Source organism: Acartia tonsa, chromosome 3, assembly GCF_053477335.1.
Source record: "Acartia tonsa isolate MP-2025a chromosome 3, ASM5347733v1, whole genome shotgun sequence".
Classification (NCBI taxonomy): domain Eukaryota; kingdom Metazoa; phylum Arthropoda; class Copepoda; order Calanoida; family Acartiidae; genus Acartia; species Acartia tonsa.
The window spans coordinates 15,605,685-15,722,105 of record NC_137262.1 but is presented as its reverse complement, the minus strand read 5'-3'; the positions used below and the strand labels follow the sequence as shown (position 1 = coordinate 15,722,105).

At 32.5% G+C, this 116,421-nt stretch overlaps 2 protein-coding genes across 5 annotated transcripts; one reads left to right on the top strand and one right to left on the bottom strand.

Annotated features, from left to right (window-relative positions):
* Positions 1–5,558: 5,558 nt before the first annotated feature.
* LOC145313448 (uncharacterized) lies at positions 5,559–95,164 on the bottom strand. 4 transcript variants are annotated; one of them, XM_080152871.1, is made up of 16 exons: positions 94,778–95,164; positions 84,226–84,484; positions 80,627–80,685; positions 70,414–70,615; positions 63,624–63,797; positions 58,558–58,658; positions 57,312–57,422; positions 49,697–49,931; positions 38,235–38,321; positions 37,639–37,823; positions 32,228–32,474; positions 27,597–27,688; positions 24,098–24,189; positions 13,579–13,851; positions 12,923–13,348; positions 5,559–10,834 (listed from the first exon to the last, which is right to left on the bottom strand). In XM_080152871.1, exons 1-16 carry the CDS (start codon positions 94,789–94,791, stop codon positions 7,284–7,286), a joined length of 6,108 nt encoding a protein of 2,035 aa, XP_080008997.1. In that variant the 5' UTR covers positions 94,792–95,164; the 3' UTR covers positions 5,559–7,283. The 4 variants fall into 4 exon arrangements, with proteins under 4 accessions (XP_080008997.1, XP_080008999.1, XP_080008998.1 ...); XM_080152873.1 differs by having other exon boundaries at positions 37,639–37,811; XM_080152872.1 differs by having other exon boundaries at positions 49,706–49,931.
* Positions 19,650–22,326, top strand: LOC145313449 (uncharacterized). The gene is made up of 8 exons (XM_080152876.1): positions 19,650–19,749; positions 19,837–19,953; positions 20,434–20,598; positions 20,981–21,049; positions 21,146–21,213; positions 21,355–21,418; positions 21,846–21,956; positions 22,114–22,326. The coding sequence occupies exons 1-8, from the start codon at positions 19,677–19,679 to the stop codon at positions 22,185–22,187; spliced, it is 741 nt and encodes a 246-aa protein (XP_080009002.1). The 5' UTR covers positions 19,650–19,676; the 3' UTR covers positions 22,188–22,326.
* Positions 95,165–116,421: the final 21,257 nt, after the last annotated feature.

Genomic DNA, 116,421 nt, shown 5'->3' with positions numbered 1-116,421 from the left:
ATATTGATTTATCCCTTTATTCCTGATAAGATTGACATATCCCTTTATTCCTGGTAATATTGATTTATCCCTTTATTCCTGATAAGATTAACCTATCCCTTTATTCCTGATAAGATTTACCTATTCCTAATAAGATTTACCTATCCCTTTATTCCTGATAAGATTGATATATCCCTTTATTCCTGATAAGATTTACCTATCCATTTATTCCTGGTAATATTTATTTATTCCTGGTAAGATTTACCTATCCCTTTATTCCTGATAAGATTTACCTATTCCTGATAAGATTTACCTATTCCTTTATTCCTGATAAGATTGACATATTCCTGGTAATATTGATTTATCCCTTTATTCCTGATAAGATTAACCTATCCCTTTATTCCTGATAAGATATATTCCTGGTTATATTGATTTATCCCTTTATTCCTGATAAGATTGATATATCCCTTTATTCCTGATAAGATTTACCTATTCCTGATAAGATTTACCTATCCCTTTATTCCTGATAAGATTGATATATCCCTTTATTCCTGATAAGATTTACCTATCCCTTTATTCCTGATAAGATTGATATATCCCTTTATTCCTGGTAATATTGATTTATCCCTTTATTCCTGATAAGATTGACATATCCCTATATTCCCGGTAATATTGATTTATCCCTTTATTCCTGATAAGATTAACCTATCCCTTTATTCCTGATAAGATTGACTTATCCCTTTATTCCTGATAAGATTACAATATCCCTTTATTCCTGATAGATTGATCCCTTTATTCCTGATAAGATTGACCTAACCCTTTATTCCTGATAAGATTGACATATTCCTTTATTCCTGGTAATATTGATTTATCCCTTTATTCCTGATAAGATTGACCTAACCCTTTATTCCTGATAAGATTGACATATCCCTTTATTCCTGATAAGATTTACCTATCCCTTTATTCCTGATAAGATATATTCCTGGTTATATTGATTTATTCCTGATAAGATTGATATATCCCTTTATTCCTGATAAGATTTACCTATTCCTGATAAGATTTACCTATCCCTTTATTCCTGAAAAGATTGATATATCCCTTTATTCCTGATAAGATTGACCTATCCCTTTATTCCTGATAAGATTGATATATCCCTTTATTCCTGGTAATATTGATTTATCCCTTTATTCCTGATAAGATTGACTTATCCCTTTATTCCTGATAAGATTACAATATCCCTTTATTCCTGATAAGATTGACCTAACCCTTTATTCCTGATAAGATTGACATATTCCATTATTCCTGGTAATATTGATTTATCCCTTTATTCCTGATAAGATTGACCTAACCCTTTATTCCTGATAAGATTGACATATCCCTTTATTCCTGATAAGATTTACCTATCCCTTTATTCCTGATAAGATTTACCTATCCCTTTATTCCTGATAAGATTGATATATCCCTTTATTCCTGGTAATATTGACATATTCCTTTATTCCTGATAAGATTGACCTAACCCTTTATTCCTGATAAGATTTACCTATCCCTTTATTCCTGATAAGATTGACATATCCCTTTATTCCTGATAAGATTTACCTAACCCTTTATTCCTGATAAGATTGACATATTCCTTTATTCCTGGTAATATTGATTTATCCCTTTATTCCTGATAAGATTGACCTAACCCTTTATTCCTGATAAGATTGATTTATCCCTTTATTCTTGGTAAGATTTACCTATCCCTTTATTCCTGATAAGATTTACCTATTCCTGATAAGATTTACCTATCCCTTTATTCCTGAAAAGATTGACATATCCCTTTATTCCTGATAAGATTTACCTATCCCTTTATTCCTGATGAGATTGACATATCCCTATATTCCTGGTTGTATTGATTTATCCCTTTATTCCTGATAAGATTAACCTATCCCTTTATTCCTGGTAATATTGATTTATCCCTTTATTCCTGATAAGATTGACCTAACCCTTTATTCCTGATAAGATTGATTTATCCCTTTATTCCTGATAAGATTGACCTAACCCTTTATTCCTGATGAGATTGACATATCCCTATATTCCTGGTTATATTGATTTATCCCTTTATTCCTGATAAGATTAACCTATCCCTTTATTCCTGGTAATATTGATTTATCCCTTTATTCCTGATAAGATTGACCTAACCCTTTATTCCTGATAAGATTGACATATCCCTTTAGTCCTGGTAATATTGATTTATCTCTGTATTCCTGATAAGATTAATCTATCCCTTTATTCCTGATAAGATTTACCTATTCCTGATAAGATTTACCTATCCCTTTATTCCTGATAAGATTTACCTATTCCTGATAAGATTTACCTATCCCTTTATTCCTGATAAGATTGACATATCCTTTTATTCCTGATAAAATTTACTTATCCCTTTATTCCTGATAAGATTTACCTATCCCTTTATTCCTGATAAGATTGATATATCCCTTTATTCCTGGTAATATTGATTTATCCCTGTATTCCTGATAAGATTGACATATCCCTTTATTCCTGATAAGATTGACATATCCCTTTATTCCTGGTAATATTGATTTATCCCTTTATTCCTGATAAGATTGACATATCCCTATATTCCTGGTAATATTGATTTATCTCTTTATTCCTGATAATATTGATTTATCCCTTTATTCCTATTAATATTGATTTATCCCTTTATTCCTGATAAGATTGACATTTCCCTTTATTCCCTTTATTCCTGATAAGATTAACCTATACCTTTATTCCTATTAATATTGATTTGTCCCTTTATTCCTGATAAGATTGACATTTCCCTTTATTCCCTTTATTCCTGATAAGATTAACCTATCCCTTTATTCCTGATAAGATTTACCTATTCCTGATAAGATTGACATTTCCCTTTATTCCCTTTATTCCTGATAAGATTAACCTATCCCTTTATTCCTGATAAGATTTACCTATTCCTGATAAGATTTACCTATCCCTTTATTCCTGATAAGATTGATATATCCCTTTATTCCTGATAAGATTGATATATCCCTTTATTCCTGGTAATATTGATTTATCCCTGTATTCCTGATAAGATTGACATATCCCTTTATTCCTGATAAGATTGACATATCCCTTTATTCCTGGTAATATTGATTTATCCCTTTATTCCTGATAAGATTGACATATCCCTATATTCCTGGTAATATTGATTTATCTCTTTATTCCTGATAATATTGATTTATCCCTTTATTCCTATTAATATTGATTTATCCCTTTATTCCTGATAAGATTGACATTTCCCTTTATTCCCTTTATTCCTGATAAGATTAACCTATACCTTTATTCCTATTAATATTGATTTGTCCCTTTATTCCTGATAAGATTGACATTTCCCTTTATTCCCTTTATTCCTGATAAGATTAACCTATCCCTTTATTCCTGATAAGATTTACCTATTCCTGATAAGATTGACATTTCCCTTTATTCCCTTTATTCCTGATAAGATTAACCTATCCCTTTATTCCTGATAAGATTTACCTATTCCTGATAAGATTTACCTATCCCTTTATTCCTGATAAGATTGATATATCCCTTTATTCCTGATAAGATTGATCTATCCCTTTATTCCTGATAAGATTGACATATTCTTTTATTCCTGATAAAATTTACTTATCCCTTTATTCCTGATAAGATTTACCTATCCCTTTATTCCTGATAAGATTGATATATCCCTTTATTCCTGGTAATATTGATTTATCCCTTTATTCCTGATAAGATTGACCTAACACTTTTTTCCTGATAAGATTGATATATCCCTTTATTCCTGATAAAATTTACTTATCCCTTTATTCCTGAAAAGATTGACATATCCCTTTATTCCTGATAAGATTGACATATCCCTTTAATCCTGGTAATATTGATTTATCCCTTTATTCTTGGTAAGATTTACCTATCCCTTTATTCCTGATAAGATTTACCTATTCCTGATAAGATTTACCTATCCCTTTATTCCTGAAAAGATTGATATATCCCTTTATTCCTGATAAGATTGACCTATCCCTTTATTCCTGATAAGATTGATATATCCCTTTATTCCTGATAAGATTGACCTATCCCTTTATTCCTGAAAAGATTGACATATCCCTTTATTCCTGATAAGATTTACCTATCCCTATATTCCTGATAAGATTGATCTATCCCTTTATTCCTGGTAATATTGTTTTAGCTCCTATTTCAGGATCTGTCTAGTAATTCAGAATATTTTTAAGTGTTTCATGATTATGGAAGGGTAATTATAAGAGGATATTATTTACTTTTGCAAATTTGTTACATGCTAATAAGAGATTTTTTTAAAAAATAAATAAGAATCCTTCTGTAAGATTTAAAAGTCGATTACTTAGAAGTCGAAGTTCGATCTGAAATTTTGAATGAGTAATCCTTGGTAAATCGAACAAAAAGTTGGAAAAGTAACGACTAATGGCTCAGCCGTTTTGCCATTTATTGGGCAAATTAGTCACGAAACCTATCTCCACATAATACTTTTTGCAGCTCCAAAACGTTATCAGACGGTTCTAGCCGGTAGCTGTTGGTACTAGAAATTTTTTAAAAATGGTTATTGCTATCATTTAACATGAACTAAACCAAAAAGAAAAACTTATTTAACAGAAGTTGCTACTTTATGGATGGTATGAACTAATTTGAAGAATATTATGAAATCAGGCCCTAGGTTCTGGTACTGCAGGCCTCCAGGTGGATCCTGGACAGATAAAAACTGAATATTTTTACTTTCAATCTTAGAACAAAACTTATATAATAAAAGTGGTTACTTTATAGATAGTTTGAACTAATTTGAAGAAATTTTTGAAATCAGGCACCAGGATCAGGTACTGCATGCCTCCAGGTGGATCGTGAACAGGTAAAAACTGAACCTTTTTATAAGTTAAATCAAATTTTTTTTTATAAAAGTGGCTTCTTTAGGAATAGTATGAACTATCAGGTAAAAACTAAAAAAATTTACTATCTAAGTTAGAACAAAAGTTGCTACTTTTTCGAATAACTGTTTACGCAAAAGTGGCAAAACTAACCCCATTTAAGTTATTGCAGATTTGAGATTTTTATTTCGTCATGACAGTGGAAAAAATGTCAATTATGTTGCTATTTTCCCTGTAATTTATTGGCGAGTTCGTTTATCCAGAAGGAGGGGATGGGAAGATCGTTATTCTAGCCAGCTACAGGGTTAACTAAAACGTACATGGTTATTTCTATTTGGAGTATGATTAAAGTAGTAATAAATACATTGTTGTAAATAATTCAGAAAAATTGAAACCTATACGTGATTTTCAGCTCTCGTTTGGGGGCAACAATGAATAGAATTAATAACCTTTTTATCTAACCCAAAAACATTATTTTAGAATTATTTCGATTGTTGGTTATACCTTATTCCTGGCTGACAGCTAGTCACAACGTTCATTTATTAAACAGGTCCTCGTTTCAATACGCGTTCATTACTCATGGACAAACCGACAAATTGACTTGTAAAGTAGCTCACCTTCTAAAATAATCAAAATATAAAAAAACACAAATTCAACATCATAACTTTATTATTCAACACGAATATTGTGACAAAAAAGGTTTATTTCTGTATTTTTAATCATTTTTAACTCAACTTTTAGATTTTTTACGTCATGTAATTAGTTTTTTAATTAAATAATCATTTTTTTAACCCACCAGAAATTCTATATATTTAAATATGTTTAACAAAATGCCCAATTTATTTATTTAACTAACTCTTGTAAATAATATTTTAGTCCTTTTTTTTTAAAAACAATATATAACAAGAGTAATAGGGCTTAGTTTTTTAATTTAATTTAATTGTAATAACACAGATTGGAGGTTTATACATAATTATTAAGACAACAAATAAAAAAAAAACAGGAAAACATTATTTTAAAAATATCTAGTTTTTTAAAAATAATATTCAATTTTAATTTCTCTACATTATTTGGTGGGATGAGAGATTTTTATAGTATTAGGGGGTGTGTGTGTTTGGGAGGGGTGTGAGGCAGTTCGGGAGAAAAAGGAGACGAGTAAAAATAAGTTTCTTTAAATAAAATATTTTATTATAAAAAAAAACTTATTTTTTTGGCAAGTTTTAGGGCAAATCCGCGGTTTTATATTATTTAGCATTTAGTTGAGATCAGCTTGAAATTGTTTTAAAGATAATTAAAAAAATAAAATTGATATTTTACAAAAAAAAAAATACAAAATTAAAAAAGAAACAAATTGCCCAAAACTTGTAAAAAAAGGATTTTTTTATAAATAATAGTGAGATATTCTTTTTTAAAAACATTAACATATACATATTAATTATTTAAGTTTAAAAAACCCATAGAACATCACAGAATGGTAACAGAGTGTTTCATAAAAAAACTTTTATCTTAAAAACACCCACAAATTAAAAACATAAAATTATCAATATTTATATCTTAAAAAAGAGGGGTTGAAAAAATATTCTATGTCAAAAATTTGAAACTTTTTAAAACATTTATGAAATGTGCCTATTTCTTTTTATTTTAATTACACAATAAATATTATATTATTCTTTTTTAAACATGTTTTATTAATAATTTTGAGATACAACAAAAAATAGGATTGTTTTCGCCCAATAAATATTTTTACTTTTTTTTCAAAGGGAACTAGGAGCATTTTTTGTCAACATGATAAAAAAAATTGGTCCATTTAATAAACACTCAAACTAACATTTATATGTTCACAAAAAAGCCTAATTTGCTAGAATAATAGGTATAAAAATGCTCTGATATTAATGCTTTTGTTGAGTGTATAAAAAAAGCCCCCAAAAATATATAACCTAACCTTCCCTATCCCCTGCGGGACTGCCCGACCGTGTTTGTCTCTACAGCGATTATGCTAAATTTCACAGCTAAATTTGTATTCTTGATCATGACAAACTCTTATATTCCAAGGACAGATTTACTGACAGAAGGTTACAAGGTTAAAGACAGATGCTTATGACAGAGAGTTTGTCTGACAGATCAAGAATTCACAGCTTTGTGGTATAAAAATGGTTGTTAGCGTGGCAAGCATGTATAATTTATTTCAGTACTAAAGCTACACTAACTTTTTTTTTATCATCTGTTTTTCTAAAATTCACAGTTCTGTACTTTCATACACATTTTTTTTCATTATTTATTATAACTGTTTATTTTTCTTTCTCTAAATGGTGTTCTATGTTCATATTTTATTTTTATTTATCTGAAGGAATTTTTGTGACGGGTTAAAACTATTCGTCAGTCATCATCTGATAAAGGTTCATATCTTGCTCCCGGCGGTGCACCGCCCGTAGGAGGCGGCAGTTGACTTTGCGGCGGAGGTCCAGACGGCCCTGAGCTTGTGGCCGGTGGCGGTGGTCCGCCGCGAGAAGCATTCAATGCCCCGTAGTTGGGCATACCGCCGCTTGGCGATGAACGCGGCGGCATTTGAGGTAAGTTACCGCTGCCCGGCGGTAGGCCGCCTCGGTAGGCGGAATAATCACTTGGGTGCGGGGCGGGTGAGGTTGTTTTCTGTGAGTGGGCAGAGTCGGGGCGGGCGCTTTCATCAATAACCATTTCCCCGGAGCCTGGCGAATCAGGCAGGTCCTGGCTGTTGCCACCCTCGTCCATTTTGTGGCGTTTACGCGGCGATTCTGACAGGTCGGCGGGGCCGGAGTTGGACGGGCCGCCCATGCCACGATCGTTATTGTCCAGCGGACGCTTGTTTGGCGGTCCCATGGTCAGGTTGGCCGGCTGACCAAGATTCCTGTGATCGACCATATCATTCTTCATTCCCTCGTCAATTTTTCTCTTGATATAATCCAGAATCTGAGTGCTGTTCTGATCAAATCCTTCTGGCTTGCGTTGTTGGCTGGCCAGGAACCTATGTATGGAGTTTACATCCGTGTAGTTGGGATAGTTGGGTGTGGACCTGGAAGGATCAGAGGTCGGCGGTGATATGGCCTCGATAGCCGGCCGTCCTCCGCACAGACTACCCTTGTCTGACCGCGGCGATGCATTCTGAGCAACTCTTATTATCTGGCGCTCATCTGAAGTGCCCATGTTGGATGGGGCTGGCATACCTGTGCTGTTGGGACGCGGCAGGCTGCCAGAATGTGACCCCTGACTAGGCGGACGCTGCATGTAGGCGGCTGGATCAACTCCCGGCGGGAATTTACCACGCTTCCAATATTCATGCATGTCAGCGGCGCTGGCAGTTGTCGGCAGCATGGGGTACGGCGAGGTGCGGTTCTTCTGCACCTCTGTCTTCATACGCTCCATATGGTCAAGAGTGGATTGCGGCAAGCCGCCGGCAGGTGATGTACGCATCATCATAGCTCTAGCCTCATCCAAACCCTCCTTGACCAGGGGACTCCTGCTCGGCTGTTTGCTCGGCGACTCCTTGCCGTCCATCCGTGGCAGACCACCGGCAGCCACTAGACTAGTCAACCCATATTGGGCCTGAAGATTAGGAGGCAGATTGGCAAGATTTGCTGCCAGATTGGCAGCAGATGGTTGGCCAATATTGTTCTTGATCTGATTGGAGACAATAAGGTCAATAAGCTGGTCAGTGCTGATATGTCTGTTTCCAGGTTGCTGGCTGTAGCGCAGCTTCTCTCTCTCCGCCTCATTCATGGATTCAATCAATTTTTGTTGCTGTTCAGGTGTCATATATCTAGGATCATATTGTTGCTTCAGTGCATTCAAAGCAAAATTTCTCATGTCCTGTACGCGGGCAGCGTTGGGATCAGTGGTCCTGGTGACCGTTAGGCTTGAGCTGGTGCCAGGTCCACTGTTGGCAGCACCCAGGCCACCACCCTGCTGCTGGCGAGTTAGGTCAGTCAGCTTAGGTTGTTGCAGGGCAATGTCAGCAAAGTTAGCCAGCGCTGTGTTGGGATAGTCAGGACGTGTCTGTTTGGTTATGGACACCTCAGGTTGTCTGTGTATCTCGATACTGTTGCGTGGAACACCACTTGGAAGACCAGCCTGTCCGGGTCTGGTCATGATTGAACCTCCGGGCATGCCTGGTCTGCTGGTGGGCACACTGCGTGGCGGTGATCGCGGTCTTGTATCTCTAGACATTGATCCAGGATAACCAGGGTAGGCTCCGGGTCTTGCACGCGGGTCAGCCTGGAATGCTCTGGGGTCAGCTGAGGGTGCATGAAGGTCAGCACGCAGGTCTGCACGAGGATCTGTTCTTATGGTAGGATCGCCACGAGGGGGTATGTCGGCCTTGGGATCAGTTCTGATAGGACCATAAGGATGGGGCCCGCGGGGGTTGCCATAAATATTAGGACGTGGATCAAATCTGGGGTGGGCTTCAACTATTTGAATATCACGGTCACGATGGTCAACACGCGCATAGGGACTGCGTAGATCCTCATGGGTGTCTTTACGCGGCAAAGACTGAGCCGTCAAGAAATCATTCTCAATGACGCGGCGTGACGTGCTGCCGCGCGAGTCATGCGACGGCGGTCCGGGTGGCGGCTGGCGGCCAGAAAATTGTGGATATCTGGACACCTGGCTCTGTTGCTGTTGTTGTTGTTGCTGCTGCTGGGCTTGCTGGTGCTTCTTCATAATATCCAAAGCCTGGGCATTGCGGGCATCATTAGAATTCATAGCATTTCTTTCAGTATAGACGGGTGTACCAGTTACAAGTGAGCCGCGAGGTTGACTGCTGGACAGTGATTTCATTTGAGGCCCACCAGACACGGGATGGTAACTAGAGGATGCTCTGCCTTGATGTTGGTTAGGCGGCTGGATTGGTTGTCCGCGGGTTATGGATCCACCTGGGGTGTTGTAGCTCTTGTGATAGGGTGACAACATTTCTTGTCTGCTTGGGGCTAAATGGTTAACAGCCTCGTTGAAGTCCTTCAACCGTTTATTCTCAATATCCATCATTTCACGATGGGTTGTTTTTGTGGAGTCCTTGTGGGCCTCTGGAGGCTTCTCGCCCTTGTTGACAGTTGGATGATGGCCGGGCAGGTTGGGCGGGCCTCGCTCAATAAAGCTTGACCTATACATGGGCTCACTCAGAGACGTGTGTGACGGAGGTGGTTGAGGTGATCTATCACGCTTGGTTGTGGTCAGGTTCAACACGCCGCTGTCCTCAACAACAACGGCGGCCGACGGGGACGGTCCAGAGGGCGGCGGTGCCGGTACAGGCTTCACCTCAAGATCCGGCGGCGGCTTGATGCCAAACCCAGGCGGAAGGCCAAGACTTGGGTTCTGTTGGTCTTTCAGCAAATCCTTAATAGTGGAAACTTCTCCTGAAAACTGTCTAGCGTTCATGGGACGTTTCAAGGACACATCAATAACATTATCCATAATTTGTTTCAAATTATGCTGCGGCCCTTGCTGCTGCATGTCCATGTGGGAGGGTGGCATAAAGGCTGCTGCGCTGGTGGGCACAGGCGGCTTGCCGCCCATTCCCATGGAGGCTGAAGTAGTTGGCAGGCCAATGTTGACCACAGTAGCCCCACCGGGGGCCGTTGATACAAGGGTTGAGGTTGTGTGTGGTGGAAGGGAGGGGGGCGGAAGGTGACTGCCATGGCCAGCAGCGGCTATGCCGCCCGGCAGATGATGTTTCTTGTCCTGTTCATGTGTTTCGTCAGCGCTGACAGTGGCAGCACTGTCATAACCATCCACATCCTTCTTGGGACCACCCACAGAGTTGTTCACTGTTGTGGAGTTGGTGGTGGTGGTTGTGGTGCTGTTGTTCATGTCTGTTGAAGTTGTGGTGGTTGTGTTGGACACTTTAGTTTCATCAACAATGGTGTTGGTTATTGACTTCTCTTCAACTTTGCCATCTAAAATAAAATAAAAAAATTAATATTTTTTAATAATGTTTTTTGACCTAGCAATGCATTAATAGAAAATTAATAAATTCTCCAAGAAAGAATAACTAAAAGAAATCTTAATTTTGAAGAATGAAAAAGTTGAAAACTGGTTTCAAAGGAAAAAGTTTTGCTTGAGAATTAAATTAATCTAATTTGCCAAGCAAAATTTATAAAACATGATAATCTGGCAAAATTATAGCTATAATTGGCGCAAAAGGATAAAATAAATACATAACAATTCATAAAAACAGCTAAAAGCAGCAATTGATATTTTAAAATTAAATAATACATAGCATAAGAAATCTGCATCAATAAAATTCAGATGTAATTGTCCATATGAGAAATTTCATTTTTGTCAACAAAAAAAACTAGACGGACATAACCTAACTATGGAGAAGCTGCGCTCCAAACAAAAAGGAGAGAGATGGGATAATCTTCAATTAATTAAACTTTTCGCATAGATTAATATAGATGAGAGTAAGGTATTTTTTTTACACTACGTAAGCCTTACAAGAGGGAGGGGGATTGACTAAAACCTTCAGAAAATGGCACAAAACCTAACTATGATCGATATAAAGAATTAAAATTGTAAACCAAAGGTTTTTGAGGTAATTTAAACACAAACAATACATCCAGGTACTTTGTAAATAAGGGGGGGGTTTTTAATGCAACCATCTCGTAATCAATGTATAAATGGCACTTAGAATTCGAATTTTGATATGAAATTTTGCATGAGTAATCCTTGGTAGGTCTATTTTCCCTAAATCGAACAAAAAGTTGGAAAAGTAGCGGCTAACGGATGGCGGCTCATCCGTATACCCATTTGTTGGGTATTTTCAAGCGAAATCCATCACGAAACCTCTCTCCACATAATGCTCCTTTCCGATCCAAAACGTTTTCAAACAGTTCTAGCCGGTAGTTGCTGGTATTAGAAATCTAAAAAATGGTTTTTGTATCATTTCACATGATTTAAAGCAAAAATATGTTTCAAAAAATTGATTTCTACGTAATTTATGACAGATTTGCCCTAAAAATAGCCAAAAAACAGCTAAACGGCTGAGCCGTTAGCCGTTACTTTTAAAACTTTTTTTTCGATTTAGGGAAAATAGACCTACCAAGGATTACTCATGCAAAATTTCAGATCAAAATTCGAATTTTAAGTGCCATTTATACATTGATTACGAGATGGTTGCATTAAAAACCCCCCCCCTTTGCTTAATATTTATATTCATTCTTTGACTTTTTAATCTATTTTTAGATATATAAGATGTAAATTGTAGTGGAAAATTGGGGAGAATTCAATTCTGCAATTGTGTCACATTATAATGGATATATTATTGCTTGATTATCACGCCAGATTTTAATGTACTCTAATATAGTGATAGTAGAGGGATTAATTAATGACCCCCCCCCCCCCTGCACCCCATTTAACCTACCCCCTTCCTTCCTACCGGGTGAATGAACTGACCAATAAATGACATGAGATAGAGAAACCTGCGAAATATTACAACACCACAAACTACTCCTTACCCATTTATCCAATTTTTTTTGCAATTGTTTTTTTTTGCTAATATGAAATATTATGGGATGCGAAAAATATGCACACCACCTAAAACTTGATGTGTACCTTACAAAAAAAATAGTTCTTTTCATCAAAAGAGAATTTGAAAAGTTTTGAAGCAAAGTAAATAAAAAGTGGAGGTAATTAATTAAATTTTGTTCAAAATTTAAATATCTCAAATGAATACTTTTTATGTAATTAGTATTTTAACTAAAACTGCATTAGTTAAAGAACAAAAAGAGTGTCTTGTTTATTTTTAAACAAGAATACATATACAGGAAGGAAGGGAACTAGCCCCAAAATCTTCTTGAATTCTTATTCGTTGGCTTAAGAATGTTGGGGATTTGTAATGGATTTTGATTGGTTGAATCATAAGTTCAGTGTTATCTACAGAAGAGGAAATTGTGTGTATCTTCATTGGGAATGTACATCAAATCGGCCATTGTCTTATCCCTTTAGATCCCTGATACAAATATCTAAATGAGAAATCTACACACCTTTCTTTTTATCCTTCTCCTCATCGTCACAGCTGGAAGTGCTATACTCTTCATCCGAGCTGAGACTCGGCTTATCTCCGGCATTTCCGCCGCCGACACTCTTCTTATACTCCGCCACCAGCGTGTCCAGGTCCAGCTTCTTGCGGTGCGCGTAGAAAAACTTCTTGCACTCGGACGCGCTCTTCTCCGGCACCTTGGAGGCCACCTTGGCCCAGTCCTTGCCCTCGGTCCTCAGCACCATCTCAAGGAAGGCAACATCCTCGGCAGACCACACCACGTCCCCGACTTTGTAGGTCTCCTTGGAGTCGCGGGGCGTGGCCGCGTTCTTGTCCAGGTTCAGCGTCTCATCGTCCTGCGCCTGGCTGATGCGCTTGTTGATACGGCTGAAGCAGGTCGTGCACACTTGTTTAGTGCCTTCGGGGATTTCTGGAAAAATATTCATAATAATGTTTAAATTGATAACTATACTTTTATGTCATGGCAATCTTTTAAAAAATATCCGCTGTTAATCTTAGATGTTCATTAGTTACTTTAAAAAAGTGTCTGACAGATATCAGACTGACAGAAATATAGGATTATAGAGTAGCTTTTCCCTTAAAAAAGAAAAAGGGGTTGTTCCAATAATGGGTTTAATCAAGAAAACTAAATATACTTACGTAGCTCATTGGACAAGACCTCTTTAAGTCCCGCACTCAATTCCTTCCACTTGGCCGGCAAGTGGCGCAGCTTCTTGCTCTTGCTGGCGGACGAACAGCTGAGCAGCGGACACTTGGTCCGCAGGGTCTTGCACCAGCAGGTAGAGCACACGCGAGAGTTCTCCGTGATGTCGTCCTCCTTGACGCCGAGCTGGGTGGCCTGCGCCTTCGTGACGGGCCGGGAGCTCTCCACCGTTGTCTTGCACACCACACATGGGAAGGGTCCACATTTGACTGAAAAATAAAATCAAAATTAGATTTTTTGTGACTTATTTCAAAGGAATTTCTTAATATGTAAATTGATATTCTATAATATTACTGTATTTCATTTTACTATACTTTTCAACATTACATTATTTTTTTTGTTGCTGTGCTAATTTGGAAGAAAACTATTTTTATTTGCACTTATTATCAGCAAAAATGTAAAAAATATCTAAAAACGTGAATTTTTTGCTTATTTTGACAATTGCGAATCAGCAAAATCATAGATTTCTTTTATTTTGATAACTTTAAATGAATGTTTTTTTGTCTAAAATGTGTGGTTAAGTTAATACAAAGTAAAATTGATTTAAAATCTAACTTCATGAATATAATATGATCAAAATATACACTGAAACAATTCCATTTCATAATATAAAATATGGAATTTGGGGGGGGGGGGGAGAAGGACTTGTAATATTTTATGGTGAAAAAGGGGGGGGGGATATGAGGGTTTGAATGTAGAATTAATCTAGTAAAACCCAGCAGTATGCCTGAGGGTTTGTTTGCACAAGGCTACCCCCAAGGGCCCTCAGTCCCCCCCCCCCCCCCTCTTTCAAATTTCATATTACTGAGCAAGCAACCAAAAATAGATTTTTATAATAGAAAGCTAGCTTGAAAAAATTAAGACTATATGCCAATGCCCTTATGAACAATCGTTTTCTTAACAACTTTGGTGACTGTTTATTAAATGTTATTCGATTTAAACAAACTAGAAGTGTCTAAACTGTTCAACCCATATTTTTTTCTACAGAATAGATTAATTATGTTTATCACATTTGGGAATATGCATCAATTTGTTTATATGAGGCATTATATCCAAATCTTTCTTAATTAGTACTCTTTTCTAAATATCTTTTCAATAAGTCCACTATAACAAGATTAATATCTAACCAAAAGAGAAAAATATTCTATACATTATTTGAAAAAAGATAAGTTTTAAAAATATGCATGGTTTTATTTTGTATGTAAAGTAGTGCACAATTTACATTTAGTGTTTTAGTGCATAAATAATGTACACATGTACATGTACATTGTACACAAATAATGTACATTTACATTTCCTTTTGTCCTCCTTTGTTCAACACTACATATTTTAGGTTTTAGTGTATTTTAGAGTGTGGGTGTGTCTTTGTGTGTGTGTGATAGTTTGTGTTTGTGTGTGTCTGTGTAGATTTTGTGTGTATGTGTGTGGTTTTGTGTGTAAGTGGTAAACAATCAAAATTTGTGAATTTAATGGGGCGCATCAAACCATCCTCTTCTGAAAGGACATTGTTGTGAGAGGAGTGGATGAATAAATTTGGGGGTGTGGACACATTTCAGCTTAAACATTTCTTATTGAGGTGTGGAAAACTTACAGCTAATCACATTTTGAAATTTAATGCTAGGTTGTAGAAACATTAAAAAACAAGAATCAATTTATTTGTTTATTTTGCATTTGTCAAGATAAAAGAATATTAATGACTGTCTTACAATGTGTCCTTATATTTCTATATATGTACAACATGTGTACTGTTGATTATGTTAAATTAATCTCATTCCCTTTTACTAGCCACGATATGATTCTGGATATAAAAAGTTAAGGGTTAATATTTCACAAAATAAAACAATTTGTAATCTTTTTATATAATAGGTATCTCATAAAACTCCCAATGTATTACAGAACATTTATAAGAATGCTAAAAAAACTAAGTCATAAATCTTGAGGATTCTTTTAAGTGTAGCAGATTCTTGAACTTTTTAAATGCATAAACTCAGTGTGAATATGTATTTCCATCTGAAATTCTCATTTAATTGATTCACCATCCAATTAAAGTTGAAAGCTGGTTAATTGCACTCTATATCAGAGAGAGATAGGGGATAATGACAGTTTAATAAATCTACAAACCTTTCCCCCCCCCCCCCAATAACTACAACCTACCAAAAGTAGAATCTTACATACATTTGTATTTGAGGGAAGAATAAGTTATTGGAGGGAAGATTGAATTATCATCTATTATCCTATCCCTTTTCTATGATTGAAAATAGTTATACTACTATTTAAACAACAACTATTCAAATTATTTATATTTATTTGATTATTTTGGACCAAATTATCCTTGCTTGAAGTTTTCTTGATGTATGATTACATATGAGAAAGTTTTAAAAGGTATAAGAATAGAAATGTGCACAAAATCCAGGTAAAGAAAATACAATCTTCCATTCCATCAATCTAACCATCCATCCTACTAACCAAACACACACACACACACACACACTCATAGATAGAAAAGCAAAGATTTAAATTGAAATTCAATAATGCAGACCCCAAATTTCATCTGCAAATAATTTTCTATATGGTTAGAGAGAGATATGAAATTCATTTGCCGGAAAGGTTTGGCCCAAGGGGAGGGAGGGAGAATGGTTTGCCTGCAGGGCCAGGCAACGAGGGGAGGAAGTTTGAAATGCCAGGTCCGTATCCTCAGTTTACTTTAGAAATTCGCTTGAGTTTTAATCCCAAGGGCTAGAGCAACCATAAAACAGGGCTGTTTCTACTTTCATTATCTTTTTTTTTTCTTAACTTAAAAATATATTAAGAAATGAACAAAAACTACATTTTTAGGGTAAAAAATATAATTTTTTAAATGCAAAAAGAAGTTTTAAAGGTAAATTAATATGATTAATATTGTACCCTAAGTTAAATCTATCTGTGTATATAAATGGACAAGATTCAAATCTCAGCTTCTCAGTTTTCATTTTCCTTTCTCTAGACTTGGTTATCCATATCATATCATATTTATATTTTACATTCTATATAAGAGTTTTATATTGATAAAATACTTGAGATAAAATAATATTATATATTTAAAGAGATAGAGAGGGTTGAGTGAGATAGATTGAAGAAAAATATTATTCCAGCCCAAAATTGGATAAGTTTTGGAAGAAAATATATAGATATATATTTATCAACCTCTCCCCCCCCCCCGCCCTTGTTTAACTCTTTCCTATTTTTTTCTATGGCAAAGCCTGATAAATTAAGTATTGACTGTAAGTGACATTTGTGTATACTGGTATTTATCAGGGAGGGACAAGACAATGAAAGTTAATAAAATCTACATCCTGTTACATTCCAGAGGCTGATTAATGGACTTAGATTAGCATAGGGTGGGGGGGGGGGGGAGATAAATATATCCTAGGTTGTCCTATCCCTTTATCCTTGATTGCAAAAGGCTGTAAGACAAAGAGATTAGTTTTACCCCCAGAAAACAATTGAGTGCATAAAATTACAATTTGGACGGCTGTAATTCTGGAACTTAACAGGACACTCATTCACCTCATTTCATTTCAAAGAAAACATATACAATTCAGATTTGAAAGTCTACAATTGGTAATTACAATATATACTGCTCATTCCTAATTTTTTTCCTACTTATTTTATTTTAAAAATTAAGAAAATGAGTGCATCTTTAATGTATAAAAATGCATACCAGAAAAAAAAGCAACTAAGAACTTTGGAAACCCAGTAAAAACTTATGTGACAATAAATCTTAACAGAAAGTAATCAAGGACATAGAAAATTAAGAAGAAAAAAAGGATTTTTTGGTGGATTTTTCAAAACATTGTTCTTATACCTTTCAGCTGAATGTATTGAAGTTTGAATTCTTTTTTAATAGAATTTTTTTTAAAATATTTTTAAGAAAACAAATGACTCTCTCTGATAAAGAATAGAATTAAGACATAAAATGTATCTCAACTAAATTTAGGGCATTTTTATGTCTAGATAAAATGTTAAGAACAAACTATTTGGCAAATCTGTGGATGCCCCCACCTCCCCCCTTCCAGGATCCTGCCTCCGCCCCCTCACAGGCAATACATTTATACAAGGAGGGACATAAATTTTTAAAACAGGAATAAAGATTTTAAAATATGTTTAAATTTTTTATTTTAGGTTTTTTCACGACTGCTTGGGAGCTTAAATCAAAGCCCTCTGGAACTGTCACCAAGAAATGTATTTGAAGTAAGTCTGATTTACAACTTAACCCCATGGCTTGAACCCAATAAATATCTTTGCATTTTTCACACCTCCTCCGCTTTTAAAATGTGCATGAAAGGCAGGGGGTAATGGCAACAAAATTATCCTAAAATCGAGTTTAAAAACTTTACATTGCACAAAATTTTTTTTCTTCTGGTGGGAGGGATTAATTAATTATCAACCATTAATAATCCCTGCATCCCTGCAAATATGTCGACAACCATTATTCAATCTAAATCCTTTGTTGATATATTGTGAGGGATGAATAGAAAATATATGCAAATGGGGGTTGAAAAATGAATAAAAAAGAGCACTCTAATTTTTCACCATATTTTCCCACTCTCCATAAACTTTGGGATGTTGTCATCCTTGTTTTCAATTATCCCATTGAATTATTTTCCCAATTCAGATCTACTGGTATGCTCAAGCCTTTCATATCCCATCAGCAATAGTTCAATGTCAGCATTATCTACAGACACAATCACATCTGCTGGCTGCCGTCCAGGGTAAGGTTTTTTTCCAGGGTAAGCGCCAGCCGCCTGATTTGTTGTAGCTGCTAAATAATGCTCAACTGGCAGCAAATGGCAGCGGACAAACCAAGATAAAATTCCAAATTTTTTTTGAGGATTTAATATGATAATAATTAAGAAAAATTAAATAGGTCACAGTCTCAATTCTGCAGAACCTTCCATTTTTTCAGGTAAAAAAAAATGACAAAAATTTTTCTATTTCCAAACTATCTATCTATTTATCTTGCTATCTATTTATTTAGGGCTAGGAGTGGGGTCATTACCAGTACAAGATAACAACACTTCACTATTGTCACAGAATATCATTAGGTGCGTACTTTTATCCTACCCAAAAAAGACATGCATAAAGTCATAGATAAAGTTACAAAAATTGTCAATATAACTTAAGAAAAAAATTTCAATATTTGTTCATTTAACTTTTCCTGAGTTCCCACTAAGTTGTTAATGCATATAGTTGTTTTTAAAAATGTAAAACTGGGTTGTAAATACATGATTATAATAACAAATGACCCAAGAAGTAGGGAGGGGCAGGTTAAGAATACAACACTAAAACACTATTCTTTGAGATATAAGTTAATAGGTAAATGTTTAGGTTGCACATCCCTTTAAATGACTGTTCCTAATTATGCTTTTTTACTTCTCTACAGTGCTAACACATCTGCTACACAAACCAAGCAAGAAAAAGATGATTCAGAGGAGAGAGAAAAGACAGCACAAAAGTACGTTTTAAAAACATTGTTTGTCCTTGTTTAAAATATGTTAAATCCATCACATTTTTTTCTAGAATCCACCGACCAATACCAAGCCGTGGGGTGCCCCTGTTTCCAGGAGGAATACCTGGATTTCCAACCCACCCAGCAAACTTGTTACGGGGACAAGAACTGATTGATAATAACCCACAGGTTTTAGCCCATTTAAAGAAAATTATAATTATCTTAGAGTGGATTTTAAAACAATTTTTTAATTTTTAGATTTCTCAAATGGAAAATAGTAATCCAGGTGACTTTCAACTACATTATGTTCAAAATACATAAAATTTGAATAAGATGATGACATAAATTAAAAACTTTTATTTTAAACTAATCCTTCCATTTTAAAATTTTGGTAAGGTAACCTAGCCCCCTTCTACAGTGACTGGATTCTAAGATACAGGAACGAGGTGGACAAACAACAAAATGAAAAACAAATGGAAACAGGAAGGCTGAATAATATTAAAAACATACATCTATTTCTTTTTATTTTAAAATTTTGTGGAAAAAATGTTTTATAACTTATTCAGCTTTTTAAATATAGATGATAAAAATCAACGACGCAAAATGAAAAAAGGGAAAGGTAATCTTTATTAATTAAAAATTAAATTTTAATCTTTCATTTTAAATTGATTTTCATGGAAAAAAATATTCGATATTCATTTTTTAGATTTATTTACGAGCAAAGGAAGTAATTCAGCGGCTTCTAGCAGCCAGGCAGCTGTGCTAAGCAGCTTGACATCTACTCAAGCCACCATGGGAAATATTGAAACAATGCAAAATACAGGCAACCCTCACATTTTATGCAGAAAAAATAATTTTAATTATGTAAAATCATCTTTTATTCATAAATGCTAAAGAATAAGCTTGTTATGGAAAATTACCACAATTTGCACGTTTTCTTGCAATTTTGGGCAGAACCCTAGTGAATAATTCTATTATTGCTTGAGTAGAGAAAAATGCCTAATGCAATTTTCATCCTGCCATTTACATAATGCTATGCCAGCATTTTTACTCAAGCTAGCTGAAAAATTCTAAAATTCGAGAAAATCTAATAAAATGCGCTTTATTTGCTTCTTTGGGGGAGAAAATGCTAATGCATTCTTTAAATGATTAATTTTATGTGCATTTTTTGAATATTGGCTTTTTTAGAAGGGCCAATTGTAATGATTGATAGAAAGGCTAGGGAAAAAATGATTTAGTAATGAGATAGAACTATTTCCAACAGATAAAATGTGACTGTTTGTCTGTCTGTGTCTGTGTGTAGCTGCCTGCGACGGACCTGTCAAGTTTCACCGGATTTCCAATAATTTTTTCCAATTTCAAAAGTTGAACAGAACTTCCCTGACCCCCCCTGCCCCCGGCTCAGCCGCTGCTGGCCCCCACTCAACCCTCCATCAGCCACTGTCCCCTGTCAAAAGTAACAGCAAAGGTTTTTATTTTATTTTTAGAAGTCAAGCTACTGTATACAATTTAGAGAATCAGTCTGTTATACATTTTACCCAAATTTTTTTAAGAAGCAGCAAGAAATACCTATATCTTTTTAATTGGGTTTAAAAATACCTAAATAACATTTTAAAGTATTTCTTTTTTTTAACACAATTATCCGCGTTTATACAGTACACTACTCTTTTTTACTACATTAATCATGCTAAGCGAACTATTAACTTGAAATAAATCCAACAAAAATATGCAAAACTACGGTAAAAAATTGCTGTAAATCATTCAAAAGCAATTTTTCAAATTTTGGCTAACATATCCGAGATAAGATTTCTGCAAAAATTGTCATTTCTATAAAATATTATTAACTTTAGATCCTAAGGAAATATTGGAGGGCGAAAAAATGGAGGTTGAAACAAATGAAGATATTGAAAATGAAACAGGTTTTTTGTGTACTTAAAAATATGTTTTTAACATGCAATTAAAATATTTTAATAGTAGTTAAATGATTTATTATAAATTTAATTATATTTTTATAGGTGAAACTTACACCTGTATTTTTTGTAATCATGTATTCAAATCCCACTACTGCTATCAAAAACACAAGGTACAAAAAAGTTAAGATATTTTTTGATTATCAAAATTAGAATTTATTGTAATTAATTCTAGAACAATGTCAGGGCCGAATTAAGGATAAATTGTGCAAAAAAATGTTGTACAAAAAAATGCGCATATTTTGTTGTTTCAGAGACGGCATATTAACCCAATCAACATTGATCTGCAGGACAAAAATGTGGCCAAAAATATCTCAGGTAAATATTTTGAAATTGTACATTTTGTATTTTTGTTTGTGAGGCAAGAAACTTTATTTTTAAAGTCTTCCTATCTCATTATTATCTGCTAAATATTGGCAAAATTTTACAGCACATTGCAAATTTTACACTTTTGAAAAATACAAACAGTCAAACATATTCACTCATACACATACATACACACACACACACACGCACACAAAAGAAAATACAGAGCACAAAATACAACGGCAGGTCGTAAATCAAAACCCTTTGAAAAATGATCTAAGGTGTGTGTGTGTGTGTGTGTGTACCGGTCAAAAGTATATTAGTGTTTGTTTGTCCTAACAATACAAATCATTTATTTTCAAGTAAAAATAAACCTCGTACAAAAACTGTGATTCTTCTCATTTATTTAACATTTTAAAGTATTTAATTTTTTTTTTAGTTTTAAAAGACACAAACGTTCAGTATTACCCGTGCAAGATTTGTGGGGCAAAATTTCCCTCATATTATTTTGTGCACAAGCATAAGAAGTTGTGGCACCCGACAAGTGCAGGTTACAATATTTTAAATGCTATACATGATTTTTCGTTTTGGCTGATAACCGGTTCTAATCCAGCAGATATTAATCGGTTTCGAATGAATAATATGAGAATAATTAAACTCATTTAATAATGCTTTTAAGGCTAAGATTAATAATTCTTTTTTTTTAGATGAAGCAAATGCTGAGAATCTGGGTGAAAATGTATCAAAATCTCCACAACCTGGAACCTCAACAGATTGTTAATCCAACGAGTTTACTTAACCTATCCTAACCTGATGAATAAACCTGAGCACAAAAGCAAAGTATACAACAACACATATCCTATTAACATATCAATTGTTTTAATACCTCATTAAAATTGAAATAAATTATGAAACCTTAATTTGGCGTTTTAAATAATTAAAAATTCTTAATTTCAAATGAATTTTTGTAAATATTACCAAAAATTTAATCCATTTGAAATTTTTGTATTTTAATATTTGATATTTACTACTTAAAAATATGTAATTTTATATTAGAAGAGAAATATAATATTATTTTAGTAGATACCTATGCAAAAAAAATAGATAAATTAGGATAGAAGCAGATTTTTAAAAAATATCTTCTTAAGTAGCGCAGTAAAAACAATTAAACGCATGATTATCAATAAGTCCTTGAATATGATATTCTTGTTAGAAAATTCTTTAAATTGAGAAGGATATGTTTTAAAAAAAAACTAAAATTCGTCAATAAACAAGGCATATAACGTTTAAAAAATACGCCATGTTTTAAGTAAAGCTACGATTAAAGAAATTGTCAGTTTATTGCATGATAAAAAAACGTTCCTAATCTTTTAATAACCTACACTTCATGAAAAAAAATGTTACGGACGGCTGGAAAATATGATAATGCAATGGGCGTGGTGTAGAGTAGATGTAATGTTTATTCTTTTTCATAAAATAAACAGAAAACACTTTTCTTCCCACAGTGCTAGGTTACATAACACTTAATAAGTGCTTTAAAAATTAAAAGATAAAAAGTACAAACCTATAAAAAAATGGGAGAAAAAAGATGGAACGATAGGAGACGGCATAAGAATTTTCAAATGACGCAATGAAAAAAAATAATTCAAAGCCATTTAAAAAGTGTAATAAAAATGCAAAAAGAAATTTTATATGTTTATTTTGGTTATAAAAATCACGCAACCTTTTCAGAAAAAATATGAGATTTGATTAACTTAAAAGCTTAACTTTATTTCAGAGCTGCTTTGCACCCTAATTAAAAACGTGAGAGCTTTGAATTAGTCTAAGATTACATTAGTAGCGCAGCTAATATCATTTAAGTTATGTCTGTTAGTTTGTCTGTTCTATCGATGTCATTTTTTCATTCATATGCAGTTATTCTATTTTTTTTCGAACAACTTGTGGATACAAATGTCCTTGTTAACTTTATCTTTATACATAGAGAGGTGGAAAATGTATAAAATACTTGAGTTAAAGGTGATCCAGGTATTGTGAAAATTAAAACTCAAGTGCAAATACACATTATATCAAATTAATTCTTTTATATGCTGTTAATTTTTCTTTAATAGGTACCTAGTAAAAAAAATAAAGGTAAGTTTAACGAAAAAGTGGTTTGAAGATTTCTACTTTTGTTGTTAAAATAGTGAGAAGTCCTACCCCCCCCCCCCCCCCCTATTAAATTTCAGTTTGAATATGGCCCTATATATTACATAAAAATCAAACTTGTGCAAAGCTAAAATGACATAAATAACCGAGTAAACACTCAAGGAGGAAGGGAAGGGTCATTAACAGAAAATTAACTAAAATTTTCAACATTATTAACTAGAATTTTACTTGAGAATTGGGATAAAGATTAATAAATCTTAAATTGTCTTTTCCTTGTATCCCTGGGAGTAAATAGTGAACACATTTTCAATTACAGAACTTGTTTTTAATTATTTGCTCTTTACCCTTTTGCACTTAGAAGCTAGCTAGCTTAGTAACACATAGTGTATTTAAAACATATGGTTTAAAGAATTTAAATACTTCTTTAATTATAGATTAAATAGTTTTAAACCTTTAGACATCCACAATTTTTTTGTAAGACGAAAAAGAGATAAGTGTAAAAAATGGAGCATAATAACGGCAAATTAACGGCATAACGGTACTTACCAGCCTGATTAGAGTCCTCATCATCGCTAGACTCAACCGGTTCCGCCTTCTTACCGGCGTTGTTACGCCGTGGTCTACCCGTTTCCTTCTCACTGAAAAAATATAAAGAAAATTAGCTACTTGTCATTTCATCTATGCTATACAAAATAATATTTCTTTTTCATTTAAGTCGCTATCAGATTTTCTTTTATTGCAGAATTTAATAAAAACGCCGCGCGACATTATGACCAAAAAAAAGCCTGCAAAATTTTGCTAAAAATCCGCAAGATACATTTTAGTCAACGTTTGAACTCCTTCTTATGCGCAAATACAATTTACATATCAGGAAGGAAAGGGGACCAACACAAGCCAAATTAATCCACATCCCATTCTTTTCCCCCAATTGTTCACAACCTACAATTAGTAGAAATTGGGGAAAGATTAATAATTTATCCCCATTTTCCTCTCCCTACGTCCATGATATGTATATTCCGGTTTAAGCTGATAACAGCATTTTTCAATTACACTGTTCAGTGCAAAAAATTGATGTATGATTCGCTTTGATTTCAGACGCGCAGTTCTAACAGCAAAAAGTATATAGTAGCCAAATTCATTAAAAATATATCATAAACAAATTATTTTACTTTAGGTCGGTTATTAAACCACTTAATATTACTAGCAGTTTAAGCAATTTATAATCTAACAATTACAAAGGATTCTAAGCTTTAATTCTATTCTTAAAAATAAGAAGTTTTAATTAAACACTTTTAATACAAGTTTCTTAACCCCCCCCCCCCCCCCCTTCCATTATTTTCTCTTTTAAACCATACTTTGAAATGTGAGTACTTTTCAAATCACATCAAGGACAAAACACATCCAGGGATTAAAAGGGATAAGACAATGGATGATAAATTAATGTACACCCCCAGTAATGATAGACAGAATATCTCCTTAAAAAACTTGTTCGTGGAATACTTGGAAAAGTTTTTAACCAACGAATTAGATATGCATCATATACTTGTAAGAATCTTTTTTTTAAGAGGATAAGAAAGGATTTTAAAAAATTAATAACTATTAAAAATTATATTAATTTTACAACATGTCGCTTATTTAAATTTAATCTATCTAATTTTTCCTTCTTAATTAAGCTAAGATTTTAAATAATTTTCCTCTAAAATATCTAACTTTAAATAATTTTTTTAAAAAATATTTTTAGTCGAACGTGAGCTGTTTTAAGTTAAGAAAAATATAAATAAGTACATGTCCAAAAGATTAGTTTCTAGAACAAGATTGACTTCATATATAAAATGGCGAAGCTTAATTATTTGAATTAATACAATAAATATCAAAGGGTGTTCAATGGTCATAACCTTTTATAATACCTACACATTTTAGAAAGTCGGACGAAAAGACATAGTGAATCGTAGACTAGCGGTGCATTTAATCAAAAAAAAGTAAAGGTTTTATATCTATAATAGCATTTTATCTTAAAATATTATTAATGACGGTTAGACATTTGAATTCATAGAGTGGCTTCGCTATTAAAAAGGGGGGCTAAAGACATGGGGAATAGGACGGTTGGACATTGAAGTTATAGATCAGCTTGGCTTAAAAAAGGGGGCTAAAGACAGGGTGGGGGGAAGTGGGCATAATATAAGATGATGCATACAAAGTATCTAAATTAGGTGGAAAGCAGTAATCAGCTACGGGGAATGATATTCACGTCTCCAAACTATCTTTCCCACTATCCATTTATCTATCTTTCTATCCCTCTATCTATCTATTTACTACGGGGATAGATGGATAAATAAATGGGCTACAATTTCAAAAATCTAGAATTTGAATAATTTGATTTGGGGGGTAAAAAATAACCATTGCTAGCCTAACTAATAGATTGAAATGACTTGTTTTCAAAGCAACTTAATACAATTTCAATGAATTTTTTGACCCATTACCTCTCCTATATGCCTGATTAGTTCACGAGTCAAAATCCTCAGACGCATCGCTGGAATTTTGGACAGAAATTAGATGCGCAACAGAAATGTGTAGGAGGGGGGGGGGGGGCCGGGGGGGGGAGGTAAATGACGTAGGGGAAAGTAAACAAGGATAATTCGATTGATTTGTAGCGCAGTAAGAACAATTTATTCTATTAATGTAAGACTAATACAACTAAAATATTGATCTGAGGTGGATTCTTAAAACTTTTTAGCTCACTGCCTCACTAAACTCAGTGACGCTAAATTTTTTTGTGAAAAATCCTTCAAAATCACATAAAAAATATACAAAAACTAAATAAAACCACAAAAGGGTTATTAACATAAGATTTTGTTTAATTTTTGTAGAATCCACCTCAGTTTACCTTAATACGCTACCTAATTATGAAATCCTCACAAAAATTACACAAAACAGACTAATAACTTTGTTTAAAAAGTCTGTACACACATATCTCATAGAGTAGCTGCGCTTTTAAAAATTTGAAGGGAGGTATGTCGGTCAAATATCCCAAAATAATTTATAAATTGTCTACGGCTACCCCCTTACTTCCCCCCTCCCATCCTCCACCTGTCAGGATAGATGAATGAAAGGTTATAATGGGTAGTCTCTTAAGTACAAATTCGTTTTTAACAAACAATTTTTCTTTTTAAACTCAAAAATGTTCAGTTTTTAAAAGAAAGCTTTGTCTAATGTAAATAAATTAATATTTTAACAAAAAAGAATTTTACCTTGAATAAATAGATAAAAACGTAATTCCTTAAATTTCATCATGACTAATTTAGTTTTTAATCCGAAAATTCTGGGCCTTTCCCTCAATTGTTTACTAGAAACCAATGAAATACAATTTCAATTTTATCAAAAACAGAATATTTTGATTCTGAAAAAAATTATATTTTTCTTTAACGTTTAATAAAGTAAAACTTTGAACTAAGATGTACGTTGGCTCAGAATAGTACGTGTGTTCATTTCACTTGGGATATCAAAACAATAGGTTTCTTTGTGCTGCCATTCTGAGACTTCAGGAATGTTTTTTTTGCAGGGCTCGGCAGCCGCAGTCATAATCAGCCTTTTGTCTGACTTTTATTTATAAATGCACAGCATTGCAAACAATGACGGCTGAATGCCGAGCCCTCATTTTTAAAATGAATTGATGAAAGAAAGAAAGGAATGAAACGTGGGGTAATGCATTTTTCTTTAGATCAAAGATGTAGTAGGTACTTCACACATGAAAGGCTCTTATTATTGTTGTGGTCTTATTTTTTGTCAGTTAGGTACACAGGCAAACAAACTAAAAATAATTTATATTAAAGAACCTACCCAAATATTTAGTAATTTTCCTCAACTTTAATGAAACAACAATAGATTCTTATACTGTACAATCTAGAATGCATTCTATTACTATTATTTTTATCAATACATTCCTAGGTAGCTAATTAAATATTAACAAACAAATACCTAGAGAATCACAGTTTACCTCAATGATTTAATTTTCAGCAAGCCGCCTCAAAAAAAAAGATAATCTTACCCATTGGTGCCGTCATCTCCATCCTTGTCTTTGTTGGTTGGTTGAGGTGTGTTGGATCTACTAACTCCCTTCGAATCTACTCCCTCCTTCTCCTAAAAAGTAAGTAAACATTTTTTTATACAATGAAATATACAAATACATTCGATACATTTTTTTTTACAAAATATTTTAATATGATACACTTTACATAACAAACCCAGTTTAAAAATTAGGCATTATCAAGTGCTTCCTGTGATAAGCCATCTATTAAAAATGTTTTGTGCAACTTCTACTATGACCTCAAAGTTACACAACTTGATAGTTGTGCAAAAATTAAAGAAAAACAAGAAGCAAGAATGAAAATATAAAAATAACAAAGGCAATTTGTAAAAAGTACACCCAGGAACTATCAATTCTTTTTTTTATTTAAATGGATGAGAAAATTTATAGCACTCCTTAAAATTATATAGGTAGCTAATTGGAATTTTTTTTGCTCAGTTTAAAATTTATGCATATAATGAGCTAGATTTTCATGTTAATGAATGTGTATGCAACTCTTTCTTTGTGTAAAAAAAAGTTATATCAAATCTAAAGATGTATGTGAGTGAGAATGATAGAATTTGCTTATCACTGATTGCTGGCATGATATCAAAATGTATATCAGCAGTTTTTTTCCAAGAAGGTCTGATAAGAATTACTTGGGAGTACATTATATAAAGGCCAAAGTATTCATGAAAAAGTTATTATACAAAAATTCTACATCATTTCATTATTTATGAATAATACTATTTTTAGACACTGAATAATTGAGTTTTATAATAATAGTACCTTCATAAACTTTCTTTGATAAATGACTTTATCATGGTACAGCAAAATAAAATAGTTTTTTTTTATATCAAAGGGGGGAGGCGGATGTGCCACTTTTTGAAACCAAAAGTAAAACGTGCATGATCTCCGCCCATTAAAGAGTTACAGCCCTAAAATTCGGCACAGCAGTTGCTTTTGTGGAGAACAATATGGAACTGTGAAGAAACGGCGGCGGAACCGTTTTCCGCCGATTTTTTTTGCCAAATTAGACAGTTCTCAATTATCTGTTTAACTTTTTTTTCTCATAAAACGTCAATATTAAAAAAAAATTGCAAGTGTAAAATCTTTATACAAGTGTCAAGTGAAAATATAAGCGAAAATTTTATAAAAAGAAAAAGTTTATCTCAGATGATTGAAAATTTTCTATTATGGCGAGAAAAGGCAAAAAAAATTTCGGCGGGAAACGGCAATTTTCGGCGGGAGCGGCGGTTCCGCCGCCGTTTCTTTACAGTTCCATATTGTTCTCTACAAAAGCAACTGCTATGCCGAATTTTAGCGCTGTAACTCTTTTATGGGCTGAGATCATGCACGTTTTACTTTTGGTTTCAAAAAGTGGCACATCCGCCTCCCCCCTTTGAATGATAAGCAACTATTTTTTTCTTACGTGTCATGTCATTATAGAGCTAGTAAAATGTATGATTTTAGATTTTTTTCAATCTGTTTTCATACAAATTGATTTCAAAAAATTATCCACCTAAAAAGTTTTTATAAGAAAAAAGGGACCTATTATTTAGTAAAAAAATTTAAAATGTTCAGTCCACCCCCTCCCCCCTCCTCCTTACTACGCAATTGTATCAAACACACAAACACACACACACAGTGTGTGAGTGCAATCAAGTGAGGCGTAAATAAAAGGATTGTCTGGACTTGAAACATTCACCAATCCTATTTGATTTATTGCCCAACAAAAATACATTATTTATAACTTATCTTTTTTTCAGTTACCTACCTATGCATTATTAATCATGAAAGATAAAAAAAGTTTCATTTACACAGTTTACGATCAATAAAAACATTTTTCTGTACTCAAAAATAGGTAATTAATATTATTTTAAAAACCGGTAAAGCTAGATAGGTACCTAATGATGTGTTCGCGTGTGTGTTTGCAAAGAGAAAACAGACAATGTCCAACAATTTCTAAAATGAACCCCACACCCCGCGAAGTTAGAAATAAAAACGGGGGGGTTATCAGATTGGTCAATAAAATTCAAAAAGGATCCTTTAATTTTTTTTGCAAACATTCATTTCTCACACAAACACATTTGTACACAAAAATACACAAATACTGATACAAAAAAAACTTTATGACGTAAATTTTATATACACATACAAACAGAAAATTTATCCATTATGTTTATTTTATTGGCCAGGGACTAAAATAGCGTAAAAAATGTTTGTATTTGTTGTTTGAGTGTGTATGTTTTTGATTGTGTGAGTGTATGTTTTTGATTTTATGTGTGTGTGTATTTTTAAGCAATAAACAAAAATGCTTTTAGTAATGTATTTATAAGAAGATAGCCTTTCAACAGAAACTTGTTTTGATTGAAAACAACTTTTGGACGAGGAAAAATTGGTGAAAAAGTACGGCTGTCTGTTAAACTAAAAAAGAATAATATTTTTTTCATGAAAAGAAATTAGATTTGCCTTTCTATCAAATAAAAGCTTAAATAGGATTTGGTAAGAAACTTGTTTTTTTATTCATTTAAGTTTTTTCCCTATAACCAAAGTATATAAAAACTAACGTTTCTTTTCATCTACAGAAAAAATGTATTTCCCTAGTAACTAGGACAACAGCCGCTTTATTCACGAATCTTAAGGGATAAGACAATGGCCAATAAATTTTTGTACATCCCAAATGGTGATACACAAAAATACCTCTTTTGTAGATTACAATTAGTGGTTGAAATGTTTGGCAAATCAACTTATCAAGATTCAATAAAAATCTCCAAAGTTGTGAAGCCAACAACTAAACCAAAGTTTTTAAAAGCCCAAGGTCCCCTCCCTCCCTGCGCTTTATTTAACAAAAAAGTCCTACAGCAAAAAGTAAAGCTATTGTATAAACTGCAGTAAGTAAGCATAACAATAGTTGTATGAAAGTTTGCTATCTTAGCTCTGCAAAGTTTCACTAGGACAAGGATACAGCTTCCCAAGAAAAACTGTCAATCCTACATTATCTTTAAGGCACCAGTTTTAGGTTATCTACTTCAAATACAATTATACTTTACTGAATATCCGTTTTAATTGACTGTTGCAGGCAAAATAGTTTTTTTAATAAGTGAAATATCCAACAATATATGCATTACTTTTATACTACAATTGCTGAAATTGTTATCACATGGAGCCAATATAGTTCTTTATATTCCATATGCCTGTGGTAGAGTTGAAGCAAGGCTGTTAGTAAATTCTAAGAAGTGTGCAAATTATGGAAGTTTTCAGAACAGACACAGCATACTAACAGCCAACACACACAACTAAACTTTTACACACAAATTAACCAAAACCTACATAATTAAGTACAAACACACACACAAAATTACACAAAATTACACACAGACAATGTCATAACACAGCCAAGCTAAAATATCCACCCACACGAGGTAATATTTTATATTTAAATAATGGTAAAATTCTTTAGAAAAAAACTCTTGAACAATGTAAAGTACATTTCTGTGTTGAAAGATGGATGAGCTGAAATATCCCATTGCTAAATTCACCGCCCCCCCCCCCCCATCCAACGTCATACTCTAAAAGTTTAAAAGGAATGGGACACTTCTATCTTTTTTACTTTATCATTAGGGGTAAAGAAAAAAGGTAAAATTATAGAAATAAGCTTTACAACAGAAATCATAACTTAAACTTTTTTTTAAATCTGCAAAAAAATGAACTTTAAGAATATCCTTTTGAACTTAAGCTTCTAAACAATTGTAAAAAGCTTTGAAATAAAAAAATGAAAAGAGTGTGAGAGTTTGGAGGGATAAGGCAATGGCGTTCATCTTTTTTTCAAACTAAATGGAAAATACAAAAGATACAAATTTATAGTATTATTAGGGGGGGGGGGGGTCATTTTGATGTCAATTAACCCTTCCCTGTACATCCCTGGAAAATACTTAGCTAAACTTTTAAAGGCAATGGTAAAAAGGGGGGGGGGGGAAGAGAATTAGGATAGTTTTGCGTCGTCTGCCATTTTTTTCTTCTTCTTTCTTTTTTACAATTACTGCTACTAACTAGATTCAAGAGATACACTACAGGGAATAGGGGGGACTTGATTATGACAAAAAAGGAATTTAATAACAATTTTCCACTGCAGGGTTTTTAGTGGCACTTTAAAACAACTAAGAACATAAACCTTATTCGTGGGCTTAAATAGATACAGAATACGTGATCTTTTGACAGGAGAAAGTTAGTCAATTTAGTTTGCAGATATGGACCTCATTTATAGGTCAGTTCGCTCATCAAGTAAGATAAAACAGAAAGGGGTAAAGGGGGTATAAAGGGAGTAACGTCATTTTAGCCAGCTGCTAGTTTCCCCTCCATCCCTTTCCTCCGTGAAATAGAGGGATTATTGTAGTGTAAAAAAAGGAGAAAGGTAATGGGCCATAAAAAGTAAATTGGCTCGCTATAAACAATTTTACTTTTGCTATGATTCTTTGCTCTAACTATTATATTTTTATACTGGCAAATAAAAATAAATTAAGAAACTAGAAATGCTTAAAAATACTTGGATCACGAATTTTCTACATTATTTCCTACCCGCTCTCTCAAAATGAAGTGAAAATATAACAAACCTGCAGGGCATTCACCGTTCGGCGGGTGACAACACCCGGTATGCCGGGTGCAATCACCTCGCCGGTCGGCGGGTTGACGCGGCGCGACTGGCGATTGCCGCCGGTCCTTCGGGGCTTGCGCAGCATCTGCTTGTAGTTCTCGGTCTTCTTGGAGAGGTAGTAGTACTGGACACAGTCGGACACGGACTTGCGCTCCAGGTATTGCGCGATCATGCAGAAGTTCTTCGGGTGCTGTAGGTATTTCTCTCTGAAACAAAGGGTTTTAAGTTAGTGCGGGTTCCAAACATTTGATGAGCTTCAACGAATTAAAATATTTGAAAAAACGGTAGAAAAAAAATATTGCCATATCTAAGGAAAAATATGCTTATATGTATGTATATTTTTATGATAAATCAGTTGCATATTGATTAAATATTAACCAGAAAACCATATGCTATCAACATAATATGATACACTGTTGGCTACAATTGAATCAAGACAAAAGTAAGTGCCGAGCCCTGGGACCTATGTAGGGTGAAAATAGACATAAATCCTTGATGATTCCAGGTGGAGACAAAATATTTTAGCGGGGTCTTTTGGTTTTTTTTCAATTTAAAGTTCTGAAAAAAATTGAAAAAAATATGAAAATCTTTAATAAAAAGCAAACAAAAAATAATTTTCAATATTTTTTTTTACTAAAAGATACAAACAACTTATATAAATACTATAAGCCTTAAAAAAATCACAATTTTTAAATTTAGACTTTCAATATAAAGATTTGTAGAAAAAACCTAACAACAAATTCTAACATATTTCTGATCAACATAGCAATAAAACGTCTTTTGCAAAATCTTTATCATCAAAAATAAATAGCACTTACTAAAGACTTTTTTTCATTTAAACTTATACTTTTCACATTAATTAACTTTAAAGATTGATTTTTTCTAAAAGAAAGGTTGCGTGATTTTTTTTATTCATAATTAATTGCCTAATTTTGAGATTCAGATAAAAAACCTTACTGCTTTATATCATTGGATACTCTACTAGCAGCGGCTACGCCTCTAGAGGCATATAGGGACGCTTAGGTTGGGGGGAAGACGAACCCCCCCTTACAATTACAGCTTTTTTTAATGAAAAAGTTAAAAACATTTATTTTGGAGAGTTAATTCTCTTGGGATAGTGATGGTACCCTTCCCCAAAATAGTTATAAACCTTACCAGGACATATAAAAAGCTACCATGTAAAGGAGAACCATATTGGTTCTGTGGTTAGTGAGATCCCTTGGTGCACAAAGACTCACATAGAACGTGTTACTTTATTCTAAAGATACATATATACACAGAAACTCTACAATCAGAGTATGTCTGTTTGTTCATCTGTCTGTATAAAAACATTACAGAATATATTTATTTGGTACTAGCGGCTACGTCCCTAGAGGCCTTTAGGGGCACTTGAGAGGGGAAGAAGTGGTTGAATTCTACAACTAGATTTTTATTTTAGACTTAAAAAGAAAAAGTTATTTTTTTGTGTGTGAAATGGGGTCCTTTTTTAGGGGTTGATTTCTCCTAGGATGGTGGAGGTACCCTCCCAAAATAAGTTATAAACCTTCCAAGAACCAATGAGAAGCTACATAGAAAAAAAAAGAACCATTGATCATTTTAATTACTATTTAGGGATCTAAAGGGATAAGACAATGACCGCTAAATTGATTTACATTCCCAAATATGATACATTGATAACCCTTCTGTATGTTTCAGTTAATGGTTGAAATGTTGGGCACTTAATTTAATAATCCAACCAAACAAAAATCGCAACAGGTCCCCTAAGTAGTTAAGCCAACGAATAACAAATTGCTATATTAAACTATGGGGACTAGTCTAATAAACAGACCATTGTCCCATCTCGCTCTGATTAATATATTTTTGTATCTGTATGTTACACTTTGTTTTCCTTACACTTGCTATTTTCTTTATTTGTATTCTTTTAAACTTAAGAGCTTTACTAATTATGGATGTTGTCTTTTTCCCTTGTTAAATCCAATTACCTAATTCTTGATATTCTTTGAGGATGATAATTACAATTATATTTTATTAAATGGAAAAAGAACAATTTAATTATAATTCAAGATAAAAATTATTTTATCACTAGCGGTTTTGCCCCTAGAGGCATCTAGGGGCCCTTGACAAGTGGGGGGAAGTTGACCCCTCCCCTACTTTCAGTTTTAGTATGTAAAAGAAAAAGTTTTTTTTAAATGTTGGGTAGGAACTAATTTTTTCTAAACTCAAAACTTCTCAGGACCATGAAAAACTTGAACCAAGAAGAACTATATCAGTTAAGCGGTTACAAAGAATCTTCGGTACCGACAGACACCCTCACACACACACACACACACACAAACAGACAGACACAGAAACTGTTACTTTTATATAAGGATTAATAGACACTAAACTACTCCTTAATATGTTGATCCTATTATCAGTCTAAAAGATAGGTCAATAAAGAAGAACCAAATTGGTCCAGCGGTTAGCAAGAACTTTAGGCACAGACAGAAAAAACACACGGACATCCTATCTTTTTTATACAAGGATATAACTCTTAAACGATAGGAAAATTATTTTTTTCCAGATGATATTTCTCTCCCTACTTTAAAGCACTATTTATGATACAAAATAGATTGATGTCTGTTTGTCCATCTTTCTGATGCTTAAGAACTGATATAGTTCTTTTTTTACTTTACTATGTAGCTTCTCATTGGTCCTTGGAAGGTTTATAACTTCTTTTGAGAAAGAGAAGAGAAATCGCCCCTTAAAAAAGGACCACAACACACAAAAATCTTTTTCTTTTTAAGCCTAAAATAAAAATATAGTTGTTGAATTAAACCCCTTCTTCACCTCTTAAGTGCCCCTAAAGGCCTCTAAGGGCGTAGCCGCTATAGCAAAATAAATATGTTCTGTATTGTTTTTATACAGACGGATGAACAAACAGACATACTCTGATTGTAGAGTTTCTGTGTAATAAAGTAACAGGTTCTATGTGAGTCTTTGTGAACTATGGTTCTCCTTTACATGGTAGCTTTTCATATGTCCTGGTAAGGTTTATAACTATTTTAGGAAAGGGTACCACCACTATCCCAAGAGAATTAACTCTCCAAAATAAATGTTTTTGACTTATTCATTAAAAAAAACTGTAATTGTAAGGGGTGTTCGACTTCCCCCCCAACCCAAGGGCCTCATATGCCTCTAGAGGCGTAGCCGCTGCTATAAGGTTATCCAGTAATATAAAGTAGTAAGGTTTTTTATCTGAATCTCAAAATTAGGCAATTAATTATGAATAAAAAAATCACGCAACCTTTCTTTTAGAAAAAATCAATCTTTAAAGTTAAATAATGTGAAAAGTATAAGTTTAAATGAAAAAAAGTCTTTAGTAAGTGCTATTTATTTTTGATTATAAAGATTTTGCAAAAGACGTTTTATTGCTATGTTGATCAGAAATATGTTAGAATTTGTTGTTAGGTTTTTTCTACAAATCTTTATATTGAAAGTCTAAATTTGAAAATTGTGATTTTTTTAAAGCTTATAGTATTTATATAAGTTGTTTGTATCTTTTAGTAAAAAAAAATATTGAAAATTATTTTTTGTTTGTTTTTTATTAAAGATTTTCATATTTTTTTCAATTTTTTTTCAGAACTTTAAATTGAAAAAAAACCAAAAGACCCCGCTAAAATATTTTGTCTCCACCTGGAATCATCAAGGATTTATGTCTATTTTCACCCCACATAGGTCCCAGGGCTCGGCACTTACTTTTGTCTTGATTCAATTGTAGCCCACAGTGGATAGATAATATCATTATAAATGTAAAAAGAACAGTATAATATACTGAACCAAATGCACAAAAAGGTTATAAAAATAGTAGTGTTCAATTTAACATATCTTAATTACCGTGTTTTTTTACAAATGAATCTTTTCCTGAGGAAAATGTTATTTTTATTCATTTTATTATAATTAATGTATACTTTTATTATATCCAATAAAATCATATGCATACGTGTTTTCTATAAAGATAAAGATAACAATCTTTCATTACAGAAATGCAGCTAAAAATCAAAATAAGATATTTCAGTAGCGAAGCTACTCTATTAATACCTATAGATCTTTATTTAATATTTCTACACTTTATAGCATCGTATTATAGACAGCTTTCAGATTAAAACCAGATGTGTTAACATATGCTATACATGATTTTTCAGTTTGGCTTAGAACCAGTTCCAATCCAACGGATATTAATCGGTCTCGAAGCCATACTGAAAAAAACTTCAGTTTTTTTTCAAGACCTGATCCATATTATTCTTTTAATATGCAAAAACTTGAATGATTTGCCAGAGAGAAAAAAATGAGGGAAGAAAAATAGAAAATCTTGGGATGACGACATATGACATATTACGTCAGTTTTACAGATATGGATGTAAAACGTGGATAATAAGACAGGGGAAAATTTGTCATCATTTATTGGTCAGTTCGTTCATCCAGAAGGAGGGGTGGGGGTGGGGTAAAGGGGTGGATAAGTAGTAACAGTTATTTTAGCCAGCTACGAGTATCACTTCATAAGAGTACATAAAATCTGCTGCAACATCCAAGTAATAATATATCCATTTATACAGATACTACTAGAATATTGATTCCAGGAAAGTAAAACTGAAATACAAACTTTTAAACAAAGACAGTGAAAGCACTCCTGAAGAAAAAAATGTTTTTCTTTTTTTAATAATGTTTAAGATAAAGCTTTCAATGAAGAAAATAATACTAAAAAGTGCAGTTAATTTGATAAAGAAAATGTTAAAGGCTAGATAATTTTTGTCGGGTGTCATGTACCTTTTCCCTGCATTCAATATTTCAAGAAATATATTTATTTAAAAAGGGGAAAAGAGGATTAAAGTATAAGAAAGGAGAGAAGATTATCAGTTTTAAGATTTGTATTTCGTTATACTATCAATATCGTATAATTGTCACGTCAATCTAAACTACAAAGTAAAACGATGTCTATCACTTCGTACGTCTGTCTGTCCGATTGGGCTCTACATTCACAACATCTTTACACAATTTAGGTAAAAGTAGAATTACCCAAACAGTGATCTTAAGGGATAAGACAATGGATGATAAATTGATGTCCACTTCCGATTATAATTAACTATATTATCACATCTTTAGATTAAAATTGTCGATGGAAAAGTTTAAAACTCTCCTAGTTGGTACAACGATTGAGATTAAGTGTTTTATAAACAAGTAAAATTTCTGCCAATGTCCCTTCCCTCCATTAAAGAATAGAATAAAACCTGCCACCTCACATGGTTATGCAAAGTTGATTGAAGACAAACAAACACACATCTTACTACTTAATTATTAATTGAATGTTTGCTTTTTTTATTGAATACTTACTTGAATGTATCTTTCTCGGCGTCCGTCCACATGTTGACGAACTTGCGCTCGTTGTAGACCAGCAGCGGGTCCGCCATCAGCCCGTTGTTGTCAATGTACTTCCGTTTCCGGTCCTCTGGCGGTAGCAAGGGCGGCGGTACCACGGCGTAAGAATGCATTTTCTTTTCCTCCAACTGAAAGTATATCTGAATTTAATGTACTTGTAATTATCCCCCACGTTTCCGTACATACATAATTTTCTAGGTGTAGAGTAGCACCGCTTTTCTACAACTAGAATATGCCCGTACGTCCATCTGTGTAATTTGATGATTAAATATTCATCTGCTATTTTTAAGATAAGACGTCTAATCTATTAAAATGTTTCTCTTATCAATAAGGCACATTTCACCAATGCTTCATAACTTTAAAAAAAAGATTATATAAAAGAAAAAATAATATAAATGCACTACTTTTAGACAAATCAATATTATTGTCCTTGTTAATTATGTTGGTCTGTATTCTAAAAATCCATAGTATTTTAAGCAACATATTTTCAAAAAGCTTCGCTTCTATTAGACATAATCGACCATGATTAAAATTGGCAAAGTTATTAATACCTCATCCTCTTGTAGTTTGTCAATAACATCCTGGATCTCCTGGTCACTGCGGACAGTTCCGCGGGTACCCAGCCGCTCATTACGCTCCTGAAAAGCAAATTAATAATAAACAGTGAAATTAAACATCTAAAGCCATTTAATTATAAAGCTTATTTAGGTAATTATAAGACAACAAGGATGACAACATCTATAAAAGCGAAGCTGTAAAATCAGAAGGAAGGACAAACGAACAATAACTCTTGTGGTGTCAGAAAATTAATTTGTAAGTAAATTTGTTGTAAAATACACAAAGGAAGGATGAATTTAAAGAAAGGACAACTATAAGGTACATTTTTGAAGATAGGACAGATAAGCTTGTAGAGTTGTTTTGCTACTAAATAATAAATAAGGTACCTAAAATAAATACATGCATATTTAAAAAATTAAAAATAAACTAAAATCTACAGACAAAGGTTGCATAATCAAAAACATTTTCGAAAGGTTACGCAGCATTAAGAACGATTTTCAAATAAGCATAAGCAAAAAAAATTGATTTAGTATAAGGCACTGGTCGCCGGAAGGAAAAAGCAGTTTTTTGAAACAGGCTCTCTGAGATTATTACAGATTCTGATATATACATATATAGACTAATGAAAAATGCAAAAAACGAAATCAAAAGCGTTCCTTCTTGGGAGAAAATGCGGGAAAAAAGTTTTTAGCTAATTTTAACCTAAAATTCACATTGGCAAGCCTGTAAAAAAATATACACACATTTTAAGCATGTCATTGCTCAGCACCTAGAAGTGATAGAAAAATGCTACACATACCATTGTAAAGCTCATAACCTCTTGTTTTCATATTGGTATATAACGTTTTTGTACTATTATTAGTTTTTGAGCTATCCTCTAAAGTATACACAAGTTTTAAAAATGCAGTTTTTTCCTGAGAATTTTAAGTTTGATACTTGTTACACAAACCTTTTTCAAATTATATTACTTAGCACCAAGGAGTTATAATTGTTATTAGTTATTATATAATTATTTTATATAGGTAAAATTGTATATTTTGGGAACTTTAAATTTTAGCTTAATTAAAAATTGTCTTTGAAATGTGTATAGTTTGTAGTAAGAACCAAGTAGGGAAGGGGGAGAGTTAATACACTTATAGGAAATGAAATTTAGTATAAATTTTTGCCCTGGATGTTTTTGGGCTTGTTGTTATAGTTATTAACTTTTTGTAAAATCTCTTATATGATTAAATCTACTAGTACAACTTTGAAAATTGAATTTTGGAACTTTTCTTCTAGGGGCTAGTGGGTTAAAACAGCCCCCTAAACACTAAAATCTAAGTTTTGAGCATATTTTTTTGCGATATCAAGCCAATTTTTTTAATGTAAACCTTTTTTTTACATAATTAAGCTAAATAGTCATTAAAGATTTCATTTTGTCGCTTTCATTCTTGGGGTTAGTGGGATATAACACCCCCTAAAACACTAAGATTGTAAGTAATGAGATTATTTTTAAAGATATCAAGGTATTTTTTTAATGTTAACATTTTTCACATAATTGAACTAAGTAGTCACTAAAGATATCATTCTGGCACTTTCCTTCTAGAGTCTAGTGGGGTAAAACAACCCCCAGAATACAAATATTATGAGTTCTGAGCTTATTTTCAAAGATATCATGTTGAATTTTAATGAAAACTTATTTCACATAATGAAAAAAAAAATAATTTAGTCCTTGAAAGAGAGTGCCTAATTGAAATCTATAGTGATTTGAAAAAAAAAGAATTCATTAACAAAATCAGCCCAATATTTTTTTTTTAAAAAGCCCAGAACTTAAAGTTTTAGTAGTTTTGGGGGCAGTTTTACCCCACTAGTCCATAGAAGGCAGTGCAAAACTTAAGTTTTACTGGTAGATTTAATCATATAAGAGATTTTACAATGATCAGGTTTATAAATATAACAACAAGCCCAAACATCCAGAGCAAAATTTTATACTGAATTTCATTGCCTATAAGTGTATAAACTCTACTTCTCACCTTGGATCTTATAAGTTTACAATTGTGTGGGTGTTTCACCCCACTATCCCATAGAAAGAAAGTGTTAAAATGAAATCTTTAGTTGCTACTTAGCTTAATTATGTGAAAAAGTTTACATTAAAAAGCTTGCTATCTCTAAAAATAAGCTTAATCCTTAAATTTTAGTGTTTTGGGGGGTGTTATACCCCACTAACCCCAAGAAGGAAAGTGACAAAATGAAATCTTTAGTTGCTACTTAGCTCAGTTATGCAAAAAAGTTTGCATTAAAAAATTAAAAAATTGGCTTGTTATCTCTAAAAATATGCTCAGACCTTAGATTTTAGTGTTTTGGGGGCTGTTGTAACCCACTAGCCCCTTGAAGAAAAGTGCCAAAATTAAATTTTTAAAGTTGTACTGGTAGATTTAATCATATAAGAGATTTTACAAAAAGGTTAATAACTATAACAACAAACCCAAAAACAACAAGGGCAAAAATTTATGTATAAACTCCCCCCCTCCCTCCTTGGTTCTTACTACAAACTATACACATTTCAAAGACAATTTTTAATTAAGCTAATTTAAAGTACCCAAAATATACAATTTTACCTATATAAAATATCTTAATAAGGGGGGGGGGGGGAAGTTTTGACACATTTGCGTAAACCTGGCACCTAGGCTCTATCTTTGGACTGAGAGGATAGGTTATTAGAGATAAAATCATTCTTATATGATGAATTTCACGAAGTTTTAAGATTTTTTGGATAGACCTCCAGGTGGTCTCTGTACAGGTAAAAATAAAATAAAAATTTTTTTTTTAAAGTTACAAATCAACTTATAAAACAAAATATGCATCTTTTTTCTTCAAATATGTGAATAACATTAAAAAAGATACATATTTTGTTTTATAAGTTGACCTGTAAGTTTAAAAAAAAAAAATTTCAGTTTTACCTGTACAGAGACCACCCTGTGGCCTGCAGCTCCAGAACCTGGAGGTCTATCCAAAAAAAATTAAAACTTCGTGAAATTCATCATATAAGAATGATTTTATCTCTAATAACCTATCCTCTCAGTCCAAAGATAAAGCCTAGGTGCCAGGTTTACGCAAATGTGTCAAAACTCCCCCCCCCCCCTTATATAACTAATAATAATTATAACTCTAGGTGCTAAGTAATATAATTTGAAAAAGGTTTGTGTAACAAGTATCAAACTTAAAAGTCTCAGGAAAAAACTGCATTTTTAAAACTTGTGTATACTTCAGAGGATAGCTCAAGAACTAATAATAGTAAAAAAACGTTATATACCAATATGAAAACTAGAGATTATGAGCTTTACAATGGTATGTGTAGCATTTTTCTATCACTTCTAGGTGCTGAGCAATGACATGCTTAAAATGTGTGTATATTTTTTTACAGGCTTGCCAATGTGAATTTTAGGTTAAAAATAGCTAAAAATCTTTTCCCGCATTTTCTCCCAAGAAGGAACGCTTTTGATTTCGTTTTTTGCATTTTTCATTAGTCTATATATGTATATATCAGAATCTGTAATAATCTCAGAGAGCCTGTTTCAAAAAACTGCTTTTTCCTTCCGGCGACCAGTGAAGGTTAAAAAGTGTGTTTATAACAGAGAAAGGTGTGAAATCAAGTCCGGGTATTGTCACAACCAAAAAGCAATTCACATTAGCTGAAAAATACTCATTTTAAGACCATCGTTTTAGATGTTCTTGGGACCATAAAATGAACAGATAGCATTACAACATGTTTTTGGATTCGTCAGCAGTTTGTACTCCAACTATTAGCGATTCTAATCAACTGATATTGTTATACACGAGCGGAAGTGAACGCACCCCTAGCCGAGTTGCGTGATCGGGTGTCTATAAATAATTTCAGTCTACATATTTTATAATGTACTTTTTTTCCATGCATAAAGAGAACAAAAAAAGTCTCAAAAACCTTCGACATAAATTAACATCAAAATTTTAATGAAAGCATCATACTTGATGATTTATTGACAATATCTGCCAAAATAATTATTGCTAGGTACGCTACCTTAATTGTATAATTTTGGTATGAAGGTATTCAATGTACATTTTTACACATAAATAATAAAAGAAAGTAATTACATTAGTTATACAAGCAAGACATCTTTCATAACAAATAAGAAGGACAATAATTTCCAAAAGTAGTACAGCATAACATAAAAATAAACAGTCAAGAAGCAGTTCAGCTGCCTATATTGTTTTATACTTAAATATATCTAATGGTCAAAGGAATCTACTCAGAAAATTTCAAACGTTTATCTTACATAGCAGCTAAAAAATTCAAATTTTTGTCATGACTGACACATCAAAGTTATAGAGTAGAATTGCTACTAATAACAACAATGCAATTGTTTTTATTATTCTGAAGTAATATTATTATTTTTCTGCAGCAGGAAAGAGGGGAAATTCTAATAATAACAACATGTAAAATCAATAACATTCCGCATTGAGAATTATAGTATCCTTTATTTATATTTGTCTGTCTGACTGTTTGTTGATTTGTAATGCCCTTTAATTTGTGTAATAGTCCTAAGTAATGAATAATATATTGTTGTTTTGGACCTTATCGTTCTTGTAAAAGCAGCTAGTCCTCTAATTAGTACCTTTATTGTTGTATATCCCAATTAGAAGCTTTAGCAGCTATGCTAAGCTTAACTATGGCGGTTGTCGTTCACTTCCGCTTATGTATAAAATCACCAGTAATGCTTAAAGCATACTATTTTAACAGCAAATATCCTAGCCCTTGCCCTTTCCTACAATCTCACAAATAAAATACACATTGGTCTATATGCTCATAGACTTTTAACTTCCAAAGGTGGGGATAAAGGGGTGTTTTCCTCCCTTAAATTTTTAAAAAATACAACCCCCTCAAATTAAAAGCTTGAGTGTCTTTTGCGAATTTATGTCTCAGCGGTTGTGGGAAACGCTTGCACACCCAACTACAGCACACTAGCTAGGGCTCTGCTGTCATAAAACATTATCTTAACTTCCATCCGAGTTAGCAAAACTTTTTCAAAGGCGAAGCCTTTGTACATTTAGGGCGTGTCAGTCCGTCTCTCCGCAACGGATGGCTCTGATAATAAATTTAATCATAATATAATTTTCCTATTATCGTGATTCCTAGGATTATAAAACATAAATCTCTCTAAATATCTAATAATAAAAGCATTATTCACTAAATTTATGTTTGTCTACTATATTCTTTTGTGGATGTTGTCATCCCTGTACATAGTTTTTATAAACTATGCCAAAATACATTTTTTGCAATAGGCCGAGATTTGCAAAGGATTTTGTGCCTCGGCACTCTGTGCTCATTGGCCAAAAAAAGTTGAAGATAGTTGATAAAACCAAAAAAATCCACCAATTACATTTTGGTTGTAGAATCATAAAAATCAAATATTTATATATATCTTTGTTTAAGAAAAACTACCTTGAACTTTTTCATTATAAGAACACATTGAGTCGGATAAAATTCGTATTGCAAAAAGAGGATTAACCCTTTCAGCCAAGCGTTAAGGATTATTTCAAATAGCTGTATTTAAAATCAAATAAAGAAGAAATTTAATCTGGCAGAATTAGCTACTTTTTTTTTAAAGTCAAGCAATTGCAAAAGTATTTTTATAACACTTGGATTTCATAAGCTTTTTAGGGGACGATTACCGTTCAATTATTGTTTTAAGCTTTTGAGACAAACATACCAGTATAATGTGGGTAAATTGTAGAGCATCTATGCTACAAAAAGCATGTTATTGTACTGTAATGTACATAATGCTATAAAAATAATATTTTAATAGTATAATATTAAAAATATTAAACATCAAAATGAAAACATTGATAAAATTCAGGTCAATTAAAATGGCCTAACAGGACAAAATATTTAAATCTAATAAATCTTACATAATAGACACAAGTATGCCTACAAAAACTAACCTCAGAAAATCACATGAATATTTAATTATCAATGTAATGCGGTTTTTTACATGCATAAATTATGTATATTACAGGGCGCGTAAAAAGTGTTCAATTTGCATGAATTAGATAGATTTCATATAGTTTTTAAACATAAGAATTAAGATTAAGCAATTTTCTGTGTCCCCTTCCCCAATAGGTATTTATTGGTCAGTTCGTTCATCCAATTGGAGGGGAGGGAATGGGCTCGTAGGGGTGATTAGCCAGCTACAAGTTCCACTTTATTAGAGCACATAATAATCTGGTGCAAGATCCAAGTAATAATAAATCCATTTGAATAAGTGTAGGTGACAATTTATGTGAACACCCTGTAGAAACATAGCTAGTTCATATAAAAATAACATTAAGATAAGATTAAAGTACACTATGCCAGTGTACCTTTTATGCGTAGTATTTCATTTCATAACCACAACAAAAGATAAGGATTTCACAGAGTAGCTGCAAACGTATTTAACAGTGAAGCCTGATATAAAATTGGCCTATATTGGATGTTATTTTAATTGTTATACTTAAAAAAACAGTAAATCCTCCGAAAACATATGAATTAATAGAAAATAAATATAAATGGGAGGGTTATATAAAAGGCATGTCTTCTTTATTCATAATCTAAACATACAAATTTTAGAGGTGAAACTACTCTAAAGTTCCAAATGTCAGTTCGTCTGTCTCTCTAAATGGGATATACTATATTTCCTCGGCTGTTATTTAAAATAAGCAGCTGGTATTTTTTGTGAAGATTTCTCTTCGTTTTTCATCTCACTTTTAAGTGAGGAAAATATCATTTGCTATTTATGAAAGTTGTTATCCTTGTAAAACATAATATGCTTTTTTACATAAATGTTTAATGCATGTTAGTATGTGTTTTAGTATCAAATAACACAAAAATGCTAAGCCCCAGCTTTTGTAGCATTGTATAATGGCCAAAAATACCGCTGGTATCAATTACATTATTTTATATCAAACTTTTTATATAAAAAGTTTTACCAGTGAGCGAAAATTAATTATTTTTCAAGTCTCGAAACTTGGTTGCTATTTCAATAAAATTAGGTTTTAGTAACTTTATAGAATATTGCATTGAACCAAAGCAGGATCTTAATTCGAAATCTATGTTTTTGATTATAAAAGTCCAAATTGGTGGAGCTACATTGTTTCATTAGAGCCTGTATATATTGTATAGCATAGCATCCTAGAGATAGAAACACACCCATCCATAAATATACAATATATACCTTCAATAAAATATATTGCCCATTTTCCAGGCAAACTAAAAAGTACCATATTAATCCCCCTCCCCAAAACAACCATGTTAAATTAATTTCTAACTTTTTTCTAAGCAGGACAGGTGTCCTACCTTTACTTACAGTATGACTTTCGGGAAAATAAATTTAGATTATGATGATATTTAATTCCCGCAAGGCTACAGTCTTGAAAGTTTTCGCTTTAAAACTAATAAATAAAAAATGCTAAAAGGGGAGTTTTATTGAAGCTACAAAACGTTTTTACGCATGTCGACACAAATAGTACATGCCTTGGCAAGGGAATAAAATATATGTGTACATAAACATTAGGTAGGGCCGATATGCTAAAGATTGTCTAAATTCTTTTGCTGTGAGCTATGAAGGAAAAAGATTAAAGGAGGCTAAAAGATATGTAGAGAATTTCCTAATTAAACTCCACATTCACGTAAATGGATTGCTTTTAAGCAGCAAAGATGCTTTTAAAGTATCTATGTCCGTATGTTTTTCGTCGGTCTGTAATGTATGAAAATAAGACTATAAAAAGGTCAATATTAGGTTGGAAAATATTATATCCAAAGCACGTTGAAATAATATTGAGCCTTTTTGTACAGCAATCTTTCTTGTCAATAGACATTATTATCCTTGTTATCTAATCATCCCTCAATCAATAGTTTCTTAATTTGCACATCAACTCTTTAATTTTGTTTTTTCCAACATTTATTATTTTTTATTCCCGGATTTTTTTTATAAGTCATAATTGTCAACTATTGATAAAGCAATTTTACATCTAAGATTATTATGATGTATATTTCTTCTCTCCTATCTATTTTAATTTTCAGGACTAAGGTATATGCATTTATTTAAAAATGACTCATTTCTATTGAAAATGTTTAAATAATATTAACACAAAAAAATCAATGAGAACTAGTTGTTAACCCTGCTACACAACCCTAACAAGCAGACCATTTATATGCTGCAGAGAGAACGCCTATTTAGCATGGAGCTAATGTATGTTTTTTTGTCTTTAAGGTTGCTAGCCCATTCATCAAAAATAATGCCATGTTCATGTTTAGTCTGTAGGCTAATGTGCTTTTTTTAATAAACATGCAATGCATGTTGTTTATTGCTTAGGATACCTAACTCTGTCCTTTAATTACCTCATAAGGGTAACTCTTTTATTTTATGACCTTTGTCTTGTCTTAAAACTAAGAATTTCAATTATTGAGCCTGTTTGATGGTCAAGGCATTTTCCCTACTCGATCTATTACTGTTACACGCTAGATTTAGCAACAGTAGGAATCTTAGTAAATGCCATATGCAGCTTGTATATATACTAGTGGCTTCGCCCCTAGCCTCTAGGGGCTTTGCCCCAAGAGGTTTGATCAACTTAATTTTTCGTATTTTAGATTTTAAAAGAAAAAGTAAAAAATTTTTTTTTTTTTTTTTTTGGGGGGGGGTATTTTCATTTTTTGGGGGGGTTGGGGGTGTCCCAACCCCCAAGAAAATAGCTTAAAACCATCACAGGACCAGTAGGTATATTCCCTGAAGAGTAGAGCCCAATCGGTTCAGTGGTTACTGAGATCTTAAGCTTCAGACGGACAGACAGACGGACAGACGGACAGACGGACAGACGGACAGACAGACGGACAGACATCGTTCTACTTTGTATTATAGATTAGAGCCCTTGCATTAAATTCTATCTAAAAAATTTGCCATTAAATTAATCCATAGTACAATAAGGGTTTAAAGTTAATATGGACATATCGTTAAAAGATATCTAAAACTTAAATAGCTTGTAAATTAAATGTTACAAGGGGAAAGTGAAAATGGCCAATAAAAAAAAGAAGATTGCAAATAGATATTGGAATTAGGGGTAAAAGGGCTGCTAAAAAGGTTTGATCAGAACGTTAGGAATATGTAAATTGTTTCAAGTTAATGCCTTCATTGTACCATTCCATTTTTTGGTTGATTTATGCAAGATTTCTGTATGCCAAAATTAAATTGCAAGCGTGCAAATATTTGCGAAACATATTAATAACAAATTAATACCTACCATAAGGAAAACTAAATATAACATTTTTTTCAAATTTTCCATCAAATGTTACATAATACAAAATTGTTAAAATACTTAAAAATATTCTGAAACAAATCAAAATAATCCTTCGTCATCTGTTGGGACAATAAAACAAGTGTGATAACGTTCAAAAGTATTGCAGATATTAAAAGAGTTCAACATGTTATTTTATTAAGTTTCATATTAGTTAATATTAACACATCAATAGACAAGACAGAAGGGTAAACTTGTAGATCAGCCTTACTGCAACAAAAAAAAAAATTAGGCTAAGACTTTAACACCGAATCCTGACCACGCAAAAAAGGAATATTTTTTTGCAACACAATTCTCAATTTTTGCAATCCGTGCAAATTTTGGGATCATTAAGATTTTACGGTTAGGTGGCTGTATGTATGTATGCTGAGCAAAATGAGTCGCGACCATGTCTTTTATACCGTTTTAATACTGAAGTACATACGTACATTTCAGGAAGCATGGCGCTACTCTATAGCTCAAGTCATGTCATCCCTTCATTTATGTACACATTTGCAAATCCTGTACAGACCCGTACAAATCAAGAAAATGTGTAAAATTGCTTTTATTTCTGTATTCTTAATAGATATTTTTTTTACTTTTGAACATAAACATCTTTGTTAAAAATGTAGGTAAATATTTAATAGTCAACAAATGAGTGTATTTTATTATTTGCATTATTATCTATTTTTGTATTAGTTTCAAATGACAAATTGGCCTACTTAAGCCAAAAAAATATCAAGAATTTAAAGGAATAAGATAATGGACGATAAATTGATGTTAAATCCCAATAATAATGAACAAAATTGCCACTTCTGTAGGTTATTGGCGGAAAAGAATAGTCATCTTTAAATCAATCTCTTATTAAAAATTCCAAAAGCTAACGAATAAAAGAATGTGTATATTTTACTAAAGGCACAAGTAAACATTTCAAGCCAATGTCCCTCTCCTCCCTGCATAAATAAATTCATTCCCAAAACTAGATTTCAACCCCCCTCTCCCCCCACATTTATCGGCACAGCCTATTAAGTTAAATTTATTTTCAATCAGTATGCTATCAATCTGGCATCAATAAGGCTCCCCCCCCCCCGTAAAAAAGTGCAACATCTCCCAAAAAAGGATTTTCAATTTATGTATCTATCTATGTCTGTGTGTACATTTAAATAAGACACTCTAAAAAAGTTGTAAGGGGGGGATAATTTTTGTAAAGTTAATTAAAATTAAAAATATCATTTGATGAAATCTTTAGGAATTTATAGGGAAAAGCCAATGGCTGATAAATTGATGTACATTGCCAATGATGATATACAAAATTACCCCTCCTGTAGATTACTATTATTGGACATCCAACTTATTGAACCAACCAACCAAATTCAATAAAGTTGTTAAGCCACCGAATAAGAAAGGTAATTATAAAACTTTGGGGTCTAGTGTAATAAGTGAAGTCCCCTTTAAATAATATTTTTAACAGTATTATATTTATTATATGTATATACTATATATAAAATGTTGACGATATCTCGATAATTCTTGCGATAAGCCAGAAAAATAAGAAACCTATTTTTAAACTTGTTATTCAAGTTATATATATGTATATATTGAGAGATTAAAGCTCTAATCAACTGGTATTTAGATTTATGTTTTTATATGTAGTTAGTAGCGATGCTACTCTATACAAAGTGGCAGAAAAGACAATTTACGTTAAATTAATGAACGTCCCCAATAATGAAGGACAAAATTACCCCAACTGTAGATTATTTTATTGGTTTGGACATTAATACTTTAGAAGGAAACGATAACCAACAATAAGAATATTATTATTTTGAGAAGCTTGCTGATATATTTTTGTAATATTATGTGATTTATTGACAATTCCTGCTTAAATTGTATGCTTAATATTGCTGCGCTATTTAAGTATATATTTCTCCTTGTTTTATATACGTTTAACAACAAATTTCAATACTTTTAAGAAATGAAAAAAAAACTGCTTTTAACCTGCTTTATCTGAAATTTTATTTGCAAATTTATAAAGTCAAATTAAGTTATGGAAAACTTTTGATTAAACGCTGCTTTTCTTTATACAACCTTTGTCCGTATGATCTATGAGAAACTAAAAATAAACCAAAAGACGCACTTGTCTCACCTTATCCTCCCGTTGTTTCCGCAGTTCGGGGAATAATTTCTCGTACATTTCGCGCGACTTGGCCTCGCGCTCCCGCCGCTTCTTGCTGTTCTCCCGCCGGTCCACCTTGCGCGTCCACGCCGAGCTCAGCTTGCAGTAGGTGACGGTCATCTCGCGGTCACGTGACTCCTGCTCCTCGTTCTTCCGCTTGAAATACTCCACCAACTGTTTCTTGAACACCGTGTATCTGAAAAAAGGAAGGTTGCATTTTTGGCGTTACATTCATAAATCTTCTACATACATAGATACAGAGTGAGGAAACAAAAGCCTTTGAAAACACATAAAACATGCAAAAACAACATGTTTATTTGGAACGTAAAAAATATAAAAAATGTGGCCTACATTTAAGTCCAAATGTAATAATATAATTACAGCTTAAAATATAGGAAAAATGCACTTTTTAACATGAAATTATTACTTTTAACTACATATAATTTATATTTTTTTAAAAATTATTTAATCATAAGTGTGGTATGTTTTCAACAACGTTTTCAATTATTTTATGCAAAAATGACTTATGGGTAAAACGAGTTAAAGAATAGTTATGTAATTTTAAAAATTAAAAGCACGAAAACAAAACATGTTTGGTATCATGCGCTTTGCCACGGAGACAAATTGTAGCTCCTAGGACAATGCCCAATCCTTAAAAATGATATTCTTTGTAATCTAAAAAATCAAAGAATAAAAATATTGTTGATATCTTCAAGTTTTCATTAATGTTTTCTAAATTCAGTACTTCTTTTTTGAGTTGACATATAATTTAATTGACATTTTTAAGGACTGAACCCAAAGCTATGTTACTAATGACATCAGAAGATTTTACGTAATAGTCAAAAAGTATTTACTTCAATTTCTTGAAATTTGAGTTTAAATTAACAAAATTCCTTTAGATAAGTACATATTTTGTCTATAAGTTAGCATTTACTAATGGACAAAAAACCACAAAAAATATTCAATTTAATGCATAAGCTAGAGAAACATGAACAAAAAATACAAAAAAATATATAAATGCATCTATTGGCAGAGTTAATACCATCGGCTTTTCTATATAATTTCTCTCTATATACCTTCATCATTTAGTGTCAAGTTAGATAAGCTAATATGACACTCATTTCAGAGCAAAAAGGATAGCACCATCCCCAAAATATCAAATAATATAAAAGAATACTAATAGTTGCACTATCACTCCCATCCAATAAACTTAAATGGTTGCTTCATGTGATCGTTTGTCTTCTAATAATAAAAATTGCACATGTCTTTTGCCCCTATGTTAGTTAACAATTTTAAAACATTACTACAATCAAACACGTATAAATAATATATAGATTTTCCCTTTATAGCTATCCCTAAAACAAAATAATATTACACATATTCTCTTATCTCTAGAGGCCCTATATGTACACAAAAAGATAGACAAATACACAATAATAAAAATAGTATTAATGTAAAAATTAGGCCTATGTGTATTTAGTTACATAATATTTCTGATATTTAATTAAAAGCCTATTTAAAAAAATCAATAGCTATATAAAAAGCAAATATAATTAAAGTTAATGTAAATAAAGAAAGTTTTTCTCCTATTGAAGACCGCTCCTTATTGTGATAAAAATACTTAAAATTGCTAAAAAGACATTATACACTCAAATGCACACATAAAATTACACACACACAAAAAAAATACACATAAAATTACAAAACCTAGGACATTTGACAAATGGGAATTTGTATGGAGAATTAAATTGAAGAAAAGAATAGTACTTTTTGATTAATTTTCTACAGCAGGCCATTTTAATGTAGTACAATTTTTTTTAGTTGAGCAGCTACTCTATAACTGAGTAAATAAGCTGCTGATTCTTTTGTAGCTTACTTTGAGTGTTTTTTCATATGATATTTGAAAATGATCAATGACTTCTTTTTCCTAACTCAAAATTCAGACAACAAGTTAAATAATGTAAAATAAGACAATTATAAAAGCATCATTATTGTGGTATGGGGGGAGTGTATACATCCCCCCCCCCCTAATTAAAGTGTACGCCCTCGCCTAGACAGGTATTGTCAAAAGTCATTAATGTAATTGAGGTAGGGAAATGATTGTTCAGCTATGTGGCATACACAGAAATGGGTTCAATACTTAAAAATTGTGTGCTTTGGAATCTTTGTTAACAGTAGTAGCCATTTGTTTTTTTAAAAGTGAATACTAAACAAAAATTGAGATAAAGCAAACTTTAATTTATGAAACAATTAAGACATTATGATTGATGTCAGATAAAATATCAATCAAATCTTTTTTTTTAATTTTAAGGCCTGAACTCAGGCCCTCGTGTGAGTAATGATGCCTCTAAGATGGGAAAATTTTAAGGTGTGGTTCAACTCCCCCCCCCCCCCTGCACCTTAGAAACCGCAGGGATAGAACAATTGACGATAAATTAATCTTGCCCCAAATTTCTTGTGTATAAAATTTCCTTTTTGTAAACATTTTGGGGGAGAAAGGGTTGAAGATTATTTTTGTCGTATCCCTTAATTCCTGCTTACATACCTTGATAGCAAGCGGATATTATGTTCTATGTTGCATTGGTACAAATCATAGAAAAAAATGGATAGAAACCACCGTTGAAAATATGCTTCTTAAGCAAAAAAAAGTATTAAATATTGCTTTTAACAGACTACCTCCATCTACGCCCTTAGCACTATGGCGCTCTGTATTCGATGGGGTGGGGTGGAACTAGAAAAACAGCCTAAAACCATCTCTGGATCTATGTGAAGCTAAGATAATAAACTCATTGGTCCAATAGTTATACAATTCTTAAGCTTCAAGATAAAAAACTTACAAAATAGTAAAATAAAATAATAATATGTAGTATTATTTACTCTTTAAAAGGCTAACAAATATTACATAAATTCAACTGTCATAAATCCTTCTTTAATTTGGCAAATATAAAAACAAGGGGGGGGGGGGAGGGGTATGAAATGGGAAGAGATACCGCAAATAATATTTTGCAACAAGCTAATGGTTGCAATTATTACTTTATGTTGCAAAAACCACCAACAAATAAAAAGCCCTTTAGTCATAAGTGCCAGGGATAGGGAAACAAAAAAATAAAATGATATTTAAATTTGGAATTGAACTTTTTTTGTATAATTTTTAGTATATAAAATATTACAAAACTAGATCTTTTTAAGAAAAAAATGCATCTATTTTGTACATATTTATACTGTCATTATTTTTATCCTTTAAAAAAAACATTTAAACTAGTAAAAACTGAAAGAAACTTCAATCAAAGTTTAAAATTTATAATGGCTATTACATATTACGAGGCATAGTTAAACACAGGGATAAGACAATGAATAATAAATCAATCTTTTAGCCAAGCAACATTTATAATATGTCTTTCATGGCTTTTTACTTATGGGGGAAGGTTTTGGATGTAGGTTAAAATTTCTGCCATTGTCCTACCTCCACCCCCTGAATGGAACGGGACGGATAATTTGGCCATAAAAATGTAAATTCTTTGAAAATTGCTTTGCATATTTTAGTGCGAAATAAGAAGCTTCCACTCTCATTCACAGATAAATGGATAGCAAAAGAATAGCATTATTTTTTTAATTAAACGTAGTTTTAGAAACATCCCTGACAGGTAAAAAAAGATTTTTATTTTCATTCAAATAGTTATTAGTAATCTCAATCTCAGTTGTAAAAAAAAGACCATATCAATAACCCTTTTACCCATTAGTTTAAAATCTAAATTTCAAGGAAATATACTAAGTTCTTCCTATCCACCATTTCAAATTCAAATCTCTAGTTGTATTATCACTGCTACGCAGAATTTCTTAAATATCAAAGCTGCTCTACAATTTATTAAATTCGTTATGCTGTCCATCTACAATAAAACTGATTTTTTAGGCTGCTTTTTAGGACGAGAATGTCAAAATTTCTTTCGAATATTTTTCAAAGTTTATCTTTCACAAAGCGCATTCAAGAAAACAAGTTTCCTAATAGAAAAAAATGATATGAAGTTAGTTTTTTTGGTTATTATCATCCTTGTTAATGGTCTTAATTCTTTTTCTGAAAAGTCTGGTTAATATATTTGTACAGAAAAGTAAGGATAGGACCATGGAAAATAAATTATATAATTTCCTTAATTTTCTATTTGCAAAGTTCTGCTATTGGATATTGCTATTGGCTATAATAAGGAATGTAGATTATCTTAACTATCATTGACCTATCTCTGCCCAAGAAGTAATATGTGATTATTATTCTGTAGACGTAGTTGTAACTAGGTGTGTATTCACATGCGCAAATGTAGCATATTTTTAAAAAATCAGAATTGCAAAAATGGTGAGATTAGCTTCTTTAAAAAGAATGTACTGTACAAAAAAACTTATCAAAACATTGCTGCATAGGACGACTGGAATTAAATTTGTAATACTTTCAGCCCCAAAAAAATTAAATATCACAAAAATCAGTTATACCTGCACATTAAACACAAACCTAACCATGTGCTTCATCTGCTATAATGTCCTCTTGTAAATATGCAACATAAGGAGATTGTGAAGCTACGCGGAAATGATTGTACACTAGCTAGAAGTAACAAGACAAGGGCAAAAGAAAGAAACTAAAGCGACGGGCCAGGAATCTAGATTCGTATCAGGGATGTAAGGTAATGAACTATACCAATATATAAAGTAGTAAGGTTTTTTGGTCTGAGTCTTCACATAGGTCCCAGGATGGTTTTAGGCTACCTTTTTCCGGATTTAAGTCTTGGGGTTATTTTAGGCTATTTTCTACCCTTACTTACACTTTTTGAGCCCCTAGATGCAATGGCCGCAGCCTCAAGTTTTTATAAAAAGTAGCATAACCTATAGATAGATAACTTTAATTATAATATATGAGCAAAAAAGATAAACTCATTACATATTTGGTATAATAATAATAACAGTCTTAAAAATATTTTTGTGACATGAACCAATTCCCTACTTCCCTGAAAATGTGCCTCTATATAACTTGTATATGATACTTATATATATATATATGTAGATATATCAGGTTGTTTTACCGCCTCTAGCAAAATTAAACCCGCTATTTCGGCCCCGACCACTTTTTGTTTCAAAACTTTTTCTTGCATGATTTATAATGAAGCAACTCTATAATTATCCATCCATCCATTTTAAATTATATTATAACTAGCGGCTTCGCCCCTAGCCTCTAGGGGATTTGCCACAAGAGGTAATTTAAAAACAAAATTGGAGATGCAACCACTTATTTCGAACATATCTTTGAAAAAAAACATATTTTGGTGCTGCGAACCATAATTTATGGGTTCCCCATAATGCTTTCTTTTCAATCTTTTAATAATTTTTTTGTGGGGGGGGGGGGTTCGGGGTGTCCCACCCCCCTAGAAAATAGCTTAAAACCACCACAGGACCAATAGATATATACCCTGAAGAGTAGAATCCGATCGGTTCAGTGGTTACCGAGATCTTAAGGGACGGACGGACAGACATCAAGCTACTTTGTATTATAGATTAAGCTGTGAATTTCATAAAGCTTGTTTTAACTTAAGAATCTAGAAAATATAAAATTACAAGTTCTTAACATTTATTTCCTATGAATCATTTGTTTTTGATGATTCATAAGTACTTTAAATTATTTTTTCAGATGCGTATCTATTTTTTATATATGTTTGTCAGTCTGTTTATATTAGACGTAATGGTGAACAGTTTAACTTAAACATTGTATGTGTATGTAAAAACGCATAAATTGCATGATTTTTCAAGTTGAAAAAAAAGGAAATTTTAATTTCCTTAAAAGAATCCAGGACCATTATTCTAAAAATTATTTATTAACGTTCATTTTATATCAATATAAACGCAAAATACGGTCCTTTCTAAAAATTATTCTATACAAATATTTAGTATAATATAATTTCTTTCACTTAAAATAAACCTATAGACAAAAGTGGAAAGAATATAATAATACATGAATAGACTAGGAATCATAGACTAATATAGAATATTTTTATGGGTGCTATTGTGACCTTAATTTAAGAAGGGGGGGGGGGGGTAGACAAAGGCTACCTGACCCCCTATCTCTCGTAATCCCTGAGCTAAAATTTGTATGTTGTTTCTTAATGTATAAAATATGCTACCTGACCTCCTATCTCTCGTAATCCATGAGCTAAAATTTGTATGCTGTTCCTCTATGTATAAAAATATGCTACATGACCTCCTATCTCTCGTAATCCCTGAGCTAAAATTTGTATGCTGTTCCTCTATGTATAAAAATATGCTACCTGACCTCCTATCTCTCGTAATCCATGAGCTAAAATTTGTATGCTGTTCCTCTATGTATGAAATATGCTACCTAACCCCATATCTCTCGTAATCCCTGAGTTAAAATTTGTATGCTGCTCCTCTATGTATAAAAAATATGCTACCTAACCCCCTATCTCTCGTAATCTCAGAGTTAAAATTTGTATTCTGTTCCTCTATGTATAAAATGTGCAGCTTCATTGTCCATACTTTTTCAAATCTCATCACGCTTAACGAGTAGTTTAAGAGTTAGGGACGGTAAAATACCATTTATTTCATCAGTGGACCAATCCCCCCCCCCCTGCACATTTCTGTATTTTCAAAACAAGAACAAGAATTCACGAGGTTATAGGTAAAATTTACATCATTAAAGCTACTTAACCTAATATTTATGACAAACTTTAAGCATAAAAATTTGAATCTCCGTTGTATATAAAATATAATATTGCTATTCTAATCATGATATGATTATTTGTCTTATGATAAAATATCAAAAAAAAACCTAGACATTTTTAGACCATAAAAAGAGGGGTTAATAATGGTCCACCGACCAAAAAAAAGGGATTTCACCCGCAGCTAAAAGAGTTAAGACAGAGATATTTATCTCAATTCTTTATAATAAAAGTCCTGCCGCGCTAGGCCAGCCAAAAAGTCGGATTCTTTAAATTGACTCTAATTTTCATTCGCAGAAAATATCAAAAAAATTTGGGCATAGTTAAGACAAAATAAGTAATTTTTCGGCAGAATAAGGTTATATATTAAAATTGGATTTGAGAGAAAAAATAATGAAATAAAAATATTTAAGGAACGAACTTTAGGAACTCGAATGAAAGTTGAAAAGTCTGCATGGAACAATTTAAACTTTGAACATTTGAATTTTTATCGCAGAGACTTTACTTATATATTAAAGGGAATATTGATGTATATAAAACCCTTTTTCCAGCTAAGATCTTAGAGCTACCAAAGTGAGAATTTAACAAACAAGATTTTAGGGGGAAGTTTATAAATAGTCCATTGTACTTTCCCCGTTTACTAAAAAAAATATATTTCAGGCATTTTTTGCACCTTAAACTGAAGTCATAACCATTAAAATATAGCTGTAAGGATATGCCATTGAGAAAAGTGCCTTAGAAATAGGTATTTAGTTTTCATGTTCGCAGGTTTTTTAGTAGGTACATTTTCAATTTAAAGGTTTTTTTTGTAGCGAAGCTACTCAATAAACAGGATTTTGAATAAGTTTGTACAAAAAAATACTTACTCTTTCTTATTTTTATTATAAAGCTCTGTATCTGAGGGTTGATTGTAGAGGGGAAGGAGGTTGCCGGGGGAAAATTTGTTGAGCATAGCGTGTGACTGACCAGCTTTTCTCCTGAAACAAATGCAGCGGTCAAGTTGAAACGGTCAAGAAGTGGTCATGAGGACATGACCGTTACATTATAATATAACGGCGTTACAACAGACAGACAGACGGACAATAGTAAAATCATGAAAACGTTTTGAATTTTAATATAACAAGCAAATTCTTTATATAGAATATATTTGAAGAGAAGGTACATTGAACGTATAAGTTAAAGGTACACGGTCTACGTAAAAAAAGCATGCCTTCTAACCCCATCCCCCCCCCCTCTAACGTTTAAATACAATATATTTACAATAAATGATTTATGCTTGCTTTAGTAAATATAGACCTTCTTTTACGTTTATTCAATGTCACAAAAAATATTTGCAAGAATTATACTAACAGCTAGTATAAAGACTAATACTTGGAAGGTATCTTTGCTTATAAAAATTTGCGGATTTTCTGTATTTATTTTAGACGATCTTTTTTGCTTAATTGTATAAATATAAAATTTAAGTATTGTATTGTTTCAGCTAGCACCATTAGCATAGAATAATGAAGTATGAGAGAGGGGGTGTTAAACAATGAAATACAAAGGAAATGTCAATATATGCTATAATATACTATGCCCCTTCTTTTTGCTGCTTGTTTTTTATTCTCCAACGTGCTAATTTGTTCAAGTGTCGAGTGAAAGTGTACAAAAATAGGGTATTTAAACAAGGTTCACGTAAAAATAATGTTTATAACAAAAGCCTAAGCCTTAAATGCTTAAAATTTGGAAATCAACGGCTAAATTTATCCCTATTTGTACATTTTGCCAAAATGACAATTGACAAATAGACTATTTTGAAGTATTTTGAAGGGGTAAATAACAGATCTACAGTATAGATGTATATCCACATAAAACCTCCCCCCACCCCTTTTCTAATGACCTTTTTCGTCTGCTATTGAATTGTTTTCTGCTACTTTGCTGTGTTAATCTTTCCCGACACTATTGGTTGATTTTCAAGGACCCAATTGAGAGACGGCAAAAGGTCATTGGGATAGGGAAATACAGTTATTTAACCCCTTCCCCTTCTAGTGTTTTACTCTAATGGTAAAATGAACAAAAAATATAAAAAATTGAAATCCACATGTATCAAACGCCCTGGTTAAGTCGCATTACCTATTCTCTGAGTAAACATTTTGAGCAATGCTCTGATTTGGTTTTTCATCCTCGCTGGCGGAGTCTGTGCTAGGTTTGTTGGCAGCGTCCTCCAGTTCCTCCTGCAAAAGCATAATAATTAGTATTTTTGCACATAAATGTACAATATGATGCAAGAAAACCTAAATTTAATTATGCTAACTACCCGGCCCTAGCAAAAACATTTATAAAGGGGGTCATTTTTTTCGCGTATTTTCCATTAAGTTGTGTGTAACCGTTTAGTCAAATGCGCTTATAAAGTCAAACTATTCTTAATTTAATTCTGGAAAATGTAGAAGTATAGATAAAAACCCCATACAACAACATGGTTCAAATGGTGGGGACTTTTTGCGTATGCCATCAAATTTCTTTCTGCTCTTTTGACTGTGTTAATATTTGCGACGTTATTGGCTGATATTCAAAGGCCTATAGGGTCCCCACAACGTTAACATATAAATATTAAACCCCTGCTCCCTCTATTCTTTAGTTTTAATGCAAAGAATAATCTTCAGTATTTTTGCATAACAGTGTACTATAAGATGCAAAATAAACTTATAAAATAAACAGAAAACAAAAATTGTTGTCTATACTTCTATTGAATCTTTCTATCTATCTATTCTCTCTATCCTTACTATCTATCTATTCTATATATCTACCTATTTCTGCACATAATAAGTATAACCAATGTTTCAAAGGCTTGCAAAACCTGACCTTTATAAAATTAACATCCTAAACTAATTTTTGCACCAGTAAAGAAGCTTTATGCAAATTTTTAACACCCTATATTTTTTTGCTTTGTCTTATAGTTATAACTAATCTTTTTGCCATTTCCCTTTTTAAAATCCCCCCCCCCCCTCTTCCTGTAGGATAATAATAGAAGGTAATTAAACCAATACATTCTCCCTAGTAAAGCAATTAAAGTTAAGGACAGGGCTCGGCACCCGCATCCTAAACCACGTTAAGCAACAGCCAATTTTTTTTTGTGGGGGGGGGATCACTCAAAAGCGTATTAACCATTCAATAAACCAGGCAGTTTTGCAACAATTCGCAGTAGTACTAGAAATTGGCAACTGCCGAGCCCTAGCTCAGAACATGGAATATATAAATACATAGTTACAGTTCCCCTAAGCCATATCAAGTGTATTTGTATGTGCTTCTTGCAGGGATCTAAAGGGATAAGACAATGCCCGATAAATTGATGTACATCCACAATGATAAAACACAAAATTACCCCTTCTTTAGATTACAATTTGTGGTTAAAATTCTTCAATAAACGTCCAAGGTTGTTAGGCCAACGAATACGAAAACACTAATAAAAGACTACGGGTTCTAGTGTAAAAAACAGCCCAATGTCCCCTCCCTTCCTGGTTTCTTGACTCATACTTTGTATTCTATCCATATTATAACCATTAAAAATTGTTTAAATGTGACAAAAAAAGATATAAAATGTTTAATAACATTAATTCTTTACTTTTTATAAATATAATACTCTAAAATAACATTTTATGTATCGAAATAAATGGCACAATTTATGTAAAAGTCTGCAATTTATATTTTCTTTCTATTTTCTTTTTAGTCATGGGAGTACCGAGCAATAAATCTTTAAAATGGGTTCTGGAGCAAGGCTTTTTGTTTGTTGATAGTCAGACTATAAACAAGGAAGGTAAAATCCTTAAATCCATTAGAAGCGAAGCTTTTTGAACAACTATATGTTAATAGTTATTTCTTGCATCGTATTATAAACAGCTTTAAGCGAATATAGAATGTACAATTATAAGAATAAAACCAGTTTTTTAGCCCCGGGGTGCCGAAGCCAACTATTAAATTATGTTTTTTTTCAAGACCTTTAGAGTAAAAACATTAGGACTACGGCTCAAACTAGCACTACCTCACTTGTAATTGTGTAATGACAACCGAAATATAAACAAAAGAGTAGCTACGCTTTTTTAAAAAGCTTATATTAGGTAGAATTTCATAAAAATAAGGCTATCTGCCTCTCATTCTAATGCTATTTCCTTTTATTTGATTTTTTTAGTAGCGAAGCTACTCTATAATTCACTTTGTCCCTCTGTCAGTTCGTAACTATAGGGGAAAAATAAAGGTTTAAAGGATTAGTGATTTTTGCATTTTATTTCTTCATTTTCTTTGTTAAGACAACTGTACAGCTGCTGTATAACTCACTTATGTCTATTCTAAAATGTTTTTGTGATTCGATAGCTATGGGTGTTGTCATCCTTGTTTTGTAAATATGGGGAGAATATAAGGGTGTGTACTGTAGTGTGTTTTCAGAATATTTTTAACAATTTGTGTGTGTGTGTCTGTCTGTGTATTTAGTGTAAGTTTGTTTGTGTTTGTGTGTTTTCTGTGTAATTTTATGTGTGTGTTAATGTAGGAAAACTGAGTAAAATGCATGCATATACACAGCTAGGGATCAACCTTCCACACAATCTTAATCTTCAATTCAATGCACCAATACACACACACACACACACACAAGATACACAGAATACACACACAGAAACTATGAGCCTAACTATTTTATTTGCATAGAGAATCAGGCATATGTATAATACACATACACACACAAATACACACACTCCATTGAAAGAAAAGGATATAAGTAGTAATGGATGAGGGAGTGTTCTTTCCCATAAGGGTGTAAATATTTTTTTTAGGTGGGGGGAGGATAAAATTCTAATATTAATTTGACAAATTTATATTTTGAGTGGGGCTTGGGAGCTAGTTCTTATTTGTATATTAGTAAATATCTAGAAAATTGCAGAAAATTCGCAAATGACTTATCAATTGAGCTCTGTATACTTTATAGCCTAGGTGGATAGGTAGATTAAACTATGGGAAGTTTGAGAATAGGCTAGCAGTTCTATTCATTTCTCATTATATATTCATCATATTTTATGCATAATTTATACAAATTTATATAGAGATAGGACAATCTATAAATAAATATTACAATGATTGCATTTATTTACTAAGGAAACAATTTTTGTTTTATCAAACTTCCAATAAGTTCTTTAAAAACTAATTAAAATTTGAAACAAAAAAGTGGATTTTTTTTAGCAAAGTTGTTATGAACTTCAGTAAAAAGGAGAAGATTAAACTAGATTTAAACCCATGCGTGCAAAGGTTTTTTCAAGGGGGGGAGGGGAGCACAAAGCGCCTTGAAAAGCTTACATAAACATGTCATAACCTATTATATAAAGTAGTAAGCTTTTTTTGTATGTAGCAAAGGATCTCAATAACTGCTGAACCGATATGGCCTGCTTTAAAGTGAAGCTTTAGACCATTTTTTTATATAAAAGTCATGGTATAGTTTTAGTCTATTTTTCTGTCCTTCGATATCCCTTTTTTATATAGAGCCCCTTGATCCTAGGGGCGCTGCCGATGGTAATTACATACATTGGGAGGGATACCAGTTATTGATGTGTCAACACCCCCTTGAAATTTTAGCCAGATGTTATTGTAACCACCTAACAACCCCCCCCCCCCTCCCACCTCAAGCACGCCCTTTGGCTTTAAGCATCCAAAATTTAAATAAAATTCTCTGGCAAGATACAAAATATACAGTTTATGTTAGTTTTTATGGCTGGAAATGGAAAATAAAGTTAATGCACAATAACAAAATAATCTTAAAATTCAACTCAACGTATATAAACTACATAAACTTAACCCTTTCATGCCGAAACATTCCAAACACTCTCGGCTTTATACTTTATAAAACCTTGCCAATGACTTTTCATAATAGCAATAAACAGTCATAAAAATTGTAATTTTATTGTAACAGCTTTTTAAAAAAAAGACTCTTTCATCCATAAAGGGTTAAAGAGAAAGATAAATAAAGGGAGAGTTGTTTTCGTAAAATCCAGACCTAAGTTTTTAAACAAAACTGCTTAAAACAACTTTTTTGGTATAAAAACTACAAAAATAGGACTTTTCTGTCTTTATTGATCTTTTACGTGTTAGCTTTTTTGAATGAACAACCCACCAAAAGGGAATACAAACGAGTAATGTATTTTTTAACTAACAAAGAAAACTTTCAGCATGACAGAAAAAAAAACTTTGCTAGAAATCCAGAAATAAAAAGACCAGTCACGGAAGGAATAAAAACATCTAATGACCTATCCCTCTAAAATTTAAATTGAAAAAAAAATTCTCAAAGTGTCTTGCAATCACAAAAAATACTGATTTATTTTAAAATATATTAAAAATAATGGGGGATTTATTATGCGTAATACTTGCGGGACTACCCATTACCCAATATAACCTAACCTAAAACACTAACTCGAGAAATAAAATGAGGGGGGAAGGGATTTTCTATGCTCGACTAAGAACTAAAGGGGTTATCACTAAAAAATGAAATAATATAATAAACTTCATAGAACAAAATAACTGCATTGATATTTCAAATACAGTTTTTCTTAGACTTTTCAAATAAATTGGGTTGACGTTTTCTTCTATTGTAATTTTACTGGTAATTTTTGTCTGCACCGAATGTATTCTAGTAATTTTTTGGCTGATTGAATTAAATAAACCTCCTCCTAAATCGACCTATAATACGTGGAATTTAAAATTCAACCGAATTTCCTAATTTTGCTCTTTCAAATTTCTGATAAATAAATTCCATCTATTTGATGTTAATTAAATATGTTGAATAAAACAAAATTATTCTATATAAATTGGTTTTCAGCCAGAAGGGTATTATTTATTTCATTTTATATGTCAAAAACATACGTTTCTGGACTATTTGACCCTTCATTGCCAAACATTTCGATAAACCTTAAATTTCTGAACTATCTAACCCTTCACTGCCAAACGTTTTAAAAACACCTAATGCTTCTGAACTATTTAACCCTTCATTACCAAACCTTTCAAAAAAAATGAGTTTCTGAACTATTTAACCCTACATTACCAAACATTTAAATAAAAGTTTCTAAACTAATTAACCCTTACCTGCCGAAACTTTTAAAAAACCAAAGGGTTCTAAACTATTTAACCCTTTTCTGCCGAACCTTCCGAAAGATTTAATTCACCTGTTTCTTTTTCAACTTGGCTATCTGTGACTCGGCCTTGGCGATTTCCCGGTCAACCTTGGCGATCTTCTGCAGGAGGTGGTCCTTGGTCGACTTAATGTCGTCCCTCTCCGCCGGCCGGTCCTCCGGCGTCGGGCTGATGGCCTCAACTTGCGGCTGGTAACCCGCGTTTTCCTGAAATGAAAAAAAATCTGTTAAAATTGGGTAATTCTACTAGGTATAGAATAATAAAATAAATAATAAATACGTTAAAAAATAGAAAATAACATTAATAACTTATTGAAAAATTTCAGTTACGTCAAATTGTACTAACAATGATTAAATAAAATATTATCATTTCAAAAATATTTACAGTATTTAACTAAAAAAAACCTAAAAATAAACTTAGATGGAAAACAAGAACGTAAGCATACAATTACTTCAGCGCCAAAACACCTACACTAACCGAAAGACTGGTATATATAGAGTGGCTTTGCTACTAAAAATCAATATGTACTTATATTTTTCATGTTATTTACGCTAGAAAAGTATCCAATAAAAACAAGATGCTATGAAAGAAAAACAATTATTTGTTAGGTAGGTAGAAAAAAACAACTACATCATTATTATTACAATCCCCTTGGACAAAATTTCTTGATATTTATATCTAATATTTATAATGCATTACATTATTCTAAAATTAGAATAATTACATTTTTTAACATTTTCTCTTAATATAAATGAGAGAGAGAACAAAGGGGGAGGTAGGTTGTGCTAAAATTCCGTAAAAGGTGTGAGTTTTAAGGCTTAAAAACAGTAGTTAACTTAAAAACAAAATTTTTTTGTCTATAGTTCTTTTCAATAAGGAATTCACACATTTAGTGTACTTAAAAACAAATTTTTTTTGTCTATAGTTCTTTTTAATGAGGAATACACATATTTAGTGAATATTATCTTTCTACTACTGTTTTTAAGCCTTAAAACTCACAACCTTACGGAATTTTAGCACAACCTAACTCCCCCTTTTTCTCTATGATTATGACGATTGTACAAAACAAAATTAATTAAGAACTAATTCTTTTTTCAATAGATTTTATATCAAAAGATTTTCCTATGTTCTCATAGAAATTTCTTAAGTTATTAAAAAGAAAAATTATTACTACAGCAGCTAAACTATGGTTGAAAAGTTTAAACATTATGTTCATAAAACATTGGTTACCAACTACCAGTCCAATGCCCCCCCACCCAACGCTATTCCAATAATGACCCTTTTTAGCGGACGTGTAGGGACACCTGTACGTTTTCTAACTAGGACAGGCTCCAATTAGTTTTTTTCATTAAAAACTATAATCACATCTTATTATTACATTTTTGACGCCCACAGCTACTCTAAAACTACGTCTGTTGTAATTAAATAGTTGGCTAGCATATTCGCTTGTCATTAGGGTGATAGGTTCGAATCTCTACACACCCATAAATCTTTTTTACACCTCCTCTAAGATTGGAACCCCCAAGATTTTGGTTTAAGGAAATGGTGTCAAAATTTAAGTGCGCTTCGTGCACCACCCCCCTGGCAAAAGCCTATGCACGCCACTGGATAAAATTACATATTTATATATAATATATTGTAAAATGATATTACACAAAAAATGATTGAGTTTTGAATTACAAAAAAAAAACTAGTTCTAATTATATTTTTAATCATTATAATATATTGATTTTGTTAATATAATGACGATTATATCCATAAGTAAGGCAGCAATAACAAGTTAGACGTATGGACAATATTATGGCCTAGTTATAGAGCAGCTTCGCTACTTCATATATTTTTCTAGGTTTTTGATAATAAATTTCCCTTTTCTTTTATTTACCCCTAATATATTATATTTTTAAATAGAATATATATATAAATAATATATATAAAGCTCTTTCTTTATCCGATGTCAGATACACGTTCTATATAATAACTCTAAGCTTCTCTTTATAGGATTTGCTGCAAAGAGAAAGATAGATAGGAGAGAGAGAAATTCTTTATATTACTGAGTAGGTCCCCGTGCAGTCACGCAACTTCTCTTTAATCTATCCTCTCCCCCATGTGATACCCCCCTCCCTTTCCCACTGGCAAATCCTTTTTATATATTCTCCTTCCACCCCACTCACACACACACACACACACATACACACCAACTAAGGCCCGCTATAATGTAAAACTTTATAAATTAAGAATTCAGGCCCAAAATATACAACAAATACAGAATAATTTATATATAGAATAATATAAGTTAATGCACAAAAAGAAGAAAAAAACAGCAACTTTTAATTTATCATTTCTAATTTGCATTTCAAAATGGGGGGAGTTGTGAACCAAATGAAGAACCGCCAAAATTAGCCAAAAACCGCCATTTTAGGAGTCTTTTAAAGCAACAAATATCATTTTAGAACAACAAAATATATTTGAATTCGATGAAAAAATGAAAATGGAATTATATTTGTACAATACTTTTTTAAAAATCATTATTAATTGTTTTAAATGTGCCTGAAGCCACAACAAATAAGCCTTAATCATCAAATAATGTGTATTTCAAAATCATATAATCTAAACTGTACACAAAAAAAATATTTTTTAGAAAATCAAGCCAAAATGTATTTCACTTAGTAAAATTACATTTTTTCAGCCCAAAACTGCAGCAAAAACATTAATAATGCGTAAAAATAAACATCATATGAATTAAATTAAGAAAGAATGTGTTGATTTTAATTAATTTAATTAAAATTTCTCCATTATGAATTTATCTATTAATATTTTATTTTTGGCGACAATAGCTCTACAATTCTTATATAAAACGTAACAGGATGTCTATCTGTCTGACTGATATGGTCCTCCTTTAAAATATAGCTCCTCATAGGTCTAGGGAAGGTTCATAACTAATTTGGGGGAGGGTCCCACCACCCTCCCAAGAAAAATCACTACAAAAACTGGCCCCTCAATTTTTTCCCTTTTTTCTTTCTAAAACTTAAATTGATTGCCACTAGAGGCCTCTAGGGGCGTAATCGTAAGTAACAAATATAGAGAACAGCTTTTAAACCTCTTTAAAAATATTTATTTATCTATCCAACTAGGAATAGTTGTTTAGTACATAAACTAATCAATATTGGATTTTGTGAAGTCTTAGTAATACAAAATAATACTTATTTACCATGAAATGCAACCGCGGCAAAAATTCACGGAGGGTAGGGACATTTGACTGTAAAAGAAAATTGTACCAAAAAAGTTTTAATAAACTTTTCTTACAAAATTTGGTACTTTTCTTGACGAAGCTTAAAATACATAACTTTTGCACCACGTCGTCTTCCTGTGACGTCATAAAACAAGGGAGATGAGAGGAGAAGTGGGAAAGAAAATCCCTAAAAAAGAGATGGAGAATATGACATCACAGGAAGACGACGTGGTGCAAAAGTTATGTATTTTGGGCTTCGTCCTTTCTCTTAATCTTAAAACAAAATTGAAGTGTCCAAACCTTTCCACCAATCATTATAAGAGGTAGTCTACCATTGTCTTATCCATTAAAATCCTTGTAAAAATAGGAACCTGGTTAAAAGGGGTAAGGAAAGACACAAGGAGCTAAATCTGCAGAATATCGTAACTTAACAAGGCATAGCTGAAATGGCGAATCATTAAAGTAGTATGCTTTTCTGTTAAGATATCATTTACCACTAAACCGATTAAGTTCTCCATTATAAGAAAGCTCTTTAGGTCTTGAGTTGGTTTGTACAATATTTCAGCCCCCCTTCCTTCCCTTTCGAAAAAAGGGGTTCAGCAGTATAAGCAATATAATGTGATGGGAAAAGGGGGAGTGGTAACTGTAGTCAATGAGGGGAGTAGCAGCTTATAGAGACACATTTACCATAAAAAAATATTAAGCATTACATGGTAATGAGAAAAAGAAGCCATAAATACACATTATTATACTAAGATCATATGCTAAAAAGAACATTAACTAATATTAATTCAAATAAACAGTTAAAACATTTTTTTTAGTAGCGAGGCTACTCTAAAATTTACTTTGTCTGTCTGTAACGCTATGGTGATTTCTATGGCTACTACTTTGCGCTTTGCTCCTTATGGATTGTCATCCTTGTTTAATAATACTTTCAGACTAAAATATCTAAAATTGCTCCAAGTAAAAAACATACTTCTAATATTTTTTTGTATAAACTAAAAATTTGTGGTAAAATATTTGAAATTTGATGCAAAAGTTTATACCATTAGGACGGAAATCAATAGATGGAAAAATATTTGATGTCTCCAGGGATCTAAAGGGATAAGTATTGGCCGATAAATTCATGTACATCCCAAATGATGACACAAAATTTAACTTTCTTTACATTAAAATTAGTGGTTGAAAAACTTTTAACGCGCAACTTAATAAACAAACCAATCAAAATTCAGCAAAAGTCACTAAAGTTGTTAAGCCAACGAATAAGAAAACGTTATTATAAAACTTTGGGGACTATTGTAATAAATGGTCCATTGTCCCCTCTCTCTGGATGTATTTGTATATTATAAAATATCTATAATATCAAATATTCATATCTAAATATTTTGTTCACAAAAATAAACATTTTCTTCTATTTTAAGAAATTTTCTTTTTTGGTAATATTAATATTTTCGAACAGGTTATTTTTTATCTTAATTTTCTTATATAAAAGTAACAGGATATCTGTTCTGTATGCACTGAAGATTCCTCCTAACCGCTTAACCGATATGGTTCTCCTGGTATAAGGTTTTAACTGTTTTGGGGGAGAGTACCACCACCATACCAAGAGTAATCACAAATGGAAAAATACCCCCCCCCCTCCAAAAAAAATAATGAAAGTGAGGAGGGTCGACAACCCTCCCTCCTAAAAAAAGTGTCCCTAGAAGCCTCTAGGGGCGTAGCCGCTAGTATTGTAATAAAGAGATAAGAATGTACCTTTGTTGAGTTAGATGAAAGATATTTGTTTGCCTTAGTAATAAACCAACAACTAAAATACAGTCAACAAACAAAACAGTCTTGGTAGGTAGGTAGTAATGTACAGAACGAAACAAGAAAATAAATATCCAAGAAACTAATCAATATAGTCATATAATAATCTTTTTTTATTCATTGGCTTAACAACTTTTAGAGACTTTTATTGAATTTGGATTGGTTGGTTTAATTTGTTGAGTGTCCAAACGTATCAACCACTAATTGTAATATACAGAAGGAGTAATTTTGTATATCATCATTGGGGATGTAAAACAATTTATCAGCCATTATCTTATCCCTGACTTTAGCAAAATAAAATTAAAATTATATAAAGTAGACTAAAATATAATTAGAAGGGCAAACACCCAACTTCATAAGAAACCGCTGTTTTGGAGGTTTTAAGGGTCATACCAGAAAGCAGTGTTCTGGAGCCGGAGCCGGGAGCAGCAACATTTTTGGTGGAGCCGGATCCGGAGCCGTATTTTTCGTTAAAAACGGCTCCGACTCCGGACTAGCTAAAAATGATTTTTTAAAGTAATATTATAATTTGGCAACGGTCTATTTTCATATAATAAACTGAAAAACTATTGTTACTTAACAAATAGAAACACATCCTTCTACTTTTATTTAGCTTTAATCAAATAAAAGCAAAATATTTTATATTATTTATTTTATTTTATCAAATTCAATAATGAAAAAAAAATTGATATATTAATTTTAAGGTAGGAGCCGGAGCCGGAGCTGGAGCCGGAGCCGTATTTCCAAATACGGCTCCGGCACCCTGCCAGAAAGCATTAGAAATAAGAGGGAGGTAGGTTGTGCTAAAATTCCGTAAAGGTGTGAGTTTTAAGGCTTAAATACAGTAGTAGAACGATAATATTCACTAAATATGTGTATTCCTTATTGAAAAGAACTATAGACAAAAATATTAGTGAAAAATATTTAGTGAATATTATCATTCTACTACTGTTTTTAAGTCTTAAAACTCGCACTTTTTCGGAATTTTAGCACAACCTACCTGCCCCTTTATTGGTTGAAAAGTTAAAAACTATGAAAATTCAGATCTGATCGAGAATGTTATAAACGTATTAAAAATGTTATAAATGAAACTGATTTTAAACACACAGCAGGGTTATGAATGGTGTGAAAATAAGTTTCCATATAATGGATATATTATTACTTGGATCTTACACCAGATTTTCATGTTCTATAATAAAGTGAACTCTGTAGCGGGCTAAAATAACGATTTCCCCCATCCCCTCCTGGATAAACGGCCCGACCAATGAAAGCAATCTAAATTGACGATAATTTTCCTCCTGTCATAATATCCACGTATATTCGACATCCAGTTTCCTTATTTAGCCATACCAATACTATGTTATGTTAAAAGGTGTACACAAAAATAGATTAAAACAAGAACAAAACTCTACATGAAAGCGACATGACGAGTCAATGAATGGCCTTGGGGTTAAAGGTGTCTACACTAAAATTTCAGACGCCTATGTAACAAATCTTCAGAGTAATAACATTTTTGTTTAAATGCTGAAGTAGAGACAACCAAGAGTTGTAGAATAGCTATGCTATTCTCAAATTTGGAGGGGGGGGGGTGTTTCTGTTATTTTTGGTGCATCCCAATATGGGCCGAGACTCCCACAATTATGGCAATCTCATCTATAAATAGTAGGCATAAATTCCATTTTAAAATCCAATCAAATTAATGTATATTATTCTGAACACTTTTTCTTTGGCACTTTTTTCACACAAAATCACTGAATTTTCATGGGAAAAAAACGTGTACATACCTTAGTTTCCCGGGTCTCTATTGTCAAGGGGGCGGTCGGGCCTCCCGCGGGAGCCCCTGAGCCCTGCCGGGCATCGGGGACCGGCCTCGGCCGCCGGGCACCGTGCATATCCGGGCCCAGGATGGTGGAGATGGTGGCGTGGGCGCTGCTTGCCAGCAAGGAGTTGGGCGGCCCACCCACCCCTATCAACTGAACTCCATCCCTGGAAAAAAAATATCAATCATTAGCAAAAAAAATTTTAATTTGCATATAAAAATAAACTTTTTTGAAACACATCAAGAGAAAAGATACATTGTTAAAACTTGAGAGACAAGTTACTCAAAGAGTGGGAGCAAGGGGATAAGGATATGAAAAGAGAAAAGGAGAGAGAGAGAGAAGCCATTAAAACTTGACAAGTTAGTCCACAGCACAAAGGAATCTCAGTCTTTGAAGATAAAAGAGAGAGAGAGAGAAAATGATAATTCTTATTAGCTACACACACACTCACACACACATACTTTTACACAGAATCACACAGAAAATTACACACACACACATACACCAATCAGGGCCTAGCAAACTAATTTCCTTTGGAAACTTTTCTAATACTTTTATATATGTATATTATACATTATAAAAATGAAACAGATTTAAGATTATTCTTAGTAGAAGGTACATTTCTATTTTTAGCTAAAAAAGGATTTATTTAACACTGAATTTTAGTGTAATTTGTGTGTGTGAGTGAGTCTGTGTATTTTTTAAATGAAAAAAAAACAACTTTTGTCTCAAGTGGCTACAAAACAACTTTCAAGAACTTTGCTAACAAAATTTTTAATTTAACATAAAACAGCTTAAAAAATAAACATCATATACTACAGAATAGCTTTACTCCAAAAACTATATGGCAAATGATAAAATATCATGACATTTAAAAATGTAATATGACGTTATACTGCTTAAATAGATACACAAAAATAACATTTAAAATTTATAAGAAAAAAAAGTATTACATGAAAAATTGATTGATTAAAATTACAATGTCTGATCGGTTGTAAGAAGTTAATTTTAGGGGTCAAACCACTACAGAAACATTTTCTATTGGGGACACCTTCCCTCTAATTTCTCAAGAGCCCCTAGAGGCTAGGGGCAATAGCATTAATGTTAATTTAAAGGTAGTTGATTAAAATTTCTATTTGAATACTTTTATCTGTAATGCTTGAATGAATTAAAAGTATGTTAAGCACCTTGTTCCACTAAAGATTACCTCTTAAATACACACACACACACACACACACACACACACACACACAAACACACACACCTATGAGTGTTTATCTCCAACCTTAACTCGAAATTAGATGTGGATATTAAATTTTCATTTTAATTAAATTCATTTAGCATCATCAAAAAGAAGGAATCCCACATCAGGGGCCCACGGATAGGTAACAACTATACAAAAATGTTTTAACAATTCATTATTATTCCCTTTTAAACTAAGCAGCTCACATAGAATCTCAATGATTATTAGTATACACATTAACTTGCTAATAAGTGAATCAATTTGACTGAAGACTTTAATGTTGATTTGAAAAATTTAGTATAAAATTAGCTTTTAGAACTTTTTTCTGTGTCTTTAGTTCATAGAATAGAAGTGTGTGTGTGTGTGTATGTGAATGTGTGTTTGAGTGTTCCCATCTAGTTTAAATGAGGCTAATTAATTCTATGGGATGACTTTAAATATTCTAATAATTAGGTAGATATATATATAATAGGTATACACATAGACTTGTATGGCATGTGTACATATATTTCAGATTAAGGATAAGTATCTATAATACAAAGTAGCTTGATGTCTGTCCCTTAAGATCTCAGTAACCACTGAACCGATTGGATTCTAATCTTCAGGGAATATATCTACTGGTTCTGTGGTGGATTTAAGCTATTTTCTTATGCAGTTGATTTAAAATGTGGTGGTTGCAGCACCAGAGCTAGGTACTTATTTTTTTTTAATTAGGGGCCAAGCCGCTAGTACTTATTTAAAAGACTAAAATAAACTAATTTAAGATCTTATTAATAGCAAAGATGCTTTTAAATTTGATTTTCTTGGCTGCTATTTAAGTTAGAGGCTTAAAACTTTAGTGGCGTTTCCGTTGACCAATAAGCACCTACTCTAAGACTTATTTTGCTAGTATGTCCATAAATTTAATAAAATTGTGTCATACACATAAAAAAATTTAAAGATTTATTTTCCAACTTTTTATCTATGGTGCATTATTTGCCAAATGTACCACTTTTCTGCACTACCTCTCCGATTTTGTTAATACTCTATATTTTGGTCCGTTGGGTCATTCAAGGATGCTGGATGGCCAAAAAAAAGTTTCAGAGTCCCTGGATGTCTAGATATCTAGCTATCTATGAAGGTAGGTAACAAAAATGTAAAAAACACCCATTTTTTCACAATTTTAAAAATAATTTTTTCATCAATCTTACATCCAATCTATACATTTTATACACCAAAATGATCGTTTATTCATGTAAAAAGCGCACATAATGCTATTTTGGCCAAAACTCTAATTTTACAGGGTGTCCAACAAAAAGTGTATTTTGGATATCTAGCGTAATACCCAAAATACCTGTCCGAAAAAAATCATTTTTTTTGGCTTAAATCCTGTGTTTTATCTGTGTGCATATGTGGTATATAACGGTTCGGACCACCCGGGACTATAAGGTTGTCAAATTTCACTTTGGGACACCCTGTAAATGTGATTTTTGCGTCTGTAGAGCTAAAACTTGGTCCAAATTGGCTATTTTTTTCAAATTACTCTAATATGTGTCTTAGTATGTTTGGCCATAGTGTTTTCTGACCAGATCAATATTTTCATATTTTTTGGACACCCTGTATTTTCAAAAAAAGAGAAAAAAATTTTTTGTTTTTTTTTAAATTTTTTTTCTATTTTTAAGTTACTTAAAACTGTCATATAGATACAGATTTTGACTAATAACAATAATATTTGCCTATTTTACAATTTTTTACACTTTTGGGACACCCTGTGCATGTTTTTGAAAAATGATGGTTTTTGCCCATTTTTGGGGGGAAGGAGTCGTTTTAGGGCCATAGACTATTTCTTCATTTTTGTAGAACTTTTCAAGACACATCATTTGTTATTTATGCAAAAACCGCAAAAACCGAACCGTTTTGCCGTTATTCACCGCCAAAGGCAAAATTTTTTTACGTTTTTGCCGTTCCGGAGGTTGTAATGGGCATTTGTGGTAAGAAAACGTTGATTTATCAAGATCCCTCTTAAATACTTTTATTTAGGTAATTTATTTTACTAAATTTCATATTAAGTAAAATTTTTTGTGCAGCTAACCGATTTTTGTTAAAAGGAATTTCAAATACACATGATTTATGTTTCTTTTATCACTTATGTTATAGCAATTATTTATGTTATATTCACTTAATTTTCTTGTTTTAACAATTGAAATCCATCTCGACGAAAAACGGTTAGCTGCACAAAAAATTTTACTTAATATGAAATTTAGTAAATTTAATTACCTAAATAAAAGTATTTAAGAGGGATCTTGATAAATCAACGTTTTCTTACCACAAATGCCCATTACAACCTCCGGAACGGCAAAAAACGTAAAAAATTCTGCCTTTGGCGGTGAATAACGGCAAAACGGTTCGGTTTTTGCGGTTTTTGCATAAATAACAAATGATGTGTCTTGAAAAGTTCTACAAAAATGAAGAAATAGTCTATGGCCCTAAAACGACTCCTTCCCCCAAAAAATGGGCAAAAACCATCATTTTTCAAAAACATGCACAGGGTGTCCCAAAAGTGTAAAAAATTGTAAAATAGGCAAATATTATTGTTATTAGTCAAAATCTGTATCTATATGACAGTTTTAAGTAACTTAAAAATAGAAAAAAAAATTAAAAAAAAACAAAAAAATTTTTTCTCTTTTTTTGAAAATACAGGGTGTCCAAAAAATATGAAAATATTGATCTGGTCAGAAAACACTATGGCCAAACATACTAAGACACATATTAGAGTAATTTGAAAAAAATAGCCAATTTGGACCAAGTTTTAGCTCTACAGACGCAAAAATCACATTTACAGGGTGTCCCAAAGTGAAATTTGACAACCTTATAGTCCCGGGTGGTCCGAACCGTTATATACCACATATGCACACAGATAAAACACAGGATTTAAGCCAAAAAAAATGATTTTTTTCGGACAGGTATTTTGGGTATTACGCTAGATATCCAAAATACACTTTTTGTTGGACACCCTGTAAAATTAGAGTTTTGGCCAAAATAGCATTATGTGCGCTTTTTACATGAATAAACGATCGTTTTGGTGTATAAAATGTATAGATTGGATGTAAGATTGATGAAAAAATTAATTTTTAAAATTGTGAAAAAATGGGTGTTTTTTACATTTTTGTTACCTACCTTCATAGATAGCTAGATATCTAGACATCCAGGGACTCTGAAACTTTTTTTTGGCCATCCAGCATCCTTGAATGACCCAACAGACCAAAATATAGAGTATTAACAAAATCGGAGAGGTAGTGCAGAAAAGTGGTACATTTGGCAAATAATGCACCCTATCCATTTATTTAAAAAATGTATTCTGAGATTAGGAACAAGTTTTAATAAGTTATTCATGAAGATCATTTATTAAAAACAAGAAACTTGACAAGAATACTCAACATTTGGGGTAGTATAGCTTGAAATATTTATCTTTTATCTAAGAACCTCTTGCTTATTGCTTAAATAAATGTTGTTTTTATTATCAAGATTTAAACACAGCACATATTTACTTACTGCTTAAAGCAATATCATGTGATTTTAACTAGTTTTAAATGACCAAATCTTCTTAATTTAACTTCAACTCAACTTTCAACCTTGTAACTAAGCACAGCAGCCAGGGAAAGTAAACTATTGTCAATCTTTTTCAGCTTTTTGTTTTTGACCTAATGTATTATATTTCCCTTCAACTACTTTTTTTTTGCAATTCTACTTTGCTTGACCAGTTGTAAGATTGCAAAGGATGATAAAAATAAGTTCAACCAAAATCAGAATTAAATAGATATGTAAAGTGGCCCAAAAAAGCAATATATCAAAAATTGAACATTTTTATAAAAATATATGAATAAGGATATAACAATAAACTTTTAAAAAATTCCTCCCCAAAATTAAAATGAATTTTTTGTTAATTAATATAGGTAGATCATTTTAAATTATCTTGTCCTTTTCAAACATAAAGCAAAATCTAATTTTCTTTCAAATACTTAGCCTATTTCAAGTTATTTATAATACAAAAAATCTCCTTATCCTTTTACCCCTAACCACACGGGGACCTATTATACTATTATATAAATTTAGAAATGATCAAACCATTAAAAAAACAAGAGATAATCAACGACCATGCTAAAATCAGATATGTTCTAGAATCAAGCCATGTATGTATGTGTATGTGTATGTGTATGTGAGTACTGAATCTGCTATTGTTCTTAGAAATACCACGACCATATGAAAAGTACCATCTTAAAACTCACGTAGTTTTTCTTTAAACAAGGATAAGGTTGTCCTTAACTAAAACTAATTGAATAATATCAATTGTAATTTGAAGAAAGTAGTTATTAAACATTTTTTAACCCCCCCCCCCTTAAAAAATCTTTTAAAATGAAGGGTTTCATAGAATAATTTTTAAATTTCATCCTTTTATTTTCTAAAATCTTGACTGTCTTTGTACAGTATCTGTAGAGCCTAACAACTCATAGAGCAGCTTTATCATACTGGAAGCAAGCCAATGCTGGGTAGGTCCCTGCCAGATTAATCCATCATGACATGCCATATCACTAGGCTTAAGGAGAGAGAGAAAAAAAACAACTAATTTTAAAATGTAATTGAGTGTGAGATGGAGAGAGAGTTAATGTACTTTGTCAGGGAGAAATATAAACAACAACAAAAAAGTTTTTTTAGCTAAAAGTTAACCCAATATTTATGAAAATTATTACCAAATAATGTACAAAACTCCAGAGGGGGAGTGGACATTGGACTGTTTATTATATTAGTCTCCAAACTTTTATAATAACGTTTTCTTATTAGTTAGCTTAATAACTTTGCAGACTTGTATTAAATTATAGTGGGGTAATTTTGTGTATCATAATTGGGAATGTCTCTAAGGAGCAAATACGTAGGGTAAAATTTCTAGTTGCACATCCCCTTAAAGCCACTTTTCACTTTATTGTATGGCTTGTCAGAAATCATGATATGCTAAAGTTCAAGATTAAAATTCTATTTATTTTTCAACAAAAGTAAATGTATGAAGCAATTTTGAGGGACAATTTAATTCTGACATCAAACTATCCAATTACATTTATTTATTAAAATTTTAAGAAGTTTTTTTTATCTAATTTAATATGTCAACTAAAAGTACTATGGATAAATTATTCTAAATGCTAACCAAACAATTGTTAATAATAAATAAATAATGCTATGATGAAGGTTATAATTCCAAGAAAAAAAAACAACATTTTCATTCAACTTTTGAAAATATTGTGTATTTTTTCAGACTTCTGGTCAATAATAAAATATTTTGTGTGTGTGTGTCTGTGTAATTTTATGTGTGTATGTGTGTGTTTTAGTAGTCTTCGCATGCCAATATCATTTTTCCTATGTTCAATATCTTCCAGATATTACATAGTTCTAAGTATCAGAGAAAGATTAACCCCACTTCCCAATATACACCCCCCCCCCACTCTCTTACCATCATCTTATAATATCCACTTTCCATAATGCACATACCTTTATCCCCCCCCCCCTTTATCTTCAAACAATCCATCTTATAGCCCCCCCCCCCCCATTTCCATATTTATCTAAGATATACTTTAACAATCCTATATAAATATCCTCTATCTCAATATACATTCAACCTACTCTATAACTCATTTACATACATAGAATATATAAAATATTTTGGAGGTGGGTTTAAAATTGGATGGGGTTTAATTTAAATTGTAAGGATATCATGTAAGTGATATGGACTTAGCCTTAACTAAATCCTAAAATGAAACCTTCCCTTTATAGGTCTACAACAAACTAGAAACTACTCAATCCTTGGATAAGATTGAAAATCTTCCCAATTCCCCCCCCCCCCCCTGAACCAACCATCCCTCCTTTCTATCTATGTTCAATTCCTTTTGAGACTATAAAGCTGAATCAGTACATCAATCTTGTATTTAATGCCTCGTGTTCAATCAAGATTCCTAGCTACAAAACATTTCTTCATAACATTTAAGACTTATGAAACATAAATCAAAAGAATTCAAAGCCTAAAAAAAGCATTAAGGATTTATTTTCACTACTTTGTTTTATCTTTAAAGTGCATTAATGATCGTAGGTTTAGTTAGGATTTTAAAATGTAATTTCAAGAATATTTTAGGTATCTGCATGAAAAAAATAAACTTGTAAAGCAGAAAATACTTTTATTAACAAGGATTAAACTTTTTACTTGTTGGACTTTTGGTGAGTTTTAAATGTGAAATAAGAGAGATTGAGAGAGAGATATGGAAGGAGGGAAGAGTAAATAAGGATACTACTGTCAAACAATCTTTTTATGGCCCAGTCCACTCTACCATGTTATCTTTTTATTGGCCAACTAAAGCCAGTTTTTATGGTGCATTTTCTCTACACACACACACATTCATACACACAAACATACAGAAAAAGTAGTTTCTATGCAAAAAAGAATGGCTATAAGTTGGTATGAGAGAAAAAAAAAGGGTTGGTTTAAAGAGACATAGGTAGGGTTGGGAAGGGGGTGAATTTTGCAATTTATTCTTTCTGTTTTTCAAAGTTTTCCTGTCAGGCTTAGGGGGTGAGGAAGGGGGGGGGAGGTTCATAGTGGCCATGGGGTTGGTAATTTAGATTCTGGCAGTCACATGGAATAGGAAAAAAAGAGGGATGGATGGAGAGAAATAGGTTTAGATTGAATGGTAATCAAAATTAGCTGGCCACAAATTTAAATCTATCTTAACTCAACCACACACATAAATACACAGATTTAACCACATACATACTTACACACACACATACACAGATAGATAAATCTCTCACACATTAAACTGAAATACATCCAATTTCTCATTCACATATACAATATCAAAACTGTACAGCTACATAGGGCTTGCCAGGGATGAAATGTATAAGTGTTGAAATAAAATATAAATTCTACTTCAATTAAGACTGATATAAACATTTTTATTCAACTAAGTCCTGATTCTTATATATTCAACCTAGGTATTCTTTTGATTGTAATGATATTTGTTTAGAAAATCTGTCCTATCAGACATTGATATTTTTATTTCAAGCACCATATATTCAAATCTAAGCAATATGAGAAATATCTTTTGATAAACCAAGAAAAAAATAATCTTTGGAAAAAAATTTCAATTGGAGGGTATAGTTTTTAAAAGCGAAGCTTTTCTATAATTAGGGTCGGTCCGTCCGTACGTCCGTCCGTCCGTCCGTACGTCCGTAACGGATAGCTTTTTTCGTTAATTTAGACATGTTAGAATTGTCCTATCGATTTCAAATTTTGCATGGTGATTCCTGTAATAGTTAGGTACGATTTAGAAAGCGTAGCAACTCTATAATCATTACCAAAATGTCCGTACGTCCATTTTAAACATGTTGATTTTTTACTTTTTTAACAACAAATTTTAACTTTTTTAAATAGCTTTTTTCGTTAATTTAGGCATGTTATAATTGTCCTATCGATTTAAAATTTTGCATGGTGATTCCTGTAATAGTTAGGTACGATTTAGAAAGCGTAGCAACTCTATAATCATTACCAAAATGTCCGTACGTCCATTTTAAACATGTTGATTTTTTTACTTTTTTAAATAGCTTTTTTCGTTAATTTAGGCATGTTATAATTGTCCTATCGATTTCAAACTTTGCATGGTGATTCCTGTAATAGTTAGGTACGAGTTAGAAAGCGTAGCAACTCTATAATCATTACCAGAATGTCCGTACGTCCATTTTAAACATGTTGATTTTTTTACATTTTTAACAACAAATTTGTATGTGACCTAATTATCTGATTGGTCTGATTTTTGGTATACTGATTCCTAGGACAACAAAGTACAATATTAAAAGCGAAGCAACTCTATAATCAAGTCCTAAAAATGTAAGTATGTCCATAATCATTATCCTGTATCAAGCAGTTTTTTCAAATTTACTTACAATTTTGCTTTGACTCTTTTACATTCGCATTCTGATTATTCAGTTCTGACATTATACAAGTCTTAATGTCCGTTTGTCCTTCCATTTCAGAGCTTCGCTTTTATGGATGTTGTCATCCTTGTTTTTAAGGGATTTGAAGTATAATACTTTAATATCCTGAAAAATGAATGTATTCTCTATATATCCAAATGTACATCTGCAATATGATATCTTTTTTACAATACTTTTATCATACAATATATTCCATATCAGATCAGCAATATGTATGGGATAGGTTGGGGAAAAAATTGCCATTCATCTGAGAAGGGGGGGGGGGAATAATATGTTAATAGTGTATGGGAAAAAGAAATTTTGGAAAAAGAGGGGGGGGGGGGGATAAATAGATGGACACAGACTTTAGGAATTGCATTGGGACTGACTGACTGGTCAAATGGTTGTTATACCTTCTTTCAGATGCCAGCCAACTGCCAGAAATAAAAAGGATTTAGGTAAAATGAAAAAAAAATGCTGTCTTACAAAATAAATCATGTATACCTGGTAAAATGTAGGAATGAAATTTTTTTGTTCAGTTATATCCAAAATATTAATTTTAATGCCTAATCCCTTTAATCTGTGAATTCCAGAGGGTTAAATGGACAAAATGCCTGGTCTACATAAATGTATATTGTATTTGCAGAGTAACTCTATACAGAGTGGGCCAATACCATTTTATAGAAGACAGAAAAATTTACTATCTATTTTTATGAAATTTCTATGGCAATGATTTTCAAAGCAAAGCTTTTATTTAATTAGGGTCTTTTCATTAATTCAGAATTTTAGAGATGTCCTATTGATTTCAAACTTTGCATGCTGATTCTTGGTATTTTTATCTAGAATTTTAAGTATGATACAAATATCATATTCATCTGAGTTTTTAAACAATGATTCCTAGGACAACAAGGTAAACTATCTTAATAATAATGCAAAGATACTTACTGTCCCATAAATGGTCCATAGGGAGCTCGAATTTGTAGCCGCGGGTTTCGAGGATCAGCCTGAAATATATAAATAAGTTAGATAATAGCTACCCACTTCTTCATCTATAGTTGTCTATGGCTATTCTTACAATTAAATTGAAAATCTTTGAAAAAATTGAACGGGGACCTACCTCTCACTAACATTTTCTAAGTTTGGCCATACTTATTAAAAAAAATACTTAAAATTTCAATAAAATTCATAATGAAAATATTACATAAGGGGGGGTTTTTTAATGCAACCATCTCGTAATCAGTGAGCAAATGGCACTTAGAATTCCAATTTCGATCTGAACTTTTGCATGAGTAATCCTTGGTAGGTCTATTTTCCCTAAATCGAACTAAAAGTTGGAAAAGTAACGGCTAGCGGCTCAGCCGTTTAGCCATTTTTTTTTGTCTATTTTCAGGGTAAATCCATCATCAATTAGGTAGGAATCAACTTTTTAAAACATATTTTTGGTTTAATTCATGTTAAATGATAGCAATAACCATTTTTAAAACTTCTAGTACCAACAGCTACCGTATAGAACCGTTTGATAGCGTTTTGGAGTTGCAAAAAGTATTATGTGGAGATAGGTTTCGTGACTAATTTCCACTATATAGATACAAAAAATGACCTGGCGTTAGCCGTAACTTTCCCAACTTTTTGTTCGATTTAGGGAAAATAGACCTACCAAGGATTACTCATACACAATTTTAGATCGAAATTCGAATTCTAAGTGCCATTTGCTCACTGATTACGAGATTTTTGCATTAAAAAAAAACCCTTATTATGACCTATAAAATAATAAGGTTTTAAGTTATATAAGCTTTCTTATATTTCATTTTATGACTTAAGAAACACAGATATAAATTCTCAATCAAATTTCAATATCAAAAAAAAACAAGAATTTTCAGAGTAGTGGGGGAGGGGGGGGGGGTTACAAAGTAATCTCGTAATCTGGACTACAAGAGCACAAAGATAAGCTATTAAACCCCCAGAGAACTTAGGTTGCTTCAAATACCAACATTTTCATACATATTTGATTTACCTAAAAGCTTTCTTTGGTGCTCTAAAGTCTTTTATTACGAGAATACTATATATCACCCCCCCCCCCTAAAATTTTGTTGTAGTTTATAAAGTCTAAAGTAAAATCTGATAAATGTTTTTAGAACTTTTCAAAATAAATATTTGAAAACTAAAACAGTGCCTACGAGAAATACACATATATACCCTCCCCTTCCCAACTTTAAAGTCATTGAATAATTCATATCAGTAAATATTAACATAGTCTCTAGGAAAGCAGCATCTCAAATTTTAGGTAGAAAATTTTTATTTAGTATATTTGGTTTAAAATATAACAAACATTCTTATTTTAAGTTAATGAATACATATAGAAGGATATAGAGAGAGAAAGAGAGCGGTAATGCTAAAGGGAAAGATAAAATAGAGAGAGGGAGAGAGAGAGAGAGGAGTGTATAACTATAGAATGGTGCGGTGCTAGCCGGAATCTCAACTAGCATGAGTAGGTCCCTGCTCTCTTATTTTCAGTTTTTTCCAGCTAGCTTTTTTTTATATATTTAAAGTAAAGTCATCAAATAAAAGTCATGATTCAGAGAAACAGTGGTCTATCTTTCTAGTAAATCTTTAAACTATAATATTTTAAGAAACATATGGTAGCTTAATTAGCCTTTAAAAAATAAGTTAATCACATTTTTTTCCACAAAAAAATACTTAATTTTTCTCTTTATAAGTTCTTGTACCGTAGATATCAATAAAAATAATTAATGAAATTTAATTTTTGAAGGAAAAATATGATGATTTCTCACTATAAACCTTAAAAACTGCTAATTCCACATTTTTAATTCATTTTAGTATCATATTTCATTCTTTTTAATCAAAAAGATATTATTTTATGTATGTATTTTAATACTAAAAAATAAGATATATAATTTCAAAACAAATAACCTAAAAAAAAATATGAAAAAAATCTCTGAAAATGCGAATATTCAAAATAAAGTTCTACGCGGTTATATATATGTGTTCTATAATTTAAGTTTTCATGAAATGTATCTACGCAGTCCCAGCTTGGAAAAAATAACACATGGATGTTTCCCCTTTAAAAACGGGGGGAGGGGGGGGGGGGTTGGATGAAAAAATGTAAGGACGTGTAAATCGTGCTAACGTAAGCGCCCCTAGCATACAAAAAATAGCCTGAAACCATCCCGGAAAATATGGAAAGATTCTCTTAAATGGAGAAAATAAATAGTCGTTAGCGAAATCTTAAATAATAAAACCAACCACTAGGTGCAACCCAACTTTTAGGGAAAATAGCTAAGAACCTGGCCAGTGCCTTTATTAAGCTTCCCTTAAAAATAATCAGCCTGAAATTAAAAAAACAGACAGAAAAACCCTACTACTTTAAATAATAGGATAAGATGTGAATAAAACTATATGTACATTTTAAAACATATGAAATATATAAGCTTTAAAGTATGGGCCTAATAGCATAGCATTACCCTGGGCCTATTCTCTAGGCCTAGACATATAATAAACTGCCTAAAAATTTCTCCTATATGGGCTGCGGCCAAAAGTTCATTTTTCATAAATGCCTAGGCGTTCCAATAGCCATAAAAAAGGCCTAAATTTTTTTTAGCTACACGTAGGATTGATAAATAAATCATTATGAAATATTTGAAGATAAAAAACGTGTATTTTTCTATTATACGGCCGGACGGACCAAAAAAATGCTCATTTTGGAACAAAGCCTTTTGTTATGTATGTAGCTAAACTTATACAATATAACATGTGCATTGTGTTATATTTTATTAAAGCGAAGCTATCCTATAATTAGAGTCGGTCCGTCCGTACTTCCGTAAATAGAGGTTATAATTAATTTAGGCATGTTAGAATTGTCCTATCGATTTCAAACTTTGCATGATGATTCCTTTAACAGTTAGGTACGATTTAGAAAGCGTAGCAACTCTATAATCGTTATCAGAAAATCCGTACGTCCATCTAATGCATGCCGATTCTTTAAATTTTTTACAACTGATTTTTTTTTATGATAAAATTATCCTATTTATCTGATTTTTGGAATAATGATTCCTAGAACAACAAGGTACTGTCTATCAAGATCTGACACTCTACAAGAGTAGTTATTTGTTTGTAATAATTCTGCTATTAAAGATACACTGTGCCAAAAAAATGTGTAGGCTTGATTTTTAGCTTAAATAAATGTAGGGGTTTAAAGAACGGAAAAAAGATAAAAATTATCTTTATTTTACTTATTTTTCCTTTTAGATCAAACTTACAAGATGTGAATTTATTTTCAGAAAAAGAAAGGGAAATAAAAAAAATATTTCTACCCCAATTTACCTAAACCTTTACCCCTGCGGGACTGTGAACAACTTGCCATAGTTGGCAAACTAATTTACAAATTCGGCACACACGCACCAGTGCTCTGGCTTTAAACAATTCTTATTTGCCTGGCTTTCTAGTTTCATGCTATTTTGAAAGCGAAGGTTCTCTTTAATTTTCTTTTTTAAGGATTGACGTCTTTAATATAAAAAAATGTATACCTGAACAGCTGCGGCGGCCGCAGCAGTTTGGCGGGTGTACGCGGCCGCTGCTGCGGCTGCAGAAGCCGGAAAATTGGTGGGCGGCACAGCGCCCGGCAGTCCGTAGCGAGCCATGGCGGCGGGCGGCAACGTGACTTGCGGATAGCCCGCGCCCGGCCGCAGCATGGAGGATGGCGGGGAGGGGGCGGCAACTCCCCCGCGGCGGACCCCACTGGCAGCATCGGGTTGGGTTGGCAGGTATCCGCCGCTACCGGGCTGCCTGCAATACAAAAAAAAAGTTAGAAACGATATTTTTTTACATTACATTTATTTTTTTTAAATATTTTCATTGTCAATAGAAATTTTCCTTAATTTCTGATTAACATAACCTAAATTCCTTAACTTTCCTTCTGAATTTAAGGACAAAATAAAAAATTCTTATCAACAAAAGAAAAAATAAATTATTTAGACGTATATTTGTTTAGAACCAAAAACAAATAAAAGTTTTAGAATAGATAGAATTTTATATTGATGTTGATTTGTTTAAATATTACATCATACTACATTATACCTAACTTAAACAAAAAATTAGTGTTTTGGGATTGGCAGAAAAATACCTTTTTAGAACTACAATAAATAAAACATTTACATATGATTAAAAAGGGGAGGAGAGGTTAAAACAAGGCTTTTATGACAATTCATCATATTTAGGCGATCATTATAATTGACAGTTTGGGCTGGGGGAGGGGGGGGGTGTGAGTAGTATATCGCCTGCAGGGCTTTCTGAAAGGTTTATAATTTGGGGAGGGGTACACCCCTTTAAACACTTTCTTTTACAAAGTTTTGTTTGCATTATTAATAGACCTGGGGGCATGCATTAATTATTGAATATAACTTGGGACACACTCTTGCAATACACATTTTTAGGCATAGCAAAATTTTGCACGGTTTTTATAGCATAAAGAATGGTGCCTTTTTTGGTGGCTGTTATTTTAGAAATAAAAATAAATCTTTAGGTTTGGGACATTTTTGCTCTCATTCTAAGGCATAAAAAATGTTGGATTTTTTGTGGCAGTTACTTTACAAATAAAAAAAAATCTTTATGTTTGGGACATTTTTGCTACCATTCTGAGGCATAAAAAATTGATAAAAATGTTCCTAAAGACGTCTAAAGTGTCCAAAATTTAGACAGATTGGCTGTATATGTATTATTTATGGGTTATCCTTAATTTTTATCAACATCAAGAAGCTTATAATAAATCAATATTTTTTTCTAAAAAAAAGTTATCAACACATCATTTTTTATTTTTCGCAATTTAATATGAGATCATGCTCTTAAAATAAAATAAATCAATTTTTAATGTTAACAAAAAGTAATTTTTGCTAGGTATCTATTTATTAAAAAAAGTTAATAAATAAATAATCATATGATATACTCCATATCAAATAAGGGGGGGGGGCGTAATGACATAAGCTCTTAAACCGTGAGCAAAATGGTCTAAATATTGAGCTAGACCCTTCAAACTTGGTATATAAGCCTAGTCCTATAGGTATTACATCTAAATGGCAAAAAAATCCAAAAATTTATATTTTTAGGTTAGGTTAGGTAAGAAAAACCCTGCGGAAATGGGGTTTTTAGGCTTTTTTTGGTCTATTTTGATGTGGAAACTTGCCTTAAATTGTTTTTTCTTAGGGTTTTAACTTAAATACACTGTATCTATTCATATGGACATTATTTAAGATGATTCAGCAAGTCGGGGACCGACCCCAGGGGGCTAGGCGGGTGGCCCGCAGGGGTTAAGTTCATTTTTCCCAATATGTATGATGTGATACATCAAATGATATGTTTTTTAGGTCAAATAACTCAAATTCAGAGCTAAAATAAGCATTAGTATAATCTGAAGCTAACCCCAGCGGGCTAGCTGGGTTTCCCACAGGGCTTAAGTGCATTTTACCTAAGCTAACCTAGAAACTTACATTTATTATTTTTTTTAGGTTTTTTTTCTAGAATAAACTGTCCATTCATGAGGACCTTATTTCAGATGATTCAGCAAGTCGAAGACCGACCCCAGCGGGCTAGGTGGGTGGCCTGCAGGGGTTAAGTGCATTTTCCCCAATATGTATGTTGTGATAAATCCAATTATATGTTTTTTAGGTCAAAGAACTCAAATTCAGAGCTGAACTAAGCATTAGACTAATACAAATAAACTGTCCATTCATGAGGACCTTATTTCAGATGATCCAGCAAGTCGAAGACCGACCCCAGCGGGCTAGGTGGGTGTCCCTCAGGGGTTAAATGCATTTTTTTCAAAAAGTATGTGTTGTCATACATCCAACTATAGGTTTTTAAGGTCAAGAAACTCAAATTTACAGCTATTAAAAGCATCAGACTAATCTGAAGCTAGCTCCAGCGGGCTAGGTGGGTTGCCTGCAAGTCTTAAGTGCATTTTACCTAACCTAACCTAGAACCTTACTTGTTTTTTTATGGTTTTTTTTCTGGAATAAACTGTGTCTAGTTATGAGAACATTATTTAAGATTTAAGACCCCAGCAGGCTATGTGCGTGGCCCGCAGGGGTTAAGTGCATTTTTAGTTGTCATACATAAAATTATAGGATTTTTAGGTCCAGAAATTCAAAGGGGTAGTTTCACGAAATGCATTTGAACTTAATTTAGTGAACTGCATATTTTTTCCTGGTTAATTGGTTAAACTACATTTATATGGCATATATTTGAAAGAATTTCAATTTTGATAGTACAATGTTAGCGGTGGAAGAATTTAATATGCTAATAGGATACAATTTTTTAATTTAATGTATACCACATACCACGAAAAAACTAGCATCAGGTTGCTATTGTGTTTTTTTTAGCTCCAAATTGACTTTAAAAACCTATAGTTTGATGTATAACAACACATAATTTGGAAAATTTACCCCTGCAGGCCACCCACCTAATCCGCGGAGGTTAGCCTTAGGTCAGTCTAATGCTTAAAATAGCTCTGAATTTGAGTTTCTTGACATAAAAAAACATATAATTTGATGTATGATAACACATACTTTAGAAACAAGGATGACAACATCCATAAAAGCGAAGCACTAAAACGGTAGGACAAACGGACATTAACACTTGTATAGTATCTGAACTGAAAAATCGGAACATAAATGTATAAATCTCGAATCAAAATTGTAGGTAAATTTGTTGAAAAACTGCTTAAAAACAGGATAATGTTTATGGACCTACTTACATTTTTTGACTTGATTATAGAGTTGCTTCGCTTATAATATTGTTCTTTGTTGTCCCAGGAATCAATATACCAAAAATCAGATCAAACGGATAATTAAAACACTTTAAAATTTGTTGTTAAAAAAGTAGAAAAATCAACATGTTTAAAATGGACGTACAGACATTTTGGTAATGATTATAGAGTTGCTACGCTTTCTAAATCGTACCCAACTACTACAGGAATCATCATGCAAATTTTTAAATCGATAGAACAATTCTAACATGCCTAAATTAACGATTAAAAGCTATCTATCTCGGACGTACAGACGGACGGACGGACGGACGTACGGACGGACGGACGTACGGACGGACGGACCGACCCTAATTATAGAAAAGCTTCGCTTTTAAAAATGCACTACACCCCTGTGGGCCACATACCTAGCCCGCTGGGGTCGGTCCCCAACTTGCTGGATTATCTAAAATAATGTCCTCATTAATAGACACAGTTTATTCAAGGAAAAAAACAAAAAGAATAACTAAGTTTCTGGGTTAGGTTAGGTAAAATGCACATAAGCCCTGTGGAAAATCTACCTAGCCCGCAGGGGTTAGCTTCAGGTAAGTCTTATGCCAATTTTAGCTCTGAATTTGAGTTTCTTGACCTTAAAAACCTTTATTTTGATATATAACAAGATCTATATTGGAAATAATGCATTTAACCCCTGCGGGCCACCAACCTAGCCCGCTGGGGCTAGTTTCAGATTAGTCTTATGCTAATTCTAGCTCTGAATTTGAGTTAACTGACCTAAAAAAGTTATAATTTGATGTATCGCAACATATATATTGGGAAAAATGCACTTAACCCCTGCGGGCCACCCACCTAGCCCGCTGGGGTCGGTCCCCGACTTGCTGGATCATCTTAAATAAAGTCCTCATTAATAGACACAGTTTATTCAAGAAAAAAACCTGTGAAAATATAAGTAAGTTTCTAGGTTAGGTTAGGTAAATGCTCTTAAGCCCTGCAGAAAACCAACCTAGCCCGGGGGGGTTAGCTTCAGGTCAGTCTAATGCTAATTTTAGCTCAGAATTTGAGTTTCTTGACCTAAAAAACCTATAGTTTGATATATAACAAGATATATATTAGAAAAAATGCACTTAACCCCTGCGGGCCACCAACCTAGCCCGCTGGGGCTAGTTTCAGATTAGTCTTATGCTAATTCTAGCTCTGAATTTGAGTTAACTGACCTAAAAAACTTATAATTTGATGTATCGCAACATATATATTGGGAAAAATGCACTTAACCCCTGCGGGCCACCCACCTAGCCCGCTGGGGTCGGTCCCCGACTTGCTGGATCATCTTAAATAAAGTCCTCATTAATAGACACAGTTTATTCAAGAAAAAAACCTGTGAAAATATAAGTAAGTTTCTAGGTTAGGTTAGGTAAATGCTCTTAAGCCCTGCAGAAAACCAACCTAGCCCGGGGGGGTTAGCTTCAGGTCAGTCTAATGCTAATTTTAGCTCAGAATTTGAGTTTCTTGACCTAAAAAACCTATATTTTGATATATAACAAGATATATATTAGAAAAAATGCACTTAACCCCTGCGGGGCCACCAACCTAGCCCGCTGGGGCTAGCTTCAGATTAGTCTAATGCTTATTTTAGCTCTGAATTTGAGTTCCTTGACCTAAAAAACCTATAATTTGATGTATCACAACAAATATATTGGGAAAAATTAACTTAACCCCTGCGGGCCACCCACCTAGCCCCCTTGGGTCAGTCCCCGACTTGCTGAATCATCTTAAATAATGTCTATATGAATAGATACAGTGTATTTAAGTTAAAACCCTAAGAAAAAACAATTTAAGGCAAGTTTCCACATCAAAATAGACCAAAAAAGTCTAAAAACCCCATTTCCGCAGGGTTTTTCTTACCTAACCTAACCTAAAAATAAAAATTTTTGGATTTTTTTGTCATTTAGATGTAATACCTATAGGACTAGGCTTATATACCAAGTTTGAAGGGTCTAGCTCAATATTTAGACCATTTTGCTCACGGTTTAAGAGCTTATGTCATTACGCCCCCCCCCCCTTAAAGCAATAATTCATTTATACTATCAAGTATTGCAAAGAAAGTGCAGCCTTAATTTTAACCGAACAAAAATATCAGATTCTAATGCAAGAACGTCCAAGCTTTTTTTAGGGGGTAAAATAATAGGTCTCAAAAGGTTTGAGGGAAGAGGGGGGTAAACACCCCTTTACACAACCTTCAAGTGAAAAATCGCACTGGCCATTTTAAGGGTAAAGCACAAGAGTATAACTACTGGCTCCCTGGCCATAGTAAAACATGGTTTTGATAGATAGCACGCTGTTTAATTTTATGTATTGATTTCCAAGTGTTCGATCAATAATTAGGCCAGCTTTTTTTTTACATTTTTCAATAGGTACACATTTTTAGATTCAATATTAAGATGTGTCAGGGAGAGAGGGCACGTTGGACTGAAAATCAAAATAGTCCCCAAAGTTTTTTTACGCGAATCTCGCATTCGTTGGCTTTACACTTACATTAAATCTTGAGATTAGTACAGTTTTGTACATAAAATCGTCTAATGACATCTCTGAAGATAAAAATAAAACTTTTATTCAAAAATTAATTAGGTAGGTAGGTATATAACAACGGAAAAAAAACTATTTGGCCTTCCAATTTCCGCCAGTCAAAACTGCTAAAATTTGAACTTTTTTATATCTATTACTGCAAATCACAGTTTTAAAACTTAATCTGAAAAAGACAGGACCGGCTTAAAAACGTCCAATTTTTGAAAAATATTTAAAACTTATTAACTTTGTAATTTTGTTAGTAAAATAGAAGAAATATAATAAATTGTGCCATAATTCTTTAGCTGGAGAAGGTAGACCAATAGAACTCGCTATATTTTAACTTTATTGCCTATTCTATACACGGATGAAAAGGATATACAATGATAGTATGTATTGAATAGTATTTTAGACAGTTTTCCGCGGATATTAAAATGATAAATTATAAGATTTAAACAATTTTAGTTAGCCCCTAGGAGCCGAAGGTTCAGGCTAACAAAACTGGTAATAATTTTATGATTTTTAATTTTATATTTGTGTTATTTTGTCTGTCATACGATGAAACTTCGTATTTTTCAATATATCTGAGAACCGGTTCAAGTCCATTGGATATTTATCGGTTTCGAAGCCATAGCTTATCAACAATAACAGATTTTTAATTACGGAAAATAACATTAATTTGGTGTATATAATGATTATTTATAACAGGCAGAATCTTCAATTTTCTTTCGGTAGAAACTTGCTTTGTATTTTTTTCAATTATTGCATATCCCTAATTCCCTGTTTATTTTTACCTAGGTCTCGAGTTTTAGCCCTCATATAACTATGATAAAATAAAATACATCATACATTTACCAAACCTAGGGGCGTCCTCACGATTTTTGTTTTAGGGGCAATTATAATTATTTTCACGTTTTATATTCAATAATATAAGCCAAAATAAATAGTGTCAAAACCAATTAAAGGGGTGTAGACACCTCCCTCCCGGACAAACGCCCTGCGAGGATATATAATAATTATAATACGATTTTACACCGAAAAAAAGACGAATCCACCCAAAAAAAATGTTTTTGAATATTAATTTAACCGTCGATATTAAGTTATTGCATATTAATTTTTATTTCTTACGAAAAAAAGTAATAAACAACTAAAAACATATCTTAATAGTACCTACTGAAATTATTTTTAAAAGCATAAACTTAAACTTAAAATTTGTACATATAAGCAAAAAAATCATAAGTTCAGGCGGGGACCTACGTAGGCATGAAGCTAGTTCCCGCTTCAAAATACTCAGAGATAAGAGAGAGAAGGAGAGAGAGAGAGAGAGTGGATGGGAAATGAGGTTTAGAGAGCGGTTTATGGGAGGGGGGTCTGTTGCATGGAAAAAAAGGAGTTTGTGGGAAGGTGGTTTTTAGGGGCAGGGGCTGGGAGAAAAGGGGGCACGTTTGGTATATTTATTAAGGGGGAGGCTTCTATTCACCTGTAATACATAAAAATATATTAATATATTATGTACTAGTGGCTTCGCCTCCTTGGTAAACGTAGAATAAAACCATTCAATGACTTTTCCCGTTACAAATAAAATAGCTTAAACCCATCCCATTACTTCTTTAAATAATGCTATAATTTAAAGTAGTAAGATTTTTATGTAAAAGATCTCGGAAATTGCTCATTAGAATTGATTGTGCTTTTTTGTTAAGCTTTAGACATATCTTTGGGTAGTTTTAAGCTATTTTCTTGACCTCTCCAAGAGGCTAGGGGTGAAGTAACTAGTAGGATATTAAAATAAGGAATTAATGGGCAGACCAAAGGAATTATGGCTGGCAAAAGTAGTAAGTGGTCAAAAAATGGACAACGCATTTTTTTCGACAGATAGCTGAAAATGGATAACAAGAAACGCCAGAAAAATAAAGCTAGGATAGATAGATAAATGGTCAGAAAAGGGTATAGGGTGATAGAAAACGTGGCCCTAAAGCAAGCGGGGGTAAAAAAGGAAGGGGGGTTAAAATTACATATTTCAATAACCCTTTAAAAGGCCACGTTTATAATAGAAAATTGACCATTTATTGGGCCAATCAAAAAGTGAGAGGAAAAAGCATTTTTGCTTAAATCAAAATTTTGCACAGGGCTAATAGAATATGTAAATTAGCTTAAAATAAAGCTTTACGAAAACAAATATTGCTTCATTTTAGGCCAAAAAATAAATTTCTTTCTAAAATAAATTTTAAAAATAACGGTTAGGTTAAGAAAAACACGTTTTTTCGTCTTATCTAAAGAGATTAAATTCACGTAAAATCCTTTAATCTGTTATATTTTTTCTAAAGATTTAAAAATTATTTGAATTTTATAAATATGCTAAAATAGAAATTAAGTAGGTTGATTTAGAGATTTTAAACTTTTTAAAAACATAAAACTATTCTTTTTTGAAAGCAGAATTTCACTAGGTACCCCTAAATACCTAAGAAGAACTGGTTCCTATAGGAAGTTTGAACCAGCCAATCAAAATTTTTAAAAAACAAGTTGTGTACCACTAAAAAATAACCCCTCAGAGCTTCTAAATCACCCCTTCCCAAAAAAATGTGTCTTCTGAATTTTCCACAATCACAGACGTCCAAGCATTTTTTTAATGGGGTAAAATAAAGGGTTTTCAGGGTTTGAGGGCCCGAGGGGGGTAATCGAACGTATTTTAATTTTTTTGAAGGGGGTAAAATAAAGATTTATAATGTTAAGAAAAGGGATAAACACCCCATTACCTCCCATGGACGATTATGTCCGCAATCAGTCTTTTTTGGTAAAATCGGCCTCAAAATTTGGGAAATACTAAAATGAGTCACAGCCTAAGAAATGCAACTGTACAATATAATTCACACAAAAAAAATCAAGTTGGACTAATTTTTTTTTTTAATGCATTAAAAGCAAATGAATTAATTACATTAATTTAGGCTATCTTTTAGACTTTATAATAAGGATTTAAATATGAAAAAAAATATGAAATCTCAAAATTTAAGTTCTAATGAAGTTTTACTTAAAAATAAAATAATCTTTTTTTGATCTGTTAAATATCTTAATATTTTTTATAATAAGGTACAAAAACTATTTTAGAATTTACTTTTTATCCTCATTATATATAATAAATACATTTAAAGGAGTTATTTTACTAAATCTTTTTCAAATAAATGCCGAGTAAAAAAATCATTAGTTTTGGACAGGGATCTAAAGGGATGAGACAATAGCCGATAAATTGATCATTATGTATCTTCCCAAATGATGATACATCTATAGATTAAAACTAGTGGTTGAAACGTTCGAAAACTCAAGTTAATTAACATACCAATCATAATGTATTAAAGTCCTCGAAGTTGTTAAGCCAACGAATAAGAAACCGTTAATATAAAACTTTGGGGACTAAGCTTCATTAGACAACTACAAAAAGCAAATCCAAATACTTATAATAAAGTAACAGGATCTCTGTCTATCTACCGAAGGATCTCGCTAACGGCTGAACCGATATGGTTCTCCTTTACAGAATAGCTTATCATAGGTCCTGGGAAGGTTTATAACTAATTGAAAAAAATTACCCCCACCCTAAAGACCTCTATGGGTGTACCCGCGAGTATATAATAAAGTGCTATTGACTGTTAAAATCAGTCTTAATTCAGTAAAAATTCCATATTATTTTTCAACCCGGTTAATGGTAGTTTTTAACACGTTAGTCTCAAAGAGGAGTAATACACTTTTACCGGCGAAAAAGTTAAAAGCAAAATTACAGACGGAAACTTGAAAAACCCACCTGACATAGTACAAATTTTTATTATGGATTATGTTTAATAAAGGGCAGATGCGTTTATATGATGTAATACTTATCAAAATTAGGTTTGGTTTGGTAGGGGAAAGGGAGGGCGAATTATGGCGATTATTGACCTTGTTTCAAATAATAAAAAATATTGATTTTTTATTTTGAAATATTCTTAACTATTATTATGCCAATAGTCAAAAAGGGGAAACTTTGTATTAGTCCTAGGAAGGGTTTAAGCCCTTTATTACTTTCCAAAATGTCCCAAAAGTCTTGAAAGACGCTAACAGTTTTAAAATGTTTAAAACGGCTGTTCTGAATCGCGTCTAGGTTTAATAAGGTTTTATACCATTTTAAGTATCCTTAACTGTCTATAATACAATCTAAAGTATGCTTGAAATCATATTAAGTTTGTCTGTTCAATAAAATCTCTAAAACTGACTTTAAAAAGCTTTGTATTGGTCCTGATAAAGCGTTTTGCCATAAAAAAGTCGTTAATCATTCCAAGAAGTCTCTTAAACGGCCTAGAATCTGCCTAAAAGTAGCTGAATGTCCATATATATGTTTTATAAGATATCTCAAACGGCTGAGATGAGATGTCTGAGCTTAACAAGAGAGCATTGTGTTGATTCTGGCGAGGTTTTAAGTTATTTCCGGACATATGGGGGGTTTGGGGATAAAAGGTACGAAAACGCCCTATAAAATAAAATAAAGCCATACCTATCAAAAATTCATTCGACCGAAAATAAATTCGTTATAATCATATAACCGTTAAAACATCAGGGCATTTGATTGCAGTTTATTTATAAAAGGTTCTTTAAGTTAAATCTCTTTTAATTGTTAAATATACTACTTAATTTAGACTTTTTGTTATTGAAATCTATTGTTTTCTAAATAACGTTAAAATGACCGTTAAACCGCCATTTTTAACGGCCAACCGCCAAAAAATATAAGAAAAAAAACTACTCACCAATACACAGCCATATTTTTATCCAGGGTGTTTTTTAGGCCCCCCAGAGCCTGTCAATTAGGTTGGCTCCCCTGCGTCCCTGAAAACTCACATTGTGGGGGTGATGCTCAACATTCCATTTTTATAACCACTTTTTCATCCACTATTATACCAATAGACTAAAAATGGTTGCTATATATAGATCACTTAATGTGGGTGGCGTACACTGTACTGCCTGCAAGTACGTCTGTACGGCCAAATTGTACGCTGTACGGGGTAAAAAAATGACTATATACACAAGTGCAGATTTTTATATATATAATATATATGCTCCTTCCCTGCCTCTCTGTATATTACTACTGTGGGCCAGATTATTATGCTGAGTAGGTCCCTCTCATTCTAGAGCTCTCTCTCTCTCTTTCTCGCTCTAACCTTCTCTCTAAACTCTCTACATTCTCTCCCTCTCTCTGTATTCTCCCCTCTCTCTCTCCTAAGCCGCCCTACCCCATTCTCTCTAACGCACCCCGAGCATAAACCTTTACGGGGTACTATAGTTTTGTAGATTCATGATATATTTTACTATTTTTGAAACAGATTTAAATGATCACATATTATTGTAAAAAAAGGTAATAGTCAAAAAACTTCTTTCATTCAATGAAATTGATTTTAAAATTTGAATCTACAAAATATAAAATTTAATTTTGGTAAGATAGGAAATACGAATATTATTTAGGCATAAAATACCTTCTATAATTGTTAATTTTCCCTATATATTCTTTTTAAATTTCATTAAACTAGTGTATTTTCATATTTTTATAGAATTTACCAAGTGTTTTCAAAAAATAAAAGTTTGATGACATATTTTATGACAAAAATGCTTTTTTATGAAACATGATATGCTAGGCCATTACGTAAATTTTAGTGTATAATCATTTTTGCTCCAAGTCTCTTGTATGTTTTTAGTAAATTTTTGTAGAAACTACATCGACATGCGTTTGAAGGGGGGGGGGGGGGGGACCCTCACCCACCACTACATTTTCCAACCCCCCCAGACAATATTTTTTTTCTTTTTATCTTATGTTATCAATGAAGTTTGTTGGGGGGGGGGGATGTAAACCCCATAATAAAAAATATTTGATGGGGTGTCTTTTAACCTCCCCCCTAACTCTAAACCTCCTATAGATTGGGGGGGGGATGTTTATTTTGGATATAATGATTGGACTGTTCAAACTTTTTAATCAATATATACGAAACTACACAAGAGGTTATTTTGTTGATCATAATTGGAGAAGATCAGGGGGTGGTAATTGGTTATATTGTTATCCATTTTTTCTGAACCCATAAGATACCCGAAAAAACAAAGGACTTTTTTTTTCGAGGGGGGGGGGGTTAAAATGACAAAATTAAGTAAAAAGGACAATACATCATAGATTTTTTTTTATGAATTATTGAAACATTTCTAAATATTGTATGTATGTACTATTTAATTAGATGTATCCTGTATTCATGATACAAAATATAACAAGAATGATAAATTACGAAGCAAAGCCATTTTTTTCTAATTTTAAGGGGTGTGTGTGTTTAAAAGTGCCTAGAATTTGATGTTATTCTACCCTATTTTAAAAATTTCCCTATGGAGGGATGTGAAATGTCCAAACAAAAAAGTATTAGGGATATTTTACCCCTCACATGCTAACGTACAAATTACGGTTTAGCTTCGCTCCAATTATTAATCAGTAAAACTCATGGAGTGATGGGACATATGAATTGTAAATTATACTGGTCCCAAAAGTGCACAAAAAAATTAATTTTTTTGGGAGGGTGGGGAGGGAAATACCTTTTTATCCCCACCCATATTGTGTCAAAATCCCCCTTAAAATTGAAATTGAGAAGGACTCTCTCCACCTTTTTTCCACCCCTCCCACCCCCTCTGATGAATCGCTGTGCACGCCACTGGTCTTATCCTTTAAGATCCCTGGTATGTCTATAACTCTCATCTCAATAAATTGGAATAAAATAATAAAAATTAGTTCTATTTAAAATCTATGTAATATCAAAGCTAGCTAATCTACAATTGGGAATTTACGTACGTCTGTCCGTACGTGATTACATAAAGTGTTTCATTTTATTTGAATTTTGGAAAATCTATTATCTACGCCCCTTTATCCCCATTTTACTTGAAACGTCTTTTGCAGACAACAAACCTCTTGATTGTAGGATATTTGTCTTAAAAGGACTCTCCACAGAAAAATCAACTTTGGATTTTTGAAAATCTAACCTGAAATTATTATTCTCTGTTCAATTTTAGGCATTTTTTGTTTTTGTGGCATCGCGATCGAAGCCCTTTGAAAATTTTGTCCGCCGCCTATTTGTACTGCCGCTATAACAATATATACTACACTTTCCTCCACTCAATATATGTTCGCCGCTAAAGAACATTTGCTCCATTGCAACCGGCCGCTCTACGATTTATCCTCTTCCTTGACTGGACAATCCTGCCGCCTCCATTTTGTGTTCGTCTCCGCCAAATATAACCATCTTTTGCCGCAGTTGCCGCATTCATCGCCCTTCTCCGCCGCTACTCCGCTATACATTGCGTACGTAGCTATACACAACACCCCCAGCCTCCATTTAATTTCTGAACAAGGGAGAGGGGAGCCTGTATTAAAAAGCGACGTACAGCGGAGTAGCGGCGGAGAAGGGCGATGAATGCGGCAACAGCGGCAAAAATAGAAGCTAAAAATCACTAAAGCAGCACAAATTAAATGGCGGGAGGATTCACTTAAAGGAGGTAAAAAATTTCAAAGGGCTTCGATCGCGATGCCACAAAAACAAAAAATGCCTAAAATTGAACAGAGAATAATAATTTCAGGTTAGATTTTCAAAAATCTAAAGTTGATTTTTCTGTGGAGAGTCCTTTTAAAGTCCTAACTGTACATATCTATATCCTTAAACGTTGTTGTTGTTTGATCAGAATATTTATTTTTCTTCTATATATAACGCTTGTGGCTACGCCCCTAGAGGCCTCTATTGGCCCTGGAAGGAGAGAGAGGGTTTAACCCCCAACTTACAATTAAAAAAAAAGGAAATAATTTTTTTGGGGGGGAGTGGGAGGAAATTTTATTTAGGGGAGATTTCTCTTGGGAGGGTGGTGGTACCATCTCCCCCCCCCCCCCCTCCAAAAAAAAGTTATAAACCTTCCAAGGACCTATGAGAAGCTACATTGTAAAGGAGAACCATATCGGTTCTGTGGTTAGCGAGATCCTTCGCTACAGTAAAAAAGCCTAATAATTTGTATTAAAGGATAGTTATTAATTTTCGCCGCTCTTTTATTGTACCCAATTGTCCTTGTCAAAATAAAACAAGGATGACGACATCCATAAAAGCGAAGCACTGAAACGGTAGGACAAACGGACTTTAACACTTGTATAGTGTCAGACCTGAATAATCAGAACATAAATATATAAGAGTCGAAGCAAAATTATAAGTAAATTTGTTGAAAAACTGCTAGATCCAGGATAATGTCTATGGACATACTTACATTTTTTGGACTTGATTATAGAGATGCTTCGCTTATAATATTGTACTTTGTTGTCCTAGGAATCAGTATTAAAAAAATCAGATCAATCGGATAATTTTATCTGATACAAATTTTGTTGTTAAAAAAGTTGAAAATCAACATGTTTAAAATGGACGTACGGACATTTCGGTAATGATTATAGAGTTGCTACGCTTTCTAAATCGTACCTAACTACTACAGCAATCACCATGCAAAGTTTGAAATCGATAGAACAATTCTAACATGCCGAAATTAACGAAAAAAGCTATCCGTTACAGACGTACGGACCGACCCTAATTATAGAAAAGCTTCGCTTTTAAAAAAGAGAAAAAGGAGAGATAGGATAATAGAGGGGAAAATGGGAGACAATGAAGGAGAGAGAACAATGTAAAACTAAAGTTGAACAGAAACTCATTTAAAATTCAATTTTGATACGAACTTCACAAAGATATACATAACAATATAAATTTAGATCCGTTTCTACGTACACTATAAAAAAAATTTTTAATTTAGATTTTATTTTTTTTACTATTTTTATTAGTGTATCTAATCTATAAGCTAATGATTTTTGACTTGTCATAAAAGTCAGTAAAAGTGGGGGGAGGTTGGGATAATACTCCCCCCCACCCCCACGCATATAAAAATTTAGGTTGCATTGCCATAATCCCCTCATATAAAGGATAGGGGTATAAGGACGTCCAAGCTTTTTTTTTTTTTGGGGGGGGGGTTACAAAATCATAATTTTGATGTAAATTTAATATGGGGTAAAAACTTATTTATTTTCAATTACCTATGGCACCCCTAAAACTCTTTGAGTTGAGGGAGGGGAATCAACTTTGTACCTCAATCTATGAATGGAAGGAATTTTATGTCAATTCCACCATTACATTTAAATTCTTTTAATGAAACAAAAAATGAAATAAAAATTTTATACATGGAAATAAATTTCTTAGAGTGTAGAATGTTGATATTATACAAGGATATCTGTGTCCATAAATAGCACATAAATCCATAATTTTATTCATGTCTGTCTATCTAAAAGCAAGGCTTTTCGATGGTCGAGTCATGTTAGAATTGTCATATGGATTTTAAACTTGGCATCATAAATGATTTTTCCCGAAACGCCACTGACTCCCAAACTTGACACAAAAAATTACAGAGTATTATTATTTAATAGAAAAAAAGCTAAAACAACTCATTTATAAAACTGACTTTCTGGTGATAACTATAGAGTTGCTACGCCTTATATGTTGCAACTAAATCTATAATGTTCGTTTTAAAAAATATTTCGTATGAAAATTCTCTAAATTTTTTCCCCAGAAAAGTAAATCCGCATAAATCTGTTAGTTTTAGTGCTGCCATATTATTAGCAGCAAAGCTATGTAAGATTCACTTTGTCCGTCCGTCAGTCCGTCATTACGTCCCTTAACGCTATGGTGTGGAAATGTGAGTTTCTCGACTGTTATTGAGGATAGACTGCTGTTTTTGTATGTATATATCCCTTTCCAATGAGCATCTATTATATATAAATTACTTCGTCCGTCAGTATGTCTGTCAGGCTGCAAAGGACATTTATATACTTAAATGTAAAGGTTTCGTGATTTTTTACAATATTCTCCTAATCTTCTCTTTTTCTTAACCCTCTCCCCCCCCCCCACCCTTTTCATGAACAGCTGATAATGATTGAGTATAGATTAATTCTATATTGTGTTGGATATGTTGAAACCGGTTTGTGGCCATTTCCCTCTCCCCCTTTATGGCCTGAAAATGGGGAACACTTTCGCTTTCATGAAAAATCTTAAAAATGGTTTCAATAAGTGGGCTCGTATTAACCCCTTAGATGACGATAACGTGAACAGTCTTAAATAATTTATTTTAAAAATGTTTTTTTATTTTCATTTGGGGTTTATGGTTTTTAGTGTCGTTTTTTACGATTGTAATAAGTTTTTTTGTATTCATGTGATATTAATGAAATTTCATACAGAGACTACCAACTACTTTAACTAGCTATGTTTAAAATTTCATCGATCTACATTGAAAGGCCAACGAGTTATATTTAATATTTTTATTTAATAGTATAAAAAAATACTTTTTTAAATGTAGTACCTACGGACAAAGATTGCAAAATTAAAGGGATTTAAACGTAAAAATCGATCATGAAGCATAAAAGAACAGCGATTGTCATTTGTCTAAAGAATCTACACAAAAAATTTCAGACTCCTATCTTTATTTTAAGTGTTTTTTTGCACGAAAAGTTAATGTTAATTTTGTGAAAGGAAAAAAATAATTGATCCGAAATTTAAACAAAAAACCTACGGACAAAGATTACATAAGTATAGGGGTTTAAACGTAAAAATCGGGCACAAAGCATAATAGAACTGCGATTCTTATTTGCCTAAGGAATCTACACAAAAAAATTCAGACTCCTTTCTTTATTTTTAGTGGTTTTTTTTGCACGAAAAGTTAATGTAAATTTTGTTACAGGAAAAAAGTAATTGATCCGAAATTTAAACCTAGTAAATGAAAACTAGCATAAATCCTGCCATGTGGGTCTGCCCCCAACCCCTTACCCCTTACCAATAAATGAGGTCCATATTAGCAACCTAACTATACAACATGTTCTACCTTGTAAATATTTCCATGAATGAGGGATCTTTTATTTTTTCAGTACAGCTTTGCAACCGATAAATATCCGCTAGATTAAAATCAGTTCTCAGCCATACTGAAAAGCATCATATTATAGGCAATTTTCTCTCTATTAATAAACCTATAATAAATAAGGCAAACAATATTAAATCAGGACTAATTGGTACCCAAACTTTTATAACCATTAGTAAAAATTGGTTTATAAATTACATTTGGTACCCAAAGTTTTATAACCATTTGTAAACATTGGACTGTAAATTACACTCGGTACCCAAAGTTTCATAACCTTTAGTAAACATTGGACTGTAAATTACATTTGGTACCCAAAGTTTTATAAACCTATATGGCTATATCCGCTAGATTATAATTGGTTCTCTGCCATACTGAAATGCATCATATTACAGACAATTTAATGGCTTTAGAATCGTTTTACACGTTGTTTTTATGTTAAAAATCGTCCAATTTAACAATACTTTTCAACAAATATTATTAGTAATTTAATGGCTATAGAATAATGTTTTTTTAATCCTTTTTTACATTGTCTTTACGTTAAAACCGTCCAATTTAACGATACTTTTTATAAAAATACTTTTAGTAATTTAATAACTATAGTATAACGGTTTTTTAAAATAGTTTTTTACATCGTGTTTACGTTAAAACCATCCAAATTAACAATACTTTTTAACAAATATTGTTAGCAATATAATGGCTATAGAATAACCGTTATTTTAATCAATTTTTTACGTTGTTTTTACGTTACAAACCATCCAATTTAACGATACTTTTTAACAAATATTGTTAGTAATTTAATGGCTATAGAATACCGTATTTCACTTCGTTTTTAAGTTTTTAACTCTTGTATTTCTATTTTAATATCTGCGGACAGCTGTCTATAATACGATGTGATAAATAACTATTCCAGTAAGGCTTCCAAACCGATTTATATCCGCTGGATAAGAACCTGTTCTAGGCCATATTGAAAAAGTCATGTATAGCATTGTATTACAGACATTTTCCCACAATTACTAAAATAAAAATCCTAAAGAATAATGTCAGTTTTTTTAGCCATTTCGGCCATTTGGAGCCCACAAAACTGGTTTTAATTGTATAATTTTCCATTTTAATATCCGTGGACAGCTGTCTATAATACAATGCAATAAATAACTATTCCAGTATGACTTCCAAACCAATTTATTTCCGCTGAATAAGAACCGGTTCTAAGCCGTACTGAAAAATCATGTTTAGCTTCGTATTACAGTCAAATTTCCACATTTTCCCACGGTTACTAAAATAAAAATCATAAATAATAATGTCAGTTTTTTTTATCACAGGCCTTTATTACAAAACTGGTTTTAATCTTATAATTTTCCATTTTAATATCCGCAGACAGCTGTCTATAATACAATGCAATAAATAACTATTCCAGTATGGCTTCAAACTGATTTATATCCGATGGATTAGAACTGGCTCTAAGCAATACTGAAAAATCATGTTTAGCTTCGTATTACAGTCAAATTTCCACGATTATTAAAATAAAAATCATAAAATTAATGTTAATTTTTTTTACCATGGGCCTTAGGCACATCAGGGCCCACAAAACTGGTTTTATTTGTTTATTTTTTCATTATAAATAACTGTGGAAAGCTGTCTATAATACAATGCAATAAATATATATTCCAGTATAGCTTCAAACCGATTTATATCAGATGGATTAGAACTGGCTCTAAGCAATACTGAAAAATCATGTTTAGCTTCGTTTTACAGTCAAATTTCCAATTATTAAAAGAGAAATCATAAAATAATGTTTAATTTTTTAGCATGGGTCTTAGGCACCTCAGGGCAAACAAAACTGGTTTTATTTGTATATTTTTTTATTCTAAATAACTGTGGAAAGCTGTCTATAATACCTATAAATACCTATTCCAGTATGGCTTCCAAATCGATTTATATCCGCTGGATTAGAACCGGCTCTATGCAATGCTGAAAAATAATGTTTAGCTTGGTATTACAGTAAAATTTCCACAATTATTAAAATAAAAATCATAAAATTAATGTTAAATTTTTTACCATGGGCCTTAGGCACCTCAGGGCCCACAAAACTGGTTTTATTTGTATATGTTTTCATTCTAAATTACCGCGGAAAGCTGTCTATAATACAATGCGATAAATACCTATTCCAGTATGGCTTTCAAACCAATTTATATCCGCTGGATTAGAACTGGCTCTATGCAATACTGAAAAATAATGTTTAGCTTGGTATAACAATCAAATTTCCACAATTATTAAAATAAAAATCATAAAATTAATGCTAATTTTTTTACCATGGGCCTTAGGCACCTCAGGGCCCACAAAACTGGTTTTATTTGTATATGTTTTCATTCTAAATAACCGTGGAAAGCTGTCTATAATATGATGTGATAAATTGATTAATTTAAGCATGTTAGAATTGTCCTATAATTTTTAAACTATGGATTTCCAGCCAAAAAATTGTTGATCAACAGTGCAGTTACTCTTTAATTTATTTGCCTTGTGGCTTTTCTTGGATGTAATTAAATATATAGGTATACAATTCAAATATTATGCTTATTTTATTCTAAAACCTTTTTATCATTTTTAGTCTTTTAAAATCGCTAGGATTTGTAGTTGCACTTAAAAAAAGAGCGAATAATGAGATTTTCCTTTTATTATTGTTATTATCATAAACCGGTTAGAAGATATATTTTTCATGTCAGATATACTTTATCTACAACCCTGATAATCTACTCTATATACCAGTTTTGCTGATTGTCAAACCGAGAAATTTCTGAGCTTCGCTAAGCATTGATGTTGTCATCTTTGTTTAAAATTTTATTGTTAGATTTTATGTCTTTTTAATGTCGCAAGTGCAAATAAAAATAGATTGCAAACTTTAATTGCATTCATTGATGTAGATAGAAATTTTAAAAAGATAGGACGATTTTTTTCAATAGTTTTATAGGAGGAGAAAGAGAGTAACAGGGAGAAAGAAAGAAAGAAAGAAAGAAAGAGAGAGAGAGAGAGAGAGAGAGAGAGAGAGAGAGAGAGAAGAAAGAGAGAGAGAGAGAGAGAGAGAGAGAGAGAGAGAGAGAGAGAGAGAGAGAGAGAGAGAGAGAGAGAGAGAGAGAGAGAGGGAAGGGGATATATCGATATAGCAAAATAGAGAGATAGCGGAACAAGAGAAAAACAATTTAGGTAAATATCGGTAAAAATGTATTTATATACAAACAAAAATCCGTTAAAAAACTTATATTTAAAAGTTTCATTCAGATATACATAAGGGTGTTTTATTTTTTGTTAAAAATTTCTTCAGAATTTTTATCCAAAGCAGTGATTGCATTTTATTTTTTTAGTACAATCATCCATTTTTGTTTACTTAATGGCTTAAAAATAAAAAGATTTCTGCAACATTAAGGTAAAATCCTATATTCAATCATAGCAACTCAATAATTAGTACCAGAGTGTTCGTATGTCCATTACTTAGCTTTTCTAACTTTACATTTTGATGTAATTTTGTCCAGACGGATCTCGGAAATATTTAATTATAATTTTTATAAAACTTTTTAAAGGTCTAAGGCAGGTTTTAAAGTATTTATAGAAGGGAAGGGACAGGTCAACTTCTCTATAAAAGTAGACTCCCTAATCCCCACAATTTTTCTTTTTTTCTTTATTTTTTAACCTTTTTGTAAAAGTCTTCAGTACTATAGTTCACCGTTTACATTTTTGGAAATAAAATACAGAGTAATTTTTTTTAACAGTAATACTGTGTTTTTTTGCCTGTAGCTCCTCTTCAAACGAGAATAAAAATGAGATATTAAATGGAAAGGACGTCAAAGCTTTTTTATTTGGGGGAGGGGGAAGGGTAAGGAATTAATAAATTAAATTTATTTTTTTGGGGGGATGGGTAAAAATTAAATGATTTTTTGTCACACAGTAAAAAGAATTGTTCCTTTTAGCTTACAACTAAATCAATTGCCACACTGAAAATTTGAATAAAAAATCAATAACTAAAAAATTTGCCCCACGGTGAAAATTCATTTAGAAATGTCACACAGTGAAAAAAAACTTGTTGCTTTTAGTTAATAACTAGATCAATTGTCATAAAGTGAAAAAATTGTTTAATGTATCTTACAACTAGATCAATTGCCCCACAGTGAAAATTAAATTTAAAAATCCCTCATATTGAAAAGAATTGTTGCATAAAGCAATTAAATGGTTCTATGGTCCCACAGTGAAATTTCAACTGAACATTGCCCCACAGTGAAAAGAATTGTTGCTTTTGGCAAGGAAAACGTTATAGAGGAATGTACAGACACAGTTCTTACAATTTCCTACTAAATTTAGATGTGACTTCTTGAACACCCTCTCTTATAGTAAAATACCAATAAAAAAGTAGCATGTTTGTAGGATGTATGTCACTAAAGATCTCACAAACACCTGGCTGTCGTTTTTTTTCTTATTTTTTTTTTTTTGTTGAAGGGTACATTGGATCTAAAAGTTCTCTCGTTTAATGATTAATCTACTGGAGGAGATATTTTGTTTATCGTAATCGAGGGTTTACATCAATTATTTACTGACCGACATAACATAACATGGGGAATAGTCCCTTTCATGGCAACGCCCCTTAAGGGGCGATTCGTTGTATTTTTAAAATGGCTTTTGATAGGTTAATTTAGGTTAGGTTAGGTGATTGCCCCACAGGGTTTAGGAAATTGGCCCCGCAAGGGCTAGAAATAAGAGAAAAATACTGTAAAAGAATCGGCCTTTAAATTTAATTGTTTAAATCTTAGAAGGGGGAGGTCCTTTTTTAACAATTGAAGGTTTTCACAAAAATGATATTTTTAAAAATTTCCATTGTTTAAATTATCTGATTGTATGTACAAATATGTTATATCATTGGCACTACAATTACAAAAAATAAAATTTTAGTAGCGTAGCTACTCAAAACTATGTACAGTACATATCCAGGGACCTAAAGTGATAAGACAATGGCCGATAGATTAATGTACATCCCCAATGATGATACACAAAATTACCCCTTCTGTAGATTACAGTTAGTGTTTGTAACATTTAGACACTTAACTTAATGAACCAACCAATTGAAAAAAAGTCCCTAAAGTTGTTGGGCCAGCAAATAAGAAAACCTTATTATAAATCTTAGGGGACTAGTGTAATAAACAGCCCAATGTTCCCTCCCTCCCTGGTACATATCCTATTACGTATTGTATATTCGATGTTAAAAATGAAATTAAAAGAAATTCTGTTTATATGAACCATCCAATTTTGTGTGTTTGTACCTTATTTCTCATTAACAAAATATAATTCTAGCCCCTTCGGAGGATGCTTATCTTACAAGGTTCTTTATCTAATACAACCTAACCAAAAATAACACCAGAATTATGATGTGTCAGTGGCGTGTACAGGTTTCTTTTTTGTCAAAGGAGGTAGACACTCTCTTATGCAACTCTTTATTATATACTTTATCTGTATTTGTGCGATTATTCAGGAAGGGAGGGGATATTACCTGTTTAATACACTAGACCCCAAAGTTTTATAATAACGTTTTTTTATTCGTTCGATTAGCAACTTTGGGGACTTCTGCTAAATTTTGATTTCTTAAAGTTAAGTGTCCAAACGTTTCATTAACTAATTGTAATGTACAGAATGGGGTAATTTTGTTATCATTATTGGGTATGTTTATCAATTTATCGGCTATTGTCTTATCTTTTTATATTCCTGATAATTATTCCTTACATTTCTATGAAACCATATTAATAAATAAAACCTTCAGTGATAAAGGAAAAAGTAAATTATAAGATGCTTTCCTTAAAAGTGCCTAGCAAGTCCTTATATTTTAAATTCTTTGAAAAAAAGGGGGATGTGGTAGTTTTTTTTTATTCATGTATAACCCCTGTGGGAAGAAGCCCTTACCCTTCGGTGTCCTAACCCAGCAGAGCTACCTTGCACCTTATAGCATAGCCTAAAGTAAAACACAAAAAAATAACCTCCACCCCCCCTTTATTTATATATGTTTTGTTTTATTTTCTTACTGGAAAAAATTTTCTAATATCATCTACAAGCAGCTACGCCCCTAGAGGCCTCTTACAAGCACTTGAAGTGGGTGGGTGAAGTCGTCCCTTCCCCATACGTTTAATTTTATTCTTTAAAAAAGTTAAGACATTTTTTTTGTTAGGGGTGGGGTTATTGTTTCTAGGGGCGATTTCACTTGTGAGGGAGATGGTACCCTCCCATAAACCTTACAGGACCTATGAAAAGCTTCATTGCAAAGAAGTACCATGGTAAGCTAGCGGTTAAACAGACAAACTAACAGACATCCTGTTACTTTAATATAAGAATTATTTAGCTAATTTATCCATCTATATATTTCTGTGTATAGAAACCACATAGTAAAAGTGTGTATCTGGCTAGAACCAGTTAAATAATAATATTTTCATCAATGGATGTAGAATATATACGTGGATATTATGACAGGGGAAAAATTAAGGTTGCTATTTCACCTGCCATTTATTGGTAAGTTCGTTCATTCAGTAGGAGGGGAGGGGATTGGGTAAATGGGGTATAGGGGGGATCGTTATTTCAGCCCGCTACAAGTTTTGCTTTATTAGAGTACATGGTAATCTGGTGTAAGATCCAAGTAATAATAAATCCATTTTTTGATTTTCCAGAGCCAACAATAATATTATGTTTGTCTTTTATTCATAAATATAGAGATAATCAAATGGAATATACTTGGATATTATGACAGGAGGGTAATTGTCGTCTATTTAGGTTGCTATTTCCCCTATCATTCATTGGTCAATTTTTTAATCCAGTAGGAGGAAGGGGATTGAGAAAAAATAGATTATTTTAGCCAGCTGCAAAGTACACTTTATTTTAAAACATAATAATCTTGTGTAAGATCCGAGTAATAATAAATGAAATGATAATAGAATGTACTAGAAACTAGACACTAACTTTATAATTGGGTCTAAAGGTCATGATCAAGGATCTATATTAAGTCCATATCTATAATACAAAGTAGAACGCTGTCTGTTTGTCTGTTTGTTTGTCTGTCTGTTTGTCTGTCTGTTTGTTTGTAGCGAAGGATCTCGGGTTCTCCTTAACAGGGTAGCTTCTCATAGGTCCCGGAAAGGTTTATAACTATTTTTGGGGAGGGTACCACCACTCTCCCAAGAGAAATTGCTCCTAGAAAAAACTCCCCTCCCCCCCCAAAAAAAAACAACAAATAAATTTCCCCCCCCCACAAAGATATTTTTTCACTTTTTCTTTTAAAATCTAAATTTAAAAAATTGGGTTATCCAATTCAATTCCCCCTTGCTCAAGTGTCCCTAGAGGCCTCTATGAGGCGTAGCCGCTAGTACTCTATAATTCACTTTTCTGTCCGTCTGGGTTACAATCGGGAAATATGATATTTTCGACTGCTGTCTAAGATAGACAGTTGAAATTTTTTGTGAAGAGTCCTTGTACGAGTGAGCATCCAGAATATAATTTACTTGGTTCGTAAGTCTGTCGGTCATGCTTCAAAAGACATAACTACTTATTCTATAAAGGTTTTGTAATTTTTGTAATTTTTAAAATTTTATCTTTCTTATGACAACTGCTCTGTAACTCACTTTATCTGTTTGACCATCTTTGATTTTATGTGATTCGTTACTTACCTCACCAATACCTCATACGGGTGGAGATGCTGTCCATGACACTCAAACGCCATGGTCCAACAACCCATGATAACCTTGGGAGCCAAATGTATCCTTTTCTGTCCAAACACTCGGGGTAATAGGTTTAGTAACACCCATCAGACAACCAACTCTTTTATTACACTACCTTTGTATGAAAAGTCTTAACTGTGCATGGTAATTAGTTGCTCCTGTTTTGGACCAAGGCATTCCCCCTACTCTAACGTTGCGCACACGACATAGCAGCAGTAGGAACCATTTTTAACGTCTTTAGTTATGACGCGGTGTTAAGCTAAATTCGAACCTATGACCTCCCCGACGAGGAGCGGATGTTACTTATGGATGTATTCATCTTTGTTATTAAAAGCAAATCTACTCTACTTATACTGTTTGTGTTGTGTATGTCTGTCCTTTTGTCTGTACTGCTAGGATGGATAGATTTTTGATCAGTGGCGTGCACAGTGATTCACAAATGGGGGGTGGAGGTTTTACTATTAGAGGTTTCAAACAGTGGAAGGCAGTCCTTCCAAATTTTAATTCAAATGGAGGGTGTTAACACCCCGCTACTATACGCCACTGAATTGGATGCACTAGTTTCTTTAACCGAACATGTTCAATCCAGAGGTACCATCTAATCAAAAACAACCAAAAAAATGCGCCAATACTTTTCCTTTATCCCTGAATTTATATCTTCCTTTAAGCTTTCCTTCTTCTGTACAAAATTATCAGGGAGGGAGGGAGGGGACATTCAGCTGTTCATTACATTAGTCCCCAAAGTTTTAAGATATGAATTGAATTTTGATTGTTGGTTCAATAAGTTGAGTGCCCAAATGTTTCAACCACTTTTTGTAACCTACAGAAGGGTTAGTTTTGTGTATAATCAACGGGGATGTACATCGGATAAACGTAAGTAAATGTGTATCGGAAAGAGAGGGTACATTGAGCTGTTTATTACACTAGTCCCCAAAGTTTTATGATAACGTTTTCTTATTCGTTATCTTAACAACTTTGAGAACTTTTATCGAATTTTTATTGGTTGGTTTAATAAGATGAGTGCCCAAATGTTTCAACCACTTATTGTAACCAACAGAAAGTGAATTTTGAATGTAATAATTGGGGATGTACATCAACTTATCAATCATTATCTTATCCCTTTTCCCTGAAAAATATATATAAATTTTACTCACAAAACAAATAAGGGGAATTTAAATGTTTTCTCTATGATTCAAAATTTTGAAAAGGACAATTTTGTGCAAAATGCCATTGAATAAAATCAAACTTATTAAAATGTGGTATTATTAGGAATGTGAAGGGATAAGATAATGAACGAGAATTAAATATACATCCCCAATGAGAGTTATCCCTTCTGACGAAGACCAAACTGCATTACTTTTGCACCACTTTTGACGTGATATTCTCCATCTCTTTTTTAGGGATTTTCTTTCCCACTTTTTTCTCATCTTCTTTAATGACGTCAAAGGAATCAAAAGTGACACAAAAGTAATGCAGTTTGGTCTTCGTCTTCCTTCTGTATGTTACAATTAGTAGTTAAAACGTTTTGACACTCAACTTATTAAACCAACAAATCATAGTTATACCTTCTGTAAATTAAAAAATATTAATTGACAAGTTTTAACACGGGTAGTATTGAATCTACCAATTAAAATGCAGTAAAAGTTTTTAGACACAAATTGGATAAGATATATATAAATCTTTATTTTAGCTTATTTTATGTCGTTTTTATATACTTAATAAATAATACATGTATTAGCAAAAATGGAATAAAAATTTAATATAAAAGTTTGTTATATTAGCAAGAACAAGGATGATAACATCCAAAAAAGCGAACAACAAACGAACATTAACACTTGTTGAGTGTCAGAAGTGAATAATCAGAACATAATTATATAAAAAACGAAACAAAATTCTAAGTAAATTTGTTGAAAAACTGCTTAAATACAGGATTTTGTTTAAGGGCATACTTAAATTTTTAGGACTTGATTATAGAAATGCCTCGCTTATAACATTGTACTTTGTTGTCGGAAGGACCGACCCTAATTATAGAAAAGCTTCGCTTTAAAAAACCTTACACAATCAATAAATATAAGAAATACCAAATTAATTCTCAAAATATTTTGGTGATGTAATATTATCAGAAAATTTCGTTTCCACGTTAATATTTTGCCTAAATATATTCTTAAATAGTACGTTGTGTGAGTTACTTAAGAACTCTGAAACGGCTGTAAATATTGAATTCATAGAACAAGGATATATTCATCCAGAATTAGTAAAGCAAAGAAAAAACAATTCATTAAAATAAGATTAGTTTTTATAAAAACTTATGCCTCTTCTTAAATGAAAAAAAAATATTCCTGTTATTATGTGTACAGACATACCCTCCAGAGTCCACAGTCCACATAACGTCTGGAAATTATTTTCTGAAACATTCAATCTAAAAATTGAAAATAAGAAGAAAAAGTGAAGCAAAACAAAAATTTATTTTGACAGACTCTCGTATATCCTGCTACTTTGGCACATAGAAATCCACTTATTGCACAGAAAATCTAGAAAACATTTTTCTAATGCTTTTAGCAATAAAGTCAATCACATTTCCAGCCTGAAAGACAGGCAAATTGAATTTAAGATTAGATTTGAATCAGATTGGTGAATTTTGACAATAAGTATTTACATTACTACAAAAGGACAACACCAACAGACAAACAGACCTGTCTTGTAGAGTATCTTCGCTACTAACAAAATTGTTTTTAAACGTAGTAAATCACTTTCACCTATAATTCTAAGTGAGCCTTAACCCCCCCCCCCCCATCCAATCTATTATTTAAACTTTTAAAAAACCCCAGGGGCACTGAAACCCACCCCCCCCCTTTTTCATTGTTATAAAAACATGCCTTAGCCTCTTCAAGGGCTCTAACCCTATGGACCCAAATCCATTCAGGACAATATTCTTGTGGGGCTCTTCTAAGCTTTAATTGACCTAACCTAAAATGAATAAGGTGTTCAAAATATCTTTTTTTCCAAAATTTTATATATGGTCCATTTGCCATATGTGGGATATTGCCAGTAAATCTGAGAAATCTGAGGGTTGTGGCCTTCATTTTGCAAAACTAGAACTATTTTTTTTTCAAGATATCATAAACATCGGGCATAAAGGGTTAAGTTTGTAGGTTAGAAATGAGCAGGGAATGAGGGGACATGCATTAGACATTAAAAAGTATACTGATACCCAAAAAATAACATTCTCGCTAAAAACTTTGCGTGCTTTTGTAAATTTTTTTGGTATAAATAAGCAGTGTCCAAATTTTTCAACCAATGATATGAATCAACAGAAGGGGGAATTATGGAATAGTAGCCAAATCATGTGATTCTGTTTAGTAAGAGCTCGGAAACAGCTAAACCGATTGGTCAATAATTTAGATAATCCTTATTGCTTTAAAAATAGGAATAGTTATTATTATCGCCTCGTATTATAGACAGCTTTCCGCGGATATTAAAAATAGGATAAGATTAAAAACAGTTTTGATAGCCCTGAAGGGCCGAAGGTCCAGGGTAACAAAACTGGATTTTAATTTTATGATTTTTGTCTTAATATTCGAGAAAAGTTGCTATAATACTATGTTTTACATGAGTTTTCAGTATTGCTGAGAAACAGTTCTAATCCGGCGGATATTAATCGGCTTAAAATTTACCTTTTAAGTCCTTTTCTTTGCAAATGCCTAAAATGTATAAAAAGTATCTTACAACCATATAGCCCTTGTAGAAGAGTAGTATCAGTTAAGAATCTTGCTTGCAAGCATATTTGAACCCATCTTTTAATTTCTGGATAAACATTGATTTTTTTTTCTATGTAAACAAAGGGGACTGTATATCAGAGATTCATCAGGTCCTTCCTAGCCCAGACATTATACATTACTAGCGGTTACGCCACCAGAACCTCTAGGAGCTCTTAAGTTGGGAGGAAGAAAAGTCCACCCCGCTATTTAAAAAAAAAAGTTAAAACCTTCCCTGGACCTATAAGAAGCTTTATTGTAAAGGAGAATCATATCGGTTAACTGGTTAGGGAGATCCTTCACCCTAACAGAAAGAAAGACATCCTGTTACTTTTAAATAAGGATATATTCATTGCTTTTATATGGACACGAGCTACTTTGTTATCTCCCAATAATTGCAAGTCTAACAAACCATGCTACAAAAAAACAAGGATGACAACACGGTAGGACAAATGGGCATTACACTTATATGGCGTCAGAACTGAATAATCAGAATATAAATGTATAACACTCGAAGCAAAATTGTAAGTAAATTTGTTGAAAAATTGCTGGATGTGGAATATGTTTAAGGACATACTTACATTTTTAGGACTTGATTATAGAGTTGCTTTGCTTTTAATATTGTACTTTCTTGTCCCAGGAATCAGTATACCAAAAATCAGATCAATCGGATAACTGGATCATATAAAAATTTGTTGTTAAAAAAGTGAAAAAATCAACATGTTGAAAATAGACGTACGGACATTCTGGAAACGATTATAGAGTTGCTACGCTCTCTAAATTGTACCTAACTACTACAGGGATCACCATGCAAAATTTGAAGTCGATAGGACAATTCTAACATGCCTAAATTAACGGAAAAAGCTATCCGTTACGGACGGACGGACGGACCGACCCTAATTATAGAAAAACTTCAATTTTAAAAACAAGGAGGACAACAACAACAACAAAATGACAAAGTCAGTTATAGAGCAGGTGTTCAGTTCTCATAACAACCATGAAAATAAAAGAGAGAATGTGCAAAACTCTAAAAAATCTGAAAATCTTGAAGCATAACCGACAGACAGACAGACGGACAAAATAATGTAAAAGTTAGATGTTCATATGTCATAGAAATCTACTCCTAAAAATTGAATTTGCCCCCAAAGCATTACAGATTGACTGATTGACTGGCGGACGGACATTTGGAATTAAAAAAGTAGCTTCGCTACTAATAAAAATTGTTCTGATGTAAAAGAAGAATGTTTATTTATATCTCCAGAGGAATAACTAAATAAATGTTATTTATATAAATAAACTAGATAGGCTAGACCTTTTTATGATTACCACGTAATAATCTATTATACAATACTACATACACTAAACAAAAAAAGGTTTACAACATCCATAAAAGCGTAGCACTGAAACGGTAGGACAAACGGACATTAACACTTGTATAGTGTCATGGCTATATATTCAGAATATAAATGTACAAGAGTCGAAGCAAAATTGTAAGTAAATTTGTTGAAAAACTACTTGATACAGAATAATGTTTATGGACGGACATACTTACATTTTTAGGACATGATTGTAGAGTTGCTTAACTTATAAAATTGTACTTTGTTGTCCCAGGAATCAGTATACAAAAATCAGATCAATCGGATAATTAGATCACATAAAAATTTGTTGTTAAAAAAGTAAAAAAATCAACATGTTTAAAATGAGCGTACGGACATTCTGGTAATGATTATATAGTTGCTACGCTTTCTAAATCGTACCTAAATCGATTCTAACATGCCCGAATTAACAAAAAAAAGCTATCCGTTCCGGATGGACGGACCTACCCTAATTAAAGAAAAGCTTCGTCTTTTAAAAGAATGACAACATCAATAAAAGCGAAGCACATAAGATAAAACAAACGAACTAACATTGACGCATATAGAATAACAACGCATTTAATATTTAACAATATCTAGACTAAAAAAAGTAGACAAAATTCATAAAAGCGTAACTCTAAAATAAGAAGGAGGGACAAAAGAACAATAAATCTTGTAGAGTGTCAGAACTTATCAAGCAAAACATTAATTTGTAAGCCTGAAGAAAATTGAATAAAATTTATTTCAAAATTGAGTAAATACAGGATACTATTTATTTAAGAATATTCTAACATTTTAAGTAATGATTTTAGAGATGCTTCGCTGATAACCTTATAATCATAGAAATCATCATTTATAAAATCAGATGTATGATTATTTGCTAATTATTACGTACACAAATTGTGGTCAAAAAGTTACAAATCAACATAATCAGTAGCTGTAATAATTATAGAGTTTCTACGCTTTCTAAATTATACATTACTATTAAAAGAATCACCAAAAAAAGTTTCAAATCGATAAAACAATTCTAAAATGACGAAAAATAATGATAAGAACTGTCCGTTACGGACGTACACTTAAAAAAAAACAACAGACAATTCCATCAGAAAAAAGAATATAAAACTTTTATGGATGTTGTCATCCTTGTTTTTTAATATTTTGAATATATGCAAAATAGCCGTGTGTGTGTGTGTGCTTGTGTGTGTGTATGTGACGTAGTTTTAAAGATTATAAAATAAAACATTCCTATTACCACCAGGGAACAATGGATATATAATCTGAATATAATTATTTTCCCTCCCAATTATGCCACCATCCGTTTGTCTTTGGGGCGGTAATTGGTTTGTATATCTCCCGAACCTCGTCATAATAAATGTTATGAATATTTTGATATGTTAGGAATGCCTTGGCGTGAAACAAGCGCAACTCATTAAAAAGGTTTTGCAATCAAAGAGATGGTTGTCTTGAATAATTGGGAAAGTTGCAGAAATCTTAAGGGATATGACAATGAATGATAAGTACACCTCTTAATTAAAATTATTGGTTGAAAAGTTTGGACCCGGCTAGTTAGAATCAACCAATCCCGCGATGTAATAAAGATACCCAAAGTCATGGAATGAAAGATATGTTTCTAAAATTTTGAAAACTATTGAAATTTACAGTCCAATGTCTCCTTTCTTCCTGGGTAGGTTGTGACTTGGAACCTGCAAAGAATAGTTATTTCTCGCATCGCATTATAAACGGCTTTCCGCGGTTATAGAAAGTACAATTATGAGATTAAAACTATTTTTTTTTAGCCCCGAGGTGCCGAGGGCACCGGCTAAAAAAACTGGTTTTAATCTTATGATTGTACATTTTTATATTCGTAGAAAGCTGGATATAATACGATGCTAGACATAGTTTTTTCGTATGGATGAGAGCCGGTTCCTATCCACCGGATTCGAATGAATACGAGAAATTACATTCCTATTCCATATCCCTGAGTGAGTATATTTGTTATCAAGACAAAGATTATATTCCTATTCTATATCCCTGGTATCCCTGAGTGAGTATATTTGTTATCAAGACAAAGATTATATTCCTATTCTATATCCCTGGTATCCCTGGGTGAGTATATTTGTTATCAAGACAAAGCCATACAAATTCAAGCAAACGTTCGTCATAAAATAAACCCTACGGGCGTATCTAGGGGGGTTCCTAGTACAAAGTCTTGCAAATTCAATAAATTTCATAAAAAAATCAAACTTCAAAATAATTTTGGACGAAGTGACGGAGCTCTATGTAAAAGGAAAATCTTGAAAAAAAATTAGATGTTGCCTCATAACAGCTGAGAAAACTTAACCCATTAGTACCGAGCGCCACTTTTATGGACCGATCGAGCTAAAAATCTCATGGAAGCTTTATTATGGTAAAAACGGAATTCCAATTTTTTTTCCGCCGGCATTAAAACCCGAAATACCAGAAACAAAAAAGTTAGAAGAGGTATTTTAAAATCAACTCGTTTTTCTTGATTTTCCAATTTTGTTGAGCTATACCAGCAAACGGAAGTAAGCAAAACTGCCTGCTCCAGGGGGAAATGAAAACCAGGGTAGTAGAGGGGGGATTC

Excerpts from the sequence above, each read along its gene's own strand:
- LOC145313449 (XM_080152876.1), top strand. The coding sequence starts at position 19,677 with ATGTTTTATAACTTATTCAGCTTTTTAAATATAGATGATAAAAATCAA. Across the intron at positions 20,599-20,980 it reads TGTCAAAAGTAACAGCAAAG|ATCCTAAGGAAATATTGGAG; the intron begins GTTTTTATTTTA and ends TATTAACTTTAG. Across the intron at positions 21,214-21,354 it reads ACTGCTATCAAAAACACAAG|AGACGGCATATTAACCCAAT; the intron begins GTACAAAAAAGT and ends TTGTTGTTTCAG.
- LOC145313448 (XM_080152871.1), bottom strand. Across the intron at positions 57,423-58,557 it reads AATGTTTACTCAGAGAATAG|GAGAAAAGCTGGTCAGTCAC; the intron begins GTAATGCGACTT and ends CATTTGTTTCAG. Across the intron at positions 10,835-12,922 it reads GGAGAAGGATAAAAAGAAAG|ATGGCAAAGTTGAAGAGAAG; the intron begins GTGTGTAGATTT and ends ATTTTATTTTAG.